This window comes from Archocentrus centrarchus, chromosome 11 (genome assembly GCF_007364275.1).
Source record: "Archocentrus centrarchus isolate MPI-CPG fArcCen1 chromosome 11, fArcCen1, whole genome shotgun sequence".
Classification (NCBI taxonomy): Eukaryota; Metazoa; Chordata; class Actinopteri; order Cichliformes; family Cichlidae; genus Archocentrus; species Archocentrus centrarchus.
The window spans coordinates 13,726,339-13,868,176 of record NC_044356.1 but is presented as its reverse complement, the minus strand read 5'-3'; the positions used below and the strand labels follow the sequence as shown (position 1 = coordinate 13,868,176).

Genomic DNA, 141,838 nt, shown 5'->3' with positions numbered 1-141,838 from the left:
AAGGTCAAACATGAGTACTCACATTTTAAGCTCAAACATCTAACATTATTTCAAGATGAAAAGCAAGATAAACTCAGTTCCCCCATACTCCCTGATGCAGAATCGGTTGCAGGGAAAGGAAAGCCCAGACTAATGACTTCACTTTATCTATGGGAGGTGTCAAAGGTTGTGTGGTAACAGAAGGCCCAGTTATCTTAAGTGACCTTTTAATACTCTAAGCCCTTTCACTACAATTCGTTCAAAGTGAGCACATGGGCAATATACAGAAGTGTGTCTCAGAAGGAGACAAAAGACACCACCTGTATGCTAATGCATTGTGAGGCTTTCAGAGAAGGCAGCAGTGCAGAAGCAGAAGGATGAAGTGTGCCGCTCCTTTAGAGAAAGCCTGTGGCTATAAAATGGAAGCAGAGGCCAGAAATTGATTTTGGACCCACGTTTTTTAACAAGTAGAAAAGCAAGAAACAAGAAAAAATCTGAAGTGTGCCACTTTATGGGGTAGAGACTGCTGTAAAATTGATTTTCTCCTTCTTTATAAGGCTGCAAAGAAGAGAGACAATAAGAGCAACGTGGATGAGTGAGTACAGGATGGTGCTGAGGAGAGAAGAAAGGGCGCAGGCAGTAAAATTCATTTCCAATCTATGTGTTAAGTAATGAGAGAGTGAGAATGGTGGAGTGTGCCACTTCAGATGGCACGAGGTGTCTGAGGAGACAGATATGACCAAGGGCTGTAAAATTCATTTTCCCTTCTGCTCTTTAAGTAATGGAATAGCTGAAGCCTCTGAGGGTGAGTGTGGTGTCTTTGTCAATAAGCAGAAGGAGGGAAAATGGGGCAATAAAATTCATTTCCTTAGTCTTTATGCTGCACTAAGAAAAAGATAGGTTTGTCTAGCAGAGTGTGCCCTGGCAAAGGGACCACGGTTCATATGGAAAAAAGGAAGCAAGGTCAGAGGCTGTAAAAGTCTTTCTAATTGCCTCGAGCGATAAAGCAGAGTGGCAGCATGTGCCTGTTGAATGGAGGGTGGAGTAATTGCTATTAATCTGATTTTTAGAGTAACACGCTTGGACAAAGACCTAGACCGTTCCTCCTTTGCAGCCGTAGACCACACATGCATTCCCTCTGCTCATTCATAAACAGACTTATGTAAACATATCTTCAGCATGCACACAGGCACTCCATTCATGTCAGCTAGATTTACCACTATCTCTGTGCTCCCTCAGACTCTGGAGCTGCGGCAGTTCTTTTTTTTTTTCACACTATCTTGTTTCAGCTGAAAAGCCCCGAGCCATCTATTTACCACACTGTCTCTCACTGTGTATACATTCCGACCTCTGCGCTGCAAATTTTTCACACCGTCTATTACTATATTTCATCTGTAAACTCCTGAACCATTTTTAATTATATAATGCTCTGTCAGTGCACCCCCCCCCCTTTTTTTTTAAATTTTACATCCACTCTATCAGCCAAGCAAACTGCAAAAAAGAAACTTCAGAGTTGGAAAGTTGCATCAATACTACATCCCATCTGTCAGCAGGAGTCTGCAGCAACTCAGTTGCAGTTGTTGTGTGAACGTGCATGTAAAGTATAACCTCTTGTTAGCACTAGTGTCACTGTTGTTGCTATCAGCGTGTGATAGACAGAATGGCACTATTCTGGGCATATTATAGGCAGCTGCCAGTATCTCTTCTTTCCTTCAAGGCTGCCGAGGGCCTGTCGGTGCTGGAAAGGTCTGGGCACTTTGGACAGATCTCTGTTGTTCCGGGGAAGGTAGAGCATATTCCTTTCAATTCAACATTTTTCAGGGGATAACGAGAAAATGTAGATGGCTTTTGCAGCTTCAGGCATAACAGTGTCCCCACTAAAATTTAGTTAGGATGACTAACTCTGGGATCAGGTGCAGTAGCCTACAGCTTCCTCTAAAATGTGGCTCTGCGAGCCTTGTCATCTCTGTTCAACTTCCTCTCCCCTTGTTTCCTCCAGGGAAACGTGCTCAGCTGGCCCCTGTGAGACTGTTAGAGCTTTTCCTTTTAAATGTTGTTCTATAAGTGCAGTGCTGGGTTGATTACGATATGATTTCAGTTTCGCTTTCCTCCCAGCCCCATATGTATTGCAATAAGGTAATTGTGCTTTGATTGTAATTTGTTGGGCAGCTTATTCACACTTGGCCCCTCATACACTCTCAGTCTGTTGTGCTGTTGTGTCAAGGAAAAAGTAGGGGTGGTAAACAGAACCTCTGGGTGGTCCCCTTTCTCTGGACTCAGACTCCCTGGACACACTGTAAAGTCTGCTGACAGGAGAAGAGCTCTTTTCCTTTCAGCACAACCTGCGTTGCTGCACTCCTCTCCTTTCTGTTCTGTCGCTTGTTTGTGGCTGCCAGAGTCTATGGAACTGCCCTCATACATATTGAAGGGGCTTTTGAGGAATCCACCAGTGTGCGGCTTTTTCATCCTCCTCTTCCTATTTACATTTGAGTGTCAGTCTCTCCCTCTTTTTCTCTCTGCATCTGTCTGTATCTCTCTAAGAAGTACTTTTGCATTCCACTATTCAATTTAGGTTTTTCTCACCCTCTTCCACCTGCCCACTTTGATGCAAGCCCCCCTGTTTTCTCACACCACTTAGCTCTAAATATTTCTGGTCTTTGTTTTGTGCCAATCCTTCTCTTCACTCCAAATTTTTTCTTTCCAGAGATATAGCTTAGTGTATTCCAGTATAGTTTTTCTAGTTTTTCTCAATGTCAGATTATACTGTTTGGGCATTGTTCCATCCTTTTTCTGTCATCTTTCTTTACATGTCTCTTTTCTGCTCTAAATTTCCTCCACTAAATTTGGTATTCATCCATTTCTGCTTTTTGAAAATCATACTCCTACTTCTCCTCACTTCCTATTTATTATTTTCTTCCATCAATTGAGCATCACTATTCCATCCTGTGTCCCTGTCTCCCCTGCATTCGTATTTTATGCCTCATCTGAAGATCTTATTACATCTTTTGCCTCTCCTCTCTCCCTCTGTCCTTATTTGTTTCCTGTCTATTTCTATCTTTCTCACCCTCTTGCCAGCCCCCTCTTATTCATTTGGCATCCGTCCCTCCTTCCGCCTCTCCCCAGCACTCACTTTCGCCTCAGATATATTTCTGTGTACACATTAAGTCTCTTTTCACCTTGATTCTAAGCCTTCCTCCTTCACATCTCTCCTTGTTATTAAATTTCCTGTAGATTGCTGTCTGGCAAGTAGGATTTTTTAAATGTTTTCCCACTGCCTCAACTGGAAGGGAACAAATGAGGTGGAAATCCACTCACTGTCAGCCTTTCCTGAATTACTCTGCATTGCCCAGAGTAGGAACTGCATTGTTCATTTGTTTGTCTGTGAGTCACCTGCAATATCTCAGACACCATTTACCAGTTTTGGACAGTTTCAGGGAAATGATACATTGCACCTTAAAATTTCAGTTTGCCCAAAGGGAGGCAGCCATAATTACAGGTCAGTATAAGTAACATGTTGGCTAATTGCTGGCCCAAAGGTCTCCCTCCATCATTTATCGGAGAGTCATGTTTATTGCTGCCTTATGGTTTGTCCCCCTTTTTCTTAATTTCTCCTGCATCCTTTCACTTTGCATATTGTCCCTCTTAAGCACATCTTTTTTAAGCCCCTCACTCTCATCTCATACGCCTCTTCATTTTAGCTTTCATTCTTGGTCTTACGCTCTTGTTATCTAACATTGTGTTTGCATTTCTCCTCAGTCCTCCTCCTCCTCATCCACCTCCTTCTCAGCTGCTCTTTGTTTCTCAGTGTGCGCTTCTGTGATGGTGGGTATGCAGGCATACATATTTGTGTGTCTGTGTGCGTGGGTGCTTTCCTGAATGTCTAAGCACACTGACTGACCAGCTGTCAGCAAGGCCACTAACTGAGATGTCATCTTAATAGTATTACCTGAACTCCAGTCTTTCCTCCGGCAAATTGATCATTGGATAAGGTTATGCATAATCAACTGCCGCTTTATTTACCTCTGATAATTACCCATAGCTAATTAAGAACTGGCACGTACAACTTCATTTCTTTGCTGCAATGTTATAGGTTACTTACTGATTGCTTTGCTTTAAAATTGCTCCACCTAGTCATTAGCTTTGCTTTCTGTTGCCTGGGGAAAGTTGAAGGAAAAATCATTTGTTCCAGAGGAGGCAGAACAAACTTCTTCATACGCAAATACTGCAATGAGGAGGGTTATGCTATCTTTACAGAGAATTTCATAAGAGGAGGCAGACCTGCGCAATGCTAATTACAGGAAACTCTTCACTTCATTGTCTGCAGAGAAAGAGCTCATAGGTCCAGGAACAACTCCTGCAGTGACTAACAATAGAGGACAAAAACCAAAGAGGCCGAGACACACAGTGGACTGGGCACTGCTGGGCTGCTCCAGAGTTCACATTAACACAATTCCCTTTATGTAAATAGATGCTGGGTGTTGTTTGGGGATGAGGACTTTATGACAGTCATTAAACCTCTCATTTATATTCACAGACAAGCGGCCAAATGCTTTAGTGGTCATGCAAGAGAGCGTGAAGAAGGCAAAGGAAGACGATCTCCTGCTGAAGTAAAGGAAGCAACTCGGTGCAGAGCTTTTCAAACCTGCTGCCCGGGCTGATGTGGACTAACATGTTAAACAGGTTAAAAGCCATTTTCCAGACATAACTTCAAATAGATTGCCTGAAAAGGTATATATTTTAATTTTCATCCATTTGCAGAAAAGATGGTTTGATTTATCTGTTAGGGATCATGGAAAGTGCATTTCTATGACATCATCTAATTACACCGGTTGAAACGGTCGAAAAAAAGCAAATTATGGACAGTCAAGTTCCCATGCCTGCATAAAACGGTTCTCCCTATCATTTTCCTATATCTTATTTTCATGCCACGGAACAGGCTCGGTGCAAATCCTGTCAGGATTTGAGGTGAAAAGGGTTGTGTTTATGTGTGTGCGTGCGTTTGTGTTTGTGTCTGTGCGGACATGTAAGCCTGCAGAGATCCATTTGTGCGCCTGACTGTCTGCTAAATTAAAAAAAAAAAAAAAATACAATAAAATGCGTATATCTGGGCTGAGCGGCAGTTTTGTTCTACCCTATGTTTCTATTTACTCATTCAGAAACTCAGGTTGGTATGAAATTAAAGGTCTGCTCATTTAGGTCCTGATAGAGTTTTGACATAAATGTCGGTGTGGAGGTTGTGAAGGTTTTCCACAACAAATTTTGATTGCAATGCAAATGACAATTATGTTTGCAGTCCCTCTCAGCCTGTTATCTTGCTATTGAGCCAGAGAAAACAATCGGACTCTCAAAAAATGGATCCACTGGGATGAGCGCGCTTCATGAATACAAAACACATTATTTTGGATGACCTGCTTGACACTGAATAGCACACAATTACCATGTATATATGCCTTTCTGTATTTGCTCTGTTAGATATGAAATGGTCTGCCTGTTTGGACAGAATTTTAAAACACAGAATGCATTGTGAATACTCAAAAGCTCCGAGCACAGAATGCAATGTCTGTAATATACAAAAGACTCCTCTTGAATGTGGGACTTTTGCAACAGAAAGTAAATAATACTAAGAGTTTATGTAAACCTCTTAGCAAAATAGCAGCGTGGGTGTCTCATACTGGCGGTTATTCCAAGACGAAGGACAACAGAGTGCAGAATCAGACCTGGGTTAACAGAAGATGCAAATAGATATTAGTGTTTGCTTTAATCTGCTCGGAGCACCAGATAAGTGGGATGTAGCTGTACCGTGACAATTAAACTGTCAAATAAACTGTTGATTTGCATTCAGCAGTCTACCTGGCAGATCAATTATCTTGTTAAACTGTCAGCTACAACCTTCTAAAATTCCACGTTTTCTCGTGGCTAAAGCCAAACTGTATGAGACGTGTTTAAACACAAGCAGAAAACCTTGAAAGCTTAGCCTAGCAGATGCATTGAGCCTAATGGGCTGTAAGAAAGAAATCATTTATTTCACTCGTCTGCTCTTATATCCTGTAGAATAAGACACCTTCCAGATTAGGTCTTACATTCTGGTTACATCAGGAGTGTATCCTGCACCCTCTGCCTTCTTAAAAATGGGCCAAATTCCTGCAGTTTTTCTGATCCCATCCCCGAAACGTATTTATGTCCTAAAAAAGGAATTAATCCTCTCATCTGAATTCATTATCCAGAACGGTTTACACTTTTTCCCCCCACTTACTTTTAGATTTTTGATGTTTATCGTGATACCTTTTGAAAGTTGTCATGCTGCTAAGCAGGCATAGCAAATAAAGCGTGGAGTCAAAGAAGCAGGCTTGAAAACCCCTTCTGGCAACAAGGTTCACTACACTGAACAAGCAGCCTGCGGTCCTGGTTATCCATGTCAATGGAACACAAAATGAGAATAAAGATTTGCAGCATAACTGAGAGCAAGAGGGTAACATGCTTACAATTAATTCTGCAGTCTTTGTATGTGACCATCTAGAGCCCTTTACTAGTCATATGACTTCCAAGGTTTGAAAACATTTCATATTCAAAGTTAATTTGGGGTTCCTATTTTTTTTTCTTTTTGCATTTCCTATCATACAAATTTAAATAACAATAAGACAATAAGAATCACATAGCCACGGTCACCATTGATGTCTGTCATCATACTAAAGAGTCGTTGGAGATAAATCTGCTAACTTCAGTTTGAAAAATCACTGTACAAACATACCAGATGTTGCTCAACTAGTTCAGCAATTCAGTGACAGATAAGGGCTTAGGAGGAAAACAAACTTTACTATTTCAACTCATTCAGTGGTTGATTAATGAATGCGGTGAAATACAAAATTATCTTCTGGATCCTTGCTTAAATCCTTGGATTTAAGCTGCATTTGATGGTGTAATGTGTTGTTCACGCTTTCAAGTTATCCCAAGTTGAAAGTCTAAACAACTGAAATAATGTTGCAAGTCCGCTATAAATATAACTATATTCAAGGATGCGTTTTCCTGCTTTACTAAATGTCTATAACACACCAGTACAAGAACAAAAACAGTGACTTCTGGTAGTTTATAACTAGTGCTATTACTTAGAGATGAATCGGAGTATAACTGTCGCATTAAAGTAATGTGGATACCACGAAATGTGCAAAATATGACATTTATTTACATATGAAGCATAATAAAGTTACAGGAAACTCACATTTAAGATTTCTGGAATATAAATAGCAGTAGACCCTCGGTGTGTTTATCCAGACACCCTGTACACGCCGGAGCTGTGCACAACATTAAAAAAAAAAAAAAAAAAAAAAAAAAAAAGCACACAAACTTGCAGAGAAACCTGTGCAGCTCGCTTCTCTCGGACAACCTTCTGATTGGTCTCCTCTGGCACAGGAGGCGTGGCTCGCGGCTGTGGGCGTTTCACAAAATCAATCTCCACGCAGCTCAACCTCTCATTCACTACGGATTTGTCGAGTAATCTCGGTCTCCCTACAGTTACTTTTTTTTTTTTTTAATTCCTTCATAAATACACACGTTTCTTTCTTTCAAATCTACTGCGCGTGTGAAGTTTTTTTTAATTAATTGGTGCGCGGACACGCTCCCTTCGGTAAACTTTTAGTTTTTTTTTTTTTTTTCCTTTTTTTTTTGTGCACAACCTACCTGAGTTGTGTTCCGTCTCTGCACGCCTTCACTGCTCTCCACCATGGATTTGGTTTGGATTGTGGGCTTCGTTTGGAGCGTCTGCGCCTGGTTTGCTTCAGCGGAGCGACACAGTATCTACTGGAACAGCACGAACCCAAAGTAAATATATTTTCATCTGCGCTAATTTAGTGCACTTCAACTCATTCTTACACACTCTTGGTTCTTAATCAGTTTACCCAACGGATTGTTTTTGCTATCAACCATACTTTTAATCCAATTTGAAGTGCTGACAAAGCCATTATCATTATATTCAGATGCATGTTGAATACTTGCAGCTCATGTATATTCAACGAGCTGCTTGTGATGAGGCTCTGATAGAATCGACTGTCTGCTGTTGTCATGATAATGCAGGACAGTTAGGAGTCTCTTTGCGCCCTCCCTCTTCTCCGCTTTCTGAGCTCTAACCTGTTATCACGGTGTTGTTTACCTGTAATTCTTTGTTTAAGCTGTCCAGATTTAATCCTTTTCGGGAATCTGTGTAGCCTACCTGCGCTGCAGCATTAGTTACACCAGGTTATGTCATCTGTTTATCTTTGTGAGCTGACATTGAGATAGTTAAATAGTTCATGCTTAGTAGGGAAGAAAGCTGCTTTAAATGTAAATGCATGAGGGTTGTGGACAGGAAGCAGCAGGTTTCTGAGTTTTTTCACTTTAGGACATTTACTCTATGAATACTGCTTCTCTTATCTTGCCTGCATGTCAGCATGTGGATACAACGTTTTTGTAATGTGAGTGTGTGAGCAGCAAAAATGTCAGTAAACTTCTCTTATGTCTGCATTCATGCACTTCTACCCGGGTTTGGCTTAAATTCCCAAGCAAGGGTTATATTTTTTTGTGTTGAGTTCACCGGCTTGACTCACAGCAGAATGTGTTGAAAGATCTGTTGCAATATCCTCCCGATCTGACAGAGAGTCCTAACCTCTGAGTGGAGTGGGAGGTTGCCATATCTCCTAAATCAAGAGATATCACTTGAGTTCTTACGTTGCTGTCAGAGAGACATAGGGGTGTTCATATTTCAGGTGGTAAGACGAGTAATAATGGTGTATGACAGTGACAGAGGAGGTAACTTGAGGCCTGCCCAGTGGGTCACGCTGTGGGAGAGAGATGGATTGCTCAGGGAGGAGAAATTGGAGCTCAAATTGTCGGGGTTAGGGGCCATTTGGAGTAAGTGGGGGTCAATTAGAATTATGGTTGATGATGGTTGGGGTGACATGGCTCAGGGTACGAAGAAGTTTGCACTCTACGTGCACCCCCACACAAATACACATGGTTGGGGCAAGTACAAACAGGTACTCCTGGCAGGCAGTCCCTCAATCACAAAACAACATGTTCAGTCACACCAACTGACTCCATCTGAATCAATCAGTGGTGGACTCACACACTTTGTCTCTGGTGGGCAAACGCTTATTGTATATTCAAACGTTCTTTCACGAGCTTATGTTCAACCACTTTCTCCCTCCTCATTTCCCCTGTGGTTAAAACAACAGCAGTTGCTGTTCTCAGAAAGTCCATAATTACAGCGACAAAGCCCTTCACAGGAAATCAGAATGAAGTCCCAGATGGAAAGGCGTTCTGTTGTGTCCCTGCTCTGGAATGACAGTGATCATTCCTGTATATATACTGATAATCCGTCTTTTTTTGCACTAGCTATTTTTTCCAGATGACTGTGCTAAATCTCTCCCTTTGGCTACTCTTAATCCTGTTTTTGCAGAAAAAGCACAGAGATTTTATTTAGTACTTTTCATCATTCCCAGCAATCTCCTCTCCCCTTTGACCTGTTACTTGATAGCGTGTTTTCTTTTTGTTGGTCCAGGTTAATTGTTCCATCCAGCTGGTCAGAAAACGATCGTTAATCAAATTGATCTGAGACTGATCGCTTTAGTCCATGTGGTGTAGACTCATTTCCTTTTTTCCCAAGTGGGTGTGTTAAGGGATTTAGCAGTACACACACTCTCATACTTGCACAGTTTCCCTGCCCAACACAGATTTCTGCATGTTTGCGTCCACACCTTGGGGCCTGCTGACTTCTAAGGTCGTATCTGCCTGTACCTTAAGGCCTACTTTTTATGTTTCAGCACAAGCAAAAATCTCCTACTGTGTGATTGTTGTGTTTGTGTGCGTGTGACCTTTTTGCTTGTTGGCATATTTGCGACCTTTGTTTTTGATTAGCAACAGTTTAATCACCAGCCAGGTTTGATTGCCAAAAAGAGGCTCACCACTGTTCAGCTTTGGTCCCGGCATGCCAGCGTGTGTTTTTTGTAAAGGGAGTGTCTGTGCATAAGCTTACTCACATATACGGCATCGCCAGATTCAAGTGACTCACACACTCTCTTACACATTAACCCAGTCACACACACACACACACACACTTGGGATTGATGTTGACATCGGCCCAGGTGCCTTCTGGACTCTACAACTCCGATGTGAGGCAATAATCTGCTCTTTCAGTGCGTCTTACTCCCTTTTCCCTGCTGACAGAGCATGAGACCACCACCACCTCCACCTCCACAACCACCACCCCCACCTCCTCCTCTGCTTTGTACCTGTCTCTCCCTCTCTCCAGCACCTCCCTCCCCCTCTTCTTGGCCAGGTTTCCTTTTCAGCCTGGTTCTGTGGGCTTTGTGAATCTGTTAACTGTTTCATGGCACGCTCATACACATGTTTGATCTCAAAGAGCTCTTTTAATTAAAAGTTATAATTCTGAAGTGATGTTCGGAACAGCTCTTTGATTTCGGCTTAACCGTGTTTCCAAGTTGTTTGAGCTTACTATTGCTTCATTAAACTGAATGTGTTTCCTGCTGGCTCACATGAAAGTTATTTAAGGTATGTTTCACCCACATGGAGTATTTTCTTGGTCTTTATCCGGTCAGTGTGGCTGTTTTGTGATGCTCCCCATACAAATTGGGGCTTGCTCTTCACGGTGGGCCACAGAAAGAGAATAGTAACTGGTGTGACTGATCGAGGGTCAGAGTTCACTATGTGATGAAGTGGCACGGCCTCTATCAATCTGTCAGTCATTCTGTCACGTCGGTGGTCCCTGAATACCGGCTGCCACTCAGGCCAGCCCCTCTTCACACAGCCGTGGCTCTGCCTCTGGGAAACTCTCATTCTTCCCTCTCCTGTCTTTTCGGTCCCCTTCGCTCCTTCACCAGCTTTTATCTCAACTTTACAAGCTGTCCCTTTTCAGTCTATTATTTCCTCACCTCCAACTCTGGTTCTCAGAGAAGGGGAGAAGGAGGGAAGCATGGTAAGAGGTGTGGAATTTTTTTTTAATCATTCTTGGCACCCATAGCAAGCCGTCACAAGGCACTTTGCCCTTTCCTTCACACACACACCCCTCCCCACGCTCTCTACCTTTTAAGCTTCCTTCTTATACTTCCTTAAGAAAAGCCACTCCAGTCTTCCCAGCAAAACTGTTTTTGCTCTCCTCTCAGCCTTTTAACTTGCCCCTCTTGAGCATCTTGCAAAGCAGTGGAAGTGGTGGAGCCCGTCTGAGAGCTCAAATTATTAAAGGAGAGGAACAGAAGGGGGAAAAAAAATAAAATAAAATAAAACAAGTGTACGTGTAGGAGTAAGTAAGTGTCTGTGTGGGTGCATGCATTTTTGAGAGATGAAAGATAAGATTGGCTAGTCTGTCAGTGTGATTTGATGGGAGCAATAGATATGGGATTTTTGCCGTTTCCAATTTATATGAATAAAAAAATTTTTGTTTTTTGTCCCTGATAAACATCCAGAATTCATACTTCACTTCCTAATCCAGCTGTAACCCCCTCAAATATCCTTCCCCCCTCTTTGGCTGGTCCATCTCCATCTTTCTCTCAAAGTGTCAGTCCCCCTCCCCTCTCACCACTCTTAATCTATCTTTGTAATCTGTCTGGTGCATTCAATCTGGGGAAAATACTGGAGATTGTCAAGCAGATGGTAATCATCTTTTATGGGGTCAGTGATCACTCAAGTGTGTTGATGATTCCCATCTTTACAGTCTGCAATCATAATAAAAATTTACCCCAGAAATTGTATTGATAAAAGTTGTCTCTTTTTTCTTTTTCTTTTTTTCCCGCTCACTTGTTCTTGCAGTGTCAGAAGCAGGAGGGCTTGTTTTATTGACTGTACTAGATCGTGAATCAGGCCAAAGGTTTTAACTTCCCGCAGGCGTACTGTCGTCTTTGCTGAAGTCTGCACGCTGTCTGCTGTGTGTCTCCTGCAAAGTGTTGCGCTTCCTGGCTACGTCTTTCCCGGGAAAACCGCGTATCCTGTCTGCACAATAAACAATGCATTTCTCACACACGAGCACATGCAAGACTTTAAAGGTCTGAATGCAGGAACTGATTGAATTTCCCAGGCTCACACGAGAATGGGTGCATTAAAGGTGTGAGAGTAAATAGCCGTGCAGGGATTAATTGTTTAATTAGGTATATGTTCAACTTTCAAGCCTGAAGGATGATTTGGGATCTACCTACTGTCCCTGCCCCGCTGTCAGATCTCTGTATGTCTCTATTTGGGATTCTCCTCTGATAGAGTCACCCCGGTCGACCCCAGCAGTGTTTCTGCCCCCTGTACGTCCTCGTGCCTCTTCCTTATCTACACACCAGACTTCCCCTGCACCTTCCCACTATGCTCCTCCAATCTGTGCTGCTTTATAAGTGTCCAGTCCACACATAAAACCAAAGAGGAAGAAAAGCTCCATTAGTACACAGATTTATGATTATGGTACAATTACAAATGGACTTTGCACTTTATTTGTGTGTGTGTGTGTGTGTGTGTGTGTGTGTGTGTGTGTGTGTGTCCTCCAGACTTGTTTGTCAATTCCTGGTGACATTCAATGCACGATGTGTTTGATTGAGGAAGAATTGGCCAGCAAAAGTCAGATATTATCTATGAAATGAACCATTGTGTTTGTTTTGTTGTGTAAATATCAGCTATTGTGCAACTTTTTTGTTTTTACTGTGTTTTTTTTTTTTTTTTTTTTTAGCTATGTTTGTTGAAAGTTTAGATGTAGTGTGTAAACATGTCTGCACACCAAATATTGCTACCCCTACAGGTCAGTTGTAATATTACCAGTATTTCTACTAGATGTCTATAAGCAAAAACTACCACTTAATTAAAGAAGATTTTCCCCGTACTCACGTATTGTTAAATTCCCAGTGGAATTCATTAAGGTACAATCTTGAGATTGTGTTTACAAGAGGGAAAAAAAACACTAAGCATGAAAGTTTTCTCTCGTGGAAATCAATCTTGCAAAATCAATTTTCTTATACAGATATTTGCCTGCTGAGAAATGTGATGTCAGTGGTGACCTTTCTGCTTTGGCCCTTATAAGATACAAATGGCTCAGGGGACAGTATAAGGCAGTTGGAAAGAGCATATGTATTCATCTAACCCTCCTTAGTGCAGTGAAGTCAGCCAATTATTTCTCTGCTGAACTTAAAGCTTTGTCTCTTCACTGGGTGGCAAAAAGGAGCTCAGCTAGGTCAGCAAAGAACGCTGGCAGAATGACCAATGAACCGGACGGACAAAGGCTGAATGACAGACGAGAGAAAGCTGATTGAGATGGATGATGAAAAGTTGTGCGGTGCAAAGAATGAAGGCTGGAATATTATGTTAACAGGGTTGGAGCATATTTGTTTCTATAATGACCTCTGCATACCCGCATCACATTGTGCTTGGCTATGCAAACGGTGGGTCAGAGAGTTGCATAGTTGGAATACCACCAGAAGAGGCTGTGATTGGTGCAGCAAGTCTGAGTGGGGGAGTGACAGAGTTGACACTATGATCTGGTTTGCTTATTGAGTGTTGAGGGACAGACAGAGAGTGGGAGGGGACCCTGACGTTGATGGATGAATAGGTAGGCAGATAGATGAAACAAGAAGAATTCGAGCAATAACATTAAACAGTCCTCCTTAACTCAGCTAAGGTTAGGTCTCAGAAAGGCTTCACCTGTCATGGAGTCATGTGGTTTTAATGGATTTATCTTGAAAGAAACTACTCCCTTGTGTCCAGTGTCTTCCAGCATTCTGTTACCACCTCTTGGTTCCCATTTTGCATGGACACATTTTGCGCACACCCACACACACATATAGCTATACACAGACAATGTGTCTCTTTTGAACTCCAAATCTTCAGTGTAAAGCCGTAATACCCTTTCTCTATGAGAGAACAATAGAGGTGGGAGGGAGGGGAAAAAAAAAAAGCTCCACCCTGCCTGTTGCACCCCTTACTCTGTCCCCAGCCATCACTCCCTGCTCTGGGCCTCGCTGTTCAGTCTAAGCCCCTGTATTAAGCAGGGTCTGGTGCTGATGAATGGACCCCAGTTTAGCCGCTGCTCCACCCAATAATCCTGGCTTGGGTGAGCCAATTAGGTGGTCCCCACATTCCGGTTCAGTCATCCATTACGGAAAATAATCTTGTTTATGTGGTTAGGGCGACTGTATGAGTCTCTGAGAGACGCCACAGGTTAAGAAGGCAGGACCTCTTTTTAGAAGCTGTAGTGAGATTTGTGTAGTTTGTCATACAATGACCTTTATGGACCTTAGAACAGATTTGAATGAATCTTTACAGAGAGTAATTCCCATTATCCATCTGTAGAGTAAAATGCTTCTTTGCTGACTGTCCATTTGCTGACTGGTGCTGACTTGGCAAATGTCCGACCTTTGATCCACGCCAAGGCCTCTTCGCCTCAGAGGTCTGGCATTCCACAGGGTGAGAGAGCGCAGAGATGAGAGGGTGATGGATGGATGAAAGAAGGGGATAGAGGTAGACAAGAAAGCAAAATGCTGCCCAGAGAGATTAAAGAAGAGATTAGACTCCTGAATTATCCTGAAAAGGTTCCAATAAATTAGGAATTCCTTCTTAGGAGAGGAGGAAGAGTGGCAGGGAGCAGCCTGCAGACTGTTTTTCACCAGATTGAGCTCACGTGTGCACATTTGACCACTTGACTGCTCCTCGCTGCTATCATTGCTGTTCATCATTATCCACCTTATCATCACTGAAACACACTACCAGATTCCCCAGCGCTCCAAGAAGCAACACACACACGCACACACCTACTCAGACATAAACAGTCCCAGATTTAAATGTATCAGGCTGAGACAGACACTTGCACACAATCCTTCCTGCATATCAGCCATAGCGCCACAGATCAGCTTTAAGTAGAGAGTACTACAGCTACACCACGCTGTAAATTTTACTGAGGCTTCGAGTGTCACTGTCATTAAAAGAAAGCATCCTGGGAAAAACAATGGGAATAAACCAAGACAGCCTATTGACACACAGAGAGAAACAGTCTGGAGGAGGGAAATGACAAGGGACACACTGGGGAAGACAGAAAGTGAGAGGATTTTGTTTGCTAAAGTGAAGGTGTCATGATTTGGCTTTGTTAGTTAAACTGTGTGACACAGAGGCTGAAGCTCGCTTTGAAGTGTGTTACCCCAATCAGTTAATTAAGCTGATGATGTGGAACGTTTCAGTGCTGAGGCGTTAGAGGCGAACAAAAGGCAGCAGGATAATTAAAACTATTTGCCATTAATAAAAGGCGCTAGCCAGCCTCCCCTGGTGCGTTTTCAGCAATGGTTCTCCCTGCTAAGTGAAGTGCTCCATCAGTGCGGGCACACTGTGAATAGAAACACTGTATGACACAGTGGCATTGATAGACTGACAGTAGCACCCACATAGAAACATTTACTGGGAGAGACTTCAAAAGCCATTCCCAATTCAAGCCCTTTGACCCACCCCCTTCGCCTACGTCTATTCACCCACCCCCACACCCCAAATACTCTCAGCCTGCGGGGGCTGGGAAGTGGGGAGCAGGAGGGCATAATTACCCCCTTCTAGGGCAACTTTAATACCCTTTTTGTGTTTTAATTGCACCTCCTTCAACCCCCTTTCTGATGAACACATTGGGACCATACCACAACCAGTTTGTAATCAGGACTAGGGGTCACAGAGGGATTGGCTGTAGGGGTGTGTGTGTGTGAGTGTGTGTGTGTGTTCAGTGTGTGCAGAGGGCTGATAAGTCTGTCAGGCAAAAGCAGAGAACAACAGTGTTTGTTCAATAGTGTTATCGATTCGACTGGAATTGAAAGTGGCACGGGGAAAAAACACTTTAACAGCAATCTGGTAAACAGAGCATGGCAGGCAAACTGCAGATAAGCACTAAGCTGCCTGGACCATGGCAAAATTATAATTATTCCTCTCCCCACTGAAAGTTGGCTGGAACTTGTTGGCAAGATGGAAGTTTCACTGGTCCACTAAAAAAGATGTTTGTTTTCTAATGGGCCCGTGTTGCTGTTGTAATGGTGTCGCTGGCTTATCTGGCCATCAGTATTGATGGCATGCAGTCAGGCAGAGAGAGAGAGAGAGGCAAAGGGCCGGGGGAAGGGAGCCAGAGGGGTAGCAGGAGTCAGGGCCCAGAGTTTGGAGCCACTGTGTCTATCCTTTTACCAGGGGGTACCAGGGAGACCCCTGGTAACAAACAACAACACCAGCTAACAAGCGACTGGAGCCAGTCACTGTGCACTTTGATCGTTAGTCACACATATGGACTTTGTCACAGAAAACCAAACTCCCCAAATGCTACTTGTTACATTTAAGGAGGAGAAGAAAGGGGTGGGGTTGGGGATGTATGAGAAAAGCCAGAAGTTGAAAAGAAAAATTTACTTTAGGAAAGAAATGCCATCACTGGGGAGGTTCTTCTTTTTTCATACTAAAGGTGTCAGTTTAACACCCCGCAGGCTTTTGAGAGCTCATAACTCCTGGAGATCTGTGGATCTGATTAAATAGCAGCCACCTAGCTGCCTCTTTTTGGGGGGCGTACTGTTGAAAGTCTGACAAACCATGCGTGTATTGATTGCAAAAGCAACAAAACTCTATATTGCACACACATTCGCCCTGTGTGTTGTGAAAATATTTAAGTCTGTCAAATTTCATCCCTTCTCAGGGAACCCCTGGTGATCCAGAACAGTAGGAGACGGTAAACTGATAGGCATCGAGCTCCGTACCATGGGAGGAGATGTGTGTCTGCCTGTGTGGGTTCAGTGGGTGTAAATAGTAGGTAGCTACAGCTTTAGGTCGTTGATAGATGGGAATTACTGCAAAGTGAGTGTGAGTTTGTGTGTGTGTTGCTTGTGGTCAGCTACCGCTTCAGGCTGGTGATAGATGGCTTTGGCTGAGAAGAGAGCATTAGCTGTGAGCCGCCCCTGGAGCACTCAAGTCAGTCAAGGGGAAGGGGACAAAGCTGAAATACCTTTAGTGACAATTCCCTGGAGACAACCTCATAATATCTCTGATAGTACACCCATGAGGGTGAATGAATCATGGACATTTTAGATAAAGCCAAATGAAACTGCACCAGAGTATTCTAAATTGTTCTTTAAGTAGTCTAAGCGCTATGTAATAATCACAGCTTTTTGAGCCAGCTTTAAGAGGAGATGGGAAGGGTACTACGGTCCTTAAGTAAACTAAAGAGGGTGGAAGAGTGAAGGGAGGGTTGAAGGGGAGGCAGACAGTCTGACTGTCTCTATCTGTATTTGTAATGAGAGGGAGTGTGGTGGAAGACAGTTACAGACTGTCACCAGACTCGTGTTGTATCTGTGCCTATCTATCTGACCCTAATGAATGGGTTAAAACACACAACCCTGTTCTCAAAAAAACCTGGGGTGTCGTGTAAAATGTAAATAAAAAGCTACGGCAATGATTTGTAAATCAACCTACATTTATTTTGAAAATGGAACAGCATAGAAGTTATCTAAACTGGGAGAATTTATTGTTTTTGTGTTGTTTTCATATATATATGCTCATTTTGAATTTGATGCCAACAACATGCCTCGAAAAAGTTGCAACAGGTGCGTCTTTATTGCTACTGCTGTGTCGTATCATCTGTGAAGTCACGTTAAGTGTTTTGGGTTTTTTTTCCAACTGCTCAACAATTCAGGGGCTCCTTTGCCATATATATATATATATATTTTTTATTCAAAAATACATAACAAGCTTTCCCTTTAGCCCCCCCTGACTCTTTTACAACTGCTTTTTGGAACATGTACAGAATGTGGTTTTTCTTGCTGAAATAAGTAAGGCCTATCATGAAAAGGAACACGGGAGCATGTGTTTCTTTAAAACCTGTGTTTATTGTTCAGCCTTGTTGGCGCTTTGCTAGATCTTTAGGTTACCCCTGCTGTGTGTGCTAACACATCGTCAGACCGTCACAGATGTTGACTTTTGAAGCATGTGCTGAATCAACTGAGGTGAAGCAACATCCGTGATTTCTTAAAGAATTTCAGACTGATTCGTTACACAGCAGTTTTCCACTTGCCCTCAGTCCATCTTATCCTATGGAAGACCCAGCCTCTCTGAGATGATCTTGCCAATTACCTGTTAACATTTAACCTAGTTACTTGTCAGATAGCTAACCAGGAACTTTCCTGGTCTTTTGTTGCCTCTGTCCTAATTGTTTTTGAGATGGGGTTGCATGTTACCTTTATTTCTATTCTTGTCTCAATTTCTTGCAAACTCAAATGTGTTTCTACTTTGTTTTTGTTGTCATTATGTATTCTGCTGCTCTACCTGTGTGTGTGTGTGTGTGTGTGTGTGTGTGTGTGTGTGTGTGTGTGTGTGTGTGTGTGTGTGTGTGTGTGTGTGTGTGTGTGTGTGTGTGTGTGTGGCCTGCAGATGTCAATACTCATCTCCTGTGTTGACGGGCTAACTGACTACTAATGTTTCTCTGTAAACATCATTCAACTCCAGGGGGACACGGGATCAATGTGCACTCAGTGCTAACTCTCAACACCGCAGCATCAGCTCCACTGGCCTCACGTTCATCCATATTTATGTGCATGTCCTCTGCAGATGACTTTTTTCCCCTCGTTGCGTTTTTTTTTTCTCGTCATTTCACTCGATTGCACATATACATCCGCTCACGCAAACATTCTTTCTTTCTTCTACTATCTCTCATTCCAAGACCCCGCAGTCTTTCTTCTGATTTCCCTGTTGTACACTGGCGTGTGTCCGATCAATATATAATCACAGGTTTTGAGGGTTATATTTATTACTGCTCCGATGCTATAAGCACGGTTATCAGTCTCCTGCCACTTGCGTAACCTCCCTCCTCTGCCTCATCCCCACAGGTTTCAACGGGATGACTATGCTGTGGAGGTGAAGCTTAATGACTACCTGGACATCATCTGCCCCCATTACCCCCAGGGTGAGGTGCCATCGCTGGATGCCGAGCGATACGTGCTCTATATGGTGGAGCGGGAGGACTACGACACCTGCAAGCCCCAATCATATGACCAGATGCGCTGGGAGTGCGGTCATCCATTTGCCCCTCACGCTCCTGAGAAATTCTCTGAAAAATTCCAGCGTTTTACTCCTTTTACTCTGGGAAAAGAGTTTCGCCAAGGAGAAAGCTACTACTACATCTGTAAGTGTCACCAGAGCTTTCTGTCAGACTAGTCACCATTTCCTAGTTAAACTTGTTTTCTAATAACAGTAGGAGCCTGTAGCCATGTAGCCATGCTGTGCTTAGTGCTAAATTGCAACAGGTCATATTAACAGTTTACCATGTTTAGCATCTTAGCCTGGCACCTAAAGTTATCATAATTCATGCTAAAATAAATACGAATACCTGGATTTTTTATTTTTTTTGGCAAGTTTTTGAGACATTTCACTTATAAACACATTTGTTAATTATACTAATCATAAATTAATTGCATTTCATTGCCCGGGAATCAGAAATGTCAGTCCATCTAATTATCCCTGAGATACTTTAGTTTGGTTGAAATCTTACCTTTATAACAAAGTGTGACTAGGGCAGTGTTTGCACGTTTGTACCAGCTGTGATGAGCTGCAGTTTCCCTTCACAACATGTTTTATGCCATACTAGCCTTGCTATAAACTGACCACAAAGCACAGGCAATGTTGTCACCCTGGCCATGGTTGTAATTAGATAAACGGCAGGACAAGACACACTTTGCCTGATCACAGATGGCTTCCCAGGGCTTTGTACCTGTGTTTCTCTGTTGCCAAGGGTTTGTGTGTCAGTTTGTATGCGGGCATGCATGAAGGTGGATTAAGGGGCCAGGAGAGGATAAGTGTATTACTCAGGATGTTAATACCTGTTTTGTTTCTTTCTTCTTCCCTGCAGCCAAGCCTTTACACCACCATGGCCAAGAGTGCCTGAGGCTCAGGGTGGACGTTGTAGCCGCAGATGGTGAGTTTGACCACCCTCTTGGATGAAAAGAGAGTAGTACAGTCACCTCTAATAGTCGTGTTAGGCTAGTGCAAGACAGATCGATTGATGGCTTTTTTTCTTTTCTTTCCAGGTTCTCAAGAGGCCAGAGTGGCTAAAGGGGGCACAGGTGGGACTGGAGTTGGAGCCGGTGGTGGGGTTCACAACCCCTCCAACAGGTTGCCTGCAGGTATGTAGCCCAACCCTGTGTCCTAGCTAATTATCCCTGACCCTAAAACAATCCAAGTACATTTGGGATTTATGTAAATTTATGGTACTAATGTGTTTTCTTTGTCTCCTGTTCTCAAGCAGATGACCCAGTGGTTATCCTGCCAGATGTTCAGAAGAGTGTACGGACAAACTCTGCAGTGGCAGCTACATCCCTCTCAGTCCTCTCAGTGCTAGTCCCATTTTCATTACTGCTTTTGTTGCACTGAGAGTACATAAAAAGGAGTTCTGTTGGCAGATTTTTTTTTTTTTCCTTTTTCCAAGGACTACAATGAAGACAGTCCGTGGGGTTGGAAACCACTGACTAAAAAAAAAAAAAATCCATGCCCAGTGCTGGCCACAGGGAGAGACTTTTGAAGCTTGCAGAGTACAGATGGACTCGCTTGCACAACATGTGCTGAGCAACTTTGAGCATTTAAGACAAGTATTTGTGCTTAGTCTTATTTTATTTTTTTTTCAAAAGATGACAGTATTTTTCTGGAAAGACAAAGCTCTCCTTGATTTGTGCTTTTTGGGGCTCTCCAACAAACTAACCTTTATGGAGGACTTCCCTGCAAGAAAGTAGAAAGAAGTTGAAGAGGAACCTGAAGTGTCTGAAGAACAATCAGGAGCTACGACACCAACTCGACCAACTTTAAATTTTATAATGAGATGGAGGGAAGAAAACAAAAACTGCATTTAACTGGAAAAGTAATCTCATACCTTTTGAGCCAAAGATCAGTCATCTCTTCAACTTGTACACTATTCCACCCTTGAGTACTGTGTACTATTTGTTGTATTGTTATTGTAACGGTATTGCGTGACCTTGCTGTCCCGGGTGATTACGGTCTCTAAATGTAGCATTAACAGACACGAGTTGTTCTCATGACCACCATTCCTTCGCAGACCATGTGCTTATATACTGTAGCACTAATGCTGCACATCAGCATGCACTCCACAACAGTGCTAAACACGTACACACACACACACACACACACACACACACACACACACACACACACACACACACACACACACACAGAGTCATCAGATGCTCTGTAAGACATGGAAACACACTACGTACAATCATGCTACGTGTACATTCTGTGAAGATAATTTATAACATTTGCAGCTGAGAAGTTTTACTGTATATACCATGTGCTCACAAAATGAAATGTTTACTGTTGCCGACGGGGTGGGGTGGGGTGGGGCTGGTGGAGGTATTACTTGTGTGAAACGCAATATGTGCGCGTTTAATTGAGAACAGGAGAATGTGTGTAAGCTGTGCAGCGTTTGATTGAAAGCATGTTGAGACAAAATGTTTTGGTTTTTTTTCTGCCAAAAGAAACACTGAGATGTTGTGTGTATTGCAGAGAGGCTGGACTTCTCTGTTTGTTGGATCTCGCCCCTGTAATGGTTAAAACTGTCTGGCACAAAGAGCTGGTATTAAATCTTTCTTCTTTTTTTTTTTTTTTTAGTGCAGGACTCACCCCTGTGTGTCAGGGTGCTTTCTGCTATGACTGGAAAGCAAGCATATACTCAGACACAAAGTGGGGTAATCAGCTATTTAGTTTTAGAGCATTTAAAAAAATAATAATAATAATATTCACCAGTTCACAACAGACGAGACACAGCACCAAACAGAGTTGCCAAGCACATCTTCATCTGACAGGCTGGCTTGATTCAACAAAGCACAACAGTGTATGACTACCATTGAAGTCAGTCTTTTTTTTTTTTTTAATCTGAATTCTTGTTACCTAATTTTGTACATGTGTAAGTAAGAGAAATGTATATTATGTGTATATATAAATATATTATAGATTATATAAAAAGCCTGTTTGATAAATATGATAAATGTGAAAACTTTTCATGTGAAATAAAAAAAAAAAAAGATGTTTTTGAGAAAACCAGAATAGCTTTCTTGTGATTATTTTTAACGATGGCTCTAGTGCTGGCCCACCTCTTTGATCCTTTGATATTTAACAGTTATTGGATGCATTAGCATAGGATTTTGTTAGTACAAAAGTTTGTAGTCACTTATGGATTAATCAGAATTACTTTTGATTCATCAGCTATTTGCCATTAATTCTGGGGCATCCATGTTTCTCCCTGTTAGAATAAATTATATCTTTAAGGTGACCAAAGCTGAAGGGCCTTAAACCTGCATTCTTTCTAAATACTAGCAGGGGGCGACTCCTCTGGTTTGCCAGAAGTTTTCTGGTTTTATAGAAGTCTATGGGAATATGAGCCTCGGTTCCACTGCTCTGTCGCTAGTTTCTGGTCTTACTGAAAATAACATTTTCACAAGTAGATTTTTGTGCTATCTACTGCCAGGCTGAGGGCTAGCACTAATGGCTGACATTCTATATATTTTTGTAATTATGGCCATTAGAGTCGGTGGTCACGTTTCTCAGTCCTCTCGCTCACCACATCTGGTGTCAAAACACCAAGATGGTGATGGCGGAAATGGCGAAGCTCCAGGCTTCAAATCAGGACTTCACTTACCAATAAGCAGTGTTGGGGCGGTTACTCAAAAAGTAATGCATTACATTCTTCCTCTCTTCATTTATTTATTTATTTCAGAGGGACAGCACATGCTAATGAACATCACTATACCAAAAATATAAGATGCCAAATTATAGAGAAAAAAAAAAAAACTGTTAATTTATATTTGAAGTATAAAGGCCAGGTAACATAAAATGTTACTTAATTCCCCAGAGAAGGTAATTTGTTACAGCACTCGTTACATTATTTGCTCATTACTCCATAACATGGGCTGAAACACACTGTCTCATAATTGCCTGTTAACAGTATAAATAGAGATGAAGACACGCACAATCCAAAATAAGGGGGAAACTGGGTGCCAGGCCAACAAACAAGCAAAAGGAAAAAGAAGTCTGCACACCAGCATAAGCTCCTGAGTTATTATATATATATATAGTACAGGTAGAAATAGAGGCTACAATGCTGCAAGTCTGACTGCTTATCACTGCCTTTGTTACCTGTGAAAGATCAGGCTCTGGCTCCTGGGCTGTGGTCAGCATGCACTCAGCTTTAGCATAATTTTGGGTTCTTTACTAGCTTTGTGTTAGCATGCTGTCTGTGCAGATGTTTGTGAAAAGCCCTTGTTGTGTTGGCAATATAATACAGCTGTTTCTGCCCCAGAGGCAGTTTGCACTTTACCATCTCGTTCTTGTCCTTTTGTGTAGTTAAAAACAATGACCACACTCCTCCACTCCTCAAAAGTTGCAGAACACTCAACATCTTCCTCCTCCCTGCACATGAACTGATATCAGCTGACTGTGCACAGGAAGGGAATGTCAGGATGTTTGTCTTTCTATCACCCATCGTGCAGATAACTGAAGACCATCTGCACCACAAGTAACAACATAATTGTACCTGCAGAAAAGACTTATTTTCAATACTGTAAAACAGTAAAACATCTGAGACAAAGTTATAGTGACACGTAGCTTCCTCCTTGGCTGCACTCTTTCACACAGTAAGTGGAGTAAAACATACTCAGATGACAGATGGCATCTAGTTGTACAACTGGGGCTTGTACAATTCCTCGACCATGTACGGCATGTATTTCTCAGCATTCAACAGCCGCTATTGGATAGATGCATAAAAAAGAATCAACAATCCAGTTTTCCAGTATCAATCAAAAGAAAAATATATCTTAAATTTAAATGAAGGGGATTTTTTTTTTTTTTTTTTGCTAAAAAGCTTTCAGGAAAACAACCCACTTTGCCTTTTGATTACACCGGGAAGATCTCCAGAGCAGCAGATATCACAGATAATGGCTTAGACAAACTAATGTGACAGGAGACAAATAGAATCAAGGCTAAGATAGTCAGAGACAGGAAAAGCTGCAAATGAGATAAAAGAAAAATGAGGTGCAGTCTGTTTGTTATTACCATTAGCATTGTCTTTTGGCAGGAAGATTGAATACATCTTAGTGACCCCTCTGCTATCTTTATTTCAACCGTATGGTGAGTTTCCACACTCAGTCCCAGTATCAACACTCCTCCTCCTCCTCTCCGAACCATGATAGTTTGCGTGTCTGCAAGCTGTATGACGAGCCATTGTTCTCATCTCTCCTTCTCTTGTCTCACCCTTCCCAGGGGAGCTTTATGGCCGTGACAGTAAAAACAGCTGTAGCACCAAACACTGGTGCCACAACCTCCCAACTCCCCAATGTTTTCAAAGACATGGCCGTAAATTAAGGGCGTCGGACAGGCCCCTTAACCGCCCGACCCCTAGAAGAGGCTCCAGTGAGTAAAAGCTTGTCAAGAGGAAACAATCCTTTTTATTTACTTACTCGTTAAGCATACCAACTTAAGTAAACGTGAACAGCAAGTGTGAAACCTTTAAATGCTACAAGAAATGTTAAGGTGAGTCAGTGTAGCACAAACAACAGGAATAATAACTTTACAGACTCAGGAGAAAAGAAACTGCATGGATTTTAAAGCCCACTCACAGTTCAGAAACATTAAATAGAAGCAACTAAAACTAAACTAAAAGAAGGTGCGTCAACACCTTTTAGTTTACAGAAATCAAAACTAGACCAGAAAAAAAGAAAACTAACTGAAACAAATCAGCTGTTCAATATTCAGTTTAGTCAAATTTGTCAACACAACAAGCATTTGGAAGCTTCATTCCATATTTTTACTCAGACTGGGCTGTCTACATTACTGAAAGTGAACTGCCTTCACAAAGTGTTGTGATATTACCCATTCTGCACTTCTTGAATTTTGCCCCTCACTTTTATCCCATATTACAGTGTTATAAAAAAAAAACTGGAACTAATATAACAATAAACAATAAAAATGTAACTGACTTAATAAAAAGACCAAATAAAAGAAAAATATGCAAAAATACAAAACTAAAGTAACACTGACAGCAAGGGCAGAATGAATCAAGATTTTGGATCTGGAGCTTGTGATAAAAGAAGATGGAGAATACCTTGATATAGTTTCCCACGTGACATCATGTGCACATTGCTTTAGAGTTGTCTGACATATTAGACGTGATACCACCACAGGCTGCTTGGGCAAAATGTGTATCCCCTGACTGGTTTGCAAGTTGTCCCTGGAGGTAGGCGGTCAGCCGTAGTTTGCATGGAAGTGGCCGAACTTGTCTGCAAATGCCATGCAGTAGAGAGACTTTGAAAAGTACAACGTAAACCAAAGATGGAAACCATTTTCCATCAAAGTAAAAGCTGTGCCTTGGTGCTGCATCCAGCTGTTAGCCTTTACTATGAAGGCAAATGGCTTCCATTTCTGATTTACATGGGACTTTCCACAGTTTCACTACAGCTCGGAGAGTAGTTAGCAACTGTTTGCAGATAAGTCGGTGTCTTCCTTGCAAACTACGGGTAACCACGGCAATTTACTGGCAACCAAAGCAAGTAGGCCTTTGGTGTAGCACCCTCTTTGTGACCAGTTTTACCCAGTGACAGGCAGCGGCCTCCACAAGCGACATACCAACCTGTCAGGGGAATTTTTTTATTCTTTTATTTTACCTTCATTTAACCAGAAAAAAAAACACACTGAGATTAAAATCTCTTTTTCAACTGTGTCCTGGGCATGACAAATATACACAGAAACAGAAAACAACCATACAGGTCAAAAGGATAAATAAGTATAAAAATATAATACTCATTTTTCCCTAGCAGCCGGTGGTTGCCAGATGGTTGCAGACTGGTCTCTAGGCCTGTCTAGGCCTTGCCCCAACAATATCACCATGACTGTCACATGTCCAAAATTGCAGACAAATTAAAATCCCGTGGTTAGCAGTCATATGATTACAAAACCTCAATAGGATATGCAATGGGCCCAGTTTGGGACCTCTCCCATTAGATTCCAGTCACAGAGCCAGGAATCATTAAAAATAAAAGATTAAACTATCAAAAGATTAAAAGATCAATCCAATTTTTATTGTGTGTGTTATAATGTCCTCAGACTGTTCTAAACATCTGGATTAAAAAATAAAAAAACTGTCTCCAATAAATTGCATTTCTCAAACTGTGGTAGGTGTAATTAAGCAATCGGTATTTTTCGTGAAACCAGCAGTGGGGACTGAAAGGATGATAATGCTCTGAATTAGTATGTAATAGTTCACAGCTAAATGAATTCTCACCCAGAGGATGAATCATAATGACTGAAGTCATAACTTTTCCTCTAGTATCATCCGTAGGTCATAGTTTTAATTTGTCTTGTACTTTTGGATTAGAAAAAAAACATCTGCAAGACTAATGACTTTAATGTATTTTGTGTTTAATGTTAATTAACAAACATAAGCACACAGCAATCTTATATGAGTTACTATTTAATTCAAACCGCTGCTGTGAGTAAGCTCAGCCTCACCAGCCCACGAGTGCAGCAGCAGATTGTTAGTTTTGAATTAAAAGAAATCACAGACAATATTTCTGAAAGATAAACACTCGATGCCATGTGACTCAAATATCTAACGCTGCCAATATAATGGCAGCACACAAGAGGCATAACATGGTGCGACTGATTCAAATATTTCTTTTTAAGTAGAAAAGAAAAGTGAAATGGACTGTATCTGTAACAGAGCTCAGGCTTGCCAGCAGTGTGCAACACTAAAACCTGGGTGGAGGTCCTGGAAGACACAATTCAGAGCAGGCTTGGCATGGCCACATGGTCTAGCTCTGCATCTCTGGGCTGAGTCGAGCCTCCTATCAGCAGGACGCACGATGATCCGTCCCTGTCTGCCTGCTAGCGTATGTTACTTCTAACAAGAGCCAGGAGTATCTAGCTTACAGGACCTCTGGGAGGTTACCTAATGTTATTGTATCTATTTGCAGCATTTATAAGCTTTCATGCTGCCCTAGATTGGCAACCCAGTGTCCTGTAAGTATGAAAGCAGCTGCTCACGAGCAGTCAAAGAACAATAAGCTGACCCATGAGTGACTTTTTAAGCACTGTTCACCTTCTTTTTATGCAGTAATGATGCACTTCATATTGGGATTAAATGTATTTTTAATGCAGCAGCATTGTTTGAAGCGCCTTTATTCTCTTTTCTGTTTTAGTGCCAATAAAAGCATTAGCTGACAGTGAGATGACACTGATAGGGCTGGTAGGAAGAAAACACCTTTGTTAGACAGAATACGCTGGCGTCTCAGGACCAGTTGAGACACATTTTGGTCCCCTGCCATCCGTGGCGGTTGGGGTGTGGTCTTCTCTTCCCGAAAAGCTCTGTCATACACTCTCTGTCACCGCTGCCAGGGTCATCTGTTTTGTTCCAGCTCATGCTTTGGTTTCCTGTCTGCATAACTTAGTCATTTTCACCCATTTTTTATTCATTCTTACTTTCACACATCTTTTGTTCTGCGCTTTTAATTCACTCACTCTCACTGGATCTATCTCCTGTTTCAATTTGTCCCCAAGTGACTCTCATCCTGTTATTACTGCGGCTCACAGTTTCTGTATCTGTATCAAATCTCCATCTTTTTCAGCTCTGAGCCTCAATAACTCCATTTCCATCTCTCTTTCTGTCCGTCTCTAGATGGGTTTGAGGTTTTGCTGTGAAATGTGTGGGTGGGGAAAAAGAAGTCTTTTCTGTGCAGAAAAATGATAACCTATCATTTTTCAGTCTTGGTTCTCAGCCTGTCGAAATGGATTTGCTCCCAGCAGTGTCACAGAGTGTCTCTAGAAATGTTTTTTATAGTGTCTCAAGGTCTCAGTGGGGCCATGCTGTGGGCACAACCCCGTGGTCTGCCCCTCTCACCGACTGTCTCAGTCCCCATTAGGTTTCCTCCAATTTCTTTGGCTTCTCATACAATTTTTTTGATGCCTTTCACCTTGCCACTTTGGAGCAGAAGGTGAAGAGCGCTCTGTGCACTTTTGTCATCTTTCCCAGCCTCTGTTACTGTCAGAAATACCAATTACGAAAAGCTGGAAAGTGCCTCTTACCCCAAAGATCACCTGTGCAAAAACCGCAACAAGAGGATTTTAAGTTTTCCACTTATTCACATTACATCACTGAGAGATTTTAGTGGACTCTGACACGTGAACAAGTCTACAGAATGATCCACTTTGTATTACAAGACTGAGTAGCTACTTTAAATAATGCATGACAAACCAGCTTCGTATCTTCAATGTGGAAAAAGCAGAATCTCTACTTTGAATTTCTGACTTTGCAGATCAAATTTAGGTCAGCTTTTAACTTAGAGACCTGCTAATGTAAATCATATGAGCACAGGGCTATGCAAAGGTTTGATTCCCTCAACAATAAAAGAAAGCTTATTACTGCTAAGAAAGGGAAATTACATAGGAAATCACATTAAGCCTAAATTTTAACTTATTAAGGTCATGTTTATACGTGGAAAAATAGGAAACAAAATACAGGCAATTGTAGCACGACAAAGCAGAGCTATCAGGGAATGAAGCTAAAAAGTGATACTGGTACTTGAAGCAGTGTATCCCCACCAAAGCAGCTTGATCTAGAAGAAGAAGAAGAAGAAGAAGAAGAAACAGCCTTTATTGTCCCACAGAGGGGAAATTTGGGTGTAACAGCAGCCGCAGTTATTATAAATATAAATAAAGATATAATAATTTACACTATTAAGAAAAGAATATATATAAAATCAACAAACAAGATTAACCTTAATACTACTAATAATAACACTATATACAATGTACATGATGTGCCTGTGTGTTGAACCTTAACAGGCCGGACTATTTACAGTATATTATATATTATCCTACATTGTGTAGGTTATTGTGGTTTTTGTTGGGAGCAGTGATGGTTATAAAGTCTTACAGCTGCTGGGAGGAAGGATCTGCGGTAACGCTCCTTTGTGCATTTAGGATGCAGCAGTCTGTCACTGAAGGAGCTCTCCAGCTCAGCAACAGTTTCATGCATGGGATGGGAGACCTTGTCCATCAGTGATGTTATTTTGGTCAGAGTCCTTCTGTCTCCCACCACCTGCACTGAGTCGAGAGGACATCCTAGGACAGAGCTGGCTTTCCTGATGAGCTTGTCTATCCTCTACTGCTGTTAATTCAGAATGATGGTCAAAATTGTGGCATAACTTGAGTGTTTTTTTGTTTTTGTCGTTTGTATTTTCATGATGCTTTTCATCTATATTCATTTCCCCCTGTTAGACCTACAGTATACCCGCAGTGCAGTCAGGAAATCGGGCACAATATAAAATTATATGTAGTTTTACACAAAAAAGAAAAAGATAACTCTTGAAGAGCAATAAAGGAACTCGAGCCACAACTTCAGACTAGCAACACAGGATAATCAGCTCTCGATTTCACTTTTTTTCCCCCCTCCAGTCATCTGGCAGCTGCAGAGCCCAGGTAACAATTTAAGGCCTGTTACTGCTGCTCCTCTAAAATGTGCTCCCTAATAACAGCTCTCAAAGTTGACAAAGCTGAATCTTTAAGAAGTCAATTGAAATGCAAAGGAGGCGCTCCACATATTTCTCACGAGAGGAGCAAAGCTCTCACCTCTAAGCCAAAAGAATATGCAGACAGATAAAATGAATTACTGTGCAATCATTATTATGGATTTAGCTCAGTGCGTCATGTTACTTTACTCTATCAGGTGCATCCTCTCCTGTGAACACGGCCACTTAAACACAAACAGCAGCAGTTTTGATGGTAATCTCCTCACATTCAGGACAAATGAAATGCATGGAGATTTATAAAAGAGCATTAAAGTATTTTATGTCATTTGGGGTGGCTTTCATAAACATCTCTGTCTCTGAATCAGATTACACCTACATAGATTTGCTGTTATGTAAATGCTAAAGTCAGGAATGAAGCTTATCTTTTGTATGTTTTAAAGAAGGGATGAAAAATAAATAGTACAAAACTGCCAGCACTGTTTTAATATGTAATATCTTTGGCCTATTTTAAGGTATTGTCTCAACAACCCTTGTCCTAAATGTTGGATTTGGGAAGAGTGAAAACAAAGGAAAGTGATCAACTACTGTACATGTGGCTACGAGTAAGAACATAACTGCATACAGAGGGAAGCCTTTGGTGTATTTGCCAAAGTAGAAGATTTTCTGGTAAATGAGAGGTTGTCTTTCATCCAGTCTGCTCTAGCAACAGCTTGCAGACATTGGGGGTGGGGGTGATGTTGCAAGGCATGATGGGGCTGCAGCCAAACAGCACAACAGGCAGAGCCTGCACAAAGAGAACTGCCAACTCTGTTGCATTCGTTCAGAAGTTATGGGAGCTTTTGAAGCACTATAATGATGTCTTTGGCCAAGCTACGCTTTGTTTATGCGCAGCAGGCACTCACTGGAAATGAGCAGAGGCAGCCTTTTTAAAGCTCTCAAAAAAGAACAGTAACTGCCAACATCACATTTACTTCAGAACTACAGACTTTGCTTACTTTTTTCCGATTTATGAACCAAACTTCTGTGTGGGAAGAAATGGAAATGCCATGTAGCGTATACTTCGTCATTAACTACGACAGACGGATACAGATCTGTCTTTCACACAGAGGGAGGCATTGAGCAGTTGATATAAAGCCCCCAGGCTAGATGGCTTATGCATATATAAGGAATGCATCATACTCAAAAGGACTCATGCACATACCCATTCAAACCCACAAAGATACTCACATTTATAGACAGAAAAAAACTGAGGAAAATAGATTTAATTCTCAGCAATACCTTCAGGGTACATGTCTCAAACTGGACAATGGAATGTACATTCCCTTACAGATAAAATCTAGACCTCCTACAGTGACAGGCAACAATCTCCAGACACACACAACATGGTCCAGCATATGTTGCGCTACTTTGGAGCCGAGGCTGATTGAAAGCATCTGAGATTTTCCAGTGGAAGCCGTCTTTAATCAGACTGTTGCGATGTGACCGTTTGTTGGCATTTCAGTGAACAGCAACTAGGTACAGATGATAATTTAGCATAAAAAGTAACATGAAAGCAAATGTTAACAGCAAAAGACACCACGTGTGTTCACTGTTTAGCACATCTTACACCAGAAAGAAAATCTAATCAGTCAAACAATGTATTACAAACAGATTAGAGCAAAAATTAGACTGGACATGGACTCTGCTAGAAAACCCTTTTTTGCCATTTATGCATTACCCCAGGAAAACACCCAGTTTCAGAAATGATCTTTGCCTACATTAAATGCCTGTAAATGAAAATCACAACATTACATTACCATTTACACACACTGGGCAAGGGCACCAATCAGAAGGTTGAAAATACTGCAGAGGAACAATGACAATGGCAAAAAGACCAAAGATTTCTTTAGTTGGACCCATGGTCAAATGTAAGTGTGACTGAACATAACACAAAAGCATAAGGAAGTCAGGGCACTATTCAGGAAGTCAAGGCTTTGAAGAAAGTATTCAAGCCTTGATATGTTTTGGATTAATTTTTGTGGCCCAATCAGAAAGCAAGTGCTGGCTTCTCTGTCATCATTTCCAAAATGTTTATGCCTGTCCAGCAATTTTTAAACTAAGAGTCCTAAGATGGTGAGGTAACGTGGATGCCACATGTGCAGTAAAAGTTACACATTTTAAAATGAAAAGGTAGCAGTGTGGATCTTTCCTTTTCTGAAACATTATGGATAAATAGCCACTTGACAAAGTATGATCGTGGATGATGTTCAGGATGATGTCTGCTCAAAACGATGAAGAGGTTGTCAGTTCGTGGGTCAGTTTCATCAAACACTTTTCACACAGCCTAAGCAAGTCCCCTTTTTAGGAATAGACGCTGGTGTGTGTGTGTGTGAGATAACAGTGCACGGTTTCCTGCTCTCAGTCACAAAGGTTTCCACATAATCACATTTTTAGGCTCTATATTTTTAAACCTTTTCTCCTCAAGTCCCCTTTAGCTTCTTTTATCTGTTCTTGTAGCTCTTTCGCCGCCTCCTCACAGTCATTGAAAGTGGCCACCCTGTATCCCACAGTGGCTAGGGAGTAGCAGCCAAACGAAACCAGCAGATAAAAAGGCATCGGCCAGGCGACCTCTCTGTAAGTCTGCGGGAGGCTCAGGTCCAACAGGTCGAAAGTGACCAAAGCCCAAAGTGCGCCCAGCAGCGACACACCGAACAGCCACTGCAGGAGTTTGGTCATGATGAAAACTGCCGACAGGATTTCAGGGGAGCAACGAGAGAACCTGACAGAACCTGAATTAGCTTAGCTTTAGCACACTGCAATAGCAACGTGTCAGCCTTTAAGCTACAAGCGAAAAAAAATATACAGCAGACAGAAAATAAGATTAGAAACAAACGGTAAAAACACAAAAAACGTCATAAAAATTCGTCATTTATTTCGATAGCATTTTAGGCATTAAATCTTTGACTAATAATTCGATTTGTTTACCTCCTCTCAAACGCCACCTCAGCTCTGCGCACATTAATGACGTTGCAAACCGTGACGCCTTATGGGAATTTGAGTTAATAACAGATAACTCTTCTGAACAGAGGGTCCGTTTTAATATAGACATTGCTGATTAATTTTATTGTTTGTAACATTTAGAAAATTTCAAACTTTTTTTAGATCCACATGCATAAGTTATTATATATAGTACTGTTCAAAAGTCTGCACTTGCAGTTCAGGTGTTCCATATGCTGCTCAACCCTAGGAATGCAGCTTAATTAACATAAAAGACAAGCCAACCACAAACAGGAACAGTGACCCAAGTTCATTAGCTGCCACAGCAGTCTCAGGTGCCGTTTACACGAGACCGTTTTCATTTTGAAACGGTGTCGTTTTGATGCGTTTCGCCCTTCTGTTTACACGACAACGGAGTGAAAACGATGTGTTTCAGGTGCCGTTTACACGAGACCGTTTTCATTTTGAAACGGTGTCATTTTGATGCGTTTCGGCCTTGCGTTTACACGACAACGGTGTCGTTTTGATGCGTTTCGCCCTTCTGTTTACACGACAACAGAGTGAAAACGATGTGTTTCAGAAACGGGGTCCAGAGTGGAGCGTTTCAGAAACGCACCGGCTTGCGTTTTCGTGTAAACACTTGAAACCGGGATGAGTCGCACATGCGCACTATGGTTGCGACGGCCACAGTTTTTCGCGCACGCGCAAACTGATAAACAGTACTCGCGGATTCACGAGTGCTTCTTATGCTTTTCCTGTGTTTTTACCGTTTTGTAATTCAGCGTTGTGTGCAGCAGCGATCCAACCTCATCATCGGTCCACACAAAACCTCTCACATTGGCCGTTTTGTAAGTAATGAACAATTTGCCGCACTACCTACTGTGTCACTCCACGCATGCGCGTCTTGCATAAACAAACTTTGCAAAGAGAAAACCAACGCCAACTTGTGGCCTGGCATGAGAACTACATCGTTTTCATCGTTTCACATGTCCTCGTGTAAACGCGGATCGTTTCTGAAACGCCATCGTGTAAACGAAAGGCTGAAACGCATCAAAACGACACCGTTTCCAGTGAAAACGGCTTCGTGTAAACGGCACCTCAGAAACGGGGTCCAGAGTGGAGCGTTTCAGAAACGCACCGGCTTGCGTTTTCGTGTAAACACTTGAAACCGGGGTGATTTGAAAACGCTCGACTCGCACATGCGCACTATGGTTGCGACGGCCACAGTTTTTCGCGCACGCGCAAATTGATAAACAGTACTCGCGGATTCACGAGTGTTTCTTATGCTTTTCTTGTGTTTTTACCGTTTTGTAATTAAGCGTTGTGTGCAGCAGTGATCCAACCTCATCGTCAGTCCACACAAAACCTCTCACATTGGCCGTTTTGTAAGTAATGAACAATTTGCCGCACTACCTACTGTGTCACTCCACGCATGCGCGTCTTGCATAAACAAACTTTGCAAAGAGAAAACCAACTTGTGGCCTGGCATGGGAACTACATCGTTTTCATCGTTTCCATCGTTTCACATGTCCTCGTGTAAACGCGGATCGTTTCTGAAACGCCATCGTGTAAACGAAAGGCTGAAACGCATCAAAACGACACCGTTTCCAGTGAAAACGGCTTCATGTAAACGGCACCTCAGTCATTACTAGCCATACTCAATACTAGACAGGTGCAATTCACATTACAAACTAATAATAACAGTGAGAGACCAATACAACATAACTGGAATAACTCATATATAACACTGTGTCGCAACACATTAACGCCAGTATGAACAGTCCCATGAGTCTTTGCGCTTGTGGCCCCTCCCCTTGGGCTGCCACAATATTTTGCTTTCTAGAAGCCAGACTTTCTTGTTATTTTTTTTAAAGTGGTCTTGAGGAAAGGTTCTCCAGGCTTCCTGAAGGTCTTTCAACATTTTTCTTTGGACATTGGTGGTGTTTTCACTCATTTTTAGTCAAGTCCTTGTAGGTGACCTTTTTCAGGGAAAGGATTCTGTTTGTTTATTTATTTGTTTGTTTGTTTGTTTGTTAAGCCACTTAACACTAACCTATGAATGGCCTATGGCCTATGAAAGAACTGGCATCTAACTCAAAGGATGAACCAGTGTTGGGTCTATACATAACAGATGATCTCCACTAATCCATCCCAGGTGTGATCTCAGTGGCAAGAAAACAATATGAGAACAGTCCTCCCACCAAGACGGGCAACAGCAATACTCGAAGAGCGTATGGGAGAGAGATGCAACACATAACAACAATGCTCAGTGGCTAGTGGATCTAAGAGCAGATCACAGCAACCTCCCTGAACAGGATCCAGCAACAGTCACAGTGGCAGAGTCTCAAATATTCAATTCAGTTCAATTTTATTTATATTGTGCTAAATCACAACAAACCTCAAGGTGCCTCAAGGTGCTTAATCCTTTAACTCCGGGCGATCGCCGCTGAACCACCGGTTTCCTGCCCTTACTAGCCGCGAACAGCTAGTTAAGACGTAGCGTATCTGTGCCAAGTTGGCTGACCTAAGGAACTTTGATCTGAACCCCCTCAGCCAGATCATTAACAAGACTGGCTACAGATAATAACTACAGAATGGAGCAAACATCAGCCACCTCGTCCACATGGATGACATCAAGCTGTATGCCAGAAGTGAACTAGACATCAATTCCCTGATCCACACCACTAAGATCTACAGCAGTGACATCAAAATGTCATTCAGACTGGAGAAGTGTAGTTGGATGGTAACAAAGAGAGGGAAGGTAGTCAGAACTGAGCGGACTGCACTCCCAGAAGGCAATTTTGTAGACATTGAGGATAGCTACAAGTACCTTGGAATCCCACAGGCAAATGGGAACCATGAAGAGGCCACTAGGAAAGCTGCAACCGGCAAGTTCCTGCAGAGAGTAAGGTAAGTGCTTACACTCAGAGTCAGCTGAATGGGGAAAAACAAGATCAAGCAATCAACACCTATGCCCTGGTCATTAGATACCCTGCTGGGATAATCAGCTGGCCAAATGTGCCACTGACAAGCCAAAACAAGAAAGCTCTTTACCATGCATAGAGGATTTTACCCTGTCCAGCACCCTGAGACTGTACGGTGAGTGTCAGAACCATTATCCAGGATAAAATAGCAAAGATTCTTGCGTAAATCAGGAAGATGGCCACAACTGATCACGTGCTTAATGAATACCTCAGGCAGCAAAAACACGAGAAAGAACAGGAACCCATGTGGAAGGACAGGCCCCTGCATGACATGTACCACTGGCAAATAGAAGAACTGGCTGACATCAAAAATCCTACCAATGGCTGGACAAAGCTGGGCTAAAAGACAGCACAGAGGCGCTAATCATGGCAGCACTGGAACAAGCTCTAAGAACAAGACTGATAGAGGCTGGGGTCTACCACACCAGGCAAGACCCCAGGTGCAGGCTGTGCAGAGATGCCCCTGAGACAAAACAGTACATAACAGCAGGGTGCAAGATGCTAGCAGGCAGGGCATACATGGAATGCCATACCCAAGTGGCCAGCATAGTATAGAGGAGCATCTGTGCTGAGCATGCCCTGGAAGTCCCGAGGGCAAAATGGGATACGCCCCAAGGGTGGTTGAGAATGACCGAGCCAAGATCCCGTGGGACTTCCAGATACAGATGGACACACCGGTGATGGCTAACCAACAGGACAGAGTAGTGGTGGACAAGCAGAGGAAAAAGGCCATGGTAATAAATGTAGCAATGCCAAGTGACAGCAATATTAAGAAGGAACACAGAAACTTGAGAAATACCAAGGGCTGAAAGAAGGGCTAGAGAGGATGTAGAAGGTGAAGGTAACAGTGGTCCCCATGGTAATTGGAACGCTTGGTGCAGTGACCCCAAAATTGGGAGAATGACTACAGCAGATTCCAGGAACGACATCCGAAATCTCTGTCCAGAAGAGCGCAGTCCTGGGAATAGTCTTGTTGTAGTTATCAACCACTATTGAAGTAGAAGTCAGAAGACTGTTTGGGAAGATTAATTATAACAGCTCCCTGTTTTTTTTATACTTCTCAATAAATCTTAATGTTGTCGCTGTCTTTTCGTTTTTCATTAAAAGACTTCACTAAACTGCTTTCTGATTTATTAACAACACCAGTACCCTGTCAGCTGAAAGAAAGCAAATACTTTGTCAAGCCAGTCTTTAATGAGGCCCACAGTCAGGCTTTTAACACACATTAGACCTCTAACTTACATTAGACCTCTGTGTCATCCTCTTAATTTAGAAAAGCCATTTTGAAAATCAGATTACCATTAGCACCACCTAAAAGCCATCCATAAATACTAATGCTTTTTTCCAAAGTGAAGAATCCAACAGCAATTTAATTAGGGGCCGCCCGGAGCTCACAGTTATTTGATCTCAGTGTCTCCTTGGGTGCTCTGGGGCATATCTGTTCAGCTAGGATGATGAACTGTCCAGGTGCAGGGGACAACAGATCTCTCCTGGGTAAAATCACCAGTGGGAGATGTAAACAGTATTCATGCAGCTGTAAAATAGGAATACACCAAAGAGCAGCTGAGAAATAAACATTATTCTTTGGGGGAAAATAGAAAGTTATTCTTAGGATGGTGGTGTTTATGTTTATCCGCATTAGTGTTAATAGTGTGAGTGACAATTTGCGTTTATGCCAGAGGGCTAGAGCCTGTTTCTTCTGCTAATGGAGACTGTAATATGCAAGACTGGAGGCTAGACGAGGTTTATGCCGGCATGTTGCATAACATTTCAAATTGTAACAAGTTTGCATTTTCAAGGATACTTTATCATGAGAATGACTCTGTGACTTTGTAAAACAGCCCTGGCTTCTGCTATTAAATGGCCTACATGTTTATTGCTTGTGATTTTCATTAAAAAAAGGAGCAGCAGCACAAGTAGGCATGACTAATGCATCTCCATTATGTTTTATTAGCTTTTTAATGATCCAGTAATCAAAATCATGAGCCCACAGCTTCACAAAAGTCTCAGAGTTACTGATTTTGAACAATTCAGTGGCATATGGAAAAGCCACATTTGTGGGAGTTCAAATATTTTAATGTAATTCATTACCTGATTATAAAAGTTAATGTATGTATAAAACTTTAAAATAGTAGTAAAAATGTGGCGATAAATAAAGGCAAAAGGAAAAAAAGAATGAACTCAAATTTAAGGTGCAAGCAGTGATGATAGGACCCTTGTTGAGTGCAATCAAGGTGTTTCCTGCTTTCATGTGCATGTCTGAAACTGTGGATTGTAATTGGCTGTTCCACAAACAAGATACACATGATTTCCTGTGCCCACTAGGTGGCAGTGGAGAACATCCAGTAATTATATGTCATGTTGTTGCATATCATGTAGAAACTACAATGAAAATATAATGTATAACCCACAATGTTTATGACGATAATGCTGATTTCCTGTTGCCACTAGGTGGTGCTATGACTGTGAGTCAGTAGTGATATGTAGATACGGTATCTCCAGATCTGGACTTGTAGCAATCTTGTGCAGATTGGGGCAGACTGGGCAAAGAGTTCTAAAAACTTCTTGGAGAAACACTGAAATTCCCAATGCGACCACAGAGACACCCTTTAACAAAAATTCAGAACATCACCAAAGTCTGTTCATTAAACTGACCAAAGATCACATCAATCTGATTAAATCTCTCAGAGGAGTTTGTTAAAGTATACAGTGCTTGAGAATGGCAAACATGGCACCAAAATTGCATCTTAAATTAAAAATGACAAAATTCCTATTGGGTTGAAGATACGCCTACAAAAGGCTACAAAGTTTCATACATGTAGATGAAACTTAGCGCAGGGGCTATTTTATTTATATGTTGTGGGTGGCGCTATAGAGCCATTTTTGCCTCACCCACATGTAAACCATATAAAATATGAAAATCTATCCATGACGGAAAAGTGTGAAAACTGTCAGGACTTTTTAAGGGTTGAAATAAAAAATTAAATTAAAAAATGAATCAATTGCGGAAGTGCCTTGAGCCTGCATTCTATCTGACGGCCACTAGATGGCAATAGCTGTGGATGCAATATAATTTCCCATCCTTTACACCTGTACGGAAAACGGCTTTCTGACTTCATCTGTGTAAACAGTTTCCTGCTGAGGTCATGAGGTCAGTCACTTGTTTTGGGTCATACTGAATAAAAAAATTAAGTCTTTTTGGAAATCTTGGTCATACTACTTTTCAAAATGGCGGTTTATCAGTAGTATGAAACTGCACGCTCATTGGCTAACAAGTTGTCAGTCACAAGTCATTAGCCAGCCTGCAGCTTCACACCCCCTCCTCATCACCTTAGATATTTTTGGAACTAAGTTGGCAATGGCAGAAACACTCATCTCAAGACCTCAAACCAGGACTTCAGAACCCAATGGGTGACGTAGCTACGTGTATCTTTATTACAGTTTATGGAGTTACAGCAAATCTGTGCTTCATGGAAACATCAAAATTCACCATGCCCCCAGGGTACCGCTGTTTGATGAAAACTGATAGTTTACACAATAAAGCAACATCAGCTCCTTAAGACTCTCCATATTTTAGGTGGTTCTGTCATCCAGGTTGTAGCAGCATATCAATTAATAATTAAAGATTTTCAGGTAGATATCCTCAGGGCTGGATTTCTATCAAATATGAGAAGTTTGAGTCATACTGGCTAATGCCTATGTGATTTACAACAACTTAAAATTTCACAGCAAATGATTGAAATTCACCATCGCACCATGAACTCGTCCTTCTGTGAAAACTCAAAAAGCTTCACAACTTATCATGGACAAGTTCAGACTGACCAAATATGGAGGTGATCTGGAAAACTGATGTTTAGCCCTTTTTTTTGAGGGCCTAAACATGCTGGAAAATGCATGTTTAGGAGATCTTTTGGGGTAAATAATAAAAAAATGAAGCAGGCAAGGTGTTTACATTGTCAGTCAATGGCCTTAACAATGCTGTTTTTGCATTTAGCCCTGCACTTGCTACTCATAAGCAGACATGACATGATACACACCAGACTATCAAGGTCAAGTTTCTCCATTGCACTGATAAAGTGAATCCTGGTGGAATTACCCATGATATGCCACATCATTACATACATCATAGCTTGTCTTGTGTCCTGCCTGGAATGCACTGGTATGAGCAGCAGTGTGAGCGTGTGTGAGGCTCAGTGGGAACGGTCAAGCTGGCTTTTCTCAGTGTATCTCCCTGCCAGCTCCTGTTCCGTTCCAGTACTCAGGAAACCTGTCCTCCAGTCGAGAAGGCCTGGCAGACACAACACAACAGCCTGGGAGCAGGAGGGGCATGAAACTGAGAATGAGAGGGAGATATTGAGACAGAAAAAAAAAAAGAAGAAAAGAAACAGAGTGGGACATGCAGAGTAAAGCAAAATAAAAATGGAGATGGGGAGTGTGTAGTGAAAGAGTTATTTTTGCTAAAGAACAGGGGTGGGGGTGGGGGGGCTTTCAAAGCTGATAGAACAAGAGAGGACCAGACAGGGAAAGCTGAGAGGACCACAAATAAAAAGAAAGGGCTGACCAAGTATGTGAATGAAAGAGGAGAGGGCAACCGAAAAATGAGGGGAGGGAGGGAGGGAGCAGACAGGGCAGGGAGGTTTAGACGGGTTGGGGGTGTGGGGAGTGAAATCAGGAGATTTGCAGGTGCAGCTTGAACAACCAATGACCTTAATGGTGCATTAAATCCAGCTGTTGCTTATCCAGACTTTTCTTCAATCCCTCTAACACCTTCAGCTGCACAAAAACCTACGTGCAGCAGGTTCTTGGTTCCCACAATGGGGAGTAAATACAGGGAGACTGACAAATACAGCAGTGCAAACAAAGGGAATGAGAAAAAAAGCATGAAGACTTGTGTGTGACGGAGATTGGCAGAGACAGTGATGGCAGAAGAGATACTTGATCCTCAAGAGCAGAAATGGGAGTGACTGTGTGACTCCAGCCAGAGAGCAAAGATAAGACGCATAGATATAACAGGAAAAGTGGTAATGGAGCGTTGTGTTGACTCTATCTCTTTGGCTTTGTCAATATTAGCCGAGTGAAAGGTCCAGATAAGAATGTGTGCTACTGCAGAGCTATATAAGGATCTAGATTTGGCTAGATAATAATTGTGTAATATCTCAAGTGTGTGACGTAAGAGCTGGCGAGGTATAAAAAAAAAAAAAAACAGGCAGAAGGAGAGAGGAGGGGCAGAGTGTGTGGGGACTGTCAAAATGCTGTTTAAGATAACAATTGAGCCTGGATTCAAAAACAGGAACCCTCTGTTTCCTGAGCCGGAGACTGTAGCTGTGTGGTAAGCTGTCATTAGATGTGAGTGTTGATGTGTTTGAGAAAAAGCAAAGAGTGACTTACAGTCCAGGTTCCATGCAGGGAGTTTTACTGGAGTAAGAGCAAGAAGGAGTGATACATGTCTGGGAATCCAAACAAGGGGCAAAACAAGATGAAATCTCTCCAGCTCAGGTTTTTCCATGAAAATATGGGCCGGAAAACATCAACTCAAAAATCAGTACAGCCTGGCTGGAAAACACTAAACCAATAAGCAAAGGCCTAGAGCTCATCAACCTCAGTTTCAATCAGGATTAGCCGGGTGGGGTGGGTTGACCTGACCTGCGTCGGGACGTCCGGTCTGCGCTTTTGGGGCCCTGGGGTGCCTGCACTGCGGGGGGGTGGGGGGTGGGGACGGCGGTGGGGTGGTTGGTGGGGACAGGGCACCGTATTTCCAACTCAGGCCAGCATGTCCTGTCACTTGTTTGTGTCTATTGAGTGAATGGGCGTCTAGTGAGAGTGGGCTACCCTCTATGATGGGGGCGGTGGCGCCAGTCTCAGGTACTGCAGTGCTCTGGGATGCTGTCACCACGGCCCCGGGCTCACCCCTCCCTGCCCTGTGCTGGGGTGTGGGAGGTCGGGGTGCCTATTGAGCCAGTGGACTGCTGGCTCTCTTCTTCCAGGTTGGGTGTTTTTTTTTTTTTGTTTGTTTGTTTTTTTTCTTCCACCTTCCTGGTCATTTTATTTGCATTTTAGACATGGAGGGTTTTTGGGGGGGCAGTGTGGGCGAGCACTGACGTCCAGCAGTTGGTGCTTGTGGCACAACTGCCCCCTCAATTTTAACTGCACCCTATACACCTCATTCATTCACAACATAAACACATACACTTATAAGTTGGGCAGGGGGAGGGGGGGTGGGCCATCTCACACCCCGATTTCTTACGCCTCACCCGGGGTCGCGGTCGGGTGGTTCCTTAGGGACCGGGCTGGCGGCGTCTTGGGGTCACTGTTGGCCCTGGGGTGGTTTCCGCTCCCATCTTCAGAGAGTGGGTAGCTATGGATGAATGTGTGTCTTTGTATTTGTCACAGTCTTCGTGAGTATGGGTGGGCGAGTGAATATGGTGTATCTATGTTTATATGTGTGTGGGTGAGTGTGTTTGTGCATAAATGTGTACACGGGTGTGCTTGCCAGTGTGCGTGTGGTTGTATGTTTGGCTGGACCTGGGTCTGGGCCTGTGCCTTGCCTCCTGACCACTCCTTGCTGGTTGCCTCTCCCCCCCTGCCCCCCTGGGGTGTGGGTACCTCCGGGTTCCTGGGTGGGGCCGGATGTTCTGATGTGGGTGGTGACCTGCTCCCCTGGGGGCTGCGGCGCGGGGCTGCATTGGCTTCTTCGGCGTGGGGGGGGGCCCTGTGGGGGCTCGGGCGGCCCTCGGGTGTCGGGGGCCCTGGGGCCCTGCTGCCGGCCGTGCAGGGGGCTGGCTTCTCGTTGCCTCGAATGCTCTGGTGCCCTTGCTCCTTGGCTGCTGGGACTCCATCTGAGACCTCCGTCCTCCGTCTGCTGAGAGGGGTGTACGGTTGTCTTTGGAATGTCTTGATGGGCTGCTGGTGGCCTGGGCTTCCTGGGGTTCTCTTTGCCTGCCTCTAGGTTCTGATGGGCGGGGCTGCGGCTTTCTGCCTTCATTGGTAAGCACATTTCATGACACAAACACATGCACCCACATAATAACACAAAATGGTTGGTTTGTGTAACTATTCTTCTTTTATTTTTATTTTTTTTTTCCCCACACAATCTTTAATTTTGCAGATATTGTCAATATCTTAAGTTTAACAAGTGGCTAACTATTTGGTTTACTTACTTGCACTCTTTCCTGTTTCTTTTTTCTATTTTTTCTCCTTTTTTTCCCCCTTCTTCTTCTTCCTCTTTCCCTTTCTCTTTTCTTTCTTTTCTCTTTTCTATTTCTTAAGCCTGTCATTTCTGGCACAATTTGATAAATAGCATGTTAAAAATAATTCAAATAAAATAAAGGGTTACACAGTAACAAGAGGAGCCTATAGAGAACCTATAGAGCTCATCTTGAAATAGCAAATATGTTTGGCACAACAATGCATTCAGATCACAGTTCTGTTTGCAAGATCTGCCAGACATGACAGGCAAAAAAAAAAAAAAAAAATCAGGATTAGCCGATGAATGATGAAGAATCATCGGAAAAAAGCACGGCCCATTTCTCCTTAAACTTATTCAGGAGCTAATTTAATTGGACAATTCATTAGAAACTTTACAATGTATCTGCTGGAAGTATTTGATTCAGCATTTGCAAACTCACAGTTACTTTAGTAATAAAATAATTTTTTTTTGTACTTGTGCTGATTTGTTTTTAATCTATTCTTTTACTTAAGCATTTAAATGTAATTTAGTGTCAATGCCTCAACCTTTACGTGATGTCTAGGGGAACACTGGGAGTAACTGGAAATATGGGACCAAGCACAACAAGGGGAAAAAGCTGCGGAAACACTCTTAAGTGTAGTAAAATATGACATTTATTTACACTGAGATAATTCACAAAGACAAACCAAGTGCAAAAAACAAAAGGAAGCAGATAAGTTTCAGTCTCCCAAGGCCAAAAAAAAAACAAAAAGGAAAAAAAAGGGAAAGAAAACCCACACTGCTTAGAGAAACAAAACTCAATTGGCCCGTGGAATCAAATTGTTTCCGATGTAAACGCAAAAACATGAGAAAAGGAAAGCGAAAAACAGATTGCCTCCCATGAGTTATCAAGTATTCCTAGGCCACAACAGCAAGCTCAACAATAGATGACACTCAGCTGAAGATCTCCAGCTCCACTGATGGGTGTAGGTGATCCAGAGGCACTCAGGGCGGCCGGGGGGGTGAAACCTGAAACACAGTCAGAGCAACAGCTTGCTTTAAGAGAAAAAAAAAACAAAACAGAAAAAGTGTTAAAAATGGGGATAATGCTTGAGTATTGTACTTCTCAACATTTCAAGCCTCAGTCATTACAAAGCAGAAGCAGAAATCTCATGAGCAAATCAAATGAAACAAAAAGTGCTGGAGCAGAGAAGAAGCTGCTGGGATGTTGAATTATTCACTGGTTTAGTTCATCATCCACTAATCAAGGAATGTGATCATAAAAACATGTTCGCCTGTGTCTGTCTAAATGCTAAAATGCTTACAGTGGAACCTCCAGCTCCATCTTCCACCACCGCGTTGCTGTTTTTGACACATTTTGAGAGGGATAGGGAGACAGGGAGGCATAATAGTCTCGTTATATTTTGCACTGACATTAAATAAACAGAGAAGATTCAGATGGAGAGCAATTTGTTTAGCTAGCTCTCCCTGCCACTATCTGTCACTGTTGCCTGTCAGCAAAACCTTTAATGTATTTGTTTTTTAACAGTTTTTAATTCACATCTGCAGGGAGATCCGCATTAGATCAAGAGAAGTCTCAACTGTTAATTTTTGTAGCACGCATAATGCTGTCAATTTTGACATTTGGTGACAACCCAATAAGGTGTCTGTTCTCCGAAATTAGACCATTAGGCCAGGCTTGTGTCGATGTGTCCTTGAACAAAACTACTTCTCAGTTATCTCATGTGTTTTCAGCTTGAAATGGCAACTTTGTGCCTCACTCATACTGAGTGAGGCAGAGTTTGTTTGCTGACTTTACAAGTTTAAGAAGAGGCTCTTCAGACAGTTGAGGTGACCGTGAATCAAAGTAGGTGCATCGGGGTGGAGGACCCAGCTACCCTTCTCATCAGGGGTCCCGAATTCAAAGCAGGACTCCTGAAGGTTTTGACACTGATAAGCACACAGCTCGTAAATACCCTTGAGCCGAGATCATTTACGGACAGCCAGAGTCTGTATTAAATTGCAGCCATAATAGTTGTGGGATCCCTGTGCTACTTAGGGCCCACTAAATGAAGTCTCGGGCTACTCCGTTGGGTGTAAGGTCAAAGTGTGGTCAAGTGTGACCATCCTTAACCATGTGAGAGCAGCACTTGCCCTCAGTGCCCGGAGTAAAGAGACACACCTGTTTCAGCTGCTGCTGTGATGGCAGCAGTGAAACAGTGAGGGAATGTGTGCCCACCCCCACATTCCTCCTTCTCCTCTCTCTCCACGCTATCAGTGCTGTCCTAATGAATCTCATCACACAGCCTGTGTTTGTCCCACAGTGCTTTGTTTGTTGACCTTTATAAGACGTCATTACTTATTATCTTCATGGGTTGTGTGTAATTTTGCCCCATAACACAACCCCTTCAGCCACATCCATAGGTCTCAGTGTGTGTGTGTGTGTGTGTGTGTGTGTGTGTGTGTGTGTGTGTGTGTGTGTGTGTGTGTGTGTGTGTGTGTGTGTGTGATCAAATGCTTCTTGTCAGTGTAACAGCCATTAACAATGAACAACGGGCACAAGCTTGATGATGTCTCCCTCCTCCCTCTATCCATTCTCTCCTCTCACCCTGAAACACAATGTCCTTTAGGATTACCATTATTGACAGTGGAACTAATTGGCACATGGCTATGAAAGTTCCCCCCACCCCCCCGGCCATTTTAAATTGGACTGCACAATTTCCTTCAACATCTGATAGGCAAGTATGCCCACAGGACCTGAGGAGGTATTGATTATAAATGTATTAATGTGGGTCAGTGCTGTGTACACAGCAAGGGGCAGATGATGGAGAGCTGCATGTCTAGACTGGAATAAACTGACCTCGTCTTGTGTTTACATAACTGATGGTAATGGGAGGGAAAGGGGGAATTCTGTCTAGTAGTCCTGTCTGCTCACTACATTGTTTTCCCTTGAAAGAGGCAATGCAAACAGCTCTTTGGGAGATGCTACTGTTTTGCTAAATTAACACAGCTATAGACCTTCAGGAAGGCAAAGCACATTTATTTTAGTGTAGACATGGCTAACTTTATTGACTAATTTCACTGACGAATTAAGGAGGCTCGGGATAAACTGAAACAAGTATTAAATAGGCAGATATGCCAAACTGAACATGAAGTTAAAGACAAAAACCTAATTACGCCCAGTCGATGGATGTAAGCATCACTGACTGCATATAAGATATCGCTTTTGGTGTCTCATTATGCAGAGAATGACCTTTCTTGTTCCTTTTCTTGCTTTGCATGATCGGGGAAATAGATTTGGTCATCCAAGCACAAATCCATATGTTATTGATTTACTCTACAAACTAATTATGCATTTAGAGAGGCTACAGAGTTAAGCTATTGTGCAGTATGCCAAATATAATTAGTGCCTGTCACTTGAAAGGTGAAGCCACTCACGTATTTCACAATTACAGCTCAGTTCTGCAATTGAAACCACACAAAGACACAATTGTTGAAGCCACTGGTGACTGCCTTTGACCTTATGTTACCCTTATGCAGGTCAAGGATTGGAGGACTGTGGATTTTGGGGTGGGAGGCAGCAGTTCAATGTGGCGACCTCCTCAGGCAGGCTTTCTGTCTGTCATTACCCATGAATGAAGTCGACTGGGTCAGACTGCTGTTCTGCAGTCCTGTCTATCTCGACACAAGCCATATTGCCCCGCCACCCCTCTCAACCCAAAGATCACAACTGCTCAACCTCACAGAAATCTAACCTCAAGGCTCCTCCCTGCTCCTTAAGGCACCTGCCAACCTTTCACCCCTTCACTGGGCGAGCATCTGGAAGGTGATGAGGCACAGACACAAAGGCTAGGGTGGGCTGTTGTGAGGTGGTAACAGATAGGCCTAAGAAGTCATTAGACTTCAGAAAGCTGGTCCTATTTGTTTTCACAGATTAGATACCAACTCCCCCTTCTCTATTTCATGTTCTCTGGATGTCTGTTGGGATTACTTCCCACGTCTACCTCTTTTTCTGCCCCCCCGCCCCCGCCCCCCTTCATATCCATCTTTCTTTAACAGTGCGCACAGATCAGGCAGGCTATGATGTATGCACAGCTGGTCTTGACAGAGCCGTCCAGGAAACGTGTGGTTTACAGATCCCCTGTTGACACACTGATTTGACTTGCCTTTTCCTTTTCAGAGACCTGGAATTTTTACTGTGCAGGGGACATTGAGGTCCGACTCAGCATGTTTGACCACGGTGGAAAACCACTCTCAGTGTGCTGCATCCTGACTGACTGACTGATTTACTGAATGGATATGTCACCGTGCATATTGTAAAGCTCAATCCCAAAATCTTGATTTCTTACCACACGTGCATTGGCCCCACACCTGCTCACACCATTTGTTACAAAGATTCTGTATCATTAGTTTCCTTCAAATGCTATTCCACACTTTGGTTTTATGGAAACAGTAACATCCAAGTTGTTAAGTTACAGGGGAAAAAGTACAGACATACTAAATCTGAAGCTACGCCAACCCATTTTAATTCACGGGCCACCCAGTTGGTCGGTCAAGTCGGCCAGACCAGCAAAACTCATGTTTTATAATATGTATAAAATAATTATAATAATAACAAAAACCTTAAAAATTTCCCCAGATGATGAACAGCCAGAAGCACAATTCGCCAGTATGTCTCAGGTTTTTCACATTCAGTCATCTTCACATGGAGGCTACTGAGAACCAAACAACAACAGAATTTCACATCTTTATGATTCAAATAACTTTTGTCAAGATCTTTAAATACCTGTAAAATTCCCACACATTCCCACCCCTCTGATGTAATGCTGGAACAGCCGAATTTTCAGCAATAGCATCAGATTCTTTTGAAGTACTGTAATTTTTAACGACTTCACTGCACTTTTACACTTTGTGAACCCGTGCACTGGGTCAGATTGGATCCTTTGGCAGGCTGGTTCTGGTTCCATATGTTTGAGGCTCCTTCTCTAAGAAGTCACTGCTTCCAGCCAAGAAAAAGCTGTAGCTTTATATTTAACAGACATACATGGGAGTGGTAACAATGTATTTCCCCAACTAGTTCCGTAATGTACAGTATCATGCCAAAGACAATCTAGTTGCACAGCTGTGCAAGATATGCAGTATGTGTTACACCGTAAACTATACAGTCACTGCATAATGCTAATTGTCATTCAATTGAGAACACAAAGGGTAGTAAACAAATCTGATAGAGTGGGATATGCCACTGGAGTGTAAACATTAAATTGAATTAGCCCTGTGTCTTCTCTCACAATTACAGTGCACTGGGTTACAGTGGCCATATGGGCTCCATCGAGCATTACTGTCACCTCTCATTTATAATAGCGAGGAGAGATGGCCCCGCTATGCCCCTCAAATCCTCTTAGCCAACATTTAGCTGATTGATTCCCCCCGCCCTCCACCTTGATTTAGATTATCAATGTGATAAAAGCAGGAAGTTGCATTATATTAATTCCATTCTGTCTTATGTGTAGATGGATGAACGAGTAAAGGAAACATAAATGTTTCAGCAATGACTCCGTCTGGAAGAAAAATATCAAGGCAGCGTTATTGGATTTAAAGGCAGAGGAAACTCGGTAAAAGAAACGAATGATCTGAGCGTGATTCAATCCTATCAGCAAATAACCTGTTACACACGGAGAAGAACTCGTCACCTGTTGTGATTGCAATAAATGATAGTTTGTCCAGTGAAGATGAATAATTAATATACTTCTTCAATTAAATAAAAGCTTTTGCAGCTGCGTTTAGGATGGCAGCTGTCAAAACCACGTTTGCATTACAAACACATTATAGTAATGTCTTTTTTTAAATTTCATCCCCTGCCTACTTAATTATTACTGCGGGCCTCCGTCACAGAGATCCATGGTAGTGGTTTTGACTCAGGAGAATAGCATTACGATCGTTCCTCTTGAACAATGTATTCCACTTCAGGCTATAGAAACCACTCTGTGCATTAAATAAACATCTCAGGTCTGTGGAACATGAGGTTCAGCTCCATGCTGTGTTCTCCAGATGGCACCACACACACTGTCTCTCACAGATTGTATATACCCCTGAGATCCTTCATAAATTCAGATGACATCCCCCCCCCCAATCCTCTCCCCTTGAACTATATACTAAATGATGATCATGGAGATTATGTATTCGTAATTCCTGCCAGGTCTTTAAAAGAATGCCCATGCTGTGTGCTTAATACTCAAAGGAGGGATTATGCAGACCCCTACATGTGGTGTTGTGGCTGCATACCTCCAGTCAGACTAAACCCAATCTGTTACAGATTTGGACTAAAGAAGAGAGGTGCAGCAAGCACAGGGGGGTAGGTGGAGGGCTGCGCAGTCCAAATTCATACTTTACAGTGTATTCCACTTCTTCTATATCATGGGGGATCAGAGCTAAATCTCCCTGTGGAGGCTGTATTTTTATCTGAGTGTATTAGGATGTTAAAAAAGAACCTTGGCTTGTGTCAAGGCTATATGCTTTATTATTTTTCTCTTAATCTCTTTTTTTTCTCCTCCATTTTTATTTTCCCTTTGTGGTCGAGGCAAACCCAAATCCCCATACAGTTTCCCCTTGAATGTGGGTCCAATTAAACACATATGTGGATTTTCATATTGAACCTCATAAAAGGTAAACGGCAGTGATTTACATTACATTTACATAAGGAATGCTAAGTGCCTGCACATGTGAGGTGTTAATATCTATCAAAAGCAGATGGTCATCTCTATTCATTACACTCACCCTGGGTGTTTCATTGACCAAAAAAATCTCATGAGCAGGCATGTTATTTTTGATATGTGAAAAAAAAAACATAAGCCTATTATTTCCTATCAGGAAAGGCCAAATATTTCAACAGTTGGAAGTATTTGAGGCGCGCACCAAGTCCTCATTAGCCAATAGGTGGCGTCCTTTTCTCTTTATCAGAGTAAACTCCTGTCTTAGTCAGTATGTTAGCAGAGGCTTGGGACTAAAGGGTACGTATAGAATGTCTGTTATAAGTTAACTTTTTATTGCATGTGTGTAAACAGTAAAGTTTGATTTACTGGTACATCCTACACACCCTTTACAGCATAATTCCAAGAGACCATTTGGCAGTGAATGCTTTTTCTGTAGAGTTCAAGAACTTGGCCTGAATGACTTAGTTAGACTTTATGAGTTAGATCAGCCAACGTGTAAAGGTTTGTGTGCTGTTAAGTGAATGATTTAATGTCACAGATATCAGTGGCCAAAGTGTAGCAAATCATTAGAGATGTAATGGTTTAAAGTCCAAAGACTGCTGTCCTGGTCGGATCCTCCCGTGTGCATCTGTTTAAACGTTTTCAGACCACTTGTGTGCGCTGAATGCTGTGTTGGGATGAATTTGGCCTTTAAGAAATAGATGCACAGCTTGCAATATGCTAAATAGCCACATACTTGGCTTTAGTATGCTGGTCTAGTGAGCGGAGAAATTTAAAGTGGATCTATCGTGCTCATTTTCCGCTTCATATTCAAATTTTTTACTAGAGTTGCTTTGCATGATTCGCACTTCAAAGCAATCTATCTTAAGCTGAGCCTTGGTGCAGCCTCTGTCTGAAACAAGCTGCTCTTCTCCCTGTAAGCCAACTTCCTTTTGATTGGCTCCCATTGAAAAACAGAAGGTTTGAACAGCATGTGTGTGGGGCCGCTGTGCTCACAGTCAGAGCAGTGTGCCCTGGAGGAAATTATAAGGATATTATTATAAAGATATTATCTTCACTCTTTGACATCATACAGATCTATCCATCCTTCCACTTATCCAATTCAGAGTTGCAGTGGGGCTAGAGCCTATCTCAGATGTAGTAGGGTGAGATGCTGGGTACATCCTGGATAAGTTACCAGTCTGTTGCAGGGCTAACACCCTTCAAGCTCAAAATGACTCTTTGGGCCAATTTAGAATCAGTTCATACAGATCCAAAAGAAGAAAAAACTTTCTGAAAGTTCTGCATTTTAGTTGATATGAATTAGTTGTATGGATAAGCTTACCTCATTATTTGAAAAAGTTTCTTATTATAACCATAACAGCATATATATATGACAGAAGAAAGGGGGAACAGGATGTGCATAATAGGTCAACTTTAGCGATCATTCATGTAGAAAACAAAGCAGCCTTGTTTTTGTTTTGGGTTTTTTTGTTGTTGTTGTTTTTAATTTAAGTGAACCTGCCTGTGGTTATCCTGTGGCATGAGCCAAAAATAGTGGTACAAGGCAAACCTTGGAATCTGGAAAATAGTTGTGTCACTACAATATACAGTCTATAGTCTCTATATCTTTATCGTCATCATATTTATTATATGGCAAAAAAGACAGGTGACATTTGAGACAAGGAGAATATCTGTGCGCAAATGTGTCTATTTAAGAAAAGCATTTGGAAAAATATATCCATTTAACAGCACGTCAGTATCCTACTAAATAATATATAGGAAATAACTTCAGTGACTCTTCTTTCTAAACAAATCTATTCATACATTAACTGCAGCGTGTTATCATGTGGTGGAACATGTCTCCAGTGCCTTCCTTCTCTACGGTGTCTTGCTGCCCTCTAGTGGTCAAACAGCGATAACGATTCACTGTCCGGACACAGTAAAAGAAGCTGATTAAGAACAGTTTGAAACACCGGTGGAATTCAAAGAACCACAGCAGCACAATGAAACCGAAGGTGAGTCTGTAATAATTTAAACAATTTGAATTTATTCAGTGTTTACTTCCTTAATCCATTTTTCTTTTTGCAAACATTCTGTCAGCAGATGAAGTTTACACGTTAATCTTCTATTCTTTTCATAAGAAGCGCTGCTAATTAACTTACAATCAAGCAAGGTTAAAAAATAAATAAATCAAAAGTATTGTTTGCGAGAAAACAACTTTTCACTATCTGCCAGTCGGTGGCGTTATCAGTCAAGCCACACGCCCCCATGCACACAGGGAATTAAACACCCAAATGCGCACACACACTCACGCACACACACATAGACATCAGACTATTTGAAATACAAAACAGTGATGCACAAACAGGAGTGTGGAAACTAGTGATTAGCTGTGCAGCAGAGGTATAATTGGAGCCTCTAATTACAGTATTGCCTCATTGTTCCTCTCTACCTCTAATTTACCACATTTACATCCCAGAAAAACAATCACTTTGGTTGGGATCATAATGGCTGAATGACTAGCATTAGCCATGGTTAAACACAGATTTAGTTATAGATGCAATAAAAGCTCTTTTGTATTCACATAAGGTTCATATCTCTGAAACAAAAGAGGAACATTAAGGACATGAAATGATAGAATAAAAGCATCTACATGAAAGACAGCATTGTGTGAAGCTGTGTATACATTAGCTTTATAAATGTATGCAGTATAGTCTGGCTACAAGTGCAAGCATCAAAGATATCATTACATATTAGGTGCTGGATAGACCAGACACTACTTAAGCAGTAATTCTTGCAAAACTGCATGTAACAAAAATGTAAGAAACATAATTACATTGCATATTTGTTGCTATAGAAACATTTTCTTGTACAAGAAAATTAAATACAAACCAAAATCGCTGAGATGTCTAACTTTTTGCTCTAGCTTCGTAAATACTTCACAATTACCAAATGCATTCCGAATTACTGACCTCAGATCAGCCGTCAGTTATTATTTAAATTGGAAACTCTGGGCTGGATGGTCACCCGTCTGACCGGAGTCTGATCTGCATTGCGATTGGCTACCAGCTCCTGCAGCTGCAGGGCTCCTCCACCAATGAAACAGAAAGCCGGGCACACGGGGCCGGAGCAATCCACATGGCCTTCCCACAGAGGCCGCAGAGAGTGGGCATCGTAGAACGTAACGCGTCCCTTCTCAAAGTCAAGGCACACACCGAGCCGGGGCGGCAGCGGGTAGGTGAGGCCCGTGGGTGATGACGGGCTGTTGCCGTTGGTGATGGGGTCCCGTTGTTGATGGTGGTAGCTGTGCTGTGGTAGGTAGAGTTTGCCCATCCCCATAGTCAGGAAGCAGAAGGGTGGAGCACAATCCAGGGCATCCTCCGCCCCGCTGTCATGGCCACTGTCTGGGTCGTAGCTGCAGAGAGAGCACACCTTAAAAAACAAAGGCTAAACTTCTTTTTCTATAATGTACTCCCACTGCCTCATCACATTTAGTGCTCTTAAATACCTTTTAAACTAGACGCTATTAGTTACTATAAGAGCTGGGAGAGGCTCTTATAGTTTTATACATTTTATATTAAACAATTTTCCAGAAAGTTATATCAAGTTTGGATTTGGACTTCTACCATTCAGTTTTCACAGCCAGAATCCGAGTGCATCGACTCTTTAGCCAATCAACTTCTATTATGACCACTTTCTCTCAATCACAACATTTGAAGTTTTAGATATTTTGTAGGTACCTAAGTATTTAGAACCTCCCCTTTTTGCATACTTAAGGTTTTGTTGATTTCATATTAAATGGATACAATTAAAACCAATTTGTAATCCTATTTGTAAACTGTGGATCCCAAATACACATACATACATAAATAAGCATTAATATTGCAATAAATCGTAATTTCAAGTCCACATAACCACAACAGAAGTAACTGCTGGAGTTAATATATCTATTAGGGTAGATCTAGTACCATTTGGGACCCACTATACTATTTATTCCTCTCTTTTTTAAAAAAAAATTCCTTGCCAATTTCACATTCCCTTTGCTCACCGGGGACTGGCCATGTCTTGCGGAAGGTGAAACCACTCCTGCAGTTTTGACTCCAGGCCCACTCCCACCTGTTCAAAAAAGACAGAAGAAGCAACCTTTGTGTAAATAACAAAGCACTCCTTTTTTGTAGCCAACCTCAGCTGAGCTAGATATTTTTATTCTTATTTTACTTACATTTTAATACATTTTAAAGACAGAATGAGACTTTTTTTTTTTTTTTTTTTCATTTTGAAGGCCAAACCCTTACATCAAGGTCCATCTCATTTCCTCTTGATACAAAAAATGAGCTGACAAAATGTGTTAGCATGTACTTAGAAAGTTTTTCAGAAATCTTCACACTGGCTCTCAGAACATTTTAAATTTACATTGTAGGATTTTTTTTTTTAATACTCTTAAAGCCCTTCACGGCTTATACTACTTACTACAAACTCTCCAAGTACTGTACATGCCAGTATGTACTTTGAGATCTGTTGGAGAGAGAGAGAGGTCTTTTGTATGTTTTAGGAAACACTTTTTTAAACTAAAAAGGAAATTGTTGAAGTGTTTGCAGTCAGGACCCCAGGGCTCTGAAATTTGCCCAAGGAAATCCATTCGGCCGAGTCTAGCCTTGTCTTAAAACACAGTTTTAAGGGAGCGTTCTTATTTTCCTTGGGTTTTATAGACCACATTTCTTTTTTATTCATCTTCTTTTAATCTGATGATTTGGAGCCTTAAAGGGTGCTCAAAAACCAAATAAAAAAATAAATAAATACTATATTCCACACACAGTACTGGGCAGTACATATTCATACAGCATATTACAGGAATTGACTTGCCTTCACAAGGTAAGACCCAGGCTCCACTGAGCATGCCCAATAGTGCCGTCCCTGTGTAATGGCTACATCACCTACAAGGAGGTCAGAAGTCAGGTGACAGGAAGTGAGGGCGTGGTCAGCAGCCTGCAGCAGAGAGAGACCAGGGACACTGCGGGCACAGCGCTGCTCTTTGCTGACCACCAGCCTGTCAGCATGGAGACCCCAGCGAGAGTCCAGGTAGAAGTTAAGCACTGGGAGGAGACGGTGTGAGGACACAGCAGAAAGGGGAGGGGCAAAGAGACAGGTACATACAGAGATGACACGTAGGGGTTTTAGACGTTACAGGAGACAGAAAGTCAACAGATTTACAATCAGAAGCCAGCAAAGAGAAAAAGAGTGAGGAGAATAAGAAGCAGCTGAGAGGAGAAACTACAGGGAGAGGGCCAGAGAGCAGGCATGCACCTCCTTCCACCAGCACTGGAAGAGAAAAGGACACTGATTTACACTATACACTGATGACTCAGGGAATAAAATACAGAAGGCATTGCAAATAAGCTTTGGCAATGGTAAGTGCAGTTTTTCCACGGGAAGTACAGAGGGAAGAAATGCAATAGCAGGAAGGAAAAACAGCCAACAAGGACACAAGGAATTCAGCAATCGCTCAAATCGACCATTAAAAAGCCCTAGATCTGAATCAGATCCATGTTGTTAAGCATCAGGTCTTAACAAACTGCAAACCTCATCAGCACTCGGACGGATCTCATTACAGGAGGTAAAGTAGGATGCAGAGGGATGAGTGGCTGTCTAAGCAGGGGTGGAAGAACAGAGGATGTGTGGGATGACCACAAAGAGAAATAGGGGAAGACCAAATAATTAAGTGGTATGGGGTACAGAGAGGTGGTGAAGGGAAATGAGTGCACTTCTTACGTTCTGTAGGAGGCATGTAGTTTGGCAGCGTGGAAGTAGCACAGTTGAAGATGACAAGTAGAAAGCTGTGAAATGGAAATAATACATGAGAGAAAAATGAGAAAATAAAGGGTAAGAATGTGAGGATGGTGGGAGAAAGATGGAAATAAGTGGGACAAAAAAAAAAAAGAAAATGGGAATGGGCAGAAAAGAAAGAGAATGGATTTTTAAGCATTTCACCACAGGAAGCATCCCAATGCTTTAATTGTAAAGGAAAAAAAACAAAAAAACAGGTGCGATGTGGTGAACGTGTCAAGTGTGCATGATGCATTTTACGCTCAACAGAGGGGTGAGTCTTCTGAATTTATGTCTTATTTTCTGAGTTTTCAACACTTTTCTTCACAGTAATTATAAGATATTTGCAACAGTCTGGAGAGAAAAAAAAACCCAAAGTTGTTTGTCTAGGCTTAATCCAAGTCTGGGAGAATGAGCCAATATGATTTAATTGCACCGTAAAATGCTGACATCTGGGAGCATACCAATATACTGTACCTAAAAAGAAGACAGGTACTGTCACACAATTGTACAAGTTAAAGCTTAAACTACTGCTTCAATAAACAGGCAGAAGCCAGAGTAATACTGGTGCAGCAAGCATATTTGGAAGAGAAATAGGGAGAACTCAGACTACCTGCAAATATAAATATCCAAATCATCCATGTTACAAGCTGGTACTGAAATCTGGCCAGTCTGCTCCCATTAAACCAACTCTGCATTTGAGTCTAACCCAAAGGTGCTCAAAGGGAATCCTATCAGAGGTTTGGTCCCTCAAACTACTCCTGGAATGTACTTAACAAACATCTGGAATCATCACAGAAGAAATCATCTGGGTTTTTTTTTTTCACATTATACCTTTTCGAGTGACTGAAAATGTTACTGTTGTCTAAAAAATGTTACAGTTTAAGTATCTACATGGTATGTTAATTACCAATTAAAAGCTTGCTGAAAGAAACAGAAACGATCATAATGTGATAGCTGACATAATCACAGTGCTTAGAAACAGAAAAATCAAAAGACTTCAAACAGGAAACTGAAACTTTTAGAAGCAATGCCTGAACGTCACTGCCCTTTAAATGTGAGTACAGTCTCAGTGCAGCTTCAAGGGTTTTAGGTGTGGTTGCTTTCCCACCACAAGCCGTGACATGTATATAAGTAACCTTTTCTTCCCAAGCACTCCTGCTGATTGAGTGCATTTTCAGTGTGGCAAAATCTCGGTGTTCAGATGTTAATAAGAACAACTGTGAAGCTCAGTGTGTACCCTCACCTGGTGCAGGCGGAGTGTGCAGGTACACCTCCTCGCTGTATTCTCCATAGCCCGCCTTGTTGCAGCCTCTTACCCGCAGCACATACACGCTGTCCATCTCCAACCTGTCAATCACAGCACTGCTTCCACTCACTTCATCCAATCGCTGCCAGCCCCAGCGTGCAGCGGCCAATCCTCCTCTGATTCCGCTTCTGGACGCTCCTCCTGGTACCACTCCTCGACGGCGATACTCTACAGAAAAGTGCCAGGAGGGTGCAGACTCTGGGGGGAGTCGCCAGCACAAGAAAAGCTGGTCGTAGGCCAGGCTACGCTGGGTATCAATCACTGGAGCCAAGGGCACTATGGCAATAATGTAATGATTAGCTCAAATTTATAAGTTTAATGTGTCATATATGTAGTAAAAACCTTGCTTCTTTCATTGGCTCACATGTACTTGGTATTAATTTATTTAAAAGACATGAATAAGAAAAGCTCTCTTATTCTCTATCTCTGCCTGCTTACTTTCTTTCCTTTCTTATCTTTTTTACCCTTCAACTGTCTCCATCCTCACCCCTATCCTTCCTCTCCTGTTCTTCTCACTACTCCCCTCCTCACCCTGGATGAAGTTCAACTCTGTCAGGAGTTTGAGTTCTTTGGAGACATCCAGCTGGAAGTGCCTGAAGGATGGATCGGCTGCTAGTGTGAAATGCTGGAGATTCTCAATTGCTTTACTCAACCTGGTGCAGCGGAAAACAGGGAGAGCAGTGTCAGAAGAATTGAGAGAGAACAGAGTTTACATAAGACTTTCATAAAGATGGGAGGGAGACTGAGGAAGACTCATGAGGTGTAAAGGATGTGTGACAAAGAAAAGTTAAGGCTGGTGTTATTCTACATTTTTATTGTGATCAAAAGACTTCATGAACAGGCCAAAGCCAACAGCACATTAGTCATATGCGCTTTTTAGAGCGCATACATTATGGAGGTAGGGGCAGTGAACTGTATGTGGGACTGATTTTAAATGGTAACAACTGCGCTTTCCTTATTTTCTTTCACGTATTAACTTTTAGACCTGTCCAGGGTGTGCCCTGCCTCTTGTCCTATGACAGTTGGTAAAGGCATTAGGATTAAAAAAAAAAAAATGGATGGATATTTATTTTTACAATGTCAGATGCAATATTAAACCAAACTTTCAGATAATGAGGTACATTTCTGGTTTCAGACCCTCCCACCTGCTGCTTAAACCTGTTTGCAAGAGGAAATACCATAGACGGACCTAATCTAAGATCTGTTCTGTCAAGTCAGAAAGTGATGCCCAACGTAAACAAACGGGGAACCTGTTATGAGTCTGTCGGGAAGCCTGCACAAAGCAGGGCTGGTCTGTTTCTTTTAGCAGTTCCTGGGTAAACGCCATGAGCCCAGCGTGCTCTAATAAGCCCCGTCTCTCCGCCACTTGAGCAGCCAATGCCTCGCCTCGTTTCTGTCGCGCCCCCTCCAGGGCTTGAGTGAGCGAAGCGTGACGCTCTGCGAGAGCAGCCGTCAGATCCCTGATGCTCTGAGCCAGCTGCTCTCTGGCTGACACGCTGTTTACCTGGTGAGGAAAAACACAAATGGGCAAGTTCTGAGGTGCAGCAGACAGCACATGTAAGATGATTCATTATAGGATGCTTCCAAGAACAAGAAAGTTACTGCTGACAGCATGCTTTGTTGTCACCTGCATGTATAAAATCAAAGCACATTTGTAACTATACATCTTGTATGAAACAAAATGTTTGTTTTGCGTGACTGTACCAGTTTACAGGACAAACAGATGGCCTTTTTGTTGTTTTGTAATGTGCTATTTCTACTTTTTATTGTAGTTATATAAATATGTAATTATATAAATACAGATGCCAGGGATAATAGGTAGTAGGTTTAGTGTAAAACTGAGTTAAACAGGTTGCATCACCCAGAAAGCATGCAGCAGTCGTGCAAACAAACACACAACAGCAGACACGAGCATCAACAGTCTTGTAGTAGCTGCCGACTGGTGTTAATTCCACGTTCAGGGAGATTTTGTGGGCCACGAGTATTAATCACCTCAGTCTGAGTGATGGAACTCTCCAGCTGGGTAATCTGAGCCAGAACTGTGTCCTGGTTGGACAGAATGTAGTTCATCTCCTTTGTAATCTTCTCCTGTCAAATTAACACCAAACACACAACACACAAAACAGCAAATGCATCAGATTATTAGTCTCACACAGCCACACATTCACTCTGCGTTATCTTACATACTATACTCTGTTTGTCTCATGGTTAAAGCTGCATTACTGTTTTGAATTAATGCAGCTTTAAAATTCCACTGCATCGTTTTATTCAACTTCAAATGTTAGTGAAGTGCAACGCATTATTTTGGCAGATGCGTTTTTTTTTGTGGCGTCCTGACACACCAGTCATGCGCATATCAGCTGCCTACAGATAGCAGTCTGCATGTTACAAAATAGAGCAGTCTTTGGCGAATATAAAACATCATTTTATACTGTGAACGATGAAAAATTACCTTTTACTGTGTGAAATGGTGGTTTTCACACTATTCATGTGAACACTGACTTCACTGATACATGTTTGCATTACATGCATTCCCACCCATAGTAAGCCTTTCACAGAAATAGATGTCAGATTTAGATTCAAACCTTCAGCGCTTGGTATGCCTGGGCCACTGGGAGGATTTTGTGTCCAGTGTGAATGCGGCGCAGTTTGCAGAGGGGACAGAGCAGCCGCTGACAGGACCGACAATAGAACTGCAGCTTCTCCTGGTCGTGCTCCGGACAAGTCAATACCTGAGCAAGACAGTGAAATAATAAGGAAATCTGTGTTTGGTTGACTCTTCCTTTGTTGCAGCAATGCTTTTTGGTTATAAATTTGAAGCACATTTTAATTGAGGGAGAAAAAAAAAAACAGAGCAATGTAACAGACAGGTATGAGGATGTTTGTGTAATTAATTGCTTTGCCTTCGGCTAAACAGCCAAAAGCTAATGGAAGGCTTTCAAAAACAAAAGTGAAGTCAATGTAAATGGGTCTTTGTATTTTTTTTCCTTGTGTTATTGTAATCTATGTGGGTCAGAAATCTCTACAAATACACAATTCAATATTACAACTACAATTCGCATCCAGAACCACATTACAGAAACTGAATTTGTTCATACAATGTGAGGAGAGACAAATTTGTGACAAATTTTTGCCCAAGACTCTGTTAAGACTTTGAAATAAAGTTATCAGATGTACTTTGCAGCTTTCTAAATTCCTTTAGCAATGCTTTATTAATCTTTTATCTGCTATTAATGTTAGCCTGTGCTGAGGGAGCAAAATGTATTAATACAGTAACGTGAAATAAAGGTGCCATACATGGCAATCAGGCATTTTATAGCTTAAATACACACATTATATATAATATAGTGCTATATAACTGCAGTCCCTTTACCATTTATTTAACTACATATACAATTAATGACTTATAAACTATGTCTTGTTTAAAAATTAAATTCTTCTGTCACTTTTACTTTATTTTATTATAAGCCGATGTGAATGAACAGCATATGTGTCGGTGTTTTTCAGTACCTTTGGTCTGAAGTTGAGTGTAGGCTGGATGTGCTCATGCTGTGCGCGTGGCGTTCCCCATGGGTGATAGAGTTTGAAACACTCATTGCAGAAATTGGACCTGCAGTCAGCACAGCCCTTGGTGGCTTCCAGAGTTTGAGGAGGCTTACAAAACTGGCACATCACAGCCACACTGCCCAGACTCACTGTGTGTCTGTACCTGAGAAAGGTAAAAAGAGAAGTCAGATTGATTTAGCCTTAAGTTATCAAGCTTGTTCCCCCTTTTTGTTTTGTTTTGTTAATCAAGTGAGACCTGACCACGAAACAAATAACAGATTAAAGAGCTGAAGTCAAGTTTGGACATAGAAATAAGTTCTCATCAAAGCAACACAAATGTTTAGAAAAGCAGCAATTTTACCCTGTGGGTGAGTTTGAGACAAATGGTAATGATTGGGTGATAAATGGAACACAAAGCTGCTCGACTGTGGAAACACACAGTCAGCCACGGTAACTACAATATGTTGCAGTGCACACTCAGTGCTGGATCAGCTGCTGCTGGATATTGACAGTGTGATGTTTTTCAGGTCTAAGTCCTCTCCTCATTTAAATCTGTCTATAAACATCATATGCACTGAAGGACATCATCATGCTGTGGGGTTTTATTTTCCCTTTTTTTCCCCATTAATTTGTACTTATACAGCACCTTTCTACTCAGGTTGAGCACTAAAAACACTTCCTACTACAAGTCTCATCATTCAATCACACATACATTCATTTTTTTCATTTTTCACACCCAAGGACACTAAGGATTGATCCACCAACCTTCCAATTAGTAGATGTCCTGCTCTACCACCTGAACTCCCAATCTTCTTTTTGAAGATTGAGCCTATATTTGCATATACTTACCTCTCCACTATACGCTCCAAGGTGAGGTTACGCAAACAGTCAGTTAGGCCTTTCTCTCCCAGCTCAACATCTCTGCCACAGGGGATACAGGGGAACATCATCACCAAGGGTGGACCCTCCTTACGGCGTCGCCCTGGGTATGTCCCATATCCAGGAGATCGTGGTATGGATGGCGAAGGCGGGTGAGGACCTTAAACCAACAATAAAACCAGTTATAAGCAGAAAGAGAAAGAAAAAAAAGTCAAATCAAGGAAATACATGGTTTCCATTTCTTCTCTAATGACACAAAAATGCAATCCTCTGGCACCAAAGAACCTCAGGCTATTTTTAATAAAGAATGAGTTATTGACAAAAATTTTTAAAAATATTCCGCCTCTTCTTTCCCTCTTAGTGAGCTTAAACTTAAATCATAAATGGCGAGAGATGGTACAAACCTGATCGCAGCACGCGGTCAATGGGCCGTTGCTCATTTTTAGGTGTAGGCTTGCGTGCCTGACGAGGTGACCGGGTGTTAGGTGTGGAGGCTGGCGAGTTGGGTTCCGGTGGAAGCTCTGGAGGCGGGTAGCCATTTGCTACCAAGACCTCGGAGGCACACAAGAGACAGACGCTGTGCAGGCATGGCAGGACCACGGGCTGTTTGACTACTTCCTTACACACGGGGCAGTGCAACTCGTGCTCCAGGCTCTTCATGTTAGACTGCTGGAGGCAAAGAGGTAAAAGGATGACTATCTGCACAGGGTGTTGTAGTGAAAAACAGGCTAAGTATTCAAACATCCCAAAGGTGACATTTGTTTGTGTTTAGGAATGCAACATGCAGATGATCGACTGTTCTCAACAAACCTTTAACTGGATAAAAGTGAAATTAAACTTACAGCATAAATGTACAAGATTATGAATCTGACCAGGCCAAGCATTTTTTTTTTAGTTTTGATTCTTGATTCTACAGACATATTTTTGCTCAGTACCAAAAGAGCATTCATATTTTAGACCCGGCCCTATTTGCAGGTGTACCACTGAAGAGGAACAGCTTCACAGGAAATACACTGAGAGAGACTGGGCAATGTGAAAGAGCTGTCCCAGGCAGGTGACATAGGGCACTGAGCTTGTTAAGTATGGATTAAGATGAGGCTTTAATTATTCAGCTGCTCCATCTCTTAAATCTCAGCCATGCATGTGGCCATGAGCTCTTAGCTGATAGCCACATGTTTTTATGACTCTGTGAAAATCTACAACATACTTCTTCCTCAGCAAACACATGTAAATGTGTACTACAGACAATTCACGCCTTAAATTTCTAGTTGAGCTGTACATCCACAAATGAGTTCTGTTTTTTTTTTCTCAAAACACTCCTTTAACAAGTCAGCATAGTCAATGTGGAGACACTGATGGCTTCAGTACTGCCGCTGTGGGAAACTGTGCATAATATGCAGTGCAAAGACACAGGATACAAAGTGTGTGTTACTTGTTAATGGTTTATATTGGCACACAAAATATGCTTTGATAATGCATTTGTCTTTTTCTATACGTCAATGCAGCACCTTCAGTCTGTGAAACCACAGCTGATAGACCTGGAAGGCGAGTCAAACGTTGCCCCTCTGGAGCACTTAATGTGTTGCTGCCCACTCAAGGACATGGATCTGACAGAAAAGGACACTGGCTGTTGCATAAACCTGTGACTTTACCCCTGCAGTCACTCTGCCCTGGTAAAAGACTGATTCCACTCCCATTACATCCTGGTTTGTGTGACAATTGCACTCATTTCATGTCTGGTGACGTTAAGCATGATCATATTTAATATTCTGTCCTTTTGCCAGCCACGGGGACCTCCTTTTTTTTTTTTTCCCTTTGTGAATGCCCTTGACACAGAACCTACTACCAAACTGGTTGCAGGGTATCACAGACATCATGAGTTAACTTCAAAACCAGGACAAGACAAACAGACTGACAGTGCTGCATAGGGGATTTGGGGATTGTGTGACTGTGATGAGATGTGATGTGATGCAGCATCAGGACTACTTAACAAAATATAAAGCATACATGGGGATGCAGAACAATGGGAATATTATAAAGGGGATACAGAAAGGAATGCTCCACATTCACAAAATACAGCTGAGTGAGGAAACTCATACAGATACTGACTGATAGTGCTGTCTTCCCAATTTCCAGATTCTAGAAAAACAACAGACACCTTCGTCACATGTGACAGAATTATATTTGTGCGGAAGGAATGGGCGGGTAGCTAAGACCTGCACTGAAGCATGAAACTGGATTAAGGCAAATAACCTCCTTCCTCCCTCAGTCCACTTCAGTCTTTTCATTTTCTCCAATGTCAACTCCGGCCTGTCTTTTTCTCATCCTCTAGCAGCTGAGCCTATCGCATTCTCAGGCACCCCAGTTTCTGCAGCCTGAGCGCACAGCTGCAAACTGTGGCTCTCTGCATCCATCTCAGATGAACAGTCCGCACTACGGCTGCTGCTAAGGCCAGCGCGTGAAAACGGGCAGCGCATCCTTACCTTCACCTGGAATCTAGGCGCCATGACGGCATTTCCAGGATCGGAGCCTGTGTAGTGAAAAGAGGGGAGGGGTTTGAGCGATTACAACGACGTCTTCGCCCAGGTATGATGGGCTCTGGAGGAAACGGGCAATGGCGGCCGAAAAGATAACGCGCGTGACTGCCTTTGCTGTTGAACGTGCTCTGTGTCCACCTCAAGACCAGTCCACCGCGGTCTGTCGCAGCCGTGTCTAAAATTAACCCTGCAATGGCCGATGCTCCCAGATGCATCCGAACACACTTTTTGTCTCAGCAGCAGCAATGAGACCTGCATCTCGTCTCCATGGAAACGAGCATCCAGTGTGCCGAAAAAAGAACCGTGTTATTTGGGTCTGCTGCACCCGTGCGGTTATTTCTAATGACGTTTACATAAAATTTCTTCCATGTTTGAATGATAATTAAGATCAAGTCTGATATACGCTTCAGACTGTAGCTCCCCCATTAATGTCGGTAAAGGGAAAAACATAATGAATATATAATAAATATATAACAATCGAAGATGATAAATATTTACTTGGTTAGACACAATAATAATAATAATTCTTAATTTTATTTTGTTTCACCGGACTTTAATCGAGGTTCAGAAACATACAGCACACGGATTGGGCCCACAGAAACGTGCCGGGAGGTGCCATCCATGCCAGTAATTCGCTTTTCGCTTTAAAAGATGGTGGCTACACTTTTATATCAAAAAAAAAAAAAATGTACAAATACATAGTCCAGATTAAATTCAGTATACATTCACTGATAACATAGTCACAGATATACACTTACGGTGGCGCGAACCAATGCTTCCATCGCTGATGTTGCTGTTTTTAAATCCATCTCTGCCATTTTAAGAACATATCTTCCCCCCGTTTTCATCATCTGGAAATAAATCGCAGTGTATCTAGGCCGATGGCCATGTAATACATATTAACGCGAAATATGTCGACTTTTGCCTCGCTTATAAAAGCGATTGGAATGTTACTGAATTTTTTAAAAAAAAAGATGTTTAACCTGGACACTTTTACGCGCGCAAAGCACAGACGCATAAAAATGACCATAAAACGCATAAAAACAAAATCTTTTCTTAAAAAAGAAATCTGAATCTGTTCTTAATTTACACGTAAATCCACGCTGAATAGCTACTACTAAAAGATGCCTGTGGCTTTATTCTTCACGCAGACATCCCTCCCCCTACCCTCCCCATCCTGCACCGGATGCCCTCAGCTGATACCGCGGTCAAGTGAGCCGTCAACTGTGAGCCGCGGTCAAGCCAGCCGCAGATCAGCCGCCGCGTAAATTTTCTTGCGCTTCTACCCTAAGCTTTATGGTAATGCTCGTCCTTCGTTGCCGATTTCTGTACAGCGGAACAAAAATAACCTGTAGTTACTTTTGATTTATATATGTGTTCTCGTTCTGTAAAACACTATGACATATAACAATAACATTTATTAAATTATGGATTTTAAGACAAAGTTGTGGTGTGTGTGTGTGTGTTTGTGTGTGTGTGTGTGTGTGTGTGTGTGTGTGTGTGTGTGTGTGTGTGTGTGTGTGTGTGTGTGTGTGTGTGTGTGTGTTGTTTTGGCGAAATTAAGAGAAGTACAGTCCCAGAAGTGCTATATTTTTCCTCAATAAAGATGTGTTCCTTAGTCGTGTGAAATTTGATTCGCTCTCATTACAAATTTATTCAAGTCCTTATCATGGCCTGCACAGCTGATTTTGCAGACATCTGCAACAGGCTCCAGCCTGACAACCCTTAACAGAAAAAGCGCAATAGGATGGATGGATGGATGGATGTGGCTAATATTCATGCAGAAAATCACGAGAAATAAACCCAGGGTCAAGTTATAGGACTGTACAATTGTAATTATAAATTGACAATTCTGAGCCTATTTAATGAACTCAGTCCAGTGTGGTTATATTTTTTATAAGGCCATTAAAGCTTATCATTGATAGCTGACATAAAAATTTTCTGTAGATTCAGCTTCTGCCTTATCCACTCTACCTGGCTGTGAAATTTCAGCTAAGGCAAGTTAAGGACTCCACTTAAATTAAAGACCAAATCTGCACAAAAATCACCAAGGTTTGTTCAATTTGGAAAATATCAAAATAAAAAAATTCATAAAAAATCAGCACAGGAAGTTGACGTGAAATTCCCAGCTGATTATGAATCTAGCTGACCACCTCTGTATGTGTGCAGAGTCTCATCACAATTTACTCTAGGATTCCACAGAAAAGGAACAAATCTGTGATGGAGGTTGACTCAAGGAGCAGATAAGACAGTTCTCGTTTGTGGAAGTACAAAAAATGATAAGTGGGAGAGAAAGCAAGGTGGTAGCATAGAATGTTTGTCTGGCAATGCACAGAGAGTCGGTGGGTCTCGGACAGGATGGCCTTGGGGGGACCTTGTCGGGGTTTGGGCTGGCGGGATGTTTCCAGGATCCAGTGGTTGTGGTGAGAGCAAACTGGCATGATTCATAGGGCAGGCAGGTGGATGCTGGAGAGGCAGTGGCTGAGTATTCAAGGATTCAAGGATTCTTTATTGTCGTTCGCACCACATTTGCATGCAGTGGAAAAAAATTCTGGCTCTGGTCCCAGTGACTCTGTCCGAGACCCACCGACTCTCTGTGCATTGCCAGACAAACATTCTATGCTACCACCTTGCTTTCTCTCCCACTTATTATTTTTTGTACTTCCACAAACGAGAACTGTCTTATCTGCTCCTTGAGTCAACCTCCATCACAGATTTGTTCCTTAATCTCGGTGGAATCCTAGAGTAAATTGTAATGAGACTCTGCACACATACAGAGGTGGTCAACTAGATTCATAATCAGCTGGGAATTTCACGTCAACTTCCTGTGCTGATTTTTTATGAAATTTTCAATGTATTTTTCATACTCTATTACCTTTGGTGAAAATGAGTGTTTTACACTTTCAATCTCTGTGGAATCCTAGAGTAAATTGTGATGGGACTCTGCACACATGCAGAGGGGGTCAGCCAGAAGCAGAATCTGTTGAGAAGTCCATATCAACTTCCAATGCTGATTATTCATGAATTTTTTTATTTTGATATTTTCCATATTACATGGACCTGGGTGAATATGAGTGGATTTGTCACTTGATTTCTCTGGATTCCCACAGTTATTTGTGATGAAACTGGGTCCACATGCAGAAGGGGTCAGCCAGAGTGATAATCTGTTGAGATTTCCACGTCAGCTTCTTATGCTGATTTTTTATGAATATTTTAAAATATTTTCCATATTACATGGACCTGGGTGAATATGAGTGTATTTGTCGCTTGATTACTGTGGATTCCTGCAGTTATTTGTGATGAAACCGGGTCCACGTGCAGAGGGGGTCAGCCAGAGTGATAATCTGTTGAGATTTCCACGTCAGCTTCCTATGCTGATTTTTTATGAATTTTTTTATTTTGATATTTTCTATATTAAATGGACCTGGGTGAAAATGAGTGTATTTGTCACCTGATTACTGTGGATTCCTGCAGTTATTTGTGATGACACCGGGTCCACATGCAGAGGGGGTCAGCCAGAGTGATAATCTGTTGAGATTTCCACGTCAGCTTCCTATGCTGATTTTTTATGAATATTTTAAAATATTTTCCATATTACATGGACCTGGGTGAATATGAGTGTATTTGTCGCTTGATTACTGTGGATTCCTGCAGTTATTTGTGATGAAACCGGGTCCACATGCAGAGGGGGTCAGCCAGAGTGATAATCTGTTGACAACTCGACGTCAACTTCCATTGCTGATTTTTTATGATTTTTTTTATTTTGATTTTTTCCATATTAAATGGACCTGGGTGAAAATGAGTGTATTTGTCACCTGATTTCTGTGGATTCCTGCAGTTATTTGTGATGACACCGGGTCCACATGCAGAGGGGGTCAGCCAGAGTGATAATCTGTTGAGATTTCCACGTCAGCTTCCTATGCTGATTTTGTATGAATATTTTAATTTTGATATTTTCCATATTAAATGGACCTGGGTGAAAATGAGTGTATTTGTCACCTGATTTCTGTGGATTCCTGCAGTTATTTGTGATGAAACTGGGTCCACATGCAGAGGGGGTCAGCCAGAGTGATAATCTGTTGAGATTTCACATCAACTCCCTATGCTGATTTTTTATGAATTTTTAAATTTGCTATTTTCCATATTGAACAAACCTTGGTGAAGTTTGTATAGATTTGTTCTGTAATTTAAGTGGAGTCCTTAACTAGCCTTAGATGAAATTTCACACCCAGGTAGAGTGGATAAGGCAGAAGCTGAATATACAGAAAGTTTTTATGTCAATGATAAGCTTTATTGGCCTTATAAAAAATATAACCACACTGGACTGAGTTCATTAAATAGGCTCAGAATTGTCAGTTTATAATTACAATTGTACAGTCCTATAACTTGACCCTGGGTTTATTTCTCATGATTTTCTGCATGAATATTAGCCACATCCATCCATCCATCCATCCTATTGCGCTTATTGTGTTAAGCGTCGCGGGTGGAGGGTTGTCAGGCTGGAGCCTGTCGCAGATGTCTGCAAAATCAGCTGTGCAGGCCATGATGAAGACAAATAAATTTGTAATGAGAGCGAATCAAATTTCGCATGACTAAAGGAACACATCTTTACTGAGGAAAAAAAAATAGGACTTCTAGGGCTGTACTTCTCTTAATGTCGCCAAAACACACACACACACACACCACAACTTTGTCTTAAAATCCATAATTTAATAAATGTTATTGTTATATGTTATAGTGTTTTACAGAACGCGAACACATATATTAATCAAAAGCAACTACAGGTTATTTTTGTTCCGCTGTACCAGTGGCGGCTGGTGCTAAAAAAACTGAGGGGGGCGCACACAAACAAACAAATGAAAAACAAACAAAACAAATCTTAAAAAATAGCACTATATGAACATGAATTTTGCCCTCCTTTCCTTCTGCCCTGCAAATTTCTCAATTACATTCTTGTTAAAGTCAGTCATCTCTGTGACTAGTCTTTTCTCCATTGACAACATGGCCAATGCATTCAGCCTGTCCTGAGTCATTGAGTTTCTCAGAAAAGTCTTGATTCTTTTCAGAGTTGAAAAGCACCTTTCAGCTTCTGCTGTGGTCATGGGTGTGGTGATGAGGATCTTCAAGAGCGTGACAGTTTCTGAAAAGACTTCTTCTAGATTGTTTTCCATAAACAGCTGGAGTAGGCCCACAGCCCCACAACAGGCTTTGAACTCGTCCTTGCTGTAGATGAGAGTAAGCTCTGTCTTCAGCTTACCTCGATTGAGCACTGGATAGGCTTTTAAGGTGATGCTCAGTGCATCTTCAGGAAATGCTGTGTTGTATTGTTCAAATCTGTCCCCCTGCAGGAGTGTGGCACTAACAAGGTGGTTTGTGAAAGAAAAGCGCTCCCTGGTGTGTCCCAGTATGATATCACAGACCTTAAGAGAGAAGGACAAACATGAAGATTATGATTTTATAATCACATTTTTCATTCTAAATATGAAATGTTATTTTGTCCTTTCTATTAAGTCATAGAAAGAAGGAACACATTTTATTTATAAACTTACTGATTTTAATAACATTTGCTGCCATTTTTTAAGGCTGTGTTATGAAATGTGTTACAGCATTTTTGTGGGACAAGATTATACAAAATTCAGTAACCAAATGTTTTATTCCCCATTACCCATAAACTTCAGTACAACTTAAATAATAAAATATCTTGCTGACAAACATTACATCAACATACCTACACAGCATAGACACAACTAAAGGTATTTCTAACTACAACGCACATCTTCCTAATATATTAAATAACACTACTATAAACCAGTGCAACAGTGATTTTCCACAACAACTCACCTCTGCAGCAATCCTTTCATGGTCTTCTACACTGAGTGTCCGACACTTCTTCACTGGCTGACTACTACCTACACTGCTTTGTCCAACCATGGAGTGGAGAGAATTTCTGCCAAAGAGAAATACTTACAATATTATAATAATGAAGAAGAAGAAGAAGAAGAAGAAAAAGAAAAATCAGCTATTTAAACAATTACCTGATCTTTTGAATGTCCTGCTGGAACTGTTGGATGCTCTCCTGGATACAGACTGAATCTATGACCTTCTTCTGGAGTTTGGCATAGAGAAGGTCCACATGAGGCATGATATGGTGGAAAAGTTGCAGAAAGAACTTAAAATCCTGATCCTCCAGTTGTTGAATATTTAGTAACAAATGGTTTAGGTGCAAATTAGTTATGTGAGAGGTTATTGAATGTGTTTTACAAATTCATTTAAACACACAGAACCAATAATTTAGTTAATAGTTTACTGATAAAAGATATTAATGTAACATATTTCATTTATTCCAGAACGTGTTTTTCCTTCAAATATATGCATTTAGTTCTCACAAGTTCTCCATGTTTTCACAGATGCAAGCGAAAGGGCCTATGGCGCAGTTGCGTACCTGCAAGGACAAACACCAGAAGAAGAGACTGTTACCACGCTGGTAGCGTCCAAGTCAAGAGTGGCACCAATCAAAACAATAACACTTCCACGGTTGGAATTAATGGGAGCCTTGATTGGAGCAAGGTTGGCAAATAACCTTTTGAATGCACTAAATATGCAACTCAGCCAACTCAAAATGTGGTCAGACTCCATGATAGTGATCCATTGGATTCGCAGCTCATCAAAGAAATGGAAACAGTTTGTTGCGAACAGGGTCATGGAGATACAAACTTTGACACCTCCGGAACTATGGACACATTGTAATGGGAAACTTAACCCAGCTGATCTCACAACAAGAGGTCAGTCTGCAACAAGGCTGAAAGAAGAAGAGCTCTGGTGGTCAGGCCCACAATTTTTGAAAGAAAGGGAGCATCAAACCACCCCGCCAGAGACAACAGAAAACATGTTTTCAGAAGAAGAGGTTAAAGCGGAGTTAAAGGCAAGTGTAGGAGCAGAATATGTATTTACTGGGTATCACGCATCACAGGGTAATTGGTGGGCCTGACTATATATGGTAAGGGTTTTTTTTGGTTTGGTCAGGTGTTCCACCCGGAAGGGAAAAACAGTTTTTGACCGCTGAAGATGCAAGGACCTTGGAGAATTATGGGTGTTGATATTTCAAGTGTTTCTAGAAATATGTGCAAGTATAATGGACACTGATGATTGTGGATAAAAATAAATGGACGAAGTGTTCAACTGGCAAGTATGACTCAGACTTTGATTCATCAGGCACCGTGATCAGCGCGTCAATTAGGTTAGCCCGTGTGTAGTGCCTCAGTGGCTTAAAGCATTGGCTTAGCCTCTACAATCTAAGTCAAAAACTGTTCTACAAGTTCAGCGAACAAGTGGATTATTGGAGTTGGATACGAGTTTCGTGTTTGATGGATTCAGCGACAGCGTGGGTGCGGAAAGGAGGCTGTGTGTTTGGGAGCGGCACATCAGCTGATCGGCCTCAGCTGCCGAAGGCGCCGTCGGAGAGGATTGTTGCTGTTGGAGCAGCTGTTGGAGTGGATCAGCAGCGATGGCGACAAAGCGGACCATCTCTTCGCTGGATTTGAACAACGTTGACCTCAACTGGTATGTGTAGCGCTACCATCGGTATTAATGGCCATTTAAAAATAAACGTGTGCACACGTAATAGCGTAATTCCAATGCATTGGTTGCTGAAGTGGACGAACAGTTAACTTTGTACTGACTGATTTGCTATGTCGACTGTCGAACTTGTAAATATGGAAGATTGTGCAGCAAAGGCGGACAGTCCGTCTGGTGCTGGTGCGCCAGCTGCCGCTGGCATCTCGGACTCTGTGGCCAGCTGTAGTGGCACACAAACGGGCAAGCGGGTGGTCAAACTTTCTGCTAAAGCAGTTGCTGATAGGTTAGACAGATTGCAAGCTGGTAGGAAGGCAAAGCTAAATAAAGCTAGTAATTTAAGGAAAACAGTACAAGGTTTAATGCAAAGCGGGATGTTTTTAGAGGTACAAAGGTCTCTTGATGGTTTAATTGATTTATGTGATGAAACAAGGTGTATGCATGATTCAATGATGATTTTATTGCCGCATGAAGAAAAAGAAAAACATGAAACATGGTTTAAAGCAAAAATGATGTTCAATGATGAATTTATTGAAAATGCGAAAGAGTGGGTCAAATCTAAACAAATTCCTGTGTTTGAAACCGAAGGTGCTGGTAATTTGAATCTTGATGATTATGGTGATCAAGGTGGGGTTGAAGATATCAATCCTAATGACAGTGTTTCCAATATCGGTAAACATTCCAACAAAAGTGTCACCAGTAATAGGTCAAGCACAGTTTCCTCTGCACAAATTAAAGCCGCAGCAGAAAGAGCTGCACTTGTTGCTCGAATGTCAGCTCTAAAGGAACGCCATGCATTGGAGGAACAGGAACATCTGATAAAGAGGAAAAAGGAGCAGCTCATTTTGGAAACTGAGCTAGCAGCATCTACTGCTAAGTTGGCAGTTTTTCAGGCTTCGGATGAACAATGTTTCTCTCTAGCATCTACACATGGCATGAGCTTTTATTTTGAAAGGGAAAAGAAGAAACTGGCATCAAGCAACACTCTTGATCCCATGGCAAAGGACATGCCACTAACACAAACCAAATTGCAACCAGTGGATGTGCGGCCAAAGCAACCTGTAAGGAAAATTTCAGTGACAAAGCAGCATTCTGACACACAGGATCAAAGGCATTGGGAAATGGCACAGGGTTCACAGCCTGCTGCAACAACTGCTTGGATAAATCAAAGTAATAGACAACAGAAAAATCAGCAAAGAACTGATCAGGCTCTACCTGAAGACATTGCCATCATTATGCATAAGCAAAATGAAATAACTGCTGCCCTTGTGCACCAACAGCGTTTATTGTCTCTGCCAGCACGCGACATTCCTGTGTTTGAAGGGGATCCATTCCAATATAAAGCTTTTATTAAGGCATTTGAACAAGGAGTGGAGGATAAAGCTAGTAAAGCTGACTGTTTGTACTATTTGGAACAGTTTACAAGAGGACAGCCCAAAGAGTTGGTGCGCAGCTGCCAGCATATGGCTCCTGAACGTGGCTACATTGTGGCAAAAGATCTTCTTCAAGAGCATTTTGGGAATGAATACAAGTTATCTACTGCATATATAGACAAAGCTCTAGCCTGGCCGTCAGTTAAGTCTGAGGATGTTAAAGCTCTGCAAGCTTATGCTTTATTCTTGCGTGGATGTTGTAATGCAATGGAGGAGCTTCATTATATGCAGGAGTTGGATATGCCAGGCAATATGAAAATGGTGATTTCCAAGCTACCATATAAACTCCGAGAACGATGGAGAGCTGTTGCTCATGACATTATGGAAACCTATAACCAGAGAGCTCATTTCACTGATGTGGTTGTATTTTTGGAAAAGCATGTGAGGATTCTATCTGACCCAATTTTTGGGGATATTGAGGCACATGTACCACAAAACATAGCTGGTTCAAGACCTTCTAGCAAGTTTAAATTACAAACAAGGACCAGAGGTACAGAACGTAGTTTTGCTACTACAGTAACATCGATAGATTCCTCTGAAGATAAATCTATGACAAGTAGTCTACAGAAACAGAGTCTGCATTGTTATTGTTGTTCATGTGCTCACCTTTTGGAGAAATGCCAGCTGTTTAAAGGTAAGAAACACAGAGAGAAGATTCGTTTCTTAAAAGAGAAAGGAATCTGTTTTGGATGTTTATGCACTGGACACATAAGCAGGGAGTGTAATAAACGGTTGATCTGTGAAGTGTGTAATCAACAACATCCCACTGTGCTTCATATTCCAAGGACAAATGTTGAATCAGAACAAACAAATAAGCCAACTGGAGTTAAACCATCAACTCTTCCTCAGGCATGTGGGCATATAGGGGCCGGAAGGAATCGTGGTGCTCTCTCCATTATTCCGGTACAGGTCAAGTCCACCAAGGGAAGTGAGGTCATGCAGACGTATGCATTTCTGGACCCTGGTAGCACGGCTACATTCTGTTCAGAACATCTCATGCAGAGATTGAATATTTCAGGAAAAAGGACTCAGTTTCTTTTAAAAACAATGGGGCAGGAAAAGATTGTTCCAGCATACTCCTTGTTTGGGATTGAGGTGTCAGGGCTGGATGGAAACAATTTTTATCCGTTGCCAGAAGTTCTCACACAGAAACAGAAGCCAGTCACTTCAGATGATATTGTCTCTACCGCAGATATGGAAAGGTGGCCTTATTTGTCAAAGGTTCATATCCCTACCATAAATGCCAATGTTGACTTGTTGATTGGAATCAATGCTCCTAAGATATTGGAACCTTGGGAAGTCGTCAACAGCTCTGGAGATGGCCCATACGCTATAAGAACAGTGTTGGGCTGGGTCATCAACGGCCCTTTGAATGGAAACAATGGCACTTGTGATGTGGACCATTCTTCTGTTGTGGTAAATAAAATATCTGTGTCTAAACTGGAATCTATGTTGAACAGTCAGTATAACCATGACTTTAATGAAAGGACCTCAGAGGAGAGGGAAATATCGAGAGAGGACATCAGATTTTTGGAAGTCATGGAGTCTTCTGCAACTCTACAGGATAACAGGTATTGCCTGAAGTTGCCCTTTAAAAGACCAGATGTTATCTTGCCAAACAGCTTTACAGTGGCCAAGCAAAGGATACTTGGATTAAGGAGGAAATTTATAAGTGACTCACAATTTCATAAGGAATATTCAAGTTGTCTCAAAGAGGTCGTGGATAAAGGTTATGCTGAGCAAGTGCCTGAGCAGCAGTTGCAAGGTAGAAGCGGAAAGGTATGGTACATTCCTCACCATGGTGTCCATCATCCCAGAAAGGGTGCATTACGAGTGGTGTTTGATTGTGGTGCCACATATCAAGGAACATCATTGAACGGTGAATTATTGCAAGGGCCAAATCTCACCAGTTCCCTGCTTGGAGTGCTCACTCGATTCAGACAGGAGCCTGTTGCATTTATGGGTGATATACAGGCTATGTTCCACCAAGTGAAGGTTGCAGAAGTAGACAGAGACTTCCTGCGCTTTCTGTGGTGGCCAGAAGGAGACTTCCACCAAGAGCTCAAAGACTATAGAATGACTGTTCACTTGTTTGGAGCAGTTTCGTCTCCTAGTTGTGCTAGCTTTGCGCTCAGGAAAACTGCTGATGACAACAGAGGTGAATTTTCTCATGAGACTGTTCACGCTGTCAAACGAAACTTTTATGTTGATGACTGTTTGATGAGCTTGGGATCAGACAAAGAAGCTATCCAGATGATAAGGGAACTCATTGTTCTTTGTAAAAGAGGTGGATTCTTTTTGGAAAAATGGATAAGTAACAGTCGATCAGTGTTGCAGTCAATCGCAGAGGATCAATGGGCAAAGGATTTAAAGGAGCTGAATCTGGATCGAGATAATCTTCCAGTTGAGAGGGCGTTAGGTCTGCTTTGGTGTGTCGAGTCAGACTCTTTCAGATTCAAGATGGAGGTGAAACAGCAGTCTCTAACCAGACGTGGAATGTTGTCCACAACTAGTTCCGTGTATGATCCTTTGGGTTTTCTGTCACCAGTTACTTTGCCTGCCAAGATGATGCAACAAGAGCTGTGCAGGAGGGGCTGTGGATGGGATGATGCCTTGCCAGCGGATATCCTGAAACAGTGGGAAAGGTGGTTGGAAGAAATCAAGTTATTAGCATTTTTTAAGGTGGAAAGATGCATAAAGCCTAAGGGTTTTGGTGGCCTCAAACACAGCCAATTACATCATTTTGCCGACGCCAGTAAGGATGGCTATGGGGCTGTAACTTACATCAGACTGAGGGACTGCAAAGACCATGTTCATGTTGCTTTCCTTTTAGGAAAAGCCAGGGTCACACCACTAAAATCTGTAACGATTCCACGATTAGAACTAACAGCTGCAGTCCTGGCAGCCAGAGTGGACGTGATGCTTAGAGCAGAGCTTGAAATGCAGCTGGATGAATCTGTGTTTTGGACAGACAGTACAGCGGTTTTGAAATATATTAATAATGAGGACAAGCGTTTTTACACATTTGTGGCAAATAGAATCTCCACTATAAGAGAGATTTCAAACCCTTCCCAATGGAAGCACATTGGCTCTAAAGACAACCCAGCTGATGCTGCATCCAGGGGGATGAAAGTACCTGACTTTCTTAAGAACCACAGTTGGGTCAAGGGCCCCAGTTTTCTTTGGAGGGCTGAGGAAGAGTGGCCGGAAGATTTTGTTGGTAAGGTGGACTCTGATGATCCAGAGATCAGACAGGAGGCCTGGGTTAATTCCACTGCTATCGATTCCCTCAATGCCACTGACCAACTCATGACTTACTTCTCAGATTGGAGGAAACTCAAGGTGTCAGTAGCTTGGTTTCTCAGGCTTAAAGGACTTTTGTTACAGCTCAGTCGTCAAAGAAGGGGTTTGAAAGATTCTCATCCACAAGCTGGGCAAAGGGTAGTACAAAAGGCCACAGTAACATCAAAGGTTAAAACCCTAACACTCAAAGATTTGTTGGAAGCTGAGTTGGTCATCATATGCTATTGTCAGCAGCAAAGATTTGGGGATGAAATTTCTTCTCTATCTAATAAGGGAACGGTAAGCAGGCAAAGTTCCATCTACAGGCTGGATCCAATTTTGGAAGATGGGATGTTAAGAGTTGGTGGGAGATTAAGCAAAGGAGCGATGCCACTGGAGGAAAAACACCCTCTCATCCTATCTAAGGATCAGCATATCTCTAGGCTTATCCTCAAGCATATCCATCAGTCACTAGGACACAGTGGAAGAAACCATACTCTGTCAGCTCTCAGGAAGAGGTATTGGATTACCAATGCAAATGCAGCTGTGAGGAAAGTCATATCTGAATGCAGCTTTTGCAGACGTTATAATGGGAGAGCAATGGAGCAAAAAATGGCAGATCTTCCAAAGGAGAGAATCATTCCAGACTTGCCTCCGTTTACAAACGTTGGAGTGGATTATTTTGGACCTATAGAAGTCAAGAAAGGCAGAACAACTAGCAAACGGTATGGAGTGATATTTACCTGTATGGCATGTAGAGCAGTTCATTTGGAGGTGGCGAATTCACTTGGGACAGATGCTTGCATCAATGCTATACGTCGATTTATTAGCAGGAGAGGTCAAGTTATTCATATCAGGTCAGACAATGGAACCAATTTTGTTGGAGCTGAAAGAGAACTGAGAGAAGCTCTTGCTTCGTTGAATCATGAGCAGATTCAAGGAGCTCTCATCTCAAATGGAGTGGAATGGAGTTTCAATCCGCCAGCGGGATCCCATCATGGTGGAGTTTGGGAACGTATGATACGCCTGGTAAAGCGCATCCTTAATTCAGTTTTGCATCAGCAAATGCTAGATGACGATGGACTCCATACTGTTATGTGTGAAGTAGAAGCCATTTTGAATGACCGTCCAATCACCAAGCTGTCTGACGATCCAAATGACTTGGAGCCTCTCACACCAAACCATCTTCTGCTGTTAAAGGGAAAACCTGCCTTACCACCTGGGCTTTTTGAATCCTCCGACATGTATGTGAAACGTCGCTGGAGACAAGTTCAGTATATGTCAGATCTATTCTGGAAATGGTGGGTCAAGGAATACTTACCATTGTTACAAGAGAGACAGAAGTGGAATCAAAAGAAACGGAGTTTGATAGTTGGAGATGTTGTCGTCATCATGGATTCTTCAGCCCCACGTGGTTCCTGGCCTCTTGCTAAAGTGCTGGAGGTTTTTCCTGACAAAAGGGGTTTGGTGCGTTCTGTTAGGTTGCAGACTAAGAGCAATATTGTTGAGAGACCTATTTCTAAACTTTGTTTGATACATGAGGTGTAAACTGATTTGCTTGCCTTTGGGTGTTTGAAATTTTCGCATTGGGCTCCTTTTGTTATTATTGAATTGTTATGTCAGTCGGCCATAACAATTAGGGGCCGGTGTGTAGGAGCAGAATATGTATTTACTGGGTATCACGCATCACAGGGTAATTGGTGGGCCTGACTATATATGGTAAGGGTTTTTTTTGGTTTGGTCAGGTGTTCCACCCGGAAGGGAAAAACAGTTTTTGACCGCTGAAGATGCAAGGACCTTGGAGAATTATGGGTGTTGATATTTCAAGTGTTTCTAGAAATATGTGCAAGTATAATGGACACTGATGATTGTGGATAAAAATAAATGGACGAAGTGTTCAACTGGCAAGTATGACTCAGACTTTGATTCATCAGGCACCGTGATCAGCGCGTCAATTAGGTTAGCCCGTGTGTAGCGCCTCAGTGGCTTAAAGCATTGGCTTAGCCTCTACAGCAAGTCAAGTCGCAGTACATCTCAGTAACAGTGAAAGAGTAGAATCTGAGCCATTGCTTCAACTGGAAAGGTACAGCAAACTACAAACTATTCTAAGAATAACTGCATGGATTCAAAGATTTCTTCACAACTGTCGTTCAAATCAAAGAAAAGCTGGAGAAATAACAGCAAAGGAAATATCAGAAGCTGAAAAGGTCTGGATACGTGAAGCACAACTTAGCAGTTTTGAAAGGGAAATAAAAGAGTTGAAAACTGGAGAAAATGTGAACAAAAACTCAAAATTGAGAGACTTTAAACCATTTCTGGACGAGCACGGTTTAATCTGTGTAGGAGGAAGGCTGCAACAATCGGACATGAGTTTCAGTGAGCAACACCCATGGTTGCTACCCTCAAGTCACAGATTTGCACAACTTCTGATGGAATACAGTCACAAAAAGGTTATGCATTCAGGCGTAAGAGACACTCTTGTTCATCTGCGAGAGAAATACTGGATTCCACGTGCAAGACAGCTTGTCAAAAAATGTATTTCAGATTGTACTATCTGTAAAAGATTCAAAGTGAAAGCAGCACAGCAAACAGCTGCGCCTCTACCCAAAGACAGAGTTACGGAAGCACCGCCCTTTGAAATCACAGGTGTAGACTTTGCAGGCCCACTGTTTGTAAAGACAAAGAACACTACAGAGAAAGCGTATGTCGCACTTTTCACCTGTGCAGTGACACGTGCAGTGCACCTTGAATTAGTGTCGAGTCTATCAACAGAAAGTTTCCTCTTGGCACTCAAAAGATTTGTTTCACGAAGGGGACTATGCAGAATAATCTACTCGGACAATGCAAAAACTTTCAAACGGGCTGATCAAGATCTAAAGGACCTGTGGAAAGCTATGAAAGAGCCTGAGCTGTTCGAATATTTTTCTGAAAGAGGAATCAAGTGGAAATTTATTGTGGAGAGAGCAGCTTGGTGGGGCGGGTTTTGGGAAAGATTAGTGCGTTCTGTAAAGGGATGCCTCAAAAGAGTCATGGGCAGAGCATCTTTGCGTTTTGAAGAGTTAACTTCTCTATTGACAGAAATAGAAGCCACTATCAACTCAAGACCACTCACATTTGTGTACAATGATTTGAAAGAACCTCTACCTCTGACGCCAGCTCATTTCCTGATTGGGAAAAGACTCACCTCTTTACCACCAAAGCCATTTTCTGCAGAAGGTCAGACAACAAATGCAAACAAAGAAGAGCTGACCCGAAGATGGAAATACCGTCACAGACTTGTAAATGAATTTTGGAACCGATGGAGGAGGGAGTATTTGCAGGACCTCAGATCTGCACACACTCGTCAAACCCCAAATCCAATGCAACTCAAAACAGGAGATCTAGTTCTAATTGGAGATGACAAGATGCCACGTCTAACATGGAAAACAGGACTAATTACGGAAGTGTTCCCAGGAAGAGATGGACTAGTCAGATCCTGCGCTGTGCGTACTTCAACTGGGACAACATTAAGAAGACCAGTTCAGCTACTATATCCTTTTGAAATTATTGCTTAAACTGTCTTCTGGGGGGGAGGATGTTGAATATTTAGTAACAAATGGTTTAGGTGCAAATTAGTTATGTGAGAGGTTATTGAATGTGTTTTACAAATTCATTTAAACACACAGAACCAATAATTTAGTTAATAGTTTACTGATAAAAGATATTAATGTAACATATTTCATTTATTCCAGAACGTGTTTTTCCTTCAAATATATGCATTTAGATTCCCCACTAGATGGCGGTGTTGCCTCGCGTTTGGGCAGAGGCGAAGAAGACAATGTTGTTAGCTAGTTTTAAGCATGTTAGCCAGCCGAACAAGTGTGTTGTACAAATGTATTAATTAGATGCAGTTCTAGTAAAAGCAAGATGAAGTTCAAATCGGACGTCTGGGCATTTTTCCTTTAAAAACAGATGTTGCAGCTAAATCCACAACACCAGTAGCATGGCAAATGCTCCAGCCTCTCTGACGGTAATGGGGTCAAACTCACCAGAGTCTTGTATGCTTTCGAAACAGCGGATGAGGTCCTCTCTGTGCTCAAACACAGTACTGATGGCACGGCTGTGAAAGTTCCATCTGACATTGCTGGATGCTGGTAGTCTGTGGGCCACAACTTTATCAAGAACGCTTGTGCGCTTGGATGATCTGGAAAAAAAGCTGGAAAATCCACTAAGGTTAGAAAAAAAAAATTCTAACTTTGGTTATGTGAGAAGCAGGGTTATAATAGTTTTGGATTTTACATTATAGTTTAGTTTCAGTTAGTTTTTACTTTTGTTTCTCTAATCCAGTTAGTTTTAATTAGTTTTCAGAGTGGTTTTTCTCGTTTTTATTAGTTTTTATTTTAGGTTTAATGCTTAGTTTTAGTTTAGTTTCAGTTAGTTTCAGTATTAGTTTTAGTATTTTCATACTTTGTCAGGTGCAAGATTCAATGCGCAAAAGTGACTATTGTGTAATAAAAACTCAAGATACCATAAAGAAATATATTCAACAACCAACGGTTCACAAGACAGAAGCACTACATGCTAAATGTGTAATAATTAGGACACACATGAACATCAACAGGGAGAAACAAAGAAAAATATGAACTCCCAAGCTCAATAAATTCTACAATAAACTCCCAATAAACTCCAGTGTCAGTGCAGTAGATTAACAACACCTACATGTAGTGTTTGACAAAAACAAACTCTTTGAAGGAGTCAAAGGTCAAATCCAGCTGCATCCTGATGTTCTCACCACCTGAAGCTGCTTCTGTTTTGGAGCTAGCTTGGTTAGATGCTCGCTGATTAGACTTGCAGGGTCTTTGCTGCCTCTGTACACAACCTACAGAAGTGTCCGACCTCATGTCCGCATTTATGCTTGTGTAGCTGTGTGTGTTGTGTGTGTTAATTACCTTGGCTCTTTGTGCTCAGTTTTTTGGCTGCAAACATATTTGTCCCTGTTTTTCCACTTCCTTCATTTCCTCACGTCCATTCCGACAGCAGTCTCCCTCCAAGAATTTGCTGACATTTGTGAGGCCTTATATTGATGCTTTGATTATTATTCCTGATTGTTATTCTCTCACTGATAAAGTAGACGGAAACGCACAAGAACTGAACAGGTTCATCACAGCGTTGCGGCAGCGTGGACCCGCTCTGAACCCGATCGGTTCAGAGCAACTCTGCCGCTTTCTCGTGCACACGCACGCACACAGCTGCCCGACGGCGCTCCCAGCTTAAACTCGGAGAGCGGAAAAATGATCAATACACAATAATTTCAGTTAGTTTTAGTTAGTTTTTTAAACTCACAATACAGTTTTAGTTAGTTATCGTTTTTTCCTTTTAATTGTAGTTTTTATTTATTTCAGTTAACGACAATGTTTTTTCAATTTCAGTTTTCGTTATTTCGTTCGTTTTCGTTAACTATAATAACCCTGGTGAGAAGTAGCCTGTTGCATTATTAGATTGAGCTGATGAGCATAGCAGTGGATGTAGTGGGCATTTGGGTACACATCTTGTATCTTCTTCTGAACACCTGCAGTGGCACCTCGCATCACGCTGGCTCCATCATATGCCTGACAGATTAGCTTAGCCTTTTGATCCTCAGGAAGAATAGTTGCAAGACGTTCTTTTAGGGCTGTAGCAATGGAATCAGCTGTAGCCGACTGCAGAGGGATAGACTCAAAAAACCTTTCCTGCACAGTGTTTTTGGCATCGATATAGCTTAGTACAAGCACAAGCTGGCACTGCGTAGCAACATCCACAGTCTCGTCTGCCTGGATTGAAAGAAAATCACTGCTCTGTGCTTCTTTGATTATATGCTCCTTCAGAACAGAAAACATACAGTCCAGTAGCTCATTCTGCACAGTTTTCGAAGTTCCCTTAAACACAGTAGCATTCTCAAGGTGCTCTTTTAGTACTCCATCAAGAGAAGCAACAAAATCAACCAACCCACGAAAGATCCCGGGATTTTCAGAGCTCTTACTTTCGTCATGACCACGCAAGGCCAGCTCAAAGGCTCCACAAAACTTAACACAGTCTATTATTCTAGAAAGGATGCGCCCATTTTTTGTCACCTCTTCATTGTGCCTTCTAACAGCAATCCTGTAGCCTTCATCTAGCTGTTGAGCAATGCTAAGTTTCCCCCAAAAACTTAGCTTCATTGCATTGTCTAGATGGCTGCGGCTGTTTTCGTGCCGTTTGCATTTTTCTGAAAGATGTTTTAAGTCTCTTACCCCAGTTGTTGTCCACATTGCCTCCGTGCCAGAACTTTGAAATAGCAAACACGGAAAGCAGTAAAAGGCATTGCTCACATCACATCCAGCTAGCCAACTCCGCTTGTCATAAGAAGAGCTGGAAAAAGCCCGCGTGTAGGATCGTCCACGATCACTTGCCTGCTGCTGAATTTGTAAATTGGGACGATCCGGTCCAAGCTCCTTTATTCTGTTTTTTTCTTCAAGTGAACGCTTTGTAAAAGCATTTTTTTGTAAAGACAAAACAGAATTTTCTCTCATTTTGAAACTACTCCACTTTGCAAACGTAAACGTGAATCGACCTAACGAACTGCAGCTGCGCTAATGAGTCGAATCGGGGATTGTCCAATCACACAATGTTTTAAAAAAAATTAGCCAGTACTGACACTCTACCAGTAATGACACAACAGAATGGGTGTGTCCGGGACGCAGAGCGCTGCGCCCTGTGGAAAACCTTAAATAACCAATTAAAAGTCAGCCTCAGATCACCTGCTTGCCAAAAGTTGATGCGCCTACATACACTCTCATTAGAACGGCGCCCTGCACATAGGATAGGAAGTGTGCACAATGTGAGCAATTAAATAGAATTATGTATTTACTATTTTAATAAATTCTAACATGTCTATTGGACACACAGTATGAATAAATACATTTCTAAGTATTTTGCAGTTCAGAAATCATTTATTATCTAAACAATTTAAAGGGGGCGGCGCCCAAGTGCCCCCTACTGGCCAGCCGCCACTGCGCTGTACAGAAATCGGCAACGGAGGACGAGCATTACCATAAAGCCTAGGGTAGAAGCGCAAGAAAATTTAAGCGGCGGCTGATCTGCGGCTGGCTTGACCACGGCTCGCAATTGACGGCTCACTTGACCGCGGTGACAGCTGTGTGCGTGCGTGTGCACGAGAAAGCGGCAGAGTCGCTCTGACCCGACGTAACCTGACGTTCACCTCTGGAGAAATGTGACTACTTGTCGGGTCCACGCAGCCGCAACGTTGTGATTAACCTGTTCCGTCCTTGTGCGTTTCCAGCTACTTTGTCAGAGAATAACAATCAGGTCTAATAATCAAAGCCAAAAAATCGAGCACAAAGAGTCCCAGCCGGTGTTGCGTTTCCCCATCAGATATGGTTTCCCCATGTTAAACGCTGCGGTGTCACAAGCCCTAGTGCAACTAGCCCATTTATTTACAATAAAATGTTGATTTTTGGATGTGATAGAAAAACAAATATACTGATGTTAATGTGGGGTCAAGAGAAGATACACAAGCTGGTTTTTCAGCTCCTCTTAATAGCGTTAAAATACCAGAGTATTGCATCCATTACGACAGCAAATTCTTGTTTGGTAACACGAATGCCATACTTCTGAAGGACCTCAGTATAATATAAAAGATTTCCATTTTCATTTAATTACTAAAATTAGGTTGTTATCAAACCACACATTAAAGAACAACAATTTGTTTTTGTATCTAATATACTGGTTGTTCCAAATGAAGTATCTATGTGGAGAGAAAATATGCTTATAGATTAATGACCATGCCAACAACATTTGTTTATGGAAGTTTGACAGGATAAGGGGAAGTTTTTCTATTTTCTATTCACATAAAAGAACATATTAAAGGTCTCCAATGGCAGAAAAGATATATTTAGGTACGAAGTTCCAAATAGATGTGGGATTGTGTAAAAACTGCTTTATCCAATTTATTTTAAAGGTAGTGTTGAGGGTAGTAAAATCAAGAAAGTTTAATCCACCAGAATCATAAGTGTTCATAATCACAGATTTTTTAACATAGTGCGTCTTGTTTTTCCAGATAAAGTTGAACAAAAACTTATGGATGGCATCACAGAGCTGTTTGTTGACAGCCACAGAAACAGCTGCATATGTTAGACGAGATAGGCCTTCTGCCTTTGTCAGCACAATACGGCCTTTCAGTGATAAATCTCTTTGAAGCCACTGATTGAGCTTTTTCCTTGTCTTATCAATAATCAAATTAAAGTTTTCAGAGTATCAATCTATCTGGTTTTTCACAATGTTGATCCCAAGATACATGGTTTTAGTTTTAATTGGTATGTTGTGAACATGTGTAGCATCACAGTCTTTGAGAGAGAATAGCTCCCATTTCTTCAGATTTAAGCAGAGTCCAGAAGCTGCAGAGAATAGATCAATGATTTGGATAGCAACAGGGACTTGGGTAATATCTTTTAAAAATAATGTAGTATTGTCAGCCAGCTGACTCATTCAAATGTCTCTGCCTGCTATGAAGATACCTTTTAATGGACTGTTTTTAAGTGAGTGGAAAGCATATTTACAAAAAAAAAAACAACTTTTCTTTATCCAAAAACGAATCAACTGATTTTCAAGATCCTGGTAAACAGCAGTTATAGCTCACTTGTTTAACAGTACATATTTGTGCTTTATAAGCCTTAAAAGACACGAGGAATGGTGTCAAAAGAGATGGAAGAAATAAACCATGTTTATGTGTCAATGACAGGCAAGGACTGAAATATTGATGTTACAGTAACAAATTGTAGGGACAAAGCAATCCAGATCATTTGTGGGCTCATGTAGTGCTTTTTGCTGGTTTGCTTTGTTTCCCTCCTTTCTTTTTTTGTAGATCTGAAAAGGAAAAGTAATGAAAAGTAAATGTTTAAAAAAAACTTTAGAAATTAGATTTTATAAAATCCAAGTAAACAAAAATCACAAACTCTACTGGGGATTTGTTTATTTAAAAATTGTTAAATAGCTCATGTAACAGATGCTTCCCTCAAGTAAAAAAATAATGACAGACATCTTAGTTTGGCAAAAAAAAAAATTTAATGCACTCAATTGCATGAACACCCATGTATTTTCTACTGCAGCATAGATCAAATAAACAAACTACTCCACAGTCTTTATCATTTAAAACATAAAATATCTTCTCTTCTTGAGCTTGTTCTCATGATAAAAAACAAAACAAAAATCTTGATGATTTTAATAGTTGAACAAAGAGAAAATCACTTGTAGGAGTTGGCTTTATGTTTGGGCAGGAACTGGAAATTCTTTGGTATGGGTCCAAGCAGCATTTCACTGGAAAATGAAAAAACATTATTTAAAACACTAATTGCAATATTTGCATTTTTTTCCCCTTAGTTTTGTGCAATCTTGAAAGGTGACTCTAGAAAAAGCAGGTGTGCTTGTGCTCACCTTATCCTGATCCAGTCCCCAACGTTTTGACTGGCCATTAATGTTTCCAAATAGTTTCTGCCCATGTAGTACGGAGGTCTCTCATTAATCTTCTGAGGCACTCGCTCCAACAGGCCCACTGGAATATATCTGAGAGAGAGATGGAGGGGGAAAGGAAGGCAATGTTTACATTATCCACAGGACACAGGAAAAATTCAAAGTGAAAGGCTCCATGTGTAGTAGCTTTATGTTTTTTTTTGTTTGTTTTGTTTTAAATAAAAGACATTTGGAGCCATTAGCATATGCAGTGATCTAAAGTAGTGCTGATTCACAAGATTTGTGACTCTTTCCGTTATTCTTCTTGTCTTTTGGGATCACAAAATAATTAAAATGCCAAAACAACATAGTCTATCACACATTTTAAAGCTACTGAACTAAGAGTCGGTTAATCTAAAAAATATTAAAATAAAATAACTGTACAGCATCTCTGAATTGAATTCAAATTCATTGTTCCTGCTTGTTCAAATAAGAACAAATGCAAAACTTTGAAATATGTGTTACTGATTACCGGCACATGAAGGAGAGCCACTCGAGCAGGAAGGTGCGTGTCTTCTCCACGCCTCGAGTGTCGGAGCCCCAGTGCTCCAGACCAAAGTTGGTGAAATCCTTCAGGATGTCCAATCGCTCGCTGGACGAGATGTCCCAGTGTCTGCTCTCCTTGATCTCCGTGAAGATCCAGGGCTTAATGAGAGCACCCCTGAAGAAAACCAACCACAAAAAAAGTTAAAAATAATGTAATGCCAAATTTAATGTTCCATACTTTGGAGTAATTTCTATTCAGTATTCTGTTTGGATTTATTTCCCTCTGAGTTTCCTGACTCAGAGGAAAGCAAAACAGAAAAAGAACAATTTTCATGTTAAAGTTTCAAAACAACTTTAATTGTAGCAAAATACACTCACTGGCCAATTCATTAGTTACACCTTGACTTCATTCTTTGTGGCATAGATTTAATAAGGTGCTGGAAACATGCCTCAGAGATTCTGGTCCACATTGACATGATAACATCACACAGTTGCTGCAGATTTGTTGGATGCAAACCCACGATGCAAATCTCCTGTTCCACCACATTCCAAAGGTGCTCTATTGGACTGAGATCTGGGGAATGTGGAGGCCATTTGAGTAAAATGAACTCACTGTGATGTTGAAGAATCCAGTTTGAGATGATCTGAGCTTTGTGACTTGATGTGTTATCCTGCTGGAACCAGCTCTCAGGGTACACTGTGGTCAGCAACAGCTTGAACCATTGATACCAAGCAGGACTGAGCCATGCTTTCATGTTGTTTATGCCAAACTCTGACTCTACCACCTGAATGTTGCAGCAGACATCAAGACTCATCACACCAGGAAACAGTTTTCCAAACTTCAATTGTCCAGTTTTAGAGAGTCCATGTGAATTGTAGCCTCAGCTTCCTGTTCTGAGTTGACAGGAGTGGCACCTGGTGTGGTCTTCTGCTGCTGTAACCCTTCTGCTTCAAGGTTTGACATGTTGTGAGTTCAGAGATGCTCTTCTGCATAACTTGGTTGTAGTGAGTAGTTATTTGAACTACTATTGCCTTCCTATAAGCTGGAAGCAGTCTGGCCATTCTCCTTCGACATCTGGCGTCAAAACTGCATTTTTACCCAGAAAACTGCAGCTCACTGGATATTATCTCTTTTTTTGGACCAATCTCTGTAAACCCTAGAGATGGTTGTGTGGGAAAATCCCAGTAGATCAACAGAAACAAAAATTGTCTGGAAACTATATCAATACCTGACAAGTTTTTAAAGCATTTCAATCATTTTGTTTACACGGCATGCCAGTGACACTAACCGTGCAATCATAATACCAGAAACGCCGGTCTCCCTCGCTTTCATGGCATCCTCATAGGACAGAATGTCTCCATTACCTGGAACAATAAACCCAAATGACTTTAGTTCACCATATCATGTGCAATAAAACACTACACTAAAACCCGTGCCAGGTTTTACAACCTAGAGATCACCAAACTGAATACTGAAACTGTTTAAACATCAGGTGTTTTTTTTTTCCCCCTTGTATTTTGCAAACAGTCTGCATTATATGTAACCTTTACAAATGCACATACCAAAAAGTGGGACAGGGCTAGCCAGCTTAGCACATGTTGTTATGTAGTCCCAGTCGGCTAACTTTGTGTATCTCTGCTCTCTGGATCTGCCATGCAACTGTGGGGAAACACACAACATCAATGTTCTGTCATAACTTAAAGCTGACTTATAATTAAAGGATATGCACAGAGAAGCGTGCAAAATGTTACACATTATGTAACGTGCTTGTAATAGCATGTCAAGAATGTTATCGCCACATGACATTTACATTTACCTAAATTATGCAGATTCAGATACTTGTGATGTTACTAGCTTTCAACTCTCTAAACCTGGAAATTAAATGTGACTTCCTTTGTTATCATGTTGACTTATGGCACAGGCACGATTTCACACTGCTCAAACACACATCTCCTTTACTTACTGTGATCATTGAGACACCCCAATTCTTCATCTCTGGGATGAGTTTGTGTGCTATGCTGGACTTCTCCTGAATACCGGTGCGGATCTTGACTGTTAAAGGGACATCAAGGACCTACAGGAAGAAAAGCCCCTGTTGTCATTCAGCCTTTAATTGAACTGTACGTGTAATTCAAGCTGTTGTATTTCCAACTGGCCACAAGAGCAACAAAACTCTCATTATTACATCATTAGCATAAAACTGCCTTCACTGGACAAATGAATAATGCTTTCCATTGATTAAAAAGGCATGCTTACATAATTCATTCCTTTGACTATTTGTTCAAATTTCCTGGTACGCGTCATCAAGCCGCAGCCTCCACCCTGATGAGGGAAAAAAACATGACCATCTGTCTGTGCTCTTTGTGCTGTATTCTAAACACACAAAGTGCTTCTGACTACAAAGCTCTCAGTCATTACAACATGTCAGTTCACCTAAACAGACCTTCCTTATTTGATAATCTCTTACAGTGCAGCACACATGTGTAAAGCTGGAACATTTTCAGCTTTAAGATCAGAACAAATGTGCCAGCCTGGCAAGTTAAGAGTTTACCTTGTTGTATATAAGATCGATGGGACATCCAGAATTAATGTCCACAAAATCAACGTCTGTGGTGGTGTTGATGAGCTCTGCACACCTCGTCATGGTGTCGGGGAAACTGCCCTCCACCTAAAGACAGACTTCAGACATTAGAAATCAACGTATTTGCACTCTCACACATTTCACACAAATCTAGATGTCTCAACAACATCCCTTTATAACACTGAACCCTTTGAAGGGTTTAAACCAACTAAGATGCCATCACCTGAACACCGAACACATCTTCACTTTCGTGCCTCTTCAGGAGGACCCACTCTGACTGGTGCCCCTTCAGGAGGTTTGCGCACACGGCCATCTCCCCACATGTGATGTCTGCACCGAAGCGCTTACACACACGACGGAAAGGCAGATTTCCACACTGAGGAAATTAAAAAAAAAAATACATACTTTAATCAGATCCAAACCTCATTTACAGATCATTACTTAATTTCAGTTGCTACATTTCTGGATTTAAAGATGTAACTACATCAAAACACATCTACTACTAACTTCAATACTGATTTCAGTCTGAAGCACTTACAGTTGTGAGAGGAGCGAGGTAGAGCTTGTCTCGAAAATCCACCTTAAACACAGAGACATTCAGCAACACCAGCTGGCTGTAATTTAAATACTATAAATATCCTCTAAACAGAGAGGAGCAGTGGCTGTTTGATTTTAGTGCAATTTAGTAAAACATCCTGTTTACTATTTAAAGCATTTAGGAGAAATATACCTGCTTCTTTTCACACGAGCGCAGCTTGATGACATCGGCATCAGTCAGTGGGCCTATAGTCTTCACTGGAGGAGGCTGTTTATCTGGGCTGGCCTGCTGGTACCCAGAAACATGAAAAATATGTATGCAATAAACATCAAGCTAAACAACAGTAAGAAGAAGCGCTCTGAATAGACGATACCTGTGCTTCAGTAGAACACAGCTGCTTTTCTCCCGCTGGATCTGCAGATGCTTCAGCTGCACAAGCATCCCCTGTGTGAGACAAAAGAACAAATTTGAACATATATACTATACTAGATAATGCATGTATCAATATGCAGCAACAGGTCAACACACATGCAAGTTGAGCTGCTAAAACTGGGTAAGCTGACCAAATAAAGGATCATGTTATTATAAGAAACAGCAGCTCCTGAAGGGGAACTCCACAGACTTTACACAATGAAATCCAATCATAGCATACTAATGCATATGTAAAAAAAAGTTGCATAAAGCCTTTGTGGGTCTTGATGGCAGGCAAGTTACCTGCTGGGTAATGTAAGCACCAAAAAGGAAGAACATGTAGAATAAAAATAAATAAAACTGCCATTCATGAGTCTGATGATATTATAAGAGTGCTATTCTAAATTTGCGGCATACTCAGTAGCTACTTCTTCCTGAAAAACATTAGTAGAAGTTACAATATCCAATCCAATCCAATTTTATTTATAGAGCGCTTTAAAAGACAACAAAGTTGAACAAAGCACTTCCCAGATAAAGACAGCAATACAACACAAAAAAGAAACACATAAAAAATAATAATAATTTAAAAGGATAAACCATAAAGGCAGAATTCTGAAAACCTTTTTCACTCGTCTTGCTGTTCCCTTGGAGCGCTCCTTTATCTTTGTTGCTTGAGAGTATTTTGAGGTACTCTTCAGACTTTTTGAAGGTCACCAAACGCTTCCTCAGCCGACTCTGGAGGTCTTTACTCAAGCTGTTCTTCACCGTAGTCTTGTCTTCATAAGCCTTGACGAGATCCGCCTTCTCCATGGATTTGAAGTCAGGCGTAGTGTGGGCCTTCGCAAAGCGGCAGGACACACCGTAGGTACATTTTCCAAATGTTTCATAGACGTAACAGCTCTCCCTGATATCAGCAGGCTTAGAGGCCATGTACGCCACGATGTCGTGGTCAAAGTGGCACTTGTCTCCAAAGGGGCATTCCCTTTTCTAAATTGAAGGAAAAAGTCACAAAAATGGATCAAAATGTACTGCATGGAGCATTTGTGAATGGCAGGTCAGAGGTTCATACCTGAATGACTGAGAGACAAAGTCGTTTTTCATCATAGGTTGTGGGCTTTATGTGGGGCCTTGACTTATTCTGTCCCCGAAGACGTTTGCCATCTGGTTTATCCTCAGGACTTAGTTTTAGCTTTTTAGTTTCAGGTTCCTCCAAAGAAGTCTCCTTCGTCTCATTGACCATGTCACTTTCACTGGCTTTGTCTCCTTTTGAGCCCTGCCACTCTGCGTCTATGAAGCCATGAAATTCTTCTTTGGTTGTAAGGAATCTGCAAATATAAGAAGAAAGAAATTAATCCTTCTGGGGGGGGTTGTTTTGCTTTTTTCACAAGAAGAACAGTATGTGTGTGAGTACAGGTGGCATTAGCTTAGGAAGTAGAGCAGGTCATCTACTAATCCGACGGTTGGTAGCTCAATCCGTGGCTGCTCCAGTCTGCATGTCAAAGTATCCTTGGGCAAGATACTGAACCCTAAGTTGCTCTCCGATGTGTTCATCTGAGTGTGATTGTGTGCGAATGTTAGAGAGAAAACAGGCGTAGAAAAAAGTGCTTGCATGAATGGGTGTGAATCAGTGAATGAGGCATTTTGTATAAAGTGCCATATAAGAACCAGTCCGTTTATCAGACCGGGTTTTAATATGAACTATATTCACACTGGGACAAAAAGAGAGCTTGATGGACAGGTTTTCCACATTGCAATGCACAAATGAATGGAGAAGCTGGCCACAGTATGGAAAAGTGAAAATAAATTATAGATAATGCTGAACAGTTCAACAAGACAATAATTAGACCTTTAGAAAAACCGTTTACTTTCACGTGCCTTCATCTCACCCTATCCTTATCATCCTCTTCTGTCACACCAACCTTCTGCATGTCCTTCTTCACTACATCCATGACACTTCTCTGTGGTCCTCTGTTCCTCCTGCCTGGCATTAAATTACTCCACAGTTGGTAAAATGATGTGGCTAGTGGTGCAAACTAGTTAGATTCTGTAGGACTTATCTTATGCAAATGAGTTATTACCTTTCGTACACAATTGACAAGATAATTTACTATAAATTCATATGCATGTCTAACAACTTCAGATGCAGAAAGACTCCTTATAGCAAGAGCCTTGCTTGCATTGTTTGCTCAGGTAACACGGTCTGCTCTGGCATTTCATAGACTCAACCACTGGTACATTCTTATTTATTCAGCATTGCTTGCCTTGCTCCCATCTTACTTACTGGCTTACAGTCATCAAAAACATGTGGGAATTTACTGTCTTCAGTCCCCAGAGTCATTCTTTCTGTCTGTCCTGCTGCAAAGTTTCCAATTCTGCCAAGTAGAGTAGTCAAGTATCCAGCCAGAATGATGCTAGAAACTTGTTGATAGCTCCCAACAGCATCTGGTTGAGGTGCAACTTGCTAAAGGGCATTTAACCAAATATTAGTGGGGTGTGTAGGTATATATTTGAGCCTGCAGGTATAATTTTATATATAATTTTTTTATATTTTAAAATCATATATTTTTATATAATTTTAAGTTCCTATTTTTTAAAAGTCATTACAGATGGAAAAATAACACTTGAAAGAAATCAATAAAAGCCCAAAATTACCATGATACTGATGCCAATGCAAAGCAAAGGGCTTCACCTTTGACCATGAGAACAAGAGGCAACATGGTGTGATGCGTGCATAGTGCACTTGCTACAACACTGTCAACACACACACACATTTTGCCTGGACAGCACTTTTTAGTGTGACACAATTATTACTGGTTACTTACTCTGGTTTGATGGCAGCTTCACCCTTCGTAGGCACACTTGCCTTCTTTTCAATATTTTCCTCTGCTGCTGTTTCCATCTCACCCTTACAGCCTTTTTTCCTGCAATATTTTAACACAGATCTAGTCAAAATGCAGCATACCACTTCACAGAACCATTAAGCTCCAAATCCCACATTAGGGCAGTTTATGTTCATGCACAAGCTCAACCAGTTCAGGTACTGGGCCCTATACCATGAAGCAAGATTTTGGCTTATCCAGGTAGCTTCAGGGTTAACCCTGGGTTTTCTGTATTACAAAGGCTGTTCACTTCTTACCGTGGTAAATTGCCATGGTAGCTTATGAGGCAACCTAACCTGTTCCAGATCCGCAGGTATGAAATCACCACCTACTAACCAATCAGTTCTCCAGGAAACAGCGTCACTCAGATCTCTGGTGGGAGAGCAGGAGGGTCTAAAGTTTTTCCAGTATCTAAAGTATTTCTGCTTCCCTGATAAGCATCAGTAATGAACTAGTAAATATTTAAGTCATCTTTTTTTCTTTACGGTTGGCAGCAAACTATTTTACAACAACTTTATTGTTCCATAACTGTTAAAATGTGATTCTAAAACAGGATACCTACACTCTACCCACTTGTAGACCTCATATCAAATTTGTGCATAGACTAAGCTTATGTTCTTTATTCTGAAACCCTTAAACAGCACAGACTCTGCAGCTGAGAGAATAAAAACAAACTGTCAGACACCATGATTTCACTGATTTTAACAGCAATAAAGTGCAATATAGATTCTCGGGTGGGGGGTATGCTTTATATGTGCAGCTTGTTTAGACTAAAAACCACTGAATGAAGAGCAACTGTATGTCACAGGATCTTCTAAAAGAAACTTAAAGAAGTCCAGTCCCCTTTTTCAAGCTCCAGAGATTACCATGACCTGGATGAATGAGAACCTACACAAGGGGTGGCCAACTCCAGGCCTCGAGAGCCGGTGTCCTGCAGGTTTTGATGATGATGATGATGATGATACTTTATTGATCCCACAATGGGGAAATTACAGTTAACAGAACACCCATCCAAGAGACAAACAGAACAAACATGGGGAGATAGGTGAACTGTGGCCATGCTGCCCCCCTTGTGGAGGCGCTGCCATTAAAAAGACAGAAACAATAGTGAAAACATATAGGGATGAGTGAGGGAAAAAAATCATCTCATACATTGTATACATACGCACATACACAGTATCAGGTTACAAAAACCTCTGCGATAGAGCAGAAACATATAGCATGGGAGCACTAGGGTGGGGAGGGATGGACAGGGGAACCAGCGGAGGCGAGGAGGGGGGGGGGGGCGGGCTACTGTGGGGCTGACTCAAACTCCCTCCTCAGCTAACAGTTCTGATAAGATGTAGAGTTCATCAGCAGCTAGGTCAGGGAGATCAGTCCAACACAGGTCAGAAGAAGACAGGACGGCGGGGGCGTAGAGCATCTGTTTACAAACATCCTGGAGACAATTTGATAAGCAGCAGTCCAAGGCCGCCAGGGAGCCAAATTCCTGATTCTACGACTTGTTTTGGTACTGATTAATTTGTTGACAGCCTTCAGTCTTACTGGAACCTCTCTGTGGCGAAAAATCCAATTAATCCGAATCTTCTTGGTTCGTTCCTTCACCGTGCAGAAACAGATACATACATCTCCAAGATCTTACCCCTCCTAATTAGCTCCAGATATACAGAGTCTGAGTTTGAGTCTGTACCCTTCCCGCGTTCCCGTCATAAGCAGCCTTACCAAGGCCAGAAAGCTGCCTAGACTTCCTGAATTGCAACGACAAGCCAGGTATCTCCCGGTCCAATTCGGAGAAAGCCCAGTGTCAATAAGCCAAATGTGTGTGTATTCCATTGACAATATGGCCAGGCACGTCATCTTCCACACCACACAGGAATCCATAACGTAGCCAGCTGGAATGTCAATTGATAAGAGGGAATAGGGTTCTCCTTCCCTAAATCTCCTCATGGTGAAAATTTGATCAAAACAATGGCGTTGAGAGACCAGCTGACCAGATCCATAATTATAAATTCCAGTTCGGAAGTTGTGTGAAGAGAGGCTCTAAAGCAGCAAGCAGCAAAGCAGGGGAAAAAGGAAGGGCTGGGGAGAGAAGAAAAGTGCGACCGTCTCCGCTGAGAGCTGAAGAAAAAAAAAAAAAAAAAAAAAAAGTGTCCCTGATCCAGCACACCTGAATCACATATAGAAGTCATTAGGAGGACTCTGGAGAACTTGACTGCATACTGAGGAGGTAATTCAGCCATTTGATTGAGGTGTGTTGGATCAGGGACACATCTAAAACCTGCAGGACACCGGTTCTCGAGGCCTGGCGTTGGCCACCCCTGACCTACACAGACACGTTGTACCATCTAATCTGCTACAAAGTCTCTTTTCCTCTACTGGAAACACAGAACACACACCAAGGACCCCTGTTCAATCAAATTCATTTCATTGCAGAGAACCTGAAGTGATTTCCTCGCCTCCTTTTTTTAAAAAAAACAACAGTCTTGCATTTTATTGGTATATTTTTTAAACATTTTCTTTACAGATTTCTATTTGATAGCGTCTGGGGAGTAGGTGGCACTCACAGGGATCATTTTCTGTGGAAGAAAACTCATATGACCCGTGAAACGCCCCTTTTTGATTGGGTAGATGGTGCCAACAGCACCCCTTTCATGTAAACATGCAGGGGAAACCCTGGCCTGGGTTAATTTAAGAGAGCTGATAACCAGCTTCGTGTGACCGTTTATCCTGCTCGCCAATATTAGGATAAATGAATCCAGATATGGGTATGTTGAACTCGCTTCATAATACAGCGCTCTGGTTTCCTGTCATTATCACCCTGACTGCACAGTTACTTTTTCTGTAACTGTGCTCCGTATTTTACGTTGATTTATCTTTCTTTGTATTTCCTGCAGTTATCTTCCAGTTGACTGAAACTGAGTTAGCCCACTTACCTACACACAAACAGCGGCTTTGCTCCAACCGTGAAATTAAAAGAAAAATCGTTAAAGCCAAGTCAAAATTCAAGTCAAACACGTACAGCTTTCTCCTTCCATCTCACAACTCTAACATGCATAAGCATCGTGAAGAAGCAGTTGCGCAACTGCTTAACAAGGTCCGTGGTGAACTTTGCTGGAGAACATTGGTTCCGTGTACCACTCGGTATCTTCCTCTATGCCTTTGAAGTCCAACAACAATCAAGTCCACCTACTGGGCTGGAGGGTAAGTAACGAAAAATAAAATACAGTATACATGAAATGTCTCTATCATTAGTCTTTTATTAGTCATAAAATGGATTTAATATGTATCAGAGTAAGTGAAATTGTTTTTCAATGGGCATGCGTACATGGGGCTGAAACCGTAATGCATCCTAAACATTTGTTAATATTAAGTTTCAATCCTCCAGCATTAATAATGGTGACAATGAACTGGTATGAGGGGGGTGCCAAATCAAATTTTGCTTAGGCCCCTTCATGGATTGGGCCAGCCCTGGGGATAGATCACATTTACCTGAGGCGTCAAAACCAGCATTTGCTCTAGTCTTATTTCAGGAGCCAGAACTGGAAAAGCCCAGCCACACCAGAGTATGAGGAATGGGTCCAGCTTATGAATGAGAATGCTTCTTTTGAAGTAATGACAGCAAACCTCCATAACTGTAGAGTCTTACCTGCTGGTGTGGGATCAGTTCGGAATGGGGTTACAAGTAACTTGCTGCAACTTGGACATGCCAAAGAAATGTATCACAGCCTGCCTGATGTGGCTTTGCTGCATCTGTTTGAGACTTGGGATGGTTACCTGACTGAGAGTCACGTGCCTTCAAAAACTGTTGTGTTTATATTGTAATATAGATTCTAAACACCCTCCGTAGGAGATTACAGACTGCAGATTTGTCACCAATCTACATCAGTAATTATAGGACTTTAACAGTAAATGAGACAAATTCATTTCCTTTTTTGCAATTCATTTTTTTCCCTTTTAAAACTATATTCATGTAGTGACATGAAAATTTTTGAAATCAGTTATTATATAAGGAGGTAATCTAATAATTTCCCATTACCCATTGGCGTTCAATATAATTACATATACACAGACCTTCAGCTTGTGTTACTATTATTTATTTATTTTTACTATTTAGTGATATTATAGAGACCAGTTGATGCATCAAGGACACATTTATGAAATTTGGGTTATTAAAAGAGATCAATCACAGGATCTCAGATTATTTTTAAGCCAAAATGATGGAAAATCATCAACCAAAACTGTCTGACATTATAAAACAGGCAACTACATTAATTCATCTGGTGAGGCAGAAAGCTTTTCTATCTTTGCATCGAACCGCTTTCGACTTGAATCCAGGATATTGATGCCATTCTTCTGGAAGTCATAGCCCACTCTTCGCAGTTCCTTTAGTCGCCCTGTAATGTTTTGTGTGCTGTAGTCTAAAACTTTGGGCTTTTCCAGTATCTGCTTAATTGTTATTCCTCCTTTTAGGAGACAGTCTAGTTTAGAGCTCAGTGTGTCAGGCCCAATGTAGAGAATCATCGGATAGCTGATGATCAGTTTTTTTACGTCAGCTTTCCGACACCCAAGAGCAGTCATCTTCTCCTCCAGGCTGTTAAAATTCTTTTTTAGGTACTCATTAGAAAGGTCCAGAATTTCTGCCCCGTGGCTTTGAAGAAGAGCCAGCAGCTCTGAATCCTTCAACTTAAGAGATGCTCTCAGGTTGTCTATGTTTGTCTTGACTCTCTTAGTGCTTCTGATGAGAATGTAGAGGTTTCTGGTTATGACGGTTTTTGCAAACTGCTCTGGGTTACATCCACCGAGCTCTATACAGATATCTTCCAGAAATTCCACCATTTGCTTGTTGAGCGCTAAGCTGTTGGAAAACGTCCGTGGTGCTGTGGTCAGCAGCCGGTGGAGGTCTTTTGTGTTTAGTCCTAGTGAGACGAGATAAGCTATGTTCTTCTCCAAGTTGTCGTTATCACTGGAGCGAAAAAATGACTCAGGCGAGCGATCCACGATGCTCACGATTTCTGCGTCCGTCTTGAAGATGTTCCTCCACAGCTGCCAGCGTTGCTCCAAGTGTTCAATGGAGCGGGTGATGGCACGGGGATAGCGGGATATGATGCTGGCAATCACTTTGCGACTGGCGCCTTTTCCTTGCAGGAACTGAGCAAGGCCTTGCTCATTAGTGAAGGCTTTACGAAGCACCCCAGGTTGACGCTGGCGTGCCATCCTCACATCAACTCCCATGAGATTCAGGTTCTCAAGCAAAGATTCATTCTCTGGGTTTACTGGTGATTTTGATTCAGTACTTTCTTTAGCAGCACTGAAAAGCCTCGTGGGAAAGCAGGTTGATGCCAAAGGTATTGGAATTAAGCCAAAAAAGCTGTGCCGCAACGTCACTGATCGTTGCAGGGTGAGGAGGGCCATCACTCCAGGAACTGCTGCCATATTTACTGAGGAGGGCTACACTGTGACATCACTGCAACTAAAACAAGAAAAGCAGACATGTTAATATACAGTCCTGCGAAAAACTAATCACACCTCATGATTCAATAGCTTGTTGAACCACCTTCAGCATGAATAATTTGAAGTTATAATTTTCTGTGTGACTTTATCATTCTCTCACATCATTGTGGAGGAATTTTGGCCCACTCTTTTTCTTTTACAGCATTGCTTCAGTTCATTGAAGTTTGCAGGCATCAGTTTAAACACAGCTCTCTTAAGGTGTCACCATAGAATTTCAATCAGACTGAAGTCTGGACTTTAACTTGACCATTGCAATACCTTGCATGATCTACTTTGGGCTGAGCTTTAACTGTTAGACAGATGGCCTCACATTGTATACTCTGGTATACAGAGGAGGTAAATTCAGTGACTCCAGGGGGTTATGAGGTGTTTGTCTTGATATGCATTGTTTTGTTTTCTCCAAATGTGGTGCTGTGCATTAAACATCTCCATTTTTGTCTGTCCAACAGATATTGTTCCAGAACTCTTGTGTTTGCTTTTTTTTTCTTCCCAGATGCAACTTTGCAGACTTAAGCTTTGCTGCCATGTTCTTGTTAGAGAGAAGATGCCTCTCCTGGCAGCCCTTCCAAAAAAGCCAGATTTATTCAGTTTTATTCTAATTGTACTGTCATGAACCTTAACATGCTAACTGAGGGCTGTAGAGTCTGAGATGTAGCTCATGGGGTTTTCGCAATGTCTCTGAGAATTGAACGGTCTGACCTTGGGGTGAATTTGCTGCTGAATTTGTCTACTCCTGGGAAGACTGTGGCATTGTGCTTACACACACTTGAATGAGTCAGACCAGCAAATTACCATAAAACCTCATATATAAACCCTTAATAGAGATGCTCACCCTTGCTGATGATTAATTAATCAAGTGCATTTGATTAGCAGCACCTGGCTACTACTTACATCTGAATTCCTATGGAAGCAGTAAGGGTGGACTTAGTTTTTTTTTACAGGATTTGCTTTACAGAAGTTCAGTGTTTATTACTTTATCTATTTTACTTTCAGATGTTAACCTCCAGATGTATTATACTTTATACTAAGTACTAATGCATTAGTATATTAATCTTGTGTTCTTTGCTAATCTCATTATCTGAAATCCAAGTACTTTACACTAGAGTATATTGCCAAAAGTATTCCCTCACCCATCTAATTCAATTAATTCAGGTGTTCCAATCACTTCCGTGGCCACAGCTGGATAAAATCAAGCACCTAGGCATGCAGACTGCTTCTACAAACACATCTGGAAGGAATTAGAGCGGAGACTGCGAACCACGCCTTTTTAAACTTATTTGCGCATTACTTGATACTGGTTATTTACTACATATTATACAACTAAATCAGCAATAAAATCTCTCCGTACTTTTGTTATTTTCATTAGTCAAAGACTCTCCATTTATGACTAAACAGAGTCCAAACGAAGCACACAATCGTCTCTGTTTTACGGTGTACAATATATTATAAATATAATAACCCTTTAAGCTTTAGTCTGCTTGTAGAAATATTAAAACATACCAAGAGCCAACATACTATTTCTCTCGTGCCGGCGAGTTTGAGACGCAAATCCAAAGAAACGTGAAGTCGCAAAATTCTCGCGAGAATTTTCTTCTTCTTCATGTTCACTCTTTTGGCAAACAACGAAATAAAGCAATACCGCCACAACTGGTATGGAGTTTGGACCAAAATCCTTCTCAAACTGATTACTTTTTCTTAGATGAGTAAATGTATTCTGATAACTTTCGTTACTTTTGTTCTTTTGCAGTAGGCTATATCGATAAGATTGCGTTTAAATGCTCGTTTTTACTGAGGTTTTGTTACCGTCCTGCAGCCTCGTATTTCTGCTCGCAGTAATCACATTAGTGTGTTTCTGTTTGTTAAAACCAGCGTTAAAACCAATCCGAGTCCCCTGTTCGTTCTCATTTCTGCTAATTTATTCTGACTTTTGCAAAACGTCCTTGCCTTTACATTGACTTTTAACCACTAGATGGAACCAAAGGTCTTTCATTCATGTGGATGTTGCATTGACGCGTACCACACACCTAATCACTGTTGCAGAACAAGCACACCCAAATGGGAACAGCGTCACAGTGGCAGCAGATTCCTCCAGCATGGCTACACTGCAACAACTGCTCGTGACTGGAGGAACTCAAGAGGATTGAGCCCAGAGGATTTAATCTGGCCTCCAAGGCCAGAGGCGTTCTGGCAGTTCAAGGACCGCGGTCAAGTGAGCCGTCAATTGTGAGCCGCGGTCAAGTCAGTCGCAGATCAGCCGCCGCGTAAATTTTCTTGCGCTTCTACCCTAAGCTTTATGGTAATGCTCGTCCTTCGTTGCCGATTTCTGTACAGCGGAACAAAAATAACCTGTAGTTACTTTTGATTTATATATGTGTTCTCGTTCTGTAAAACACTATGACATATAACAATAACATTTATTAAATTATGGATTTTAAGACAAAGTTGTGGTGTGTGTGTGTGTGTGTGTGTGTGTGTTGTTTTGGCGAAATTAAGATAAGTACAGCCCCAGAAGTGCTATACTTTTCCTCAATAAAGATGTGTTCCTTTAGTCGTGTGAAATTTGATTCGCTGTCATTACAAATTTATTCAAGTCCTTATCATGGCCTGCACAGCTGATTTTGCAGACATCTGCGACAGGCTCCAGCCTGACAACCCTCCACCCACGAGCTTAACAGAAAAAGCGCAATAGGGTGGACGGATGGATGGATGTGGCTAATATTCATGCAGAAAATCACGAGAAATAAACCCAGGGTCAAGTTATAGGACTGTACAATTGTAATTATAAATTGACAATTCTGAGCCTATTTAATGAACTCAGTCCAGTGTGGTTATATTTTTTATAAGGCCATTAAAGCTTATCATTGATAGCTGACATAAAAATTTTCTGTAGATTCAGCTTCTGCCTTATCCACTCTACCTGGCTGTGAAATTTCATCTAAGGCAAGTTAAGGACTCCACTTAAATTAAAGACCAAATCTGCACAAAAATCACCAAGGTTTGTTCAATTTGGAAAATATCAAAATAAAAAAATTTAAAATATTCATAAAAAATCAGCAATGGAAGTTGACGTCGACTTCTCAACAGAGTATCACTCTGGCTGACCCCCTCGGCACGTGGACCCAGTTTCATCACAAATAACTGCAGGAATCCACAGAAATCGGGTGACAAATCCACTCATATTCACCCAGGTCCATTTAATATGGAAAATATTTTTAAAAATTCATAAAAAATCAGCACAGGAAGTTGACGTGGAAATCTCAACAGATTCTGCTTCTGGACGACCCCCTCTACATGTGTGTAGAGTCCCATCACAATTTACTCTAGGATTCCACAGAGATTGAAAGTGTAATATAGTCATATTTTACCAAACGTAATACAGTATAAAAATAAATATTTAAAAATTCATTAAAAATCAGTTTTGGAAGTTGACATGGACTTCTCAACAGATTCAGCTTCTGGCTGACCCTCTCTGCATGTGTGCAGAGTCCCATCACAATTTACTCTAGGATTCCACAGAGATTGAAAGTGTAAAACACTCATTTTTACCAAAGGTAATACAGTATGAAAAATACATTGAAAAATTCATTAAAAATCAGCACAGGAAGTTGACGTGAAATTCCCAGCTGACTATGAATCTAGCTGACCACCTCTGTATGTGTGCAGAGTCTCATCACAATTTACTCTAGGATTCCACAGAAATTAAGGAACAAATCTGTGATGGAGGTTGACTCAAGGAGCAGATAAGACCGTTCTCGTTTGTGGAAGTACAAAAAATGATAAGTGGGAGAGAAAGCAAGGTGGTAGCATAGAATGTTTGTCTGGCAATGCACAGAGAGTCGGTGGGTCTCGGACAGAATGGCCTTGGGGGGACCTTGTCGGGGTTTGGGCTGGCGGGATGTTTCCAGGATCCAGTGGTTGTGGTGAGAGCAAACTGGCATGATTCGTAGGGCAGGCAGGTGGATGCTGGAGAGGCAGTGGCTGAGTATTCAAGGATTCAAGGATTCTTTATTGTCACTGGGATCACATTTGCATGAAGTGGAAAAAAATTCTGTCTCAGGTCCCAGTGACAAGGTCCCGTCATAAGCAGCCTTACCAAGGCCAGACAGCTGCCTAGACTTCCTTAATTGCAACGACAAGCCAGGTATCTCCAGGTCCAATTCAGAGAAACCCCAGTGTCAATAAGTCAAATGTGTGTGTCCTCTATTGACAATACGGCCAGGCATGTCATCTTCCACGCCACACAGGAATCCATAACGTAGTCAGCTGGAATGTCAATTGATAAGAGGGAATAGAGTTCTCCTTCCCCCAGTCTCCTCATGGTGAAAATTTGATCAAAACAATGGCTGTGAGAGACCAGCTGACCAGATCCATAATTATAAATTCCAGTTCGGAAGTTGTGTGAAGAGAGGCTCTAAAGCAGCAAAGCAGGGGGAAAAGGAAGGCTGGGGAGAGAAGAAAAGTGCGACCATCTCCGCTGAGAGCTGAAGAAAAAAAAAGAAAAAGAAAAAAAAACCCCAGAGAGAGAGGCCCGAAATGTGTGTGAGAGAAAAAATAAAAAACTATATTAAAATCATCAGGAATGTTTTTTTTTTTTTTTTACAGGACTTACCTCCATTATCTTTGAATGGCTGTTTGCAAAAACAACAGATAGTGTAGAAAGAATTAGCCATAAACTCACTCTACATGATCATCTATTGGTTGCGCTAATGAAATTAAGACTGGGCCTAAGTAATATTGATTTAGCCTATAGATTTAAGGTATCAAAAACCACCATATCAAATATTTGTAGAAGCTGGTTACCTGCCATGTCCATAATCCTCAAGCCACTCATTAAATGGCCAAGTAAGGGGGCCTTATCAAAGAACATGCCAAAAATCTTCAAGAGAAACCTCAAAAGATGCAGATGCATCATAGATTGCACTGAAATTTTCATTGCTAGACCCAGTAATCTGACTGCCAGGGCCCAGACATGGTCAAATTATAAAGACAACAACACCATTAAATATTTGATTGGCATTACTCCAGCTGCAGCTATTTTATTTCTGTCACCTGGTTGGGGTGAGCGGGTTTCAGACAAGCAGATAACAAAGGAGTCAGGGTTTTTGGAACTTTTGGAACCCAGTGATGAGATTCTGGCCGACAGAGGATTTCTAATCCGAGATGAACTCGCGGCTCATGGTGCCACTCTTCGTATACCTAATTTCACAAAAGGAAAAAAAGCAACTCTCTGCACATGAAGTGGATTCATCAAGACAACTATCTCGAGTCAGGATACACGTGGAAGGAGTAATAGGACGGTGGAAGAACTTTAAGATTCTGCAAACAGTAATTCCAGTGTCTCAAGTTAACATTTTAGATGATGTTGTGACTGTGTGTGGCACTCTCACAAACCTCTGCAAGAGTGTTGTTCCCAAAAAAGCCAAAAAATGAGTGCATTCTATGATTTATTGTGATTTCACATACAGCACTGCATTGTTAATAGTTTGAACAGTAACATTGTTTTGGTTTTCCTCTCAAAATTATTTCAATCTGCAACTATGAATCCATTAGTTATTATTAAATAAATATACAATTTGAAAAATTTGCTTCTTTCCTCCTGTGTGACAGTAACCTATCTTTGGATTGTGCACAGAACAAAACTTTTTTTTCTTTTTTTTTTTACAATTTTCTGACATGTTAGAGACCAAACCACCAATCAATTAACCTAGAAACTAATCAGCAGAACAAAGAAAAAAAATAACTGTAACCCTAAAACTTTTCAAATGATGCATATTGTCTGAATATGTCATTGTATTCATGAATAAGGTGTTATGGTTTGAGAACACAATTAGAAAGTTTCAACATTAGCTGCTAACTAATGTTTATAAGGACAATCTCCATACACATTCACAGACAACTAGACAGTGCAATATCACTTTTGTTTGTAGTGGTATAAACACAGACTTTAATTCCAAAATGAGATACCAAATGAGATCTATGACTTTGCTCAAAACTATTTACAGGTATCCATCAGTCCGACTAGAATAGTAAAATATCTATAATGGGCATGTATTATTATTTTGAAAAGAAAGTTTAAATATGTCTTGTTGAAGTGAGGTGTATCTAAGTACAAAGAGTAATAATAACAAACAGCTTAAATATAAGGAAAAGGTCACAGATTAAATTACATTTTTGATATAATCAATGAAGACATTCAGGCCTCAACACATTCCTGACACAACCATGTTGCTGGCCTCCGTCTGATCTGTACACAGCTGTAGTGAAAGTGGCTGCTGCAACTGACACAGTCGATTGTTTTGCCAAAATCAGGCCTTCCACAGAGTTTGCACGCCCTCTGCATCTCCAAGGCTGGGTCGTATCTTCTTGTCAGTAGTTCTGGCAACACACGAGGTGAAGACTTTTTGTGCTTTTGGTAAGGTCTCCTGCAGAAGTTCTTGATCTCTTAGGATACGCTGCACAACAAACTCTTTTGTCGTCCACACCATGTGGAGCTGAATCTGGTAGTAGTAAGGGTGTGAGTGTTTCAACACTAATGACTTGTCCCGACAGAACTGTTTATCTTCTGTACTTCCCTGAAGACCCTCCTGGTACTTGTAAGGACATTTTATCTCTACTATACCTTTGCCACAGTACATGTTACTATACCATCTGGGGACGATCCAAGGTGGGGCTCTGAGGGCCGCACCTGTAACCCACAAGAGCTCACCCTGGAATTGTGTTCTGTGTCTGAAATAAGTCCCCATGTTAAAAATATTGTGTTCCTTGTTACTGCTTTATAAAAGCAAGATATTTGAATATTGACAATTTTCTATGATATGACTTTGAGCCATGTCTAGATTTAAATATCACTGTTCATGCATGAATGTTCTATATTGCCAGTGTGTTTAATCTGAAGTCTTTTTCAAATACATATTTGGAATTCATCTTTGTCCCTTCTATCATTCTGAAATTGTGACTTCCACTGTCTTAACTGGGACTCCAATTTCAATACACAAGCACTAAACTCCGGTAATATCACAAACTAACCACTTATTAGCAGGATCACATTTGATATCAACAACTTTATATAACATTGAAACTATGCATATATTTGAATACATTAAAACTGATTTCGTCTTATTATTGTGGGCCCCAATGAGTACGCCAGTTTAGGAACAAATGAAGTACAGAAATGTAAATGAAAGCAATTTTCTTGAAAACTGTACAGTTATTTGAAATGAAAGTCAGTCCATATACAGTGGGGGTCACGCTGAGCAAGAATCAGGCAAAAGATCTGCGTCACCTCGAACAGTACTCCTATAAATACACCTCAAAAATGTCAGTTTGAGTAAAACAGTGGAGTATACATAAATTCATTTTTGTATTAAAAGACTGAGATCATAAATTATGAAAAATGCATTGCAATGGTGGACATTGAAGGATAACAAGACGTGTGTTTTTTAGGGCGACTGGCAGCTGTACCGTAATATGCGGTATAAAAGCGCAACGTAATTCTACGTGCGGCTAGCTTGAGTGCGTCTTCGAAAATGAGGGCTCACTTGACCGCAGTTACTAACGTCGTCCACCCACCCTGTGTTAATACTGCAGGGATCTGTTAGCCAGTTGCCGGTGGTCAAAGTTAACTTGCGGAGGTAGTTTTCTCGATCTTTCGCGGATAATCCCTTAGCGTAGCTTGACAAGCCATTGCATTCCGCCATACTTCCATTTTCAGAATGCGCGCGCATCGCTACCTACGTCATCATTGTTTACGAAGAGTAAATGGGTCTAGACATTAAGACAAAAATAAACAAACATTAAGTTTTGTTTGTTTATTTTTGAAATAAAAAGATACACTAGATAAAAAGATACACTACAAAACAATTCGTCAGCATAACTGCTTTCAAGTCATTATGATGTCATAAGCTTCCATTCCAGAATCACACAGTAAGGTTTGACAGCGTTCAACATTTAAGCTAACTGATCCAAGAGACAAACACAAAGCATCGAAACTCAAGATGAACAATAGAGAGCAGCCTTCAAATATGTCAAGCTCGATCTATAATGAGCTCCGTATTGAGAGAACATTGTGTGATGCAATTCTCAAAGTGGGTGATGTCGAATTTCCAGTCCACAAGATCATCCTCTGTAACTGTAGTCTGTATTTCTGGTAAGTTGCTTAGTTGATAACAAGGGAAAATTGATGGATTTATGTCCTCAAGATATGTCATTTATTATCTGAGTCTGGGAACAGTGTCAACAAGTGAACTAAAGGAACATGTTAAATCATGGAACAGATATACCCAAAAGATAACTCATAACACATTTGCCAGCAATGCAGGTTGCATGTTTACCTCCACACTTAAAATATACTAGACTTTTAATTTTGCTGTTAAAACTGCTGCTGATACACGATGGTACGGAACCCCGCAAGGGACATGCGGGAAAAAAAAAAACATGGGAGAAAAAAAAAAAAAAAAAAAAGAGGAACTTTTGCGAGATCTCGCAAAACTTTTTAATATAAGGACATAGGCTTCCGCGTTAATCTTGATGTGGCAGTGTCAGTGAGATTGAAAGGTTTGGTGAGAGACTGCCAGCAAAAGTCGCCTTTATATATAATTCAGTTTTGTTACTGTTGGCCGTAACCACGCCAAAACTGTACAGGCATGAATGAATGAACCCGGCTGAGTGACTCGCGCTCACGCCATCACTGCTTCACTCGACCCGCACCCTCGGCTGAGAGGAGAAGGGGGCGGGGCAGCGCTGTGTGTTTGTGGCGATCAAGTGAAGCAGCGAAGCAAGTGAAGAACTGAAAATCAGTGGTAACAAGTTTCAAGGAATGATGAATCTGAATTTGAAATTTTTTATTTAAATCATCGTCAATATGTACAAGGGAGGTAATGCCAGAGGTACAACAATGAGTGTCTACAGGCACAGTAGAGGCTCTGTCATGGTTTGGGGCTACAATTGGCAACAGCTTCATATTCACCATTGCAATGATCCCAAACACACTACTAATGCAGAAAAATAATACCTTGATAGAATAGCACATCAGTCATTGGTGTGTGGACATTATGGTCAGTATTACAATACTGTCATAGTTACTGATATCTGAGCCTCAGCAACTCCTCAGTTTTAGTATTCATGATCACAGTGCCCTTGGGTCTGTAGTTGTGTTGTGGTTTAAAGCTACTTGTACATGACATCATTTACTGTCTTGTTGTCTTCGTGCTTTTTCAAATTCTCTGCTGTGTCTCCTCTACCCTCAGGGTTGACTTCACACACTTGAACCCCCCAGACCAGAAGGTCTTCAACATACGTGGCCTGTCTCCTGACATGATGGAGCTCATCATTGACTTTGCGTACACTGGCTCAGTTTCCGTGACGGAGGACAACGTACGAGAACTTCTGCTAGCAGCCAATCGATTCAATGTAATGGACCTCGTAAAAATCTGCTGTGACTTCCTTGGGGAGCAGCTCTGCCCAGTGAACTGCGTTGGCATCTGGCAGTTGACAACCATATCCTTTTTACCCAAACTGCGTGCCAAGGCCTACCAATACATCCTCAACCACTTTGAGCAGGTTGTTGCAGAGGAGGAGTTCCTAAACCTCACTGTGGAGGAACTTACCGATATCCTTGATACTGATCACCTCGATGTCCAGGAGGACACTGTGTATGAAGCTGTGATTAAGTGGATCGCCCATGCACCTGCAGAACGGGAGCAACACATTTCCACTCTGTTGCCTAAGGTATTACCTTCCATTACTACATTTATTTTGGACTCAGTGCTTCAGGATTTTAGTGATAGTGCTATCCAGACATTTGTTTAAAAAAAAAAAAGAAAGAAAAAAATCAATGCAGTAAGGCCACATTAGTCAAGTTGAGTCAATCTAAGTCAATCTGGGTTTAAGGATGCTTTAACATCTGGAGTTCTGCTGAACGTTATTTTCAAGCTCATGAGTTTGTCTTCTCTTGCAAAGCGATAAATAACAAGCAACTTAACTTATCAGTCAAGAGTGACACACATGTACAGGTTAAAGCAGAAAAGGAAGACCTGTATATGTAATGTGATTTTATACTAAAGCATTTCTTTCTCCACTTTATGCCCTGGTTCTTTCTAAGCTGCACTGAATGCCTGTTTCAGGCATTCCCCTCAACTCTAGAATTGCTGAAAAGAGCAGCCAAACATAAAACTAAGAAACTATTTAAATTTTAAGTTTGCTTGTTTTTGTAAAGTTCATTATGGTACCTCCTTTTCTATGAAATATCAATCCTGAGGGGCTTTACTGGTTGTTTTTGTGTTTCTGTATCACGAACACAAAACGTGACTTCTAAATCACTACAGGTGTATAAAACCAAGCACCTAGCCATGACGTCTGCCTTTGCAAACATTTATGAAAGAGTAGTTTGGTCTAAAAGATGCACCAAATTTGAGCATGGTGCTGTAGGAGGACACACCATTTCAACAAGTCAGTTTGTGAAATTTCTTCCCTCCTAGATATTCCATGATCAATTGTAAGTGGGATTTTTGCAAAGTGCAAGCATTTATGAATCACAGCAACTCAGCTAGGAAGTGTCAGACTACTTTAGAGCAGGGATGCTGAGTGCTGAGATGCATAGTGAATAAAAGTCAACAAATCTCTTCTGGCATTAACATCAGTGCAAAAGCTATGTGTCAGGAGCTTTGTGGTATAGATTTCCATGGCCGAGCAGCTCCTGTATGTGTAATGCATCGGTGGGCTAGTGCATTTGTCCATATACTGTATCAGTTGTCATGATGACAGCTTTTTAGGCTTTTCATGTATAGTCTCAAACATGCGAAAGAGATTTGAGTTTGCTGAAGCATAAGGTACTTAAAATTAAGTGTTACTAAGTCATATTTTGTATTCTATGTGTAGGTTCGTCTGAGACTGATGACTGTAAAGTACCTAAGGCAATATGTGCTGTCTAATGAGCTGGTGAGCAGCAATTCTGAATGCCGATCCATGGTTGATGAGGCCACTGGAGCCATACCTATTAGATCCAGCAGACCCGGTGAGTCTGGCTTCTATCACCCACTTGCTCGTCCTCGCCTGCCTTATTCTATCCTGCTCGCCATCGGGGGCTCGAGTAACGATCGAACTCATGTCATTGAGGCCTATGATTACCGGGCTGACTCCTGGCTCAGCGTAAGGAATGACCGCCAGTATCATCGTGCCTTCCATGGAGCTGCCTTCCTCAATGGGTATGTCTACCAAATTGGTGGCTGCTGCAATGAGTTCTCCAAAGAGTATTACTGCATGGTGCGTAGATTTGACCTGACCACTCGCACCTGGGATGAGCTGGGAGCAATGCACGAGGTCCGCTACTATGTAAGTGTGACTGTGCTGAATGGGTGCATCTATGCCATGGGGGGCCATGATGGAAAACGACACCTCAACACTGCAGAGCGCTATCAACCCGAAACCAACCAGTGGACTCTTATTGCACCAATGCATGAACAGAGGCGCGAAGCCAGCTGCACAACACTTAACAACCGGGTGAGAAATTCACACAGACCTACAAATCTGTCAGCAAGCATATGATATAAAGTTTATGTCAGTTGTCCTAAATTAACAGTACTGTAATTACTAAAATCATGTTTTACTGTTTCTGTAATAGTCAATCCACCAGTTTGCACAAACTCTTTATTCAAAATGAAATGAGTCCAGAAATTTGTGTATAAAAATATGAAATCAGTTTGCTATTGGCCTTTCAAATAACAACAACAACAATACCCCCCCTTTTTTTTCTTTTCAGATTTACATTTGCGGCGGGTGGAATAGACACGGGCCCCTGGCCACGGCTGAATTTTACAACGCTGAGACCAACCAGTGGACGATGATCCAGTCAATGAACAGCCCCCGCAGTGGATTAGGAGTGATTGCATATGCCGGTCAAGTCTTTGCTGTAAGTACATGAAACACTGCTGACACGGAAAAGTAAAAGTATAAATACTTTTTCTTCAGGTTTATTCGTCTTTGTTCTTAATAACACGCTGCAATAGGTGTCACTGCTTTAATAGCTTACTCTCCTGTAGTTGGTATGTATAGCACAGGTAACTGCTTAACTCTATCCAGGCAGCACCCTAAACCAATCTATTTCCAGTAGTGAGACCACACCTAAGGGAATCCATCTCCTGGTGTCTGCTACATGTAAACGGCAACTTTGGGCAATGCTGCAACTTAATTCTCCTGTCACTGTCTGGAGTACATGTGAAAAGCAGCTGAAGTATTGTGAGCAGGTGCCCTGTCTTACAAGGGTGCTGTGAAACTGCTTTCAATTGCATTTAATCATTTTACCCATCAATTTACTTTTAGGTCGGTGGCTCTGATGGAACCAATGATCTTCGCATCGCTGAGGTTTACAACACAGACACCGACATGTGGAACGATGTGAAACCTATGTCGACCCCCCGCAGCAACTTTGGCATTGAAGTAATCAACAACCGCATCTTTGTTGCCGGGGGCTGCAACTTACTCAACACTTCATGTGTTGAGTACTATGATGTTTTAACCGGAGTGTGGTCCGCAGCCTGTCCATTGAGGATTCCCCGCCGTGGATTGAGTTGTTGTGTGGTATCCGGGCTTCCCAATTTGGCCGATTACACCGTGCCACGTAATGTCCTGGCAGACGAGCAGGACGAGTCAGCAGCACAGTGTTAAAGTCTGTACTGCTATGTATTACCATCTGAGACTTGATAGTCTCAGATGAAGGACTGAAATAAATCTTGAAATAAAACTGTGGGTGAACTGGACATTTTTTTTTCTAGATATTTCTAAAACTTTTAGTCTGTGTGAGTTTCATGTTCTGTGAGGAGAGTATGCCCAACACATACATTTCATCCAGAGAAGGCAATTGCAAATACAACACACAAATGCAACATGCACACAATAGGATGACAAGATCACAACAAACTAAATGTGGGACAAAGAACAGTGTTTGTGTGGGACAAAGTGGAATTTATTAGCAACCTTTCTGCAGACAACAGCAACTCTTTTGCTAAGTAAACACAATCAGAATAAAAGAAAGCTGAAGTTTGTGCTCATGTCTCAGTCTTTATATACTCCCATATTCTCTGTCATTTCACTCATATTTTAGCTGCTCTTCTGTCTGGAAACAGTTTTTGGGTTTCACTTTGGATGTACCATATCGATAGATTTCATACCTTTTTTCAGACATGTCTGACAATTTTAGCAATTTTTAGTCAATTATGAAACACATATACTGTGTTATTTCACACCATATTTTCTCCTGTGCGAAAGAGAAATATACGTATATAAAATACCTATATAATAAAATTCTATTTCTCAGTATATATGTAACTGGTATATCAGCTTAATAAGGAATGAAAGCTGAAATCATATCTGTAACAACAGGATGGAATTTATTTAGGGTCGATGGCAATGTACCATCCTTGTCCAATACCTAAATCTGTTGTTTTGGACTGAAGCATGCATCACAAACAGTTGCAGAATGTCATCCCTTTACACACATCTGCCATGCACTTATGATTTGAAAGGAAACTTAACCATAACATAAATTCACCGCTAAGCAGGTATGCCTGAAATAAAATTGTATACCACTCAAAAATACCAAAAGAAAGAAAATACAGGACATATTTTTAATTACAGCACTCTCACTAACACAGCATGTGTCAAACTATGAGGTACATAGTATACCCCACGAACAGAGTCTCTCTCAGTTTTGCAGTTCAAAGCACCAATGTTCATATAACCCACAATAAAAGCGTGGGTCTCCAAACACACTCCAGTAAACGCTCGGAGTAGTCTATGAATGAAATAAAATGGCTGGCCAGCAATAAAAGAAAATAGAGCTCTATATGTGTGAAGTGTGTCTGTGGGTACTTGATTCCAGATACGTGGTGATCAGGAGGCTCATGTGAACGTAGCCTCTCCCTCTCCTCTGTAGCCCCGGCTGGGCAGCATGACCGTTCCGCTCAGAAACTCAAAACAAACGTCTCCACACTAGCAGGATGATGAATATGAAGCTTTAAGGTTGTTGCATGTATAATGCTACAGCGGCTCACACAAGTTCGCTCTGTGCGACTCACATACCAAGTGAGCTCTTAGCCCCTCCCGCCAGGATTAACTTCCAAGTTGACTGTCGTAAAACAGTCGTACAACTGAATCATCCTTCCCACAAGATGATCTTAACATACTTTGCATCCATTATGACACAAACTCTTACAGTATTGAACTCAAACTACCGCTTGATGACATATACACCTCATTTTCTTTCGGGTAGTTTCCATAATATTCAGCCAAAATCTGTAACGCTTGTAACTTTGGTAGTGTGGTAGTAGTTGGCAACTTACTGATAATTAAAAAAATTATGCATTCCTTCACATACATGTCCTTCTGAGCCAGTCAGCTAGTATAGGGGATGAAGGAATAAAAATACTGTGATGTCCCACTTAACCTGAACTGCGTGATTTTCACCCACGTGAAAGTGCGAATGATACTGTTACAAAACTGAAGATAGTATTCACTGTCGTGTACTGCTGTGGCAGGCAAGGCAGAGGTCCCTAATTTTTGGGCTGATACAGATTTGTGGTTGTTGACATTTATTGCCCCTTTTAAAAGGTGAAATCTTCACTGCTTTAAAGCAGATCTGTAAGCTCTTCAGCATGCAGCTTTATACACTGAACATCAAAGGATAAATATTTGCTACTGATGCAGCAATAAATTTGCCAATCAGCCGATATCAGTCATGTATTGGTGCAGTCCTAATTATTCCACAAATAAAAGCTTTAATATAAAAAGAGAAATAATGCAAACCAGTTTGAAATAATGTAGTCCTCTTTAATTCAGTTTTTGACAAAATACCCAGAAAATTCAAAGCTCCTACGCTTTACAAAAATACGTTCTCTACAAATGTCCTCTGTAGTCTGTCCGGCCTAAACAAAACACAGTGTAGTGTAGAGTATCCAGTAGCAGCCTCCTTAACAATAAACCCAAACATCCTCTACGTAACGCTCCACCCATACAACACAAACATATAAATTAATCACAAAGTCTTAAATTAGCATTAGACAAATATACATGATTGTCTGTCCCCTTCCCGAGTTCTTATTTTCTTGCATATTTGTCTAACTTGCAGGTTTGAGAACAAACAAACTGTATTACACAAAGATAACCTGAGTACATAAAAATGCAGTTTTTACGTGATGACATTATTTAAAAAAATTTGAGGTGATAAAGAAAGCTGTAACTCCACGTGATGCATGTAACCTGAACTGCATGTGTTACCTGATGTCACGCTCCCCAGCCTCCTCTGCAGGGCCTCCAGTCTGGAGATGTAGTCGGTGAGCGCTCGGTCGGGGTCGTAGCTCTGCAGGTGGGAACAGGTGAGAGCTCCGTGGTCTCCAGGTGCTGTATTAGCAGGATTTTGTTGCCTTTGGGCTAATTTTTATAAACAGATTTGGAATATGGACAATTGGTAAGTAAAGAGAGCACTTTTGGTAGTAAAATCTTTCTGGTTTTATTTAGAGCTTGTAGTGTGTGTTGTGTTGACCAATCACATTTGAGCAGGCTTTGTTTGCATGCAGGCAAACATCTGGTGTGAGAGCAAAAGTGGAAAAACATCTGTCGGCATACAAACTCAACACAGTCAGCTATCATCTTGATGGCAATTTATCTTTTCATTAGCTTTAAAAATATACTTGCAATTCAAAAACAGCAACTGGCACACACAATCTGCTATTTTAGATATTGGGGCTACAGCAGAACGTGGTCGTGGCCATGACCGTGACCCCCACAGGTTCTGTAAGAGCTGCCAGAACATCTTTGGACAGAGCTATTCCAGCTGTTTCCCTGTTTCCTTAGTAGAAAGTTAAACTAATCAGCTACAGAACACAGTAGTACTGATCTTCTCATGAATATCCAATAACTCTACTTCCTAGAATATGAACCGGATCTTCATACATCCATAACATTAACATAAGCTAGAAAAGCGTATAATCTTTTTATGGTAAGAAGAAATACCGTTTTGCAGTACTGATGTTTGGGGAGTTTCCACTGAACTCAGCACCCATAACAAAATACGATTTTTAAGCTCTGTACCTGCAGCAGCTCTTGCAGTTTCTCCAAGCTCTCCTTGCAGCTGTTCAGCTCTTCTTTGGTGGCCGCTGCTTCACTCTGAGCCTCTGTTAGTTCCTGTTTAAGCTCAGACACCTTCGTCTCATCACCATCATTAGATGACGTCTAAAAGAACAAAGTGGAAGTACTGAATTTGTCTTGCGTTTAAGCACGCTTGTTTCTTGGGAAATTACAGTTTAATGCTGTGTAAAACATAAACTGTGAAGTTTTTTTCTTCCTACCTTTTGGAGCAGCTCCTGAAGCCTCTCTATTGTTAAAGTTTTTTCCTAGAGAGAAAGGCATTTGTCACATACTAAAAACACTTTCATATATAGTATGAATATAGTAAGAAGCCATTTAAAAGCACATACATGGAGGTCCTCCTGAAGTCTGCTGCAGCTCTCCTTGTAGCTCTCCAGCTGCTCTTTGGTGGCTGAAGTCTCCTCTCTGACCTCCTGTAACTCCTGAAGAAGCTGCGACACATTCTGCTGGACATCAGAGGAGGCCTGAGGAAAAAGGTCACAAATTATCACAGCAATTCACAATGTTAGACTTCATCACTGTAACTATATTTGCACTTTTGTTGGTTATATTTCTTAGACACGCCTTTTGGACAGACTCTCACCTCCACAGACAATGATGTCCTCTGGCGAACTCCCGGCTTCATCTGACTGAGCAGATCCATGAGCACTGCCAGCCTCCTTTCATACTCAAGCACCTCCTCCTCAGAGCTGGAGAGCAGCTGCTTCTGGAGTTCCTGGTCTTTTTGCATCCCACTGAGTCCGACCTCCAGCTCCCGGAGCTTCTGCGTAAGATGAACCACCTTCCCTGTGGGGACTTGCTTTGCTTGACCCAATCCGCTGAAGTCCATTTGAGGAATGCCAAAATCTCCAAACTCATAGCTGAGCAGCTCCACGTGTCTCTCAGGAGGTTTCTGCAGGTCCTGCTTTTGTTTTGTTCCCACTGACTGATGCTGCTGCTGGAAGGCCTCAAGTGTGGCTTGGCTGACCAACGCTGCAGCCACTTTTTCCCTCAGATTGTCCTCTAGGTTAGAGACCCTCTTTTGAAGACCTTCTGCATGACTTTGAGACTGCTCCAGAAGGAGGCGACAGTGGCTTATCTCAGAGTCTTTTTCACTGACCAAGTCATCCAGCTCTGTGATCCGAAGGCCTAACTCTTCCACTCTGGATGATGCACTCTCCTCCAGAGCTTGTACTTGAGCCTGTAAGACAACCAGCCCTGCAGTTTTCTCTCTGAGAACTTCCTCAAGTGCACCCTCTGAGCTTTCTAGGTTTTCTGTTTCAGCTAAGGCTTCTGCGCTCTCTTTCAAGCGAAGATATGTCTCCAACAGCTTACTGTGCTCTTTTCTCAGTGTCAGAATCAGAATCATACGGTTTTATTGCCATATGGGTGAACAGGTTCACAGCATTAGGAAATTGCTGCGGTACTTCGTGCTTACATAAAAAACAAGTATAAAAACTATAAGACAATATACAAGTATACAAATTACAAATATACAGAGATATTAGAACTATAACTATAACACAATATTACAAAATTACAAAATATACAGTGCAGAGAATAATTAAAAGATAAAAGAATGTAAACTATAGTCCAGGAATATGTGCATGACAGTGCAGTGATCAGTGCAAACAGACAGGTGCATAAACATAGGGTCATCAGCATTTGTGGAGGGTGGTGGTAACAGTCTTAGGGTTATGGTTCATGAGTCCAACAGCAGAGGGGAAGAAACTGTTCTTATGGCGGGAGGTTCTGGTCCGTATGGACCGTAGCCTCCTGCCTGAGGGGAGAGGGTCAAAAAGTCTGTGCCCAGGGTGAGAGTGGTCGGCTGTGATCCGACCTGCACGCCCCAGTGTCCTGGAGGTGTACAGGTCCTGGAGAGATGGGAGGTTACAGCCAATCACCTTCTCAGCAGAGTGCACAATGCACTGTAGTCTCTGTTTGTCCCTAGTGGTGGCTCCAGCGTACCACACAGTGATGGAGGAGGTAAGGATGGACTCGATGATGGCAGTATAGAACTGCACCATGGTCCTTACTGGCAAGTTGAATTTCTTCAACTGCCACAGGAAGTACATCCTCTGCTGGGCCTTGCAAATCCTATTATCCTAAACATAAAAATATTACAATATAGTGCAAATGAATACAGCTTCTGACTTGATGACGTTTGTACAACTTTATTAGAACTATCAGTGTTAATGTAATGCTGAATAAAGGTTTTATGTAATCGATTCATGTTTCCTATCAAACATCTGATTATGTATATTGAAAACTAAGTAAAAATAAGGTTTTACTGCTTTGGAAAATCCTCAAAAAACAAAAACTGAACAATCCACTACCTCCTTCTCTTTCTGCTCCAGAGCATCTCTTTCCATCTGTAACTGAGCCTCCAGTGTGGACTGTCTTGTCTCTGTGACGGGTGCATGCTGCTTCTTTTGTTCAGCCTGCGACAGAAAACAACACACATTTAAAAAAACAAAAAAAAACAAAAAGAAAACCCAACAATTATTTAGCTCAGGAGTTTTTTTTGCAAAATGTGCAGAAAAAAATGAAGGGAAACCTCTTTCAATACATTTTAATGACCCAAATACATGCTGTCTATACTGTTATCAGTGCATAATACAACCTGAACTGCAAATTGTGAACTGAGCAGCGGCAGCACAGCACACAGGCTCCACAGCCATCCATGAACACTGGGGGGCAAACTTGACAGTTGCTAGCCATATCTCAGTGTGGGTGGCTGAAGTAGACCCACCCACACATTGTTCTCTCTCTCGAAGCGTCTCAGCCCTCCTCCCATTCCTCCTCTAGCTGTCACCTCATCGGCATACTCTCTCTCTCTTACACACGCTCTGCCATGCTCCACAGCTATTGTTCTAACTGCTTTTTCCTCTGCTGCTGCCTCTGTTTCAGATGCGTCTTCTCCCTCTTCCCCCTCTCCCTCCTAACCTTCTCCAGAGACTCAGCGCTGGCCAGCAGGGCCTGCTCCAGCTCACGGATGCGGCTCTCCAGCTTGTCAATCTCTTCGTCGCGCTCTCCCACCTCACGACGCAGCTGCTCTGAGCTGAGAAGCAGCTCACTGCACCAATCCGCCTTCTCCTTCAGCTGGGAGATCAGCTGGTCCACCTGGTAGCGAGAAAAGAGAAAGAGAGAGAGAGAGAGAAGTGGAGAGAGAGAGAGGGAGAGAAGGGGGATCGTTTAGTAAGATTTGCTCTCAGAAGCCACTTGCTACAGCATAGCTGGTGTATGAACAGCTAGCTGGGAGGTCAGCTGATCCACCTGAGAAAGGAGGGGGCTGGGAGTAAAAAGAGGTGCAGGGATAGAAAGAGGGTAGATAGAGTTTTTACTCAGGGGGAGGCAAACAAACCAAGAAGACAGCTGGCAGGTAAGAGATCCACCTGTGAGATGGGAGAACATCAGCAGATCAATGAAGAGGAAGAAGAGATGTCAACAGGAGGAAAGCTCATTTAGGATAAACTAAGGACTGAGAAACCTATAGATCTTTTTTTTTAAAGAAAGATAAATCTTAGATTTCAATGGGCTCTCTTGCTGGCTAAATATGAGGGTCAAATCAGTGACTTCAATTACAAAATGACCGACTTTCAAAATGCATTTTTAAGAACCACGTCTCACAAACAGATTCTAACCGAATCCAAGAAAAACTGTAGCAAAGTAGATGAAGCACATCTTTTCATAACAATCTCCTCACTAAATATCACTAGACCCTAGTATGGGCACATCACAAGAGCAAAGAATCAGTCTCACTTTACTACAGAGTTTCATGTGGCTCATAAATTGAAGGAATCAATTTTTATTTTGCCAATTTTTTTTTTGCTTTACATTCTGGGAACCACTTGGCAAGAAACTGGTGATTTTTTTTTTTTGCCGGAGCTGAGTCAACAAATACTTAAAGGTGCTTTGTGAAGTTTAAATAAGATATCTGAAATGGAAAGAACTAAACTAAATTTTAAAAAAGAAGGCTTTAAGAGACAACTTTACTAAACTCTGATTTATATTGAACTCTGAATATTTTATACATAAACGGTACATAAATGAAGGACATAACCACCACGGCTCTCTAATTGGTTAGCGACAAAGCATGCAGCAAAGTTTCAGGTTGAGCATCTTTGCGTTTTGAAACAGGACATGATTAACGAGGGGATGGGTCTGGGAAGTTAAGGGACGTTGCACGTTCAGTTAGCTTGTCAATCACACGATAGGCGAGTTCTAAAACATACCCCATTTTATCCTCCTTGTGAACTCTAATGGAATCACAATTTAGAAAACTAACACCCTCTTGTATTTATTAAGACCTGAGACTCAGGTCACAGACAGAGCGAGGAATTAATTTTTTATATAAACACTGAAACTACAGGTTTAAGGTACTTAACCATTAACTACACTCTTTGGAACCAAAAGCTACATACATTTTCTTTTGTACAGTATGTGGGTGGGATGTCAGATTGAGAGAAAAGACAGTGGAGCACTGAAAGGTTACTGACACATACAGTAGAGGAAGCTCAAACTGAAAGAGAGAGAAAAAGGGGAATAAGAGAGATGGACAGGCAATAAACTGCTACAGGGTTGGGCAGGGTTACTAAAATGCACTAATTGCTGTCTGGGATAACTTTGTTTTACATATAGCTAGAAGCAATACCTTAAAGGTTACTCCATCCACCTGCAATAGCCACGGGAGAGAGGAGGCAGAGGCATAAAGGACCACAGGGTGGAGAGTTCAAGGGCAAAAGGAAAGCACAGGAAAAATAGCACTTAGTGATGAAAATGCTACAGCTGTCTATGGAAATAATATAAGTAGACCATCTTTGGGATGTTTATCAGTGAGTTCAAAGCTGTATAAACTACAGTTCTGTTGTAAAGTTTACACACACTCCTCATGGATGTTTTAGGTTTTTTTCCTACGCTGAATGATTGCCCATCTTTAAGAGGAACAGAGCAAGCCCAACATTTATATCCATAAGTGTATGTAAACTTTCAACTGCAACCACATATGCTAGAAAGTGAGAAAGCAGCAATCATTCATTTATCGAATTTAAATAGGAAAACTGGTTAGTCTGATCATTCAGGTCCAAACATACATATACATGTATAAAGCAGAAGTGAAAAGGACGTATGGGCTCCAAAAGATGAAAAGGACAGATCAAGAAGAAGATGACACACTCATCTTCCTCTGAATGAACAGCTCACCTAGTCTTCTTAAATGGGAATCCTGAAAACATTCTTTGATATTATATAATACAAATTGTTCCGTGTTATTTGGTTGTGTTTTTATAAGAAACAAGTTGCCATTTCATAAAAACAGGATGTAATGTGTTACACTCCTCAAACTAATTTGCCAGTGAGAGTTCAGTGGATTGGTTTGAGGCCATAATTAATGATTCAAATGTCTGCCCACTCCTGACAACAGCGTTGATCAAACTGACATTTCTCCTTGCCAGCAGTGAGTTGGAGGTCAGATGATTGCCGGAAAATGAATGACAAAAAAAGGCCAATCAGAGGCCCAAAAGATATATAAAGATCATTCCTAGTAGTTACTGTGAGCGTGCTGACTGGTTAAGGCTTTTTACTATTAAAATACTGGTAAATACCTCCCATGCATGAGGTAATTTTACCATAAACACTGATTCAACAATTCAAGACATGGCCAAATGTCTGAAGTTATGCAAAAATGACTTTTAATAGATGTAAAATTTAAAGATCTGGGAAAATAATCCGGATGCTAAAAACATTAAACACTATATGTTGTGTCAGACTTGTCAGGGTGCAGACATAATCTGAATTCATCTGTGTACTGACACAATTATTGAAGCAGCTTTAGTGGCTATATTTGGCCACTTGGAAGAGGCTGTAAACACAGCAACAACTTACCACATATCCTTAAAATGTGCTATTGCAAACATATCCGCAAACAGTTGCTGACATGTTCATCAAACACAACGTTCGCTACTAAACTTTCTGCCCAGGTTTGTGGCTGACGTTGCATGTTAGTTTGGTGCTGGGCGAGCGGTGTTGCAGCAGAGCGTTTTCACTGAATACGGCTGAGTTTTGAGTCTTAAAGTAAGGCTGATGAGGGCACTGCAATAATACAATAAAGCTGCAACACTAAAACAACCTGCAGAAATGAGAACAATTCTCAGTGGGTTTATCATTATGACTGACTTGTTTCACACTGCAGGTACCTAAAAGGGACACTGTTAACGTAAGAATGTAGATTAGTATGGTCATTTGAATTTAGACTTTAAGCTGTTGGAGCTAAGCAAATCACTTGGGCTCTGTGTCACACTAAGGCCTCAGTCATGTAGGCCTAGAAATCAGCAGCAACAGGTTGCTAGGGAAAAATGCGTATGCCCCGACCAGCTGGTGATTGGTGCTGGAAGTTGCTAGGAGAAATTGGCCACAAAGAGCTTAATAGTGCTGCACCTAAAACTTCCATATGATTGCTTTGGTTGCTAGCACACTGGTTTGCATGGAAGATGCTCAGTTGTACGCAAACACACCCCAACTGCTTATATTAGCCAAGTGGTAGTGACACTGGAAACACAGTGCCTGACGTCAAAGAAAAACCTGGACTTTCTGAAATGTGTTAGTTGCAACTAAGGAACAACTTTTATTTTGCAGGCTAGTGATTTCTGTTTTTTTTGGTTTCGTTGCACTTTTTCCAAGTTTCAGTACTGCTCCATGAGCAGCTAATGAATGTCTGTATTTTTGAATGGAAGATGCTGATCTCTCTACAGACAACCACAGCAACCTGCAAGTGACCAAAGCAATCACAAAGGGTTTTTGGTGCAGCACCCTCTGAGACTGATTTCACCCAACATCCTCTAGCAACCAGTTGTCAATCAGTCTTGGAAAATAACATTTTCCATAATGACCAGCAGTTGCCAATGGGTTGCCAACTGGTCTCTAGGGCTGTGTGACTGAGGCCTAACTGACCCTGCATGTTAAAATACCAGCACTTTTGAGAACATTTAGCATTCGAGTCAAAACCTCCAACAGTTCAGTGATGAGTTACATTTTCACCATATTACTTAAGTTTTACATCCTCAAGTGCCTGACGGAAATGAAACCTACCATTTACACAACTTATAGAAGACAAGATACACCAGTAATTTCTTTCTCTTTCCCACTATTTGGTATCAGTTTCGAGGTCACACAGAGCTGATAATTCTATCAGCTCCATTGTTCTGCTCTGTTGCAACAACAGTGTTGTATTCAGAAAATAAGCAGATCTCTCTTACAGCCTGGTCCTCTGGCAGAAAGCGGAGCTTTCTCCTGTTACCTCTTGGTTTCTTTGCTCAGAGCTGGCCTGAAGCTTCTGCGGGTTCTTCAGTTGCTGCTCCAGTTTCTGTATCTCCAGCTGGAAGAAATCCCTCTCATGTTCTCGGTCTACAGCTTGCTCCTAAATGCCAAAATAAAGATGGAAGTTAGATCATTAAATAATGAAGACAAAGAGCAATACTGAAATAACTCTTCAATAGTCTAGTAAACTGACTGAAGCATCAATGAAGGTTTACAAACTTCACAAAATGTGTATGTTGAATCGTCTTGTTCGTATTCATGTTGTGGTCAGAGAACTGATCAATATCACATTACACTAATGACTTGTGAGTACAAGTATTTATGTGTTATTTGATTCCTCACTTTTTTTCTTTTCAATACTGCGCTACACAAGTGTGAGCTGAAGGAAGGTGCCAGCTGGTGGCCTAGTTTGATGAGTTTAACTCTGAATCAAATATTGCTTGTTGCTGTTAATGTTTCATGGAGAGTTTAGCACATTTATGTCCAACACATTCTCGCTGTAGTTCACCTGGTAAATTAGTTTTTCCGAGCCTTGTTAATTGCTTACAGGAAAAAAATGTTTTTATCCTTTATAGAGGGTTGTACGAATAACGTCAATAAATAATTACATTTGCTAATTTAATATTTGTCTTTACCAAACATCAGCAGCACAAAATAGAAATAATTTGCATTCAGTCCGCATTTCAATTCTGGCCCAATCACGATGATGGGAGCACAACTCATTAGACGACCAGCCAAATATAAGCAGATGATAAGATAACCATAAAAATCATTAAGTCGGATTTCAATTAGTTTAGTTTAGCTGAACATCACTTTCAGCATGAAGCCCTGCTGTGACCTTTACACCTGTTTCCAGTGTTTCACCTGAAATCAACGAGTCTTTATTCAGCAACATTTAAATGGCTTCCACGAACAGGTGTACAAAAATATGGGTTTCATTTGCAAAAATGTCAATTTTCACTTTAAATGTGCTGGCACATGTCAACTGTCATCTACAGACAGGTGACAAATTAAAGGAAAATTTCTGAATCCCTGACTCCTACAGTGATTGTTACAATTATGTTTGGGTGTTTTTCTTTAATTTGCCACCTGTCACTTATTATCATTCTAAAATAAGGGTTAAATGTATTACCCACACATCATTTTATAGATCAACAATTTTGTCTCTTTAAATGTCCCTAAAAAACAGTAAAATCTCTCACAAACAGTCACATCCAGGACAAATTAATCTAATTTCAATAAATTTTGATCAGCACTCCAGGAGGAGTGGCAATTCTTGTGAAAATGGAAAAAGTGGTCATGAATCTACAAATATGACCTTGAGCACAGCTTGGTTGGAGACTCATTAGGTGACCATTGTGTGCTCATTAAACTAAAATCTGACCAGCGCTCTAGGAGGAGTAGTGACTCACATAGGCTCGTATGTCCTTTGGCTGAATGAGCTAAAATTCACCGGAAATTTAGTTCTAGTGTCTTTTGTTTTGAGGAACAAAAACCGAGTACTGTTTCAGATAAATCATTCCAACTTTGCTGAGAATTAATGAAAGATTTCAGGATTTTAGAGGGTTTTTTTTCCGTTGTCACTTACATCCAAAAACTTCCTGTTCTTCTCCAGCTGTTTCTCCAGGGCTTGGATCTGCTGTCGGAGGTCCCAACTCTCTGTTGTACGAACGCTCTCCAGCTCAATCACCTTGTTGACCTGCTCCTCCAGCTCCACCTCCAGCAGCTTCACCTGCTTCAGGAGGTCAGAGTTCTCCTTCTCTGCCTGCCTCTGAACCTCCACCTTCTCTTTCATCAGCTTCTCAGTTTCCTCCAGCAGGTCTACGATGGAGGAATGAGGGAAAATTAGGCTTTAATGTTTGCCAATTAAAGGTGGTTGATATAAGCCGACTGGTAGTTCTGCTTTGATTTTGGCGATGGAAGGAAGGAGAGATAAAGAGTCTGAAGTCTGAGAGCCTTGGGACTGAATATAATGCTGAATGCATTTTGCCAAAACAATCTAAACAACCTTCTCTTTGACAATTATGACTTTATACATTATGGTCACCTTTACAACTGAATTAATGGCTAACATCAGACTCTTCCAATATCTCAATCCAATTCCAAACATGTCAACAAACATGATCCCCCATCTTTGCCCTTCTCCTGCCACCAGTGAACAACCCACACCGGTTCACCCAGGACCAAAACCCACAGGATTAGTACATAGGTAACAGGGTGAGAGAGTACAAATGACAGATCGAACACATGGATGCTCCAGACATTGCAATATCCATGCCCAATAAGCATTTACAGGCAGTGGAAAAGTACTCCTAAACAGCCAATCATCTCACACAAAGAAATGCTGTGAACACAGCATAAATGATTTTTTTAAAAAGAGAAAGAGCATGTAGAGTTATAAAGATGAATGGCAATTAGGAAATAATGAATACATAAAAATGTCTTCCATTTCATCATGCTAAAATAAGCACCAACATTGACATTAAAAATGACAAACCAGGACAAAAATCACTCAAACTGAACAGCCGAAGCACAGGTTAGTGATTGGACTGAGTGAGTTTGTGAGCCCATAGCAAGCAAGCTCCAAGCTGTGTTGGTGAGTTGCTGGATTGGGGTTAGAGATATATATACAGTGTCACTCAGCTAGACAATAAAGAGAACATATAGACATGACTGAGCCATGCTCAAAGTGGACACACCTGCTTCAGGTGCTGCAACCATTGCAGCTTCAACTAGGCCTACAGGAGAATGAGAAAGCACAGGAATTTAACATGCTCTTGTTTTTGTAATGAACAGGAAAACTCTCGAGATAAAGAATGGAAATAGGTGGAGATAGGATGGCAGTGCTTGTCTGTTTCACAGTAGTAGGTTAAAGCTGTGGAAAGGAAGCTATGAAAAGAAAAGTTCCTCTAAGAGCCCCTGTTTAGTGTCTAAAATACAGAATACTCACATTTTTAAGAGAGGGAATAAACTCATGGCACACCCTTTTTTTGATAATACAGTGTAAAAGTTAGCTAATACAGTTATCAAGTTTCATCTTTCTTCAGTACTTCTCAGCAAATACCTGAAAATGTGTGACGTGAATCAGTAGCAAGAGTTTAAGAAATGGAGATAAGCCCCAAGAGAGGCTACAGCTGTAATAAAACATTCAACAACAGCAAAAAAAATATTTTATTAACTTGTTGACCCTTGATCTATATTCCTGTCACTGTTATCAATGTGTAATTACAGCTAATTAAAAATATGGTGTTTTCATTACACCAGGTCTGTGAGCTGGAGCTTTCTCCCAGAAACTGGAACAGGTTCAAATCTTGCCATTATACACATTCATTATATAAAGCAGTGCTCTAAAAATGACTATTTGCATAATTTTTCATTAAAAAAAATTGATGGGCGGATAATGTTTCATACCAGATCAAGCACTCACGTCTTTCTTTTGTAATATTTTTCATGTAGTAACTTCTGACCTCCAGATCAACTGATGTCGACGCTTAAAGTTCAGACCATTGTGAATAATTGATTACCAGATCTTTTGCTTTCAACCTCACAAATGATAACCACATGTGAGCGAGCCATTTTAAAATACACATTTCCTCCATTACTACTAAGAGAACTCAGGATACGTACGAAGCTCACGGGGCCCGGCGTCCTCCTTCATTGCGTCTTGTTGCCTTGCCAGCAGCTCGCGCTCTTCCTGCATCTGAAACTTTTCCTGTTCCAACTCATGCAGCCGACTACCAGTTACCTACAAGAAAAAAAAACAAAACACACATTAACAACCTGTCAGGGCCTGATTCTTACCGTTCGTCATTACATTTGGACATTTTAGACGATCACATTATAGAAAATCCTCAATATCAACAAACAAAATCAAGAGAAACATATAAAGGATATTAAAAAGAGTTCTTTGACACACCAACAGTAATGGGTTAAAACAAATAACACACTTGGCAAACAAAGTACATACACAAATATGTAATCGACCATTATTACTACTGTAGATGGAGTAAAATTATCCAAGTCTGAACCACAGCTATCATCAGCCTTCACTGAGTAACGCAATAATGATCATTTTCAGTTGCACTCATGTTTCCAGAGGGGTGTACTACGCGAGGGAGATTAATGGGTCAGCGAGCTTTAAGTCAGAGCTTCAAGTGTCACAAAAGTGGCTTCTTTTTTACCTGGCTAAATCACCATTATGGGTTTCAGTTTAAAATCAGTTAGAAGTGCCATGTTTTCACTGTTTCTGTTAAATTCAGCATAGATTAAGCCATGCCTTGCATCACCTGAAGCACAGCAGGAATGGTGTGTTGTATTGTCACTGGAATTTGTTGCTAAGTCACATAACACTATTTACTCAATAAAATTGATTTCACTTTGATTTGATGACAAAAGCGATTTCCATGTCTCCTTTATTAGGTTGCACACAGTAAACTTTATGTTTAAATGAATCCATTTTAAAATTTCAGAACTCTAATGTGCAGCAGTCATGTTAGAAAATAAAAAGCAGCAAACAGAGCGAGTGTTTTTGTTTTTGTTTTTTAACTTAATGATCTGTGCATTAAATCCCAAAATAATGATTTTCTGCAGCATTAATTTCTTGTCTTATTTGAAACAGTGTTGAACAGATTTTTATCACCATGCTATCATCATCATCATCTGATGTCTCTGATTTGAGTAGATGGCACTCATAGGATCAATTTGTGCAGAAGTAGAGTCATGTGCCACACAAAAGGCCTCTTTTTATATGAGTGTGGACAAAGCTGGAAGCAGAAAGCCTGGCTTAACAGAGAAAGTTGATAACCACCATCATGATACCCGTTATCTCATACTGGGTTTTACCAGCTAATGCAAAGAAAGCCTGGCTGTGTTCAACTTCCTTCATATTATACCCCTCTGATCAGTGGGAGTGTGGTGAACGCAAAATAAACTCCAGTGCATGTTATTCATTAATGCGTTCATTTTGGACTATAGTGTGGCTCCAAAGCACAGAGAAACAAGTCTCAATTTTTAGGAATTTTATATCAAACATGAACATGACACTGGAGCAGACCAATATTATTATACAACCTGGCCTGAATTGAATTGAATTCAAACTTGTCTATCACATGTTATTGTGCTTACATCTTAGCCATTAACATATCATAGGCAGAATTACACAATAATGGTGTCAAGTCATTAGCAATTTGATAAATATTTTTCCTCCTTACCTGCAGCTCTTGCTCGAGGCTCAGTTGGAGCTCTTCCTTCTGACGCAACTGCTCCTCCAGCGCTGCCCGTTCACCCGTGTATCCATCAATGAGACCTGACAGTGGGCAATGTGAGAGAAAAACAGCTATAAAGGGCACAGAAATAGCTACCTATGCAAATTCACGGTTGTATTATCAACTTTTTGGTCTCTGATCACTTGACAGAAATATTTTAAAGGAGTTTCTTTGGGTCTTATTGAGCTTCAATCACACATGCATACAGAGGCACTGATCCAGATGAATGAGCACTAAGCAGCACACACACACACACACACACACACACACACACACACACACACACACACGAATGCTGACACACACAAACAAGTGTGAGAGAAAAACAAGTGAGAATGTCTGGCCCATTTTGCTCGACATGAATATAAGACTCGGTCATAAACACAATGAAACGCTCTAAATGCTGTACAGGTCAGCAAGCATTATGCATCAGGAACTGCATTCAGTTCACAGATACAAGAAAGGAGGTATTCACATACACTCAAGACTGATAAGGAAATGTTCATTTTCTCCTGTTACAGCTTCAGTGAGTGTAGGTTCTGACTTGATGCCAGCTCAGTGAGCTTTGAGAGGCAGACAGTGAGTGTCACCTGTGCTGTCAGGTGATTTTATTTCAGACATCTCAACAGGAACTTATACTGTGTGTAAGGTTTGCCTAAGGAGGGATCTCTCCATGATGCACAGCTACCAGACACACATGATTACTTACTAAAGAAAACGTCATTCATCATATAAACAAAAGTTTCTTGGGAATTTGCAACCACATTTAATATGGAAAAGAATTAGTGCAGCCATCTGATAAGGCATTTTCCCTGATTCAAATATACTGTAAAATCAGACCTTGTTTGTGTTTTCATTCATTGACATGTAACATGTTCCATCAGTCATCGGACCTTGGGTCTCTTGGGTTAATTTAAAACCAGTTTGAAAAGGCCACACCCTGAGGTTTCACCTGTGTGGTTGAGCCAAACAATGGCTTTAGATTTTCTTCTCTTTCACTTAACTGGTATGTGAAGATGTCCAAAAGACACAGGCTTAGCACATTTCAAACACTCCCTTACAGAAGAAGTGCACCTGACATGACCAGAAAGGAACAGCTGCTCTTATTTAGATGAAACTGCACATTTAGAGCATAGAGAGTTAAGATTTATTGTATACAAACCTATGATGATTAGCTGGATGATTGAGAAAAAAAAATTTCCTTTGAGCTATTTTGATTAAAGAGACTTTGGGGCTAAGTGTATAATGTGATGATTAGGTGATTTTCTTTGAAGTTGCTGCTGCTAAAAAAAGTTCTCAGGGTCTGCTTTTCTACATCCAAATTGAGGGTCAAAGGACAGAAGGTATCATATGATGTACAGTCACACTGTGGTAGATTTATTACTGTTGTTGCTGCTCTCTTGTCCACAGTGTAAGCTTTGATAACCTATGAAGTTTATTTATGATACCAAATATTTGCAGCTCCTCCAGGATTACTGAAAACAAACACTGCAACAGGATCTTAGTTAAAAAAAAAAGATAGACAGTAAGATTAGAAATGCTATAAACTCCCCAACGTTCAGAGTGTCCACACAGTTAAGACGAAGGGAATGAGTGGCAGTAGTGGGTCTGGTGTGTGTGAGGGTGCATGTAGTTGCAACAGCTGACCCTCATAGGCCAGCTGTCTCTGACATGGAAAGGACAGCCAGGTCTGTTACAGCACTTGAACTGTCCTAGTAATGATGACAGTTCAAATATTTAAATTTGTTCTCTCAGGATTACCTTCACCTCCATTCACAGTCCTTCATAATGATGTTGTCACACAGATGGAATCAAGCGTTCAAACACAAACCCGGTGACAGCCTCAGAGACAATAATTACCATTTGTCGAGTTCTCACTAGAGATGGTGTCAAAAACAGCTGATCCCATCATGCCCTGCAACAGCCTCATCCCCCCCAGACATACGCACATGTAATGGTAGTAGGAAAACTCTAAAATCTATGTTAAAAGGCGTTAAAGACAGTAAGCAAAATAATACCTTAATTCATCAAAGTAAAATACCACAAGCAATGATAAAAGGTAAAATAAATTCATTCAGGTGAAATTCATTGTGATCTGCTGATCAAGTGATCTGTCATCGACTATCCTGGGCGAACGAACAGAGAGTAAGCTGAATGTGATAATCTGTGTTTAAAACATAACTAATTCTGTGTATCATTTTGGGAAAAGCCCCTGATTAATGTTTTATAGCGTTTCCCAGAGCGCTTCTTCTTCTAAGTTGTTTTCTTTAAAGCCAATTCTTAAATACCTCAAGTGTTCGGTTTTCGATTGCTTGTGCCTGAGCTAATGCGGTAGAGGGGAAGACTGTTTTTGCTCGTCCATTACAACACTGGACTTGAGTGAAGCAACATCGTGTCTTGTGTTTTCATTTATTATTCCCCTTTACAGGGGCGTAACACCCACACGCGTGTCTCTAATCATTCGACAGACTCACATTATCAGATCATCAATCAGAGTCTAAGAGGTTACTGGAAAGGAAGTTTCGTCCTTTACAGGGCCGACAAACAGTGAATGCTTTGGCGGGCTCACATAAAAATTGATGAGCATTTAAATCAAATTGAAGAGCTCAGTTTATTTAGCCATTTTGTAAGAATAAACATAAAAACATTAAAAGCTTTTCCTGCATAAAAACAAAACCTCACCCTCCGCTCTGTGAAGCTCCAGAGCCAGCTGCTCCCGCGCCCGAGCCTCCTCTGTCAACCTCTCCTGCAGCTCCTCCTGCTTCTGAAGCAGCTCGTTCATCTCCTGGTTGTGGCGGAAGGACTCCCGCATCAGCTCGGTCTGGGTCATCCGGGCATGTTCAAGCTGAGAGGAAAAGAGGAAAGAGAAGGTCTCTAACAAGAATGAAGAGGTCTTTACAGTAAAGATCATTCAAATTTCAAATATTACTGTGGAAATGCACCATTTCCTGAAGGGTAGAGCCCAATAATTTTAAGCATGAAGCACATTTTCTCATCATCTGCATCAGCAAATTAAAGTTGAGGCCATCTCTTGTTGGGTGCGAAACTTAAAATTCTGAAAGAGGTTGGCACATCTATTTGCTCATGCTCATGTTGTGCATGTTGTTGTGCACAATGATTAACAACCTATATACATTCTGTATCCATGTATTGATTAAAACTGCATCTGGCTGGATGCTGTCCCAGCTGTTACTGTCCTCATACACTACACCTGAAGCCAATTTAGAATCACCAGTTAATCTAACAAAGCGCATCTTATGTTTGTGGGAGAAGGAAACTGCAGAAGCTCAGGTAGGAAGAACATGCAAACTCCACACAGACCACTCCAGCCAACCAGGCAGTTCTTGCTGTGAGGTGACAGTGCAAACCACCTCACTGCGATACTGCCCATCTTTGAAAAGATTTTCAGCAGGAAGAAAAAGTGACAAAGCAAATTATTCAAGCTGTTTAAAGAAATCGTATAAATAGCACTTCTTTAAGAGTATACATGGATTACAAATACTTTGACAGTAATCAGTGTGTGTAAATGGTAAATGGAGTGGTTCTTGTATAGAGCTTTTCTACTCTACTTGAGCACTCAAAGTGTTTTCTAACCAAATGCCTCATTCACCCATTCATACAAGCACTTTTTTCTACTCCTAAGTGCTTTCTATCCAACAGTCACACACATTCACAATGCATTGGAGAACACAACAGGAACAATCTGGGGTTCAGTATCTTGCCCAAGGATCAAACCACCAACCTTCCAATTAGCAGATGACCTGCTCTACCTCCTGAGCTACAGCCAGTAGCAATGTTATGATAGACAAACTTCAACAGGTGGTAATGCATAACAAGCCAATTGAATTGAGTAACAAAATGAGGTTATGTGCAGAATGCAATAAGATAATTATATCATGCTTGTGTAAAGACCTGCTGGTCAGCTGACAGAAGTCAGATTTTCCTGGTGCGCAGCTATGAAATCATCATAATGCAATAAACTGGGAGTACACTAACTCATTTCACAGTTCCTTTCCATAGATTTCCATATCTCCCTGAGCAAAGGTCTAATTATAACATTATGGGAAGCGGTAACAGGATCCTGCCACAGAGAAGTCATATAATCTTTAACAAAGTGTGCCAACGTGGAATGGGTTAACTCACATCTGTATGTGCAGACCTGAACTACTGAAAACAAGCTGTAAAATGTATCTTTAAACACAATCGACAGTACATGTCCCATGCTGAATCTAGAGACTATTTAAAATCTACACATATAATTTAAACACAGTCCATCTGTGGGTTTCCAGGTGTAAACTTACTGTATAAGGGGGAGTAGGCAGGGAGATTTTAGAGATGACCTTAAGAAGGTGGCCACTAGTCCTGTGATTGACATGTGAAATCTGTGTCTGCACCACCACAGCATTTTTCTCATTCAGAGTGCTGCAAAGCGGGAAAGGTCGAGGAAGGGGTACACGAGATTCCACCTCATACACATCCTGGTCCTCCCCTTCAAGCCACTTGCTGCTCTGCATACTCGAGTTCCAGTAAGAGCGATAGGAATCCATGGTAAGCGACGTACAGATGCTGGCAGGACCTCACTTTGCCTCTTATCTGAAGTCATCAAAAGGATATCCATGTGCTGTGATCTCTCAGGCTGAGCTGGGAAACTGAGAATGAAGTCCGTAGGGGATGATAGAGAGAACAGTGTTGTGGATAGCTCCAAGCAACAGTTTCTATGTGTTTGGTACGCACACCAGAAGAGTAAACAACCTTTGGAGAAGGTGACATTCACGTCATCTCAATCACATGCTTTCTGTTTGAGGTAGAGCAAAATCCAGGTAAATGCTGAGTGAGAAAATCATCCGGAAAGGCTGAGAATTTTACGATCCTACTAGAGTGTGTCATCCTTGGCAGCAGGTGGAAGTAATTTCTGGGTCCGGCAGGTTAAAGGGCATTCCTGAACACGACTGGAGGTGGTATGTGAACACAAAGATGAGCATTTCTTTGCTCTGTGTCCTCTTTAAAGCTCCCAAGCCTTCCCTGCAAGCTTCCTTCTTCAAAGCGAAACCATAGCATGCCGCGCAGTGAAGCTCACACCCCCACGTCTGCTCCCGCTCGCTGTCCTCTCCCTCCGCTCTCTTTCTCTCTGGAGATTCATTAACAATACTATGCCGCTGTAGCAACCCAAACCTGCAGGGAAGCCTCCCACTGGCCTCTTTTTAATTGTTTAGTCCGAGCAGCAGTCAGCCAAGGGTGAAATGACAGTGCTCAGATCTATAGTCTCTCACTCTTTCCTTTTTACTTCCTTCTCGAGTTGCTGTCATTCCCTTTCCACGCATGCTCCCGTGCTCTTACTATAATATCCCTCTCCTCTCAGGTGACGTTTACTTACTCCCAGTGAGCGATACCGTCACGCTGTTAAACTTCCTTTACCCATTTCAACCTACGTGCTTCCAAAAAAAAAAAAAAAAGATTCAAATGCAAGTCATCCAAAGACATTTTCAACAATCAGATGACGGCTCCTTTTTCCCACTTCCTACATTTATCAGAGAGACCCGCAGCAGGATACTGTTCAGAAAAAGTGGGAGGGAAGCAGGTGTGGCTTCAATCCCTAGAGCCAGAGGGCTAGGTAGACTTGCAAAAAGATCACACACACACTCCCCATACACAGAAATAACCACAGACAAAATACACTCCCTCCAGAAAGTTGTCAAACCAGATTCCCTCTTCTCTGCAGCAGCAACAAAAAAAGAAAATATTAAGGCTTTTTGACATGCTGCCTCTTGGTCCAACCTACAGTAAAGTCTCCGTTTGACACGTCAACTTTGATATTTACTGCACAAAAGCAATTTCCATGTCTCACTGAGGCATCTCACCCACATATAATGGGAGTGAGCAATAACCGAGCAAACACCTTCCCCGGGCAAATAATTTACAGCGGTAGCTTAACAGAACACTTAACATTCCTGATCAGGCTTGTTACATCAATCCCTGCCTACGACGCTGCTTAACAGACAAGACATGATTGTCCAGCACCAGCCAGGGACAAGACAAATGAAAACAGGATCAATAATGGCAGGAAAATCATTGAGAAGCCATTAGAGGCTTTGTTAATTACAAATTTATTGGTGTGACTAATCGCCTGTATCTGGACAAGTACACACAATTGAAGCTGCAAAGAAGGATTATTTTCAGCTTGTAGTAGTTTCTTAACTAACATGTTAAATTGTATGGCCTGTATAAGTCAGAAAATGGTTAAAAGTGACAGTTAAATTCCCAGAGCATGTTACCCTATTAAAATAATTCATTTTCTCATACAGTTACTTTAAATTTTTATTTGGCTGCCAAAATTATTACTCTGAACAACAAATGAGTATATCCTAATCAAAATTTTGTGAATATAGCCTTTAAAAAAAAAAAAAAAAAAAAAAAGGAAACAAAAACACACAAACATCCCAAAAACAGCATCCAGTGATTCCATAAGTAACACACTGGTCTAGATGAACGCGGATGAACAGCCTGAAATTTCTTCAAAGCTATTTTTAGATTGCCATGATGAAGCTCATTTAAGCATGAATAACGCATGAATTTCAGCCAGCGGGGTGATGTGCTGTGCAGTCAGTTACTGTAACACGTTCACTGGCCTACTAAAAACTGGCCTTGTCTCTGTGCGTTGTCACTGGTCACGCTCTGTGTGGACGGCCTAAGGGGGGAGGGCGGGGGGTTGTAGCTGTTCTGGTGTAACTGGACTACGATAGGCTGGAAAGCCGGACAAAAGCTCTGTGTAAATACTCCTCGTATCTACAGGCAACCGCTGGGAATGAGGCTGCTCTTTTGTGTGCGAGTTTCTAGACAAGACAACTTTGTTGCCAGCCACATTCTGCCACCTCATCCCCATTATGTCTCTGTGAACAGGAGTAGAACGAGAGACGAGGGGGTTGACAGAGTTGAGTGTGTGCTTTTAAATACTTTGACAAGGCCTACATGTGTCACTGGAGCTTTCTGTTTATTGGTAACTTTTAGGGACAAACACAGAGGATGATTCATGAAGGATTGTTCTGAAACCTGAACCCACAGAGAACCAGTTTCACTGGACAGAGGACAATAAACTAGGGCAGGGTATCAAAGTGAGTCACAGCAAGAAAAATGTCAAATATTAATAGTTGGGATCAGGTGTTTGGTCAGATTATAAAGCATGTGGATTCATTCCAATATCAAATTTATTATTTGTTTTTTTAATGATAGATTGAGTATTAGAATGGTACCTCTGGCTGCCTGGGAATTTTAAGAGTTTTTAATGAGTAATTAATGAGATGAACTGAATTAACTGGTGAGCTGAAGAAGTGCTGCTAAGTGTTTTTTTGTATCTTTGGACAGAGCCATACGAGTCATTTCCCCTCATTTCCAGCCTGTACGGTAAACTAACTTCCTGCCAGCTCTACCTTGATATTTGGAATATATACAATATGTGAGAGTGGCACCGTCTTCTTAAGCAAGTTTCAACAAGAAAGTGAATACCAGAAAATAAATAAAGATAAGTGGACAACTCTAATCACTGACAACCAACAGTTTTTAGGGTATACCTGGTTAGTGGTATCAGTGATGGCCATCAACATTTTTTCCAGAGCTGTCTGCAGTCGGCTGCTGATTCCCATTAAATATTCCTCGTTCTCGAGCTGTGGCCCTGCCCCGAGCAGCAGGGTGTCCATCATCTGCTGGGATGCTTCCAGACTCTCAGCAGCCTTCATCTCACCGGACCACATGCTCACGCTGTCTGCACCAGTCTCACCACCCTGGTAACTTCCTGCAGCGTAATCTAGACCAGAGGAACAGAAGGCAGAAATGCATCGTGTTTGTTTCTCTGTTCGCATATTTTTAAGTTAAATCTAATAGTCTGTCTCCATGGCATCAGTTAGGGCCTTTGAGTGGCGCTTAATTTCAGACAGATCAAGCAAAGTACTGTGAGGAAACAACATGAACTCGCAACTGCTTAATAAGGATGCAGCAGTTTAAGGTTTAAAAATGTTTAAAAATGCTAGTCACGTGTGTTGTATACCAAGCAGCGCTAAATATACAACCCAAAAAAACAACAACAACAACAACAACAACAACAACAACAAAAACCACACTCACACAACTGCCTGCCGGATTATGTAATTCACATTTCGTTATTCAGCTGACTAGCTCAAAATCGCAAAGAAGTATCATGACAGCAGAATAAAGCAGTGTGGCATAAAGATGCAGCAGAATAGGACAATGGAATTTCTGAAGGACACAAGCAGGTTTAATTATTATGCTGGTCGCGTTATTCAAGCTTCTCTAATCGTAACCACAACAAACATGTAAAATGCCACTGGCTCTATTCTTAAATGAAAGACTTCTTATGTAACCTAGTAATGAAACATGGAACTTCACAGTGTGGGGGGGGGTAAAATAAATCAAAAACAAAAAAAAGTTAATTAATGAATATCCAAAGCTCTGTAGTTGCTGTGCTACACATGCACCCTTGTGTGAAATGTTTCAGGAATTCTACAGGAATTTACTGCTGAACTCTCTCTCAAATGTATTTACATAAAAAGGCATAAGCCATCTCTGCATATACAAATGTCACATAGGTAGGTGATCTCAGCAGCACCATTATTTGCATGCAAACTTGATAAGACCAGCCGCGATCCACCACGCCTAAATGACTGACTGCACTTTATAACTGATATCTATAGTCATGGGAAAACAAGCTTTTGAGAGAACTTGTGCAATTAAAAAGTGATTGTTAGGTTAAAAAGCTCACATATGGTGACTGTGACTATCACACACTGGATCTGGTGTTGTCTTACGGACTTAGAGTCTGCATCACAGAGATACGTGACTGTGGTATATCGGACCATTTTCCTGTTTTATTTACAGAAGCGGTCCCCAGCTCTGGGATAAATAGAGTATCCTCTGCACGTCGTGTGCGCTTGGTTAACTCTTTATGCGCTGCAGATTTTGCAACTGCTTTTAAAAACTCTGACTTAAGCAATTTGGACTTTTGCTTGAGCTTGAGTACTGAGGACTTCACTAACTCTTTTATATCTACTTGTACTGCTGTACTGGACTGTATTGCCCCTTTTACAACCAAACGCACTAAACCTTCCTCCCAGCCCTGGCTGGATGAGACAACCCGCGCTCTCAGGCGTGAGTGCAGACGCACTGAGAGAAGGTGGAAAAAGGATAAGCTCCATGTCTCCTTAGAGATCCTGCGTAACTGTTTGTTGAAATATCAGAAAGCAGTAAAATATGCAAAGTCTGCTTACTTCTCTAACATTGTTTCAAGTAACAGTCACAGGCCTCATTTTCTTTTTAGTGTTTTTAATTCACTCACTGATCCTCGCTGTAATGTGAACCAAGCGAAGGTCTGTCCTGCACTGTGCGATAACTTTAAGAAGTTTTTTGTGGAAAAAATTTCTGCCCTCAGACCTTCATCACCTCAGGCTGAAACAGACTCATCTGCACCTCCTCCCAGCAGAGCTATCTTTGAGCAGTTTGAGCCTGTCACTCTCTCTACACTAAAGGAGGTGATTCAAAATTTGAGACCTGTAAACTCTCCCACAGACTGTGTTCCATCTCGCCTTTTTAGAGAGGCTTTGATTCAGTGGGACCAACTATCCTCGCTCTGTTTAACAGTTCTCTTGCATCTGGTTGTGTTCCAGCTGCCTTTAAACATGCAGTTGTACAGCCTCTAATCAAGAAGAAGACCCTTGACCCTGATGTTCTTTCGAACTACAGACCAATTTCTAAATTACCATTTTTATCCAAGGTTCTTGAAAAAGTTGTTTTTAAGCAACTTCAAGCATTTTTAAGTGGACATGGAATGTGGGAAAAGTTTCAGTCAGGTTTTAGAATGCGCCACAGTACAGAGACGGCTCTTTTAAGAGTTTTTAACGATCTGCTTTTAACTGTCGACTCTGGTAGCCCCGCAGTTTTAGTACTTCTAGATCTGTCAGCTGCCTTTGACACTGTGGACCACGAGATCCTTCTGTCCCGCCTAGAAAATGAAATTGGCATTAAAGACACGGTTCTGACTTCGTTCAGATCATATCTTACTGACAGAAGTTTCTCTGTCCATCTAGGAGACTGTTTTTCTACTGCAGCAAATCTTTCTTGTGGAGTGCCTCAAGGGTCCATTCTGGGCCCAATTCTTTTCTCATTGTATATGTTGCCTCTAGGGTCGATTTTTAGGAAACACAATATTTCTTTTCACTGTTTTGCTGACGACATCCAGGTGTATATGCCCATCAAACTGAACAGCAGAGATCCATGGAAACCCCTGCTGAACTGTCTAAGTGACATCAAGTCCTGGATGAGAAAGAATTTCCTAAATCTTAATGAAAGCAAAACCGAGGTCATATACTTTGGTAAATCTGACCCCTCAAGCAACTCCTCTGGCACTCCGAGTCATTTGGCTCCTCACTGTCGTGATGCTGTAAAAATCTGGGTGTCATTTTAGATAGCAGTTTTAAAATGGAGAAGCAAGTTAAGTGCTGTTACTAAAATCAGTTTTTACCAACTTAGAGTCATTGCCAAGGTAAAACCTTATCTCCCACAGCAGGACCTGGAAAAAGTTATTCATGCTTTTATTACTTCCCGCCTGGACTACTGTAATTCTCTGTACTTTGGCATAGATCAATCATCTGTGCGCCGCCTGCAGGTAGTCCAGAATGCGGCAGCTCATCTTTTAACTGGTATAAAAAAGCATGAACACATTACCCCGGTCCTGTCATCCCTTCACTGGCTCCCTGTCCGTTTTAGAATCGATTTTAAGATTTTATTGCTTACTTTTAAAGCCTTAAACGGACTGGCACCTTTGTATCTGTCTGAGCTGCTTCACAGTCACACCCCTGTAAGAGCTTTGAGGTCATCTAACCAGCTGCTCTTACAGAGGCCTAAAACCAGACTAAAACAGAGAGGCTTAGGTGCAGCAGCAGCACCAAGGCTATGGAATGATCTACCTCTCCATATACGCACAGCTCAGACAATACACACATTTAAATCTTTATTAAAAACACATTTCTTTTCCTTGGCATTTGGCTGCAGTGCTACCCTCCTTTTAGACGATTGCTTTATGGTATTTTTATGGTATTTGTTTTAAATGTTTTTATTTGATTTGATTTTATTATTTTTTTTTTTTATGTATTATTATATTTTTATTTTAGTATAGTCCTTGGGGTTATAGATCTTGTACAGCACTTTGGTCAACGTCGTTGTTTTAAATGTGCTTTATAAATAAACTTGACTTGACTTGACTTTTAATCACTAGTTTTCAGCTGATTTCCATTTACTACCCAGTATGTAGCAGAGTTTTTTACTTCAGTATAGAAACCTTTAAAAGCTGCAATAATCAGAAATCTAATTTTGAAAATAGACAGCCTGCCACTCTTGTTTCTAAACCTCTCCCAGATAAGCACAGCCATACTTTTTGTACTTTTTGTACTTTTTATTCCACTTTGTTCTAGTCACCTGACCTGGGCTGAAAAGACCCATAATTGGCCAAAGTCTCCTATCATGAACTACGGTTTCTAAAGCCCCCCAAAAGAGGTGCAGGCATCTAATTTAGTCTTGGACCAAGGAAGTAAAAAGGTCATAATTCACAGCATTTAACTTCTCATGATGAGGACTGTGTCGACTCAAGCATATTGTTGCATACTTTCAGAAGTCTAATACTGGAGTAATGATCTGTTAGCCAATTAATCTTCTAACCTACAGTATCCTACTGATAACCTGCAGGTGACTGATTAATATGAGCATAAAGTTTTCAGGGAGTATCAGAATAACTGCAGGTCCTGAATTCATTTGTTAACATGTGACTGTTATGCTTAACTTCCATGGAGTCACCACCCTCACCTATAATCAACCCTTTAGGTAAATCTTTCTGATACTTACTTTCCTTGTTCAGGCACTAGTATTATGTATCCATAATCTAAAAACACTCTGGATGTGGCATCAGTGCTATATTTTGCGTTATGAAGTGGGGCTAATCAAATATGAAATTCAAGTCTAACATATTAAAGTAATCTTGAAACATAAATCTGCGTAATTCTGATTTCAGCTCCGTGATGATGACTTTCACCCTGTAAATGCAGCTGCCATCATGTAAAACTGTACAGCACAGGATTTTTAGTCCAATGCTGAGGTGCTGCACAGCAATTAATAATTACAGCAATATACACATATTTTGCAGCTTTGTAGTCTGATGTTTCATTTGGTTTTTTTTCTTGTATAACTGCTAAAGAATAAGTCAAAAATAGCAGTAAGATAATTGAGGCGCCCGGAGCTTTTTGACTGATTATTGGACTCAGTATTGAATTGTTACTTACCCGTGTTATAATGTCTGAGAGTCAGTGTACTGGCCAACTGTGTGGTGGAGTGAGGCAGCTGTGCTGCACCAGAAGCGTCGCGCAGGCTCTGCATGTGGAGGCCCATCGTTTCCTCTGCTGCTGCTGTGGTCTTCAGGACTTCAACCAACACCTGGCTGAGCTTCGTGTTGGCTGTACGCAACAGGTTTCTAAAGCCAATTGAAGATGTATAGTTATTACCAAACACATTTAAAAAGAAAATCTGGAAAGAGGAGTTCACAAGTGAAATGTTGGTTGGCTAAAAGAAAGGCTTGATATATTTGTTATACACAAAGAAACTGTATAGGAAATATATGTACCTCTTTGGTACATATTATAAAAAACAAAGTTGATGTGTTGATATTCAGAAAGTATGAATGAAGTGTACCTTTCAGCATCTTTATCAGAAGAATCTCATCGTCCCGCAAAGACAGTTTGTGTTCATCAGCCTTCGCTGTTCCCGACCCGTCTGGATCGCTGTCTTCCTCATCTTCTCCATCACTGCCATCCTCTCTTCTTTAAGGCCTGGACAGGCAGCAGAGAAGAAAACACAGACAGCAGCCCCGTCATTGCTAACTTTCAGCCGGGTAAACAGTCCTGAAAACTCCAAACAGCAAAGGACAGCCTGTGCTCGGCATGCGCGATCATTAGTAAAAGTGAATTCAAATCAGGCACAGCAAGGAGCACATAGACACACCTGCCCTTTTACAAGCACAAACACAAAGACACACTTAACTCCCTTGGAGCTGAGAGAAACACTACTATCTTTGTGCTGCTATGGCAACAGGTGCACCTGAGGCACAAAGACTAGCAGGGGCGATAGTGCCACCTCCTGGAAGAATAGAAGTAACGCAGGAAAGGTTATCCTGTCATTGCCACCAGTCAAAGATGTTATGTGATTAATTTGCTTTGCCTGTTTGTTTTACCAGTGATGGAGCTTTGCCTGAATGAGAAGTGACAAATCAAAAATACGTAAATACTGCAATACTACAAATTAATCTGGATCAAGATACCCACCTGGACTCAGGGACTCCGAATATTTAAGCTGTTAAGGGAGTTTTTAAGCTGAGTGGAGGTATCCAGATGAGTCTCTGGTTCTTTCAATTGAAGACACCACTTTTTCAGGACATACTTTGGCATGCCACTATTTTCTAATATTCTTTAGTAAGAACACTGCACTGTTACACTACTACACCAGAGAACAGGGAAATATATTTAAAGTTTAAATCAGACTCAGAAACCAAGGTCAGAATTATTCACTGACTGTGGAGTAATTTTTGAGTCTGCAGTTTGTTATAGAGTTTCAATCAAATATATTAAACTGATCCATGTTCCTATTTTTTTACACCATTATTTTCATATAGCATTATATAGCATATACCATTATTTTCTTGCTCAGATTAGGTCTTTGTGGGGTGACAGCACATTAGCACAGGATAGTAGAGGCAATGAGTCTGTGTTACCTCATTTGACAGAAATCTATAAATTGTTATTTTTATATATTAAGACAAAATGAACAATGTTTTTTCTTCTTGCCTTAATGAAACCACAATTAACAAAGCTGGTTAAAAAAAAAAATGTATAAGGGTTCAGTCACTCTAGGAAATTGGTGGTTGGAGACCACAGCACAGCCAAATTACTGCTGCCTTGTGCAATGAATTTCCCATCTTGTTGCCTTGAAATGGTTGCTTGAAGACAGAAACCAGGTCTGCAATCACTCGCAGTCAGTTGATGTCTTAAAAGGAACGTTGGTGCATCAAGACGACAATCAAATGGCAATAAGACAGAGTGAGCCTGCTATCAGTCTGCTGTCAGATTGCGACTGATAATGGGGTCAAGTTGGAAATTACATAAAATCTGTTTGTGGTAATATATTATTCTATTCTATTCTATCTATATATGATTAATTGTGATAAATAGGTGAAAATTGCAAATCTGTTGCCATCTACATACACAGAAATTTATATTTCCTACTTCTATTCAGCCAGAACCTCATAGATATGAAATAAAAACTCAGGATGACAATTTTACTATAACTGACACAAGCATTTAGGAATATTACCAGAATATAACAGGGCAGCTAACTGAGTTGAGCCCTATTGCAAAGAGGTGTGTCACAGACGAGTTGCATTTGGCACAGACTGACACTGAAGGTTGATTGCAAAGTGTTGCCAGTCTGTCTCCTTTTGCACTGCTCAAAACGTTAAAGGAACACTTTTTAATCAGAGTACAGCATCAAGTCAGTTAAACTTGTGGGATATTGATCTGGTCAGTTAAGTAGCAGAGGGGGTGTTAATAGTTTCAGCTGTGCCTGAGAGCCCACCACTGTCTAGGGGTCCTGTGCTCACTGCTGGCATCGTGAAGACCGATCTGAATTTGTCTTAGTATATCAGAACTGGGGGTCCCGACAGATGAGAGCAGGTTCACTCTGAGCACATGTGAACAGCGTCTGGAGTAGCTGGGAGAATGTTTGTGCGCTAAAATGTTCAGCATGACCACTCTGGTGGAGGGTCAGTGGTGGTGGTCTGGGGAAGCATATCTATGGAGGGATGCAGGCTTACAGGCTAGGCAACAGGATCTGAATGCCATTAGGTAGCCCAGATGAAAACTGTGGACCACTGTCAGAACCTCGCTAATGCGGGGGGTCTTGGTTCCTCCTGTGCATAACAATATCCGTCTCATGTGAGCGTAGTAGAAAGTTCCTGGTATCAAGTCCTTCATCCTTCAGGAATTAATACCATAGACTGGCCCCCTGCTCACCCAACCTAAATCCAATAGAACACCTCTGGGACATTATGTTTCAGTGCATTTGACGTCACCAGGTTGCACCTCAAACAACCCAAGATCTCAGTGATGCCCTGGTTCAGATCTGGGAGAAGATTCCAAGGACACCATCTGTCATCTCATTAGGAGCATGGGCTGACATTATGACTATATATATCTAATATTAGATCGATAGAAAGATAGAGAGAGAGAGAGAGATCGATGAGAGAGAGAGAGAGAGAGATCGATAGATAGAGAGAGAGAGAGAGATCGATAGAGAGAGAGAGAGGGAGAGAGAGAGAGAGAGATCGATTAGAGAAGAGAAGAGAGAGAGAGAGGAGAGAGAGAGAGAGATCGATAGAGAGAGAGAGAGAGAGAGAGATGAGAGAGATCG

The 141,838-nt window shown here is 41.4% G+C and overlaps 10 protein-coding genes across 16 annotated transcripts; 3 read left to right on the top strand and 7 right to left on the bottom strand.

Annotated features, from left to right (window-relative positions):
* Positions 1–7,471: 7,471 nt before the first annotated feature.
* efna1a (ephrin-A1a) lies at positions 7,472–21,310 on the top strand. 2 transcript variants are annotated; one of them, XM_030740435.1, is made up of 5 exons: positions 7,472–7,794; positions 18,813–19,108; positions 19,832–19,897; positions 20,010–20,105; positions 20,228–21,310. In XM_030740435.1, exons 1-5 carry the CDS (start codon positions 7,697–7,699, stop codon positions 20,350–20,352), a joined length of 681 nt encoding a protein of 226 aa, XP_030596295.1. In that variant the 5' UTR covers positions 7,472–7,696; the 3' UTR covers positions 20,353–21,310. The 2 variants fall into 2 exon arrangements, with proteins under 2 accessions (XP_030596295.1, XP_030596294.1); XM_030740434.1 differs by having other exon boundaries at positions 20,225–21,310.
* A 9,439-nt stretch (positions 21,311–30,749) lies between these two features.
* Positions 30,750–32,529, bottom strand: dpm3 (dolichyl-phosphate mannosyltransferase subunit 3, regulatory). The gene is made up of 2 exons (XM_030740449.1): positions 32,472–32,529; positions 30,750–32,327 (listed from the first exon to the last, which is right to left on the bottom strand). The coding sequence occupies exon 2, from the start codon at positions 32,220–32,222 to the stop codon at positions 31,944–31,946; it is 279 nt and encodes a 92-aa protein (XP_030596309.1). The 5' UTR covers positions 32,223–32,327; positions 32,472–32,529; the 3' UTR covers positions 30,750–31,943.
* An 18,856-nt stretch (positions 32,530–51,385) lies between these two features.
* Positions 51,386–64,510, bottom strand: trim46b (tripartite motif containing 46b). Of its 4 annotated transcripts, none has more exons than XM_030740380.1 (12): positions 64,177–64,510; positions 61,286–61,550; positions 60,852–61,041; positions 59,967–60,165; positions 59,042–59,188; positions 58,449–58,544; positions 57,707–57,960; positions 56,988–57,109; positions 56,394–56,732; positions 54,188–54,417; positions 53,373–53,440; positions 51,386–52,739 (listed from the first exon to the last, which is right to left on the bottom strand). In XM_030740380.1, exons 1-12 carry the CDS (start codon positions 64,267–64,269, stop codon positions 52,310–52,312), a joined length of 2,433 nt encoding a protein of 810 aa, XP_030596240.1. In that variant the 5' UTR covers positions 64,270–64,510; the 3' UTR covers positions 51,386–52,309. The 4 variants fall into 4 exon arrangements, with proteins under 4 accessions (XP_030596240.1, XP_030596241.1, XP_030596242.1 ...); XM_030740381.1 differs by having other exon boundaries at positions 61,286–61,547; XM_030740382.1 differs by lacking the exon at positions 64,177–64,510 and adding an exon at positions 63,365–63,512.
* Positions 64,511–68,264: 3,754 nt separating this feature from the next.
* Positions 68,265–70,343, bottom strand: LOC115787663 (uncharacterized). The gene is made up of 3 exons (XM_030740433.1): positions 69,454–70,343; positions 69,260–69,365; positions 68,265–68,838 (listed from the first exon to the last, which is right to left on the bottom strand). The coding sequence occupies exons 1-3, from the start codon at positions 69,558–69,560 to the stop codon at positions 68,311–68,313; spliced, it is 741 nt and encodes a 246-aa protein (XP_030596293.1). The 5' UTR covers positions 69,561–70,343; the 3' UTR covers positions 68,265–68,310.
* A 64-nt stretch (positions 70,344–70,407) lies between these two features.
* On the top strand, positions 70,408–79,623 carry LOC115787620 (uncharacterized). Its single transcript, XM_030740368.1, has 2 exons — positions 70,408–76,879; positions 78,898–79,623. Exons 1-2 carry the CDS (start codon positions 71,107–71,109, stop codon positions 79,257–79,259), a joined length of 6,135 nt encoding a protein of 2,044 aa, XP_030596228.1. The 5' UTR covers positions 70,408–71,106; the 3' UTR covers positions 79,260–79,623.
* Positions 79,624–84,763: 5,140 nt separating this feature from the next.
* Positions 84,764–95,221, bottom strand: dus3l (dihydrouridine synthase 3-like (S. cerevisiae)). 2 transcript variants are annotated; one of them, XM_030740385.1, is made up of 16 exons: positions 95,057–95,221; positions 92,067–92,165; positions 90,314–90,569; positions 89,865–90,231; positions 89,207–89,277; positions 89,026–89,121; positions 88,834–88,875; positions 88,519–88,671; positions 88,266–88,382; positions 87,971–88,036; positions 87,678–87,788; positions 87,277–87,373; positions 87,003–87,078; positions 85,700–85,888; positions 85,153–85,281; positions 84,764–85,035 (listed from the first exon to the last, which is right to left on the bottom strand). In XM_030740385.1, exons 2-16 carry the CDS (start codon positions 92,141–92,143, stop codon positions 84,963–84,965), a joined length of 1,920 nt encoding a protein of 639 aa, XP_030596245.1. In that variant the 5' UTR covers positions 92,144–92,165; positions 95,057–95,221; the 3' UTR covers positions 84,764–84,962. The 2 variants fall into 2 exon arrangements, with proteins under 2 accessions (XP_030596245.1, XP_030596246.1); XM_030740386.1 differs by having other exon boundaries at positions 89,026–89,118.
* A 180-nt stretch (positions 95,222–95,401) lies between these two features.
* On the bottom strand, positions 95,402–99,250 carry LOC115787653 (transcription termination factor 1, mitochondrial-like). Of its 2 annotated transcripts, none has more exons than XM_030740416.1 (2): positions 99,150–99,250; positions 95,402–97,593 (listed from the first exon to the last, which is right to left on the bottom strand). In XM_030740416.1, the coding sequence occupies exon 2, from the start codon at positions 97,554–97,556 to the stop codon at positions 96,387–96,389; it is 1,170 nt and encodes a 389-aa protein (XP_030596276.1). In that variant the 5' UTR covers positions 97,557–97,593; positions 99,150–99,250; the 3' UTR covers positions 95,402–96,386. The 2 variants fall into 2 exon arrangements, with proteins under 2 accessions (XP_030596276.1, XP_030596274.1); XM_030740414.1 differs by having other exon boundaries at positions 99,135–99,219.
* A 6,227-nt stretch (positions 99,251–105,477) lies between these two features.
* Positions 105,478–110,667, top strand: LOC115787637 (kelch-like protein 10). The gene is made up of 5 exons (XM_030740398.1): positions 105,478–105,780; positions 106,880–107,360; positions 108,510–109,130; positions 109,390–109,539; positions 109,950–110,667. The coding sequence occupies exons 1-5, from the start codon at positions 105,629–105,631 to the stop codon at positions 110,292–110,294; spliced, it is 1,749 nt and encodes a 582-aa protein (XP_030596258.1). The 5' UTR covers positions 105,478–105,628; the 3' UTR covers positions 110,295–110,667.
* A 1,766-nt stretch (positions 110,668–112,433) lies between these two features.
* On the bottom strand, positions 112,434–115,230 carry LOC115787652 (A-kinase anchor protein 9-like). The gene is made up of 5 exons (XM_030740413.1): positions 114,355–115,230; positions 114,101–114,235; positions 113,972–114,016; positions 113,715–113,855; positions 112,434–113,054 (listed from the first exon to the last, which is right to left on the bottom strand). Exons 1-5 carry the CDS (start codon positions 115,117–115,119, stop codon positions 112,908–112,910), a joined length of 1,233 nt encoding a protein of 410 aa, XP_030596273.1. The 5' UTR covers positions 115,120–115,230; the 3' UTR covers positions 112,434–112,907.
* Positions 115,231–115,801: 571 nt separating this feature from the next.
* On the bottom strand, positions 115,802–139,088 carry LOC115787642 (A-kinase anchor protein 9-like; the record flags this gene model as incomplete). Its single annotated transcript, XM_030740402.1, has 13 exons — positions 139,070–139,088; positions 138,664–138,851; positions 133,894–134,126; positions 129,011–129,173; positions 126,275–126,369; positions 124,692–124,809; positions 123,764–123,802; positions 122,653–122,885; positions 121,045–121,164; positions 118,405–118,425; positions 116,697–116,873; positions 116,087–116,191; positions 115,802–115,855 (listed from the first exon to the last, which is right to left on the bottom strand). Coding segments are annotated over exons 2-13 (1,464 nt in total), but the record flags the coding sequence as incomplete, so codon positions are not given.
* Between the last annotated feature and the right edge of the window lie 2,750 nt (positions 139,089–141,838).

Excerpts from the sequence above, each read along its gene's own strand:
- LOC115787620 (XM_030740368.1), top strand. The coding sequence starts at position 71,107 with ATGTCGACTGTCGAACTTGTAAATATGGAAGATTGTGCAGCAAAGGCG. Across the intron at positions 76,880-78,897 it reads AAATGACTTGGAGCCTCTCA|CACCAAAGCCATTTTCTGCA; the intron begins CACCAAACCATC and ends TCACCTCTTTAC.
- LOC115787663 (XM_030740433.1), bottom strand. The coding sequence starts at position 69,560 with ATGCCTCATGTGGACCTTCTCTATGCCAAACTCCAGAAGAAGGTCATA. Across the intron at positions 69,366-69,453 it reads CAGGACATTCAAAAGATCAG|AAATTCTCTCCACTCCATGG; the intron begins GTAATTGTTTAA and ends TCTCTTTGGCAG. Across the intron at positions 68,839-69,259 it reads ATGAAAGGATTGCTGCAGAG|GTCTGTGATATCATACTGGG; the intron begins GTGAGTTGTTGT and ends TTCTCTCTTAAG.
- trim46b (XM_030740380.1), bottom strand. The coding sequence starts at position 64,269 with ATGATGAAAACGGGGGGAAGATATGTTCTTAAAATGGCAGAGATGGAT. Across the intron at positions 57,961-58,448 it reads GTTCCATCACTCAGACTGAG|GTAAACAGCGTGTCAGCCAG; the intron begins GTGATTAATACT and ends TTTCCTCACCAG. Across the intron at positions 54,418-56,393 it reads GCACACTCCGCCTGCACCAG|TGCTTAACTTCTACCTGGAC; the intron begins GTGAGGGTACAC and ends GTCTCCTCCCAG.
- dus3l (XM_030740385.1), bottom strand. The coding sequence starts at position 92,143 with ATGGAAACAGCAGCAGAGGAAAATATTGAAAAGAAGGCAAGTGTGCCT. Across the intron at positions 88,383-88,518 it reads AAGATGTGTTCGGTGTTCAG|GTGGAGGGCAGTTTCCCCGA; the intron begins GTGATGGCATCT and ends GTCTGTCTTTAG. Across the intron at positions 85,889-87,002 it reads TCTGGTATTATGATTGCACG|GGGTGCTCTCATTAAGCCCT; the intron begins GTTAGTGTCACT and ends GGTTTTCTTCAG.
- LOC115787653 (XM_030740416.1), bottom strand. The coding sequence starts at position 97,556 with ATGGCAGCAGTTCCTGGAGTGATGGCCCTCCTCACCCTGCAACGATCA.
- efna1a (XM_030740434.1), top strand. The coding sequence starts at position 7,697 with ATGGATTTGGTTTGGATTGTGGGCTTCGTTTGGAGCGTCTGCGCCTGG. Across the intron at positions 19,109-19,831 it reads AGAAAGCTACTACTACATCT|CCAAGCCTTTACACCACCAT; the intron begins GTAAGTGTCACC and ends TCTTCCCTGCAG. Across the intron at positions 19,898-20,009 it reads GGACGTTGTAGCCGCAGATG|GTTCTCAAGAGGCCAGAGTG; the intron begins GTGAGTTTGACC and ends TTTTCTTTCCAG.
- dpm3 (XM_030740449.1), bottom strand. The coding sequence starts at position 32,222 with ATGACCAAACTCCTGCAGTGGCTGTTCGGTGTGTCGCTGCTGGGCGCA.
- LOC115787652 (XM_030740413.1), bottom strand. The coding sequence starts at position 115,119 with ATGATTCTGATTCTGACACTGAGAAAAGAGCACAGTAAGCTGTTGGAG. Across the intron at positions 114,236-114,354 it reads GGACATCATTGTCTGTGGAG|GCCTCCTCTGATGTCCAGCA; the intron begins GTGAGAGTCTGT and ends CTTTTTCCTCAG. Across the intron at positions 113,055-113,714 it reads AACTGCAAGAGCTGCTGCAG|CCCAAAGGCAACAAAATCCT; the intron begins GTACAGAGCTTA and ends TATAAAAATTAG.
- LOC115787637 (XM_030740398.1), top strand. The coding sequence starts at position 105,629 with ATGAACAATAGAGAGCAGCCTTCAAATATGTCAAGCTCGATCTATAAT. Across the intron at positions 107,361-108,509 it reads TTTCCACTCTGTTGCCTAAG|GTTCGTCTGAGACTGATGAC; the intron begins GTATTACCTTCC and ends TTCTATGTGTAG. Across the intron at positions 109,540-109,949 it reads ATGCCGGTCAAGTCTTTGCT|GTCGGTGGCTCTGATGGAAC; the intron begins GTAAGTACATGA and ends ATTTACTTTTAG.